General features: G+C 39.3%; 9 protein-coding genes and 1 long non-coding RNA gene across 19 annotated transcripts in view; 4 read left to right on the forward strand and 6 right to left on the reverse strand.

Annotated features, from left to right (window-relative positions):
* The first annotated feature begins 482 nt into the window (after positions 1-482).
* cd99l2 (CD99 molecule-like 2) lies at positions 483-9,352 on the forward strand. 2 transcript variants are annotated; one of them, XM_028037761.1, is made up of 10 exons: positions 483-672; positions 2,304-2,363; positions 4,008-4,055; positions 5,485-5,580; positions 5,795-5,848; positions 6,827-6,895; positions 6,993-7,043; positions 7,137-7,256; positions 7,865-7,930; positions 8,180-9,352. In XM_028037761.1, exons 1-10 carry the CDS (start codon positions 612-614, stop codon positions 8,239-8,241), a joined length of 687 nt encoding a protein of 228 aa, XP_027893562.1. In that variant the 5' UTR covers positions 483-611; the 3' UTR covers positions 8,242-9,352. The 2 variants fall into 2 exon arrangements, with proteins under 2 accessions (XP_027893562.1, XP_027893561.1); XM_028037760.1 differs by having other exon boundaries at positions 484-672; positions 4,005-4,055.
* A 1,567-nt stretch (positions 9,353-10,919) lies between these two features.
* LOC114157059 (myotubularin-related protein 2-like) lies at positions 10,920-25,848 on the reverse strand. Of its 4 annotated transcripts, XM_028037753.1 has the most exons (18): positions 24,145-25,848; positions 23,090-23,195; positions 21,542-21,565; positions 20,804-20,891; positions 20,544-20,638; positions 20,333-20,437; positions 19,637-19,735; positions 18,759-18,842; positions 15,546-15,695; positions 14,763-14,951; positions 13,401-13,586; positions 13,102-13,260; positions 12,340-12,387; positions 12,135-12,227; positions 11,911-12,024; positions 11,683-11,726; positions 11,472-11,604; positions 10,920-11,287 (listed from the first exon to the last, which is right to left on the reverse strand). In XM_028037753.1, exons 1-18 carry the CDS (start codon positions 24,504-24,506, stop codon positions 11,150-11,152), a joined length of 2,217 nt encoding a protein of 738 aa, XP_027893554.1. In that variant the 5' UTR covers positions 24,507-25,848; the 3' UTR covers positions 10,920-11,149. The 4 variants fall into 4 exon arrangements, with proteins under 4 accessions (XP_027893554.1, XP_027893555.1, XP_027893557.1 ...); XM_028037754.1 differs by lacking the exon at positions 21,542-21,565; XM_028037756.1 differs by lacking the exon at positions 23,090-23,195 and having other exon boundaries at positions 20,544-20,607; positions 24,145-24,340.
* A 125-nt stretch (positions 25,849-25,973) lies between these two features.
* On the reverse strand, positions 25,974-45,031 carry mtm1 (myotubularin 1). 3 transcript variants are annotated; one of them, XM_028037758.1, is made up of 16 exons: positions 44,916-45,031; positions 41,689-41,769; positions 40,675-40,747; positions 39,994-40,088; positions 39,460-39,570; positions 38,230-38,331; positions 36,672-36,755; positions 36,389-36,538; positions 36,003-36,191; positions 34,338-34,520; positions 34,114-34,269; positions 33,990-34,037; positions 33,418-33,510; positions 32,112-32,225; positions 30,787-30,963; positions 25,974-29,770 (listed from the first exon to the last, which is right to left on the reverse strand). In XM_028037758.1, exons 2-16 carry the CDS (start codon positions 41,743-41,745, stop codon positions 29,579-29,581), a joined length of 1,824 nt encoding a protein of 607 aa, XP_027893559.1. In that variant the 5' UTR covers positions 41,746-41,769; positions 44,916-45,031; the 3' UTR covers positions 25,974-29,578. The 3 variants fall into 3 exon arrangements, with proteins under 3 accessions (XP_027893559.1, XP_027893558.1, XP_027893560.1); XM_028037757.1 differs by having other exon boundaries at positions 25,974-29,773; XM_028037759.1 differs by lacking the exon at positions 41,689-41,769 and having other exon boundaries at positions 25,974-29,773; positions 44,916-45,002.
* A 5,827-nt stretch (positions 45,032-50,858) lies between these two features.
* On the forward strand, positions 50,859-84,300 carry nat16 (N-acetyltransferase 16). 2 transcript variants are annotated; one of them, XM_028038340.1, is made up of 6 exons: positions 50,859-51,186; positions 69,440-69,666; positions 76,701-76,926; positions 78,536-78,760; positions 78,860-79,194; positions 80,051-84,300. In XM_028038340.1, the coding sequence occupies exons 3-6, from the start codon at positions 76,711-76,713 to the stop codon at positions 80,277-80,279; spliced, it is 1,005 nt and encodes a 334-aa protein (XP_027894141.1). In that variant the 5' UTR covers positions 50,859-51,186; positions 69,440-69,666; positions 76,701-76,710; the 3' UTR covers positions 80,280-84,300. The 2 variants fall into 2 exon arrangements, with proteins under 2 accessions (XP_027894141.1, XP_027894142.1); XM_028038341.1 differs by lacking the exon at positions 69,440-69,666.
* LOC114157405 (uncharacterized) lies at positions 63,359-81,797 on the reverse strand. Its single transcript, XR_003598151.1, has 3 exons — positions 81,699-81,797; positions 64,826-66,098; positions 63,359-64,551 (listed from the first exon to the last, which is right to left on the reverse strand). It is a non-coding gene; the product is annotated as an uncharacterized LOC114157405 (long non-coding RNA).
* Positions 84,301-91,230: 6,930 nt separating the features above from the next.
* acox3 (acyl-CoA oxidase 3, pristanoyl) lies at positions 91,231-105,470 on the reverse strand. Of its 2 annotated transcripts, none has more exons than XM_028038343.1 (19): positions 105,232-105,470; positions 103,860-104,007; positions 103,362-103,459; positions 103,085-103,217; positions 101,478-101,552; positions 101,222-101,311; positions 100,366-100,509; positions 99,258-99,346; positions 98,788-98,884; positions 97,082-97,264; positions 96,664-96,786; positions 96,470-96,590; positions 96,274-96,396; positions 95,319-95,432; positions 94,892-95,007; positions 94,203-94,377; positions 94,041-94,108; positions 93,193-93,279; positions 91,231-92,403 (listed from the first exon to the last, which is right to left on the reverse strand). In XM_028038343.1, the coding sequence occupies exons 2-19, from the start codon at positions 103,977-103,979 to the stop codon at positions 92,284-92,286; spliced, it is 2,076 nt and encodes a 691-aa protein (XP_027894144.1). In that variant the 5' UTR covers positions 103,980-104,007; positions 105,232-105,470; the 3' UTR covers positions 91,231-92,283. The 2 variants fall into 2 exon arrangements, with proteins under 2 accessions (XP_027894144.1, XP_027894143.1); XM_028038342.1 differs by having other exon boundaries at positions 103,082-103,217; positions 105,232-105,468.
* Positions 105,471-106,067: 597 nt separating this feature from the next.
* On the forward strand, positions 106,068-113,243 carry znf16l (zinc finger protein 16 like). Its single transcript, XM_028038678.1, has 3 exons — positions 106,068-107,029; positions 108,011-108,229; positions 110,000-113,243. The coding sequence occupies exons 1-3, from the start codon at positions 106,288-106,290 to the stop codon at positions 110,698-110,700; spliced, it is 1,662 nt and encodes a 553-aa protein (XP_027894479.1). The 5' UTR covers positions 106,068-106,287; the 3' UTR covers positions 110,701-113,243.
* cd248a (CD248 molecule, endosialin a) lies at positions 112,946-116,322 on the reverse strand. Its single transcript, XM_028038677.1, has one exon. It carries the CDS (start codon positions 116,166-116,168, stop codon positions 114,012-114,014), a length of 2,157 nt encoding a protein of 718 aa, XP_027894478.1. The 5' UTR covers positions 116,169-116,322; the 3' UTR covers positions 112,946-114,011.
* A 14,168-nt stretch (positions 116,323-130,490) lies between these two features.
* rce1a (Ras converting CAAX endopeptidase 1a) lies at positions 130,491-136,895 on the reverse strand. Its single transcript, XM_028037272.1, has 8 exons — positions 136,567-136,895; positions 135,743-135,845; positions 135,055-135,138; positions 134,723-134,801; positions 133,965-134,132; positions 132,248-132,319; positions 132,089-132,151; positions 130,491-131,107 (listed from the first exon to the last, which is right to left on the reverse strand). The coding sequence occupies exons 1-8, from the start codon at positions 136,704-136,706 to the stop codon at positions 130,878-130,880; spliced, it is 939 nt and encodes a 312-aa protein (XP_027893073.1). The 5' UTR covers positions 136,707-136,895; the 3' UTR covers positions 130,491-130,877.
* A 5,166-nt stretch (positions 136,896-142,061) lies between these two features.
* The window catches only part of alox12 (arachidonate 12-lipoxygenase), an 11,958-nt gene continuing 10,849 nt past the window's right edge, over positions 142,062-143,170 (forward strand). Inside the window, exon 1 of one of the 2 annotated variants that reach the window (XM_028039071.1) lies at positions 142,062-142,270. The gene's annotated coding sequence lies outside the window, so the exon portion shown is untranslated. The remainder of the gene's footprint in view (positions 142,271-143,170) is intronic. The other variant, XM_028039070.1, reaches the window with a different exon arrangement.

Here is a 143,170-nt window from a genome sequence, read left to right on the forward strand (position 1 = left end):
AAGAAAAATAATATACTTTGAAATTATGAATGGTATTTTGAAACTCATATGGTTACAATTTTATGTAAATAATCTTTTAATTTAATTTTCATATATACCCAGTTTGGTGTTTAAAGAGACAGGAGGACTTCTCATAGTGGGTTTGAGCTGAGGAGATTGCCAGTGAAATAGTATTTTCATAAACAGGTTCTGCTTTGCTTTACCTTTTTGTACTGTAAACAGTTAAAGGATTTTTTTTATGAAAAGAGAGGCATCTTGTTATATTGAGGTATTACAATGAGATAATGCGTAATGAGTATCTCAATACAATGGGATTTTTTTTAACCACAGTGACAGAAACGGGCTTCCAAAGAAATTTGTCCTTTTTTGCTTTCTAGTAAAAAATTTCCTTAGCGTTTGCAAAAAGCATACTATGGCGGCCATTCTCTCTTTATTTTCTGTAGGTTTTGCATTGTTACCAATTATTCTTCGGTTTTTATTTTGAAAGGTAGTAGGAAGTGGCCCAATGTGGGAGTGTCACTGAGTGCCGCACTCAGAGGTTCCTGCCTATTCGGCTTTATTTTAAAGCGAAGAAAATACCGTTATCGCAGCTGAACTGAAGTCTGCGAGTCATGCCGACCTTTCGCTCTGCGTGGACTCTGTGTGTCCTGGCGCTCCTGCTGCCGCTCGGAGGTGAGAACCCGCGGTCACATCTGAATGCAGCTGCGGCGTCGGCCCTCTTTGTGCCGTAGCAGGTTGGTGAGGTTGACCGCCGCACGAGGTACAGTGATGCGCCTCAGAAACGCACGAGGTTGAAAAGCTCCGCTTGCTATCATCCATTTGATTGTTTTCATTTTTTCAGCAAACCCTAATAGACCCGAGACTTGTAGGATATTTAATTTATTATAACAACTTGGTATTAAACCTTCGGTTTATGCAAATAAAGAGAAGGCTGCTGACAGAGCAGAATAGCAGTCAGTGCAGACCCTCACCATCCTCATCCTCTTTATCCACCCTGAGGAAGATAAAGGAGGGATGTCCGACCTTTTACAGACCAATTGCTTCTATTTTTTCTCACCAGTCGGCTGAGAACTGACACAAAAATCTAAAATTATATATATATATATATATATACTGTATATGTATGTATATATATATATATATATATATATATATATATATACACTGCTCAAAAAAATAAAGGGAACACTTAAACAGGTGTTTAACACTTAAAGTGTTCCCTTTATTTTTTTGAGCAGTATATATATATATATATCATTTTAAATGAAACTATTGACTTGACTTTGTATATTCGAATACACATCAGTTATAGCAGACATATTAAAGTGATAGCCTTTTGACACTGGGAGGATTGCTAGTTTTCTCACCAGCAGGAGCTGGTTACAGGTGTCAATCAGTTATTGGTTGATCTGAAATTTGGTTTAATGATCTAAATGTGAGAGAATGCAGACTAATAGGAAGAACCAATTGGGCCCCCTCAGCTCATCTTCTGAAGTTGGGACATTTTTTCCTACAACGACACTCCAGACCTCTTACCAGATGTTGGACTGGATTTCTATTACAATGTCATTTGTGAACGTTAGCTCCTCGTTTTCAACAGCAGAGCTTTCCAGACTGAAAAAGGTTGTCAGTTTGGAGAAGATCTCGTCAACATTAATAGTTACACTAAATGGGAAACGCAAATAGTTAGCAACAGGTTTGATAGAGGAAAAGTCAGCAAAACGCCCCTCACAAACTCAGTGCTCAAGGCAAGAGGCCAGAGAGCAACAAACTCCATTTTCCTTTATATTGGACAATCAATTTAATTTTACATAGTTGTTGCAGTAGGAGTATAGTTTGTTAAATACTTCATGAAATATTTTGTCCTATTTGGTGACCGATGTTTGTTGTGAATATTGTGACGTATATTCACAAAATGCGGTAATTAATCCAATTTTGTCATTTATGGAGTTATGAGAAATTACAGTGACTGCAGTGTGCTACAACAAAGGTAAGATAATGCAGAACAGATGAACAGCAACTCAAACCTCTTGTATCTTTTTACTCTCAGTCGGTTTTACTCCAAAGCCATTCAGACCGTGAAACAGAGTGAAAGACTCAAAGCTATTGTAATCTAGTCAACGCCTTGACTTGATTGAAGGGGATTCCCTTTAGCAGACCACTACTCCCTGTAGTTGTAGCATCCCCTCAAATGAAGGATGACCTCCCCTGAGCAGAGTTGTGTTCAGTGTGAACAGTCATCTGGGACAACATAGACAGACGTGTAATTTCTGTTTTTCTCTTTCGTGTCCTCTGTACTAAAGTCCTGTCTCAGTTCGACTTCAATCTGGCTGATGCTTTGGATGATGAGAGCGTTAAGCCATGTAAGTAGACTCTTGACCATGTTTATTTATTTTTATGAATTGGTAAAGTAAGACTTGCTTTATGTTGGCATTATCTTTGTTTGCTTTTCACAGTAAAGTAGTTCTATTTTGCGCAGGCTTTGCCCTTTAAGGCTGTCCCTAGTGGGTTACCCACTTTGTGTGCAGTGCAGAACTGAAAACCTAGTACTGGCCCATCTGTTATGTGGGCCAGTAGGCCCACATAACAGATGGTTATGTGCTACAACTACACCTGCTACACCCACATATCAGGTGTAAGAGTAGCACCATGTGCTACACTTACACCTGTTATGTGGCACCACCTGTTATGTCCATCTGAGTCTGTCCAAATTATGGTGAAACTGGACAATCGGCTCCCAGTTTTCTTCAGCAAATCAAAACATCTGATCATAAGAACAAGAATGAATAATGAGCAAGACGTCTACAATCTCCCTCTGCTTGACCTGCCAGACCAGCATGACCTATGACCTTCATGCCATTTGTGCAAGTTGCCTTGTTCCACACCATGCCATGATTTGGAGGATGCTCCTAACGACCAGGATGGGAGGCTTGCTGCCCTGGAGCCCTCAGTTAACTCATTAGATGTTTTACTGGACACGTTACCCAAGAAGACTTGGAAGATCGCTTGATATTAAATAATAAACAGCTGGTGGGTGTATCGGAGGGATTAGAAGAGTTTATCTGTACTGCTTCAGTATTTGCTTAGCCTTGATGCTAACCAATCCTCGACCGGACCCATCGTACATTGCAGGTCAAGCCAACAGAGGGGGGCCCCAGAGCCCGTTGGTTGCCTGTGTCAACCTGTTTCAAGTACGGAAAGAGATTCTATCAAAGGCTGATCGCTCAGCCGCAGATGCTCCAAAAACTTGCCTCTTTTTATTTAATAATCTTGACAGTGAGATAGAGCAATCTAAACCTTTTTCTATATTTAAAAGAAATTAGAAAGTTGCTATGATGATAAGGCGTTGACTGGCTGTTTTGTGTATTTATTTTTTGGGTGTATTTTTTTGTGTATAAATATGAAATATGTTTGTGATAGTACCATGAGTTGAATAGAACTCATGGTATATTTTATTTTTATGTAACTAGGGGGCAGCAATTATAAATTCATGCTTCCTTTTTTATGATTTCTTTTAGTTGTTACATTAACTATTCATTTTTAGTATGGAGTTAATGAAATAAAATAAGAAAATGGATTAAATGAAAGTGAAGAAGGAGCCACGTCTGGTCTTTCCTTCCAACTCCATGGATCACTCTTCCTGATGGGCCAGTCTGCTAATCCGAGGCCCAGGCCCTGCTTTGTTAAGTTTGATTTGATTGCATAGCATTTTGCTTGGGCACAACAGCACAATCAATGTACAACATTTAATTTACTGCTCCTGAGAGACTTTTCAATTAAATTCAAATTCAAAAATACTTTACTGTGATCTCAAACGGAGATTTCTGGATAGATGGTGGATATACTGTAGTTCCAATTGTGGTCTTTTTTTCTGACTTTTGTAATTTTGTTGATACGAGCCAGTTAGCCTTCATGTTACTCTGTGCAGGTTAAACATCTGCTTCAGCTTAATCTCTAACAACACAGCCACAGTCTGCATAAAGCCTGTCCTCTCATCCTAACAGCAGCTTCTGTTAGACCAAAGCCAGAAGCACCAACTCGAGGAATAGAACAAGGTAAGAAATGTGTTGCATGACTTTTGTTTGACTCTCTTAAATGTGTCATTTAAATTCACTTTAAAGTCAAATATTCACTTTGAGATGGAGTATGGTCTTCCCGGAAATATTTTTTTTACTTGATTTAAAATAAAATGTGAGGCAGGTGTGTAGAAGATGAATCATTGTGCTGAAGCTGTTCTGTTTCGTCAAGATGTTTTACGTTCAAAAAGGTTATTTCAGTTCTGAAAATGATTGGAAGCAACAAGCTTATAATATAATAAGTTGTATTCAGAACAATCACACTGGAGTGAAAAATGAGGCAATTTGCTCACCACACACTAAAAGTGTTGGTCATTACTTCAAATTGAGGATTCCCTGGGTTTCTGTTAAGGCAGCTGGGATTTCAGGAACATACAGTTGAGTTTATAGAACCTATAAAATATATATATTTTTTGCCATTTTCTTGAGAGTATACATGATAACACAAAAACTGTTTTTCACTTATTGTTAGTGGTCGGAGGAACAAAACTGACCTAATGTTTCCTTATAGATGCATTTAATCCTAAAAAAGAATTAAATGGTTTATTGTTTGGTAATATATGACATTCATATTCTCTTAACAAATGACTATTCCACCAGGGTATGTAAATTTATGAACTATACATAATTCAGTCCTCTAAAGAAGAAAATAACTGTAGGAACATTTTCATCTCATATGTGTCTGGAGCATCTGAGATGAGGATGATATTCTGGTGTATATTTAAACTCAACAATAATCCCAGGCAGAGACTGATTCCATAAAATATCCAAACACAAGCTCATTCGTAGGGTGCATGCAGTCTGAATGTTTAGACTTCTACACTGGAGAAACTAAAGAGCAGCTACATGAATGTGTGGAACATTTTGGACAGGTGAATCTGAAAAAGCCAACTGTGTTGAAAATGAAAAATCAATATGAAATATAGAAGAGGGCTTGAGATTTCATCTTTCTAACTCATACTCCAGATATATGATCAAAACAATTCACATGGCATCATTTAAGGACATATTTGGATTGTCAAGCAAACATCGAGTTGAATGGATCTAGTGACTCATCATCCCATTAGTGATGTTAATGGTCCCATTAGTTTGATTGTTCTGACTACCACATATAAATAAGTTCCTTACTCCCAACCCTGTCAAGAACTGAAGGACTGCTTTAGACGTGAGGTCTTGAGGAAACAAAAATAGCCCAGTTGCCTTCAACTGAAGCACTTAGGACTGTCACAGCCTGGATGATGACAGAATCTAAACCAACATGTTGGAGAAGTCCCTGGACATGGACACAAAGTGCAGGCGGACTGGTAAACCTGGAGTGAAAGTCAAAGTCTGCTGAAGTTGAAGACAAATATCCTCCATCATTTACCAGTTACTGTGTCATTGATTTGTTTTGTTTTTTTCTTACTAGCTACAGTAAGAACTACAACCACCAAAGTCCCAGTAAAGGTCAGACCAAAGCTCCCTACAAGTACTGAAGTATCAAGGAAGACGAAACCCAAGTCAAGTGAGTTAAACAACTTTACCAGGTTTGTTGCTTCTGCTTTAGATCTAGAAAGAACTTTTTAGAAATTATTATTATTATTACTATTAGATGAAGAGCTTTCAGATATAAATATAAGTGTTCGAGTAGGTGAAAAAATATTCAGTGTCTTGGTTTCCTGTTGGTGATATAATCTAAAAACAGACGGTGTTTATAATTGTTCTTTTAATCTTTACAGATGGACAAGATTTTGATCTGGCAGATGCTTTGGATAAAAACCAGAAGCCAGGAGGTAGAATTTATAAATGATTATTGATGATTATAAATGATTTTTAAACCCAAGTGATTTGACAAAGATCCACAAAAAGAGAAGAGACAAAAAAACACGGCAATCAGTAATGTACTAAACAATTTTTTATTTCTATTTCAGTTCTGTCTGCATGATGTCAGCTTGTAGTGCAAGTACTTTGCAAATTTATAGTTACTGCAATATCCCTGTATGTATATACCATGTAGAACAGCTTGAAATGCAGTAAGTGTGAGTAATTAATTATTTAAGTACCATGCATTTAAGATATCAATGTTTGTATATTTGATGACACTTGCAGCATCAAATATGGCTGACATTTGACCTTTGTGAAATAGAACAGATTTAGTCAGGGAAAGCACAGATCATATACAAAATTGTGAAGATGAAGCTAAACTTTTGGGGGGCAAATTTGATCAGTAGGTGGCGCAATTATGAAGGTCAACGTGTTTTGGGTTTTGACTCCCAAACTGTAAGTCCCACAAAATGTTTGTGTAGCAAAATCCTTGAATCAGTTTAATCACGGACTCAGCACCAGTCTGACTCCTGTCATCAACAGAAACACCAGGGGCCTCATGTGGAGAGAATGCCTTCACCATATTTTACACACAAGTCGGCATGTATAAAAATGAACATGGCGTAAATTTACACAAACATTTTACCTGCTGTGAAAATGTGCGACAGCCATGAAAACTTTGTGGACAGTTGCAAACTACAAAACTCACAAAAATCCACTAAAATCTGCGGAGGAGCCCCGTTCCTGTAGGAACCAACTCAAATGATGGTGTACTGTCCCTTTAAGGGACACCTCCTCTGAGCTCAGGGTGTTTGGAAACAGGGTTAGGAGCTGGCAGCCACTGTCCCCTGCAGGTCACAGCGGAACAGTTGATGCAGTGAATCATCAGATTTATTGCCTCTAAGCAGCGCGGTGAGTCTTTACCTGCAGCGTTGTTTTTTTCTCAGGAGGATTTTCTGACAGTGATCTGGAAGGTGTGAGCAACGATAACACCTACAAACCCGACAAAGGAAAAGGTTCGATTTTATTCCCTTTACTGAAAATCAGTCTAAAGTTAATAGTTGTGTTTTTTTAAAGAAAAAATCTGATTCTATTTGACCTCTGTTTCCTCAGGAGGCTATAAAAAAGGAGACGCCAGCCAGAGTTCCCATGATGAAAGCAGTGGTGAGGTTTTATTGTCTGATGTTTTTGTCCTACAAATGGATGGCTCGCAGAGCTTCATCCTTTTTCTGCCTGTGTATGCGGGTGTGTTCACAGAGGTCACTGCAGAGGTCGGCACCATTGCAGGAATTGTCAGTGCCGTCGGCATGGCGCTGGTGGGGGCCATCACCAGCTACATAAGCTACCAGAAGAAGAAATTGTGCTTCAGCATACAACGTAAGGTTCCTCACTAAAGTCATCCTAAGCTGTGAGCAGGTTGGAATCGCAAGTTACTGCGTCATAAACTTAAGCCTCTGTGTGGAGAATGTGATTTTCAGGCCTGAAAAAAAGTGGTGAACTTATATTTTAGTTGTGTAAAAAAATATAACTGACCTGAGTATAATCTGATTTCATCTGTCTTTCAAAAGAAAAAAAAATCAATGAAGTAGAAACTGTAAATTCCTAAAAACAAAAAAACGCTCCGTCAGCTTTTACTAATTTAAAATTTGAAACTAATTAGGTTACTAATTGTTTAACAATTTTAAAAAGAAATTCTACCAAGAAGACAAATGAATTAATAAGTAAACATTTTGTATGGATTGCTTGGATTCAAATAGCATTCAAATTAGGACTGGGTGAAAAACGTATCACGATATGAGAGTTTCATATCACTAGATATCGATAATTATTGAGGGTTTTTTTTTGTCTTAAATATCTGAAATACTGCCAAGCTATCATGACCTTTCCTCTTTTATCTAAAGTTTTCACACCAAGCTGTTGGTTTTTATTTGTAGGCAGTTATGACAAGGTAACAAATGTGTTTCTAAGAATCTCTCTTTTTACAGAGAGCATGAATGTTGACATTAATAAGGCTGAAATCCCAGAGGGAGTGGTGGCAACCGAACCTCAAGGTACTTCATCTACCTCATTTCCAATACTTGTTATTATCATTCATAATCATTCATATCATTCATACACACACTAGAAGTGTTGATGTCTTCAACCCTGAAGAGTTGATGTCATCAAAGTTTGTGGAGACTACTAAGGATTGCTCCACTTTGAAACCACTTTATTGTTTTATGTGGGGTTTTTTTTGTCTTTTATGAATTTATGATTTGTGTATGACTGAAAATTTTTTCAATTTACTTTTCTTTTTGCAGCACAACAGACGCTTTTGGAACAACCAAAGTCTGGACCACCTTGTGATGAGAATGCAGTTTAGGAACCAGTCAGTCACTGAGTCAGTCAGACATTTCAGCTGTCCTTTCATCCACATATAGTGTACTAATATATAAACATAGCAAATTCCATGTTTGTACCATTATAGGCTTTGTAAGGCATGGCGCTTATCTAAGCTATAAACTGTTTACACTGCAGAGCATTTCATGTTGTTAGACGTAGAACCACTTGAATTCAGATCAGCATCTCCCATTTGTGTTTGAATTCCATTTAGTGTTTTAATGAGGTTTGCATTAGAAAAATGCACATTTTTGAATGGAGTCTGTAGGAAGTGAGTCTGTAGTTTGTCTCAGTGCTGACCAGTGAATGACCAGCAGGTTCTGTAGTTTCTTCAGAGCTCAGATCAGCGCCATGTCTTCGCTGAGTAGAGAAACATTTGTTTTAGAATTTTTGATGGTTGAAATGATTTCCTCCTGTTAATCTCACATTCTGATACGTGTAAGTAAAACTGCAAAACGACTTTATTTAAATTACTTTTATTTATTTCTCTTGCAAGTTTAGAAATTTGTACCTGACTAGTGTTTTTACTAACGTGTGACAGATTTACTGGCATGGCTGCAAGGGGCAGTAGTTGGTAGCAATGTTGCCTTGCAGCAAGAGAAGGTCCTTGTTTCGAATCCCGGCCTAAACTCAATTTACAATTATATAAAAATATTATGACACGCTGTAAAATCATCTCTTCTAATCTGAAAATGTGGAGCAGAAGAAATTATGAAAAGGTTTTACAAAGGCTTAGATATGAGTTTACTCTTTAATCTTTTTCATTCTTATTTACACTGAAATCTTAAATGACTTCACACACACACACACACACACACACACTGTTGTCTTTCAGATTCAGACATTTTTTTCTTCTGACTGTAGTTATGTGAATATTAGGAAATGTCAGCACTACCACAGTCCCAGACCAGATGGGATGAGACGTTTTCTTTATAAGACACAATATGACCATCACTCCTGGTCATATGATGACCTCTGTTCGCTCCACACGCCTGGATTCAAGTCAACACACACACAACTCATTTCTAATTCTGGAAATGTCTTTTAGTGACCTTCACTTACTGCTTTGACCAATTGTTACTCAAAAAAAAAAAGAGAAAAATCACTTGTGATGCCTCTTCAGTGCCTGTTCTAGACATGAATGCTTCTTTCTACAAATCAAATGATTTGAAACGTATCACTTCTCTGAATGTCAACAAAATTATGTCCAGGTCAGAAATGTGAAAAGCTGCTGCTTGAGTTAGAGACTTTAACCGTAGTTGGATCTGTTTGTGTGCTTTGTACTTCTGCTGTTATAATGCTGTATCTAACTGAGACTGTTCCTTTGTACTCTCTGCTGCATGTTTTTCTCTGTGTGTGTCAAACTGTTAGCCATTGTAACAAAAAAGACATCCTTTGTCGGTTGTAGGGTTTTGACATAATGTGGACTTTACCAGGTTTTTAATTATTCAAGGTAATCCAAGGGGAACCAAGCCAAATTTTCTAAATTAAAAAAATGAATATCTCAGTACTAAAACCCTAGAATTTAAAGGAAATGTACTTTTTTTTACTATGACTTTTTCACAATATTGAACTCTGCTTAAGATGTGCCAGTTAACTGATTTTACTTGAATTATTACTGTATGTACTCCAGTTGTCTCCAACATAAACTAGTAAAATAAAGAATTAATAAAGGGACTCAGCTTCCACTGTGATCTCTAAAGGGAATAGAAGACAATATTGAAATGTCGAACAACGTGTGTGGCTTAAATATGGAAATTGCTTTTATGTGGAACTTAAAAACATGTCCATAATCTAGCAGTTCATCAATTTTTAGATCATATCTCAGATTTTGTTTATGGGATTCAGTGGTAAATACTGATATGATCATTATAGAGGTGGACTTTTAACGTTTATGTCAACACTTGCGGTGACAGCGTATGTAGACTTTAATGCTAAATACTAGATTTAATTGGCTTTACTGAAAGGACTCAGTCCTACACAATTTTGGCCGTATTTTAGAGCTTGTGCTGACATGACATTAAGTATGAAGAAATAATGGTACTTCCCTATTACCCTGTGCTGTCTGATCATTTTTAATTTCCTTTGAGTTTATTTTAACTGGGTATTCCAACCCTGAGAGAAAATGTTATGGTGTCTTTATCAGACAATGATGTTAAAAACCTGAACAGAAGAAAGTTTTTAAAAAAAGAAGAAGCTGAAGAGTTTCTTTTTGGGAAGCAATTTACCTACAAGCAAAATTGTTATGCATTTTACAAATTCATCAACACTTTTGTATAAATTATAATTAATATCTATGTATGCTAAATCTGTCATTTGTCAAATATTTGAATTCTATTGTAATGAGTGTTTTAACGATGGACCCCAGTAGTAAAGGATATTCTGTAAACTATTCTGTACTTTTATCACAAATTTTCTGCACCATGTAATCTTATGTTGCAGCAAAGCAGGTTGTTGTGATAAATCTACCAAGTAGGTCACACTAACCGGCCGATCTGAGCACCACAGTTTAAATCAACAATACCCAGAAAATGTTACATAATCTTTGGTCTAAAATGTTAGTCTAGTAAAACCCGAACTCTTGTCTTGCGCTACTTACTGCGTTCCGAGGCTCTGGGCTCTCACATGCCTGTCAAGTCTCTTGTTTTGGCCAGGAAACCGTTTTTTTTTACCTCCTTCCTCGCCGTGCGCCAGGGTTGTTATTTTCCTGCAAACACCCCGTATTGTGCCGCCTGCTTTCACGTTAGTTCCGTCGCTGGAATAAAATCCTTTCTGATATTTGACTTTACACATTTTATTTGAGGAAAAAAAGAAAAAGAAGATTTTCTTCGACTGAAAACATTGTTGTCCTTATTATTTGGTCAAAACTTTGGATAGGACACTTCAGTGTCTCAAACAGCAGAGTGAAGTGAGGTTCCTGTGTAAGGGCTCGGGTGTTCCGGTGCTGGGTGTGTGTTCAGCTCCTCCACCCTCCTCTGCAGCTCTGCTCTGAGGAACAGCAAGTCCTTCAGCGTCTGATGCACTGGCACCTGGGAAACATCACAGAGAGAAAAACTTAAACTACCAAATACAGGGGAGAGAATCAGACTAATAACAAAATGTATGTAATTAACATGCTTAAAGCCAGATGATTTATTTTAAATATAATTTTTAAAGCCGCTGCATGAATACTTTCTGCTAATCTGCTAAAGTAAAGCAAACAGCCGCGCTTACCTGTGGCCTCATGCGTGGGTTCCAGCGGGCGTAGTAGCTGGTCCACAGCTCCAGGTGTCTGGAGGAAAGCAGCGGATACAGAACGCAGTTCTCATAGACCAGGTAGAACGGGTTGGTGAATTCACTGGGCTGGCTGGAGGACGACATCAGGGTCACAGCAGGTCAAACGTTTGGTTATTAGCTACCTGCAGTCAGACGGACAGATTTTCACCTGTTGATGTAGGACCACAGGGACACTGTCTTGGTTTGAACCTCCTGGATAAGAAATGAGAACAATGTCAGAAGAAGAAGAAAAAAAAGTCTCATAATGAAATCGTATTTTTGGTCAATAAGAATAAAATCTACAGATTAAAGCAAAGGAAAAAAATCAATATGTTGACATGTATGACACAATTACAAGAGTGTGGTGTTACAGAAATATTTAGTGTATGTTACACACCTTGGCTGACTTCTCCTGCTCACTGTTGCAGAGGAAGGTGCCAAAGAGGCAGCTGTAGAGATGATCCAGGACGGTGATGAGGAACAGCTCATTAAATTCAAAGGCCGAAGGAAACTGGAAAAAAAATGAGAGGAGAATGATTGAATGATAGTGTCACATGCTGGTGGATACGCCTTTCATATTTACAGTCTCAAGCTCTGAAGCCGAACACAAAACGCTCTCACCTGTCGGGTCATCTGCCAAACACAGTCCATAAACTGGACAAACAGAGGTGAGCGCTCTGTGTTGGTATGGCTCTTATCACCGTGACCAATGCGCTGTGTGGAGCAGGAAGACATCCAGCAGTGAGTACACGTGTACACACACACACACACACACACACACCCTGATACGCAGTAGAAACATTTCATGAAGCTAAACAAATCTTACAGAAGCAAATCTGTGTCCGAAGCTGATCCACTCCTTTTCCAGCAGAACCTGAAGAAACCAAAAAAACGTCAAACTAAATATAATGGACTTAAACATGCAATACACTGTTAACTGCGGTTTGTTGTAAACGTAGTGTGTTTTGAATGTTGTCTTCTGTTGTAAAACTGCTCAAGTCACGTAAAATATGACATAAAAAGAAATTTAACACCCTGAAATTGGGCCTCTGTCGCTTTAAAAAACTCCTCCTCTTTCTGAAACTCCGCCTTCAGGACGTCATCACAACATGGCTCCTCTATTAAACCCTTTAACAATGTTTTCACCATCGTTTCACTGAGAAGTGGCTCCTGTAATGAGCTCAGCAGATGTACAGCTCCACCAGGTTTTTGCTAGTTGCTGCTGACTAGTCTGAATAGAATAGAATAAAATTACTTTATTCATCCCAGCAGGGAAATTATTTCACAGTTACAGCATAGAGACAAGACACAACAACCACCACTGAGTAGCAATTGTAGACAAAATTAAAAGCTCAGAGGAGGAGCTGCGCCTCGAAGGCGGAGCTAGGTCTACCCAGGCATTTTGCACAGCTGAATGGTTGCCATGGAGATTACAGAATTTCTCAAACATGAATGACAGAATCAGAGCAACACTCCAGGTATGTCTTTGATGAGGTAATAGCATTGTAAAATGATGCAAAGCCTAAATTTGTCCATTTTACACGACACTGCCCCTTTAAAACCGTATTAATGACTTAAAGTGAGTCACCTGGAATCCTCGGAGCGTCCGGTAGTAGCTGTCCAGCATCAGCATTGAGAGGGAAGTGAGCTGGGCCGTTCTGTCCCAGCCGTCACTGCAGTGGACCACTACGGACGTTTTCCCAGATTCCAGCTTGTCGGCTATTTTCACAGCTCCTGACAGTAACAGCTGCACACAACAGGGACAGATACAGGACTTACAATATCCTGTTTATACAATACAGGAACAAATTGCATAAAACAAAAGGTTCTGTTGTTTTGTTTAGACTGTAGCACGTTCATATTTGTGGATATTTATAAGAGACTTACTCGTAGATAGTCCAGCCAGTGAGTCTGGTCGATGGCAGAATGCCAGCGGGCTTCATCAATAGTCGGATAAATCACGTCCCTCATCTTCCTGAGAGACTCCCGGATCACATGGATATTTGGAATTTCCAGGAAAATAAGCTCAATGTTGGGATAGAAATTTTCATTTTCATATCCTCCGTCTTTTGCCTTCAGGTTGTTCGGGTGAACAGATGGAGAAAATCAAAGAGGAGACAGAAAAAATGAACAATTTTGTATTTACATGGACTAAATAAAGACACGTCCATTTTGAAATCAAACCTAAATGTTCCTGTTTTAGGTCATTTAGGATCATCAAAACTGTCTGACAGAATATTAATTGAGATCTTTTATGGATTGTTTACTTTAATAGAGGAGATATATTTACATTTTCTGAATATTTTGGAAGTCTTGGTGTTTTAAAAGGTTTTAATGGGTAAACTGTTAAATAATTCAAATTATATCAATCAATAAATTGAAATCTTGGACGGTTTTAGTAAAATTTGTGCATTTAAACTTAAGACTTAGAAAAAAGAAACAAAAAAACTTTTAATTATCCTGAAATCTAGCAAATACAAATGTTTTTGATTATCATAACTGATCTAATACAGGAAACGTTTGCATTGATTTATTATCAGACATAAATCAGGTTACCAGGTGTTTTTCTCATTCACCATAGGATTGTGCAAATTGAAATGACAAAAATACATTTGATTGAAACATGACAATTTATTAAAAAAAAAAACTCGCGTTCTTCACCAACAGGTTTTTGTGCTGGGATGAGGTTGTTTTTCTGCCACAGTCGATGTATTTCACAGAACTGCACTTTTTTTTTTGCATCACATGAGTCACATGATCAACAGCAGGTTGTTGCTACTGGCCAAAACCACAAAGACGACAACAGGAAGTGGCCTTCTTTGTGGTTTCCCTAAAACGCAGCATACAAGTAGGCGGGGCTTGTTGCTCCGATGCCTGAATAAAACGCCGACGTCTCCTCTGATTGGCTGACAGACGATGAGCTCTAGCACCACGGCTGAATTATGGATATATCATGTAACTGTTTACATCCGTCACTCCCATCATTTTTAATAACTTAAAGCAGGAACAAATTTATTCACATGTTATTTTTAATGTCATTTCTCATTAAAAAGAAACACAGCAGTTGTGAAATTGTGTGTTTTTTTTAACAGAATATAGACAAAGATTTGTGCACATTTGTAATGAAAACACAGCTGGTGAGAAAAAATAGCTTTGTCCTTTTAAACAGTGTATATTATTATCTGATTGCAGATCAAACAAAAATATTTAAAGAATACACATCTGTGTTAGTGTGTGTGTGTGTTGCACCTTGCTGGACAGGGCTTCACTGGTCTGTCGAGAATCGAAGACGGTGAGCTTGTGGGACTGCGCGTTGGCGTCCATGACAATCTGGAGGAAGCGCTCGTCCTCTTTGCAGCGGCTGTCCAGAGGGCCGACCAGCGGCTGGCTGCAGCGCACCACAGCAGCCTGAGACTCCGGGTGGATCCAGGACAAGACCTGCAGGAACCAGACAGGAAGTCTCGGACGTGACCTGAACTTTTCCTCGCTGTGCTGCTCTTTTCTACAACTCTCAAAACCCATCTGTCTAAGATTGCTGACTCTTCGTTTCCTCACTGTTTGTAACGTGTTGTTGTTTTTCCTTACACTGATTGATCTATAGATGTATACAGTGTCTTTGAAAGGCTCTACCTCAGCTCGTCTGGTTGTTGTATATCTGCTCCGTCTCCAGTCGGCCTCGGCGGAGCTCAACACAAAGTTAGCCTGTTTTTCTCTTCTTCTCTTTCCCAAATGTCTTTTTATTGATTATTGGCAATATAATGAAAAATATGGTACAAAGTATAGTCAAAGTCAGTTTTGTACATGAATATAACTGACTGTTACTTTACAAAGTCATGATTATTGCTCTATTTCAACAAAATGTGTATTTTCATTTTAGGTTTAGATTCAACCCCGTAAACTTTTGTTTTTAAGATTCTGGTTGGATATGAAAGATGATTGGCTTTAATCCATGTGATTTTGGGAAGAACTCTGTCCTAATGGACAGAAATTGCACAACAGAAATTGCCGAATGTGTCTGTGAAAACGACTGACCGGCAGGCGGCGCTTGGCTCTGAATGACGCCACGCGTTCTGTGTCTTCTTCCGTCATGTTGTTGGGGAGAACCAGGATGGAGGGGTAGGTGTCACACAGCTCATAGTGGAGGTTCAGCTTACTGATGCGCCAGCTCTCATTTGGTAGACCCTGGTGCAGCATGTTCAGACACAAAGATAAGAGAGTGAAAGATGCATAATCTTCATCTTTAAAGGAGATGGGACAAAAAAAAAATCCACAAGCTGTTCAAATCTAAACTTTCATTAGATTAAGACAAGCAGAGTTCACCAACAGATCAAGAAGAAATAGGAAAGCTTAGAACCTTTGTGCTGTGGTTGAGCTTGTTGATTTCTCAACAGTGGTACACAGTTTTGATTATTTGTTTATCAGGAAATCAGATGAGTGAGAACCTTCATTTTTTAGTATGTCAGGGAGCGCACAACACGATAAGAAATAATTGTGAAGTCCTGCAGGGTGTGTGGGAGTTTGCCCAACTCGTCTACATGAACTTTGTTGACTTGGAAAAGGCGATGGCTTGTGTTTGGGGAACCGGGCCCTTTGATACGGACTGTTGGGTCCCTGTGTGACCAGGCTCTCAGCTCGGTCCGCACTGCCGGCAGAAAGTCTGGCTCACTTCTGGTGAGAGCTGGACTCTGCCAAGGCTGCCCTTTGTCACTGATTCTGTTCATAGCTTCTATGGACAATTTCTAGGAGCAGCCAAGGTGTTGAGGGGATTCTATTTTGGTGGCCTTACGATCACATGTCTGCTTTTTGTAGGTGATGTGGTCCTACTGGCTTCATCAGGTCTTCCCTGGAGCGGCTCGCAGCCAGGATGAGGATCGGTGCCTCTTCCATGGCTGTCCAGGTCTGTTTGCGTTGACGACTTCACCGGTACTTTCTTTATTTATTTCTCAGGATGTACCAAACTGTACACACTATTGTAGGAATTCCTTGGATGTTTGTTTTCTGTTTTCGTAGCTTAAGAGCGGCTTGTTTCATCTGCAGGGAGAGCTCCTTTGACCGGATGTTTTCTTCTCAGAGAAACCTTCACTCAAACGCGAGCAACAAACCTGAAATCACCTCCAGGGTGAAACAGGATGGCACGTTAAGGAGATGGAACTCCCACACACATCAGCTAATGTTCATGTGGATGGAAACTGAAAGTCTGGACTTTATGTCCATGGGACGTCCATTGCATGAATATAACTTGAATAGCTCTCAGTAAACAAGTGAAATTAATTACATTTGTGTCAATATCCAAATACAGAAGGACCTAACTGTTTTCAGAGAACATCCTGCTGCTGTAGAGCAGTGAGGAAAAGCTGCTGTAAGGACTATTTTCTCAAGGTAAACACAAATTCTGATTTAGTATTTTTTGGCACTCAAATGTTACAGATTACAGTTTGGAGTAAAGCATGTCCAGCACTGCAGACGAGCCACTGCTAAGGTTTTTCCTTTTTCACTTTTAGACCAATGTGTTTATTCATTTGAAATCCAAATATCAGAGACAGAAACACGTTTAATAGAATGGCTGGAGTTAGGCCATTTTGACATATACCTATTCAGGCTAGAGATAGTCCAACTGGCCTGAAGCCCGTTGCACTGAAGCCCTTTTGTTCAGTAAATAGGGCCATTACCTAGGGCCATTACCTTATCAGTACCCTGGTAATGGCCTCAACGCATCTCACAGTTGCACAATTGTTCCTTAGACTTCGACTTCGACTGACTTTGTTGTCATTTTCAATGCACAGGGTGTATACAGAACGAAATTTCGTTGCATACGGCTCAGGATAATGTTTGAGGTTCCAATGTTGTGAGTAAAATAAAATACAGTATAAAATATGAATATAAATCTAAATATAAAATATAAAGTGCAGGACTGACAGTAAAATAGAAGTTATTTAGCTCTGTACATGTGCAAGGTATAAAGTGGAGACCAGTTTTTGAGTGCAGTCCAGTTAAGAGTTCAGCAGTCTGATGGCAAGTAGGAAAAAGCTGTTTCGGAACCAGGTGGGCCTGCACCGGATGCTGCAGAACCTCTTTCCAGAGGGCAGCAGGGAGAACAGTCCATGGTGGGGGTGTGAGGGGTCACTGATGATGTTTCGGCCTCAGGACACGCATCCTGCATCGATGGTTGACCTGACACTTCGCCCTTTTGCCTGAGCTGGGTGTGGAAGGTTGTTGCCGAAGCAGTTTCTCCTTGTGTGCCTTCTTCTCACTCACATGAGAGTTACCGAACTCTTTTGCAAGCTCAACCAGGAAGTCCACCCGTCTCTCCTGCACCCCAATGCATGCCTGATAAAGCACATGTGCATTCAGTGCTGCCATGTCAATCATGTTTGCCAGGTTTGCTGACCAGCTGTCACATAGTGATGGAACCTTAGTCACCCCCCGCAAGATTATGACTGAAATAAATGCCATTAGTTCTTGTGAACTAAATAGGTGAAGCAGTCACCTATTTATCCTCCACAGCACAAAAGGCTGCATGTAAATTTGCATGTGCAAAGTCTCCCAGATTTCTTTTGCTTACACTTTTTGCATGATTTTTTTGAGGTGGATCAACACAATTAATACCCTCTTAGCTTTATTTCAAAGAGAAACATTACTCATTTCTTTTAGAAAAACCTTTGCATATTTTTTGAAACAGATTGTATGTTTTGCGAACTCTATGTACATTTGGCAAAATGACCTGGATAATGCAGCACAACATCATGGATCAGCTGCAAAAGGTCACATCTCTCCAAAAACACTTCATGTATGCTTCAAAACTAAACTGAAGAGCATTACCTACAGGAGATCTGATCTCCTGCAGGTATCATAGATACCCACCCCCAACATGGACAATTCACACTCCTACCTTCTGGCCTGACGGTCAACGGCCACATTTACAATTGAAGAAGAATGCTAATTTGAGCCATCAGAGTCGTCAGGGTGGACTCAGGGCCTTTTGGCCCTGTTCAGCCATTCTAGGGAGAAATCGTTTCTGCCAGTTCAAGACTCACCTAGTTCTTTTCTCACTGTAACATAGTTAGAACATGCACCCATACATGTCTCCATCTGTCACACCTCTGTTGTTTTCGCTAGAAAGTTCGACCGTGTGAGAAACTTGATTTCAGTTTATACTGATAGTTTGCCAAGGGAACCAAACTAAAGAAGTGATTCACACCAACAGAGACGTTTTGGTGTGAGCAGCTGGGAGCTGGTTGTGGTTACCTGTCGGTTGTACTCTGCTGTGGGATCGTACACCTTCCATCCGTCCACAGGAAACTGCTCCTTGTACTTGAAGGCGAAAAACGGCTGAGGAAGAAAGTGACAACGTTCAGTCTGTTGGACACAAAGTTCCGAAACTCGAAAAAAAAGGCGCAATGGCAAGAATACATCTGTTTTCGTCATCACCTTCGATAAAGACAAAAATGGGTTCAGATATAAAAAAAAAGAAAATAAAATAATAAAAAAAACAACACAGAAATTACAAACGTAAGTTACAAATTTACAAAAACGCCTGTGGTTCCACATTCTGGGTTTAAATCTGCCTGAGCTTCATGCAGCAGTAACATCATGATGTTATTCCTAGAATTATAATCTCCACATAAATCTGTACATAAAGTTACATAATATCACATAAAATGACTGACATCCACCAGTTCATCTCAGCATCCTCACTCCATCATTACACGCCACTCTGAGCTCCTGCATACTGCTTTGCTTTATTTAACCAGGTAGATCTCATTTTCAAGAGGGACCTGAAACAAACTTCACTCCCCGTCGGGGAATCGAACCCGCGTGACAGGCGGGGATACTCACCACTATACTAACGAGGAGATAGTAATTTTTTGCTTTGCTTGTACTAGGTGTTTGTTTTCATATTAATAATGAGTTTTAATATTCTTATATACGGTGTGAGAATCATTTTGTTGGGAGCAGCTGTCAGCGAGAGGTAAAAGGTGTTGTGATCTTTTCTAATTGCTGCAAGCTGAACTTTTGGTCATTTGATCTTTAAATAGTTTTAATAACCAGTAAGCTAACAGCCCGATCTTTGTTACCTAGCAACGTCCAGGTTACCATTGTAATCATTTATTAACTGGACTAACCAGACTGCAGCACAGAGGGAAAGCATGTTTGGACAAAACCTCTTCAATGTCTGGCTGGTTCTCTTCTGGTTTGTAGGTAAACCTGGCGCTCCTTGTGTCCTGGACAATGAGAGAAAAAGGAAACGGTCAAATTGAAAGACTTAAATAATAATAAAAAATAAACAAACTAGGGATGCTCGATATTATCGTCATGGTATTGGCATCGGCCGATATTAGCTGTAAAATTTAATATCGGCCATTCTGTCAAGAAGTCGGTGAGATTTTTTGACAGAATGTCATATAAAAACAAAACTGGATTGTTTTTATATGACAAACCAGTGACAGTGATGCACAACGTCAAATTTGCACAGTTTGAGTGTTGTCAGTGTCTTAGAGAGCAAATGTCATGAATAAATTAGACATTAAACATAATGGAAGTTGAAAGTGTTGCATCATTTTCAGCCTCATTTTTAGCATTTGCATGTAGTAGCAGGTTAAATTGACAAAAATAATGCAACATTTTAATTCCACAGTAGAGAAAGCCATAAAGTTTCAGAAGGCATAGGAAGAAAATATTAGTATCGGTATGAGTTTTACTATATCGGCATATCAGATATTGACCAAACATCCGATATTGTGCATCCCTAAAAAAAAACCTGTGTGGACGAGATTTGGAGGTCGGGTTCTTAGAGGAGAGTAGAGCATAAAAGGTTTTACCTTACAAACCAACTCGATTCCCTTGGTGTCATCTCCTTGGTTAGGAACAGTAATGCTCTCCAATCTGCTTATAGCTCCCAAGTTAACATCAAGAATAAAAGAGTCCTTAAAGACAACAGGCTGACATTAGCTCACTGCAGAGACACCGAGGAGAATCCTGGAATGTTTAACACAGAACATTGTAGGAAATAAAAAGGAAGAGAAGGAACACCTTGATCGAACTGGTAAAGTAGATCTTGTAGTCAGTGATGGTCAGAGTGCCAGTGATAAGACCACTGAATGGACAGATATACATAACATCTTTAACTGAATACGATTACATCCACAAACACACACAAACACGACAACAAGAGAGAGAAGACAGAGAAAAGGCTGTTAACTGGTTAATGGCAGAGTGAGAAGAAAACCTGGATATGAGACTGTGACAAATATGATGCCGGAAGTGAAACGCATGAAAAAGGAGAACAGTACCTGTGATCTGAACAGTTTCTCCTGGCAGAAGAGGCACTTGGTTGTGTGAAAGTTTGACGAGCGCGCCGAATCCCAGAGCTGGACGGTTCTGAAGAGAGCAGAGAATACGATCACACACCGGTCTACAGCCAAAATATCTGTTTTAGGGTCATGTTGATGTGCTGAATCCTAAAATCCCATTGGTTTTGCTCAATCAGGTCAACTTTCTGAACTATGGAACAACATGAGCATCAAAATGCAGGACTTGTTCTCACATCTGGAGAATCTGATCAATGAGTGATGAGCAGGAGGAGAGATTCCATCAGGACAGAACAGAAACGGAGAATTTTACACAATGCAGACGTCATGTTCAGTTCACATGTACTTACATTTAACAGTGTTTATTATTCAATCTACAGAAATCCGAGTTTGTAACATTTAATTAATGAAAAAAAAAAATTTCTCCTGAAACGTTTTTTGGATGAGAAATATTAACAGAAATGAACTGATGATGTCGCAAAAATGTCATCAGTTTAGTCAGAAGATTGAATTTCTCTAAAGCAAATTAGAATAAAAACTTGACCTGACTGGGAAACATGGGTGTCACTTTTGGATTCAGTGTTGCAAAATAGTCCTAATTTAGTTGAAAAAACATAGACAACTTCCAAAAAATGTTTTATTAGTAACGCTATGTATGAAATATGATTAACCAGGTGAAGGAAATGCACTGTAAACATGTGAGACAAATATAAATATTACCCAGGAACTCAGCCTTTTGGACACCTGCAGATAAAACAGAGCAGAACACATTCATTCATTCATTCAGATGGAAATGAACTCAAGCAACAATGCAGCGAATAAGATTCACTTTCTGAATTTTGTTGCTTCTTGAAAAAATGGCAGCAGAAATGCACAGTATGAAAATGAACAAAGGTACAAAAACAGAAAAACATGAGACAGGAAGTGATGACTGTATTCAGACAGACAGACAGACAGACAGACAGAGCTGTGAGGGTTGAGTTCAGATCTACACATTTGGAAGTGCAGGTGTACAGGGAGTTCATAGTTGGAAGAATAATCCAACAGCTATAATAAAAGGCAAATTTATCACAAAGACTATTGAATTTGCTTCAGTAGTAATCAGTGTTTAGACATGACTACACATGGCTGACTGCAGCTCAGAGGGTAGAATGTCTTGTAAGCAGAAGTTTGTAGATTCAGTTCAAACTTCCTCCCGTCACTTTTCCCCGTAGAGATTTTAGTGGGAATATAAGGTTCAACGTTTAGGTCAGGGAAGAAATCAGGGATATATTGGTATGGTTTAGAGTTCGGCTAAGATCAATGAAAATTGATCGATTTTCATTCCCCAATTGGCTGCAAAACTTCACACAACCTTCACTGACACAGACGCTCCGACTCACAGAGGTTCAGCAGCAGGTTGTATCAGACGCCCAACTCTGTAGGACGAATATTTTCAGGCCTTATTCTGGGTAACTTATTATTCCATGTGGATTGGTTGAACTGATCAATATGTTTGAATGGGATGTTCAGTTACTTGCTGGTGGCAAGTAACTGAATTTTGGGGGACAGTTTATTTTATTTTCACCCATCCAGAGTCACAGAGCAGCAGAGACACCCAGATCCTCCAGGTATCTAAACAGAGCTCCATTCCATAATAATAATAATAATAATCATTATCATTATTTTACCATCTAAAAAAGTTGAGATCCACAATCTCTCTTTCAACATGCAAACACCACTTCCATTTCCATTTATCATTTACATCCGTGTAGTGACATATGCTTATTTAGTTTTAAACCATCAAACATAAAATAATATGTCGAGCTAATAAAAATATGACCGACAATGAAAATCAATGACAATCGACATAATTGTCCTCTTCACAACCTTTCAAATGATCTCCTAAGTCGACTTTTCCCCAAAGAGACAGAAACAGAGGGAACCATTGAACGATTTCAGATTCCTGTGTATCCAGTAACAGTTTCAAATGAACTTGAACTGAGTTAGACTATAAGTAGAAAATGCAATACAATATCTTCAGTACCTTTCAGAGGCTGGATAATGTTCCTGTTTGGGCCAAACGACCGGAGCAGTTAGGACTCTATTAAATGGTTTTACTCTAACTGGTGCAATGAAAACATTGGACATATTTTTCTGATCTGTCAGAAATAGCTCAACGTTTTCCAATAATGTTGCCCTGATATCCAAAATGTGACTACAGATTGTCTAGTTTTTTCTTAGCATCAGCCTCGAGTTTGTCGGTTTTAGATGGTGTGTGATAGTTACCCTGGTATCCCTGTTCAGAACATCTGGTGGCGCTGTTCTTGGGATCTGACTGGATAAGGTGGCTGCGATTAGCTGCTTACACCACTCCACATGAGAACCTGCAGAACTGAAGGAATGACGGGAAAAGCAGCTCAGGAAAACTCGTTCTTAGTTTGTTCCTATTTCAGTTCCCATTCAAACCGTAAACGTTTCAAAGTAAACTTACAGATCAATATCATCAGTTAAACTCTGAAAACAATTTCAGAAGCAACTGTAGACCAAAGAACTGAGAACACCAAGAAGGTCTATAAATAGGCGACAGATGACGCTTCATCCATTTATAAAAGTATGTAAAACCAGACATATGGATTCAAAAACAATTACAAGGGTTTCTACGTCACAGACCAAACATCAAAGATGCTGAATCTAATGTTAAGTCAACAGTAGTAGTCATAATGTTACTCAGGTCTGTTTTAATCATCTGAAAATCACAACTACAGCTCCGTTAGTCTAACCTGGTAGAAACCAGGCCCTTGTTCTACACGGAGGGCCCGGGCTGTCATTGATAAAACGACAGACAGACGACAATTCTAAAACAGAGCCGAAAACCGATGTCGTCACTACTTCTCCTGGTCGCTGATTGGCCCGGTAGAAATTCTACCGGAGGGAATCAAAGTGAACGGGAGAAAGTCCGGACTGTTTGTCTGGCGGAATATACAGGAAGGCAGCGATCAGGCTGCAGTCCTGTCCTCAAATGATGTTCGTTTCATTTGAAAATTATTTTATTTATACCTTTTTATCACTTGTTTAAAGCCATAAAAGACATTCGAACCCAATACCTTTTTATTACAACTCCATTATGTACTCTTGTGTTTATTAACAAATGCGATAACTTTTATCATAACTTACTTTAATCGTTGTTTTTAACTCAGACTGGAATGAAAATATCGAGAGCAAAAAAAAACAAAAAAACAACAACAACAAACTGGCGAACGGGTGAAACATCCAAGCAGCCAAACTGATGTAACTTTACTGAACCGGGTCGGATCAGTAAAGTTGGGTCTAAACCTGCTGACCTGTCCGCTGCATCGGAGCTGGGTGGACTGGAGGTCGGAACACTCCAGGCGCTAGGGATCGCTCTGGCTCCATCCTTTTTCTCCATTTCGCCCAAGAGTTCAGTCAGATGAGATCCGGGCAGCTTTCGGCACCGAAGCTGCGCTCGACTCGGTTCCGTTTCCCTCCGGGTCGCTGCTTCGGTTTCGGCTCTGCGGTTTCCTCTCTCTGCAGCGTCTCTTCCTCTCTGCAGCTCCGCCTCCTTCATGCGGCGCATCGGTTGATGATCTCCGTATTCAGCAACCGGAAGCGACAGGCCAGGCGCGGCCGCTGAGCTCAGCCTCAGCCTCTTCACAGCGGCAGGACGTTTCATGGAAGATGTCATCAGAAAACAAAGCCTCTGCAGAAGCTGGACAGAGAACCTGCTCTGTGGTCAGTGCACTGGAAGGAAATTATTTGCTGTATTTTGTTTGATAGTGATTCCCCCAACCAGCTAAAACGCCATTTTGAAATGTCTTTGAAATACACATTTTATACTAAATTTTACTATACACTTGCTAGAGGTCGCACTCTACCAAATTCCTTCTACTGTTACTGTAAATATCCACACAGAGTCATTTTGGCAATAGGGCAAACTGGAGGCCTCATGTGATTCAGCTTCTCTATTTTCTCACATTTATCTTTAATTTCCTTCTAAATAATGACATAATTCAAAGGTTGCTAAAAATTGAAGAGGCATTTAGAGTTTCAGGGAATAAATCTTTAACTCACCATTTGACTTCCAACCTTTATTTCCTCCATCAGTCAGTAGAACCTCTGAAGGACTCGTTTCAGTGGACTTGTTTCAGTGGACTTGTTTCAGTGCACTTGTTTCAGTGGACTTGTTTCAGTGGACTTGTTTCAGTGGACTTGTTTCAGTGGACTCGTTTCTCTGAAGACATTTTTAGCTGACGGTCTCAATTATCTTTAAATGTTAATCTGCCCAGCACACATTTCTTCAGAAACTATCAGTAAGCATTTTCCTGGCCCTCCCACCATCTTTGCCACCACACTATAACGGAAATCAAACCTTTTTCCAAAACGACACAATTTCAAAAATGTATTATTTCCTGCTTTCTAACTTCTTGGTAACATCTGATTACCCTGGTACCGTTTGGTCCAATAAACTAAATATAAAAATAATTGATGTGCAATTACCTGCCACTCTGTCCTTCTGGTCCGGTCATATTCTATACATCTACAATATTACAAACATCTATTTATTATCTCCAGGACCTATGAACCCAAAATTAACTGAAAAACAATATAAAAGATAATCAATCATAATAATAATTGGACAAAATGGATGAAGACAAAGCTTCAAACTAAGGTGAACTAATCAAATTGTATTGAATAGTTTGAACAGGGAGAAAATTGCACAACATATTTCTTTGACTGGTAGGAAAACTGAAAGTCAATGTCATCATAAATGAACATAATAAATATGTAACGCCTCTCCACCAGGAGTTAGGAAAGCATGGAGGTATTAATTAGTGGTGAAAATGAGGATTTCAATGTTACTGATCACCAAGGTTAGCACAGTTAACTAACAAAATAAAAACTGGAATTGAGAAAACATTAACTGTAATAAATAAAAATGATAATTAATGGGGGAAAAGTATAACTAAATGGAGCTACATCATGTGTTTATAAAAATAAACCGTGCTGAAATGACAGATATATCTTTTGTTTTTGTGTTCATGAATCCATGTGAAATTGATTCAGCAGCTGAACGAAACTAAAATGGAGAAAGAAATGGTGCATCTGTCCAAATGAGACACAGCGGCAATCAATGCAGAGGGAAAAGTTGAGATTTCAGAAAATCGGAATTTAATAACAAATATTTACACTGAAGACAAAATTCAGGGAAACCCCTCCAACCCCCCAGAATATTACTTGACAAAGAAACATTAGAAACAAAAGCAAATGGAACTATTTTTCTGATGCCCCACCAGCCCATCAGTTTACAGTTGCTCCGCCTCCACAGCCGTCACTCTGAGGCGGATGAAGACGATACGGTCAGAGTCAGAGGAGCCCAACATGCAGACAGTTTATCAGGAACATCAGCACCTTCTGATCCCCTCAGCCAAAAAAGCAAAGTTCAATTTCATATCCACAACTTCTGAGTCAACACTCAAAGACTCAACAGAAAGGTAAATAAAGAGATAGGTTTTAGACAATAAAACAGGTTCTGATTGAGCTAACGACGTTATAGTGCAAATTAAATAAACGAGAAAATAGTTTGTAACTAAAAAGCTAACAGTTCTGCCAAAATAGATGTTTGCTGTAGCTTCCACCGAGCTGACGAGTTTCATTTCATTTTCAATTGAGCTGAAACTGACCCACACATACAGGAGATCTAATGCTGCTCTGAGCTTTTCCCCATGTCTCCAGAAGGTGGCAGCAGTACGCCTGTCTGGTGAACCTGCCGTTTGTAGGGTGAAGAGGTAGAATTTCGATGGACAAAGGTAATATAGCACTCTGAGCAGGAGATGAAGTCAGACAGCCAGTTCAACGTGTGTGTGCAAGACTGAAAGGCACAAGTAGACAAACAAACCTACGAGCGGATTGAAAAGTCGACTGAGGAAGTCAAAATAAGAGATCCCACACACACACACACACACACACCAGATATCTGGTCAGTGTAAACACTCGTGGCGACTGTGAAGAGGGTTTCTGGTTCTGAGAGAGGAAAAGGAAATGTGGCTGGGTTTAAATTAAAAAGAGGAAGCGCTTATAAAACAAGGCACTTTTCGTTTGACTTATTTGCAAAAGCACGGACTGAGAAGGGCTCAAAACAAATCTGATGTAATGACCATCATTAAAGACCGTCAGAGCTTTGAATTCAAGAGTCAAGAACATAACTGATCATTTGTGACATGGTCTAAAATATCACCTACTTACTCAAGAGCTGATTTTTAGAAAATTGCATTTTTGAAAAACTTTCATAAGCCTAAAGGAAAAGAATTGGTTTAGTACCCACAATATCAACTCCTAACATATGACAAAACCATCTTTCTTTTCCTCTGCATGCCCTCAGTCTCAAACAGTGGCAGGCACAAGGCACGATGTGGCTCCTGATCCCAGGCACATTTTAAAAACCGTTAGCATGTCAATCTGCTAATGCTAGGGCTAACACTGGGGTCTGTTTTTAAAATCAGAGAAATTTTAACCTTCTGGACTCATTTGAAGTCTGGTCAATTTAAACATCCAGAAAAAATTCAAGGTTGGTGAAATATTTAGACAGCCACACTTACACCACAGGAAGTGAAAGAAAGAAGTGTGAGGGAGTTTCACCTCGAGGTAAATAACATGCTGTATCTGACAGAAACACATTTATCAAGTTAACTCAACAGTTTTCTCGCCACACCCACAGTTCTAACTTCATCCCTGCGAGATTCATTTTACTCTAATAGAACCTGCAGTTTACTGGAAACTGTCCAAAAGTCCAGCTTTAGCCCTCAAGTTTTTTTCCTATGCGAAACAGAAATATGAATGCAATATTGTTTCAACAACGCATATCTTCTTTTTCCTCTTCCAAGGGTAATGCACAGTTCCAGTCCCTCTGCAAGCCTCAGTTCTATCACCATCCAGGAAGTCAACCTAAACACAGCTAACTAAAAACACTTCACCTGTTTTCATAAACTCTGCATTTCACCATCCAGCTTTTAAATTTGATGACTGGAGCCTCAAACTCAATCCCTCTGTGTTGTCTGCATGTAATAACATTCACAACGGGTTTTTTGAATATTGTCATTTTAAACACTCTTTGCCAGTTTCTGCTTTCAATTGAACAGTCTGGTTTCAACTGATACAGGAGTAGAGCAACTCTTCAAAGGACGCTAATAAACTGCAGCTGGACTCATGGCTAAAAATCTAAAGCTTAGCTTACAACTTGTGGGTTAGTGTTTATTATTCCTAGTGTGGTTTCGCCTTGTTTTTGTTTTTTTTTCATTTCAATTCTAAAGTTTCATTATGATTTTTTCTATTCAACAATACTAAAACCGCTGTTGGTCAAAATGATTTGTTTTTCAGAAACTCATCTTCCAGATTTGAACTCACTTATAGTTACTTTCGTGGCTTACTGGTTGTAGGTACTAACTGCAAATACATAATTTCCTGCACCCGTCTTTACCTTTAATCCAACATGGCAGTGAGTTCCACTCAACTGTTATTATTATCAGTGATTACAGAGAGGAGAGAGGCACACAGTTCCTCCATGACGGCTCGTCTCTGATCAACATCGGTAACAGATGTTTAGAATCGCAAAAAGTTCCTGATAGTGACGACCTCACAGGAATAGCTGATATTTAAATTCATAATAAATCAAGTTTTCATCTGTCTTCAACTGAAAAATTTGCAGACGCAGCAGATTTAATGCATTTTCACTGCAGGATCAGAGCAGGGATAGATGCAGCGCCTGAAGTCTTTATAGCACAATTCTTCCACATTTGGTAATGTTACTCTCTTATTGAAAAGATATATTCAGTTAATTTTACAGAAATCTACATACGACTCTTCTTTTGCAATTTCAATGAAAATAAAAAAATAACTTTCCGAAGCATATTTGACTGCAATCACGACCTCAAGCCCTGCGGTGAGCCAGGTAAAGAAAGTCCTTCTCAGACTAAAACATAACTCATCACCTGTGCAGCTGTGGGCAGCCCAGGTGTTTGCAGCTCACATAAATACATTTGACTCACCGCATGGAAGCTCAAACATCCCTACAGATGAAGCACATCAATCAGTTCCCTTTCAGTCGACCCAAACAGCTGCCAGGTGATTGGGCGTCTTAACGTCGTGGTAATTTCTGATTCTGCGCTCGGCGGCCTGAAGTGGAGAGCGTGTGGAAGTGAAAGGGATTTTTCTGGACAGGCTGAGTTTGAGTTTTCTTTGTTGGTAACTGGCCTGAGAACACTCACGGTACCAAACAGTCGTTTTCCTAAATTGTCTGTTCTCTTGTCCTCTTTTAAAAAAATAAAATAAAAATAACCTTAGTCTCTCTTAGTTAATATATTATTCAAACTTCTGATGAACTCAATAATGTTAAATGATGGTTTATATTAAATAAGAAACTATAGAAAACCCGACCTGCAGCGGCTGTGTGTGCATCCTGTCCTCTGGAGCCCTTAAACGTCAAGCATTGAAATTCTTCAAAGCTTTGCTGTGTGTTTAAAATGTTCAGGTAAAACGCTAAAGAGAGATATTGCATAATTCACCAATTTGTCAACTTATCTATTAGGTACAAATGAAAGAGATAGTTTTTCAAAACCAAACCAAGCCTCTCCCTGTGCAGTGTGTGTGTGTGTGTGTGTGTGTGTGTGAGTTAGAACAAAAAGAAAGAAGACTGCAGATAAAAGAGGACATGAACAGTGCAATCCAAAAGAGGTTCTGCCTCTCGTCTGTGAAGGAAGAGCTTCAAAACGGAGTCTGTAGGTGTGTGTACTGCTGTGAAGGTGTGGAGGCTGTAGACGAGGTGGTGTTTGGCGTGGTGCTGTTAGCCAGCAGATAGGGAGAGGAAGAATCGGATAACTGAAGCTGCTCCAGTTTCTTTAAGTATTCTTCTCTGAGGGCCAAAAGCTCCTTGTAGCGCTGCTCCACTGGACTCTGCTGCTGAAGGCACACACACACACACACACACACACAGAAATGTTATTATAGTTTTCAAAAAAGACAAGTCTATCACACTTCTGACAAACACTGTGCCTTCAGAATTTGAGAATTTCTTTTATATGTTTGCCATTATTCACCTTGTTGGTGTTTAATCTGAAATCTTTGATAGAGCTGTCAATGAGAACTGTTGTTCTGATGTCAATGGTGGCTATGCTAGCTAGCTTTAGCATTCAGGACAAGCTGTGCTAGCTAGGAAGAGATTGTGATTGACAACACTAAGACCCTCCTCCTGGCTCTGATTGGTCATTTCTAAGTAGCACTCACAGCACTGGGAGAGATTATGTGTTTCATACCAAACTGTCATGACATAGTGAGAGTTTCAATGAATATGTAAAAATATATATATTTTTTAAACAAACGCTACATACTGCAGCTTATGCTTCAACACAAGTCCTTAAAAGAGCCGACAAGCTTCTGCTGGTTTTACCAAAAACTGAAGCTCAGAGGAAATGGATTCTTCTCAACCATGGCTCTAAAATCACAGACAAGTTGTTCATAATCAAAATCAATTTGGGCTGTTTTACTGTAGAGAACAGTATGAAAACAGCCCAAATTGATTTTGAACAATTTGTCTATGATTTTACTTCCAGAATTTTTATTCCTGTTTTATTAGAAAACAGGAATAAAACTATTTTATACGGTTTTATTACTGTAAAAGAAAAAAGTACAGTTTTTAGAATACTAAATACAATTTCTGAAATGTTATTCATAAATAAAATGCATGAATACATTTATGAATAAATGGACTACATGATCAGAACAGGGTGAAATATCAAACTAAATAGTATGTCAAAGTGACTTACACTTATAGCAGAACTTTGTAGGTTTTAATGTTTTCAGTACATTACAATAGGCAAAGAAAATGTGCATTTTATTGCTAAATCATAACAAAAAGCTAGAAAGCATCAAGATATTCTTCAAACACACACACACACACACACTGGAGGCCCTACCTGGTGTCGTATACGTGGGTTCCAGCGGATGTAGTAGGTTACCCACAGCTCTAGGTGGCGCATGCTTGCCACAGGGTAGAGAACCTGTCCAGACTCTGGAGTGTAGAATGGGTTCAAATAAATATCCATCTTGCTGTTGACCAGAGACCACAGGGACACCGTCTTCGATCTCAGCTCCTGAGTCAGAGACAGAGAGCAACTCAGACTGTTATCAATTCAACTCAGGTTATTGATACACATCATGTTGTCTCAAGGCACTTTACAACAAACAACAAGAAAGTAAATACAATCGAATCAGAGAGACACATTTCAAGTCAATGACAGAAAAATGACTGTGTGTGTTGATCTTTGTATGGGTGTACTTATACATACTAGATATAGAGAACCACTTTCACAGTATTTACCAACAAAGGGAGGCCATGTGTGGAAAATCAGAACCTTTTCCTGGTCCTCACTTTTTCTGCAGCTCTACTGAACTGTACTGGATAGATTTACAGCAGTCTGTCTCAACCTGTGGTCCAAAGACCGTTCTCAAAACACAGCATGTAAACTAATGTTTTTTTCCTGCCAAGAGGTCAAAGTGCAAGGCGTACTGCTAGCTTATCAAAGGATTGGGTTTAAAAATAACAACGGAAAAGTGGCTTAGACTAAGGACCTCAAGTATGCACAAAAATATCAGGTGCCATATTTGACACAGAAATCGACATGTAAAAAATAAACATGGTGTGAAAGTTTGCTTAAATATACACAAACTTTTCACCTGCTGTGAAAATGTGAGGCAGCAACACAAACTGTCTGTGGACAGCAGCAAACTACAAAGCACCAAAACTCACCTAAAGACTCTAAAATCTGACTCTGCACTTCTGAGAAAAAAAAAAAAAAAAAAAATCGGCCCTATGTCACCTTTTGGTGTGAAAGTTGCGTATAATACATGACTTCGTCTAACACCTCATATTTAATGTTTTCTTCTTATTATTCTTATTTAGGCAAGGTTTAATTCTACTCAAGTTCAGGGTTCACAGACAACTCACTGACGAAGACAGAAGCTCACAGCCCTGGAGGAAGATGGAACAAAACCCAAAACTTCTAAAGATATATATTTGAAGTACAAGGATGTGTGTGTTGGGGTGTGCTTGTGTGTGTGTACAACTTTTGCAACAGTACACCAACAAAAGTGGTTTTAAGAGGTTTAATTATGGCCGTAGTTGTTTTGAACCAACCTGTGACGCCTTTTCACCAAAGTAAGACAAATAAGTTTAGTTGTTTGCCGACTTAAACAGCCATGTTAAAAAAACTAAGAGAAGGAACCCTTGATGGTCACTTACCTGCTGGTCTCGTATACTCTCACAGTTGTAGAGGAAAGTCCCAAAGCGGCAGCTGTAGAGATGATCCAAGATTGTGAGCAGAAGATGCTCATTGAACTCAAAGGCTGTAGGAAACTGAGAGGAGAAAATCTGGTTACATTTCCAAGACACAATCGTGTTTATGCTCCTGCACCCAAATTCTCCGTTAACCCTTAGAGCAAACAGCCACAGCTTGACAGACCTTTAGATGAACCACATTTCACCTCTGTTCATGTTTGCGCTAAATATTTGTCTACGTTAAATTGACCTGATTTCAGAAATAAAATGTAACAATTCTTGAGTTTACATTTCTAAAAAAACAAGCTGCTTAGAAAACTTTCTGAAGGCCCTACAGAAGAAATCAAAACGCTAAATTGAATGTATGATCACTGAATTCGTCTCATATTATACTGTCAGGTCAAAGAGTTTTTAAAAAATATGTTAAAAAAAATATATTTATTAGTGCCATCAGTCAATTAAAATATTTTAGCAGATTAACCACACTCTAGCTCTGTGATTAAACACGACTAATTACTATGCTTAACTTTGCAAAAAACTGTTTTATTATCTCCAAACAAACATGCCAGAAGATTCTTAGTTTTCCAGGTTTTCATATTCAGGAAGGTTTAAGAGAAATTCTGTTAATTTAGAAAAGCTAACTATAAATTGATTGTGCTTCGGTGGAAGGACAATTCATTGTTACAGACGATAGGCTACATACCATCTTGGTTTTATTCAATATTCTCATTGGGTGTTTTTTTTTTTATTTTGCCACCAAGCACAGCAGCAGCTCGAATAGAAAAACTGTAAAGGTTTACAATGTCAAATTTATTTATATAGCACTTTAAAAACAGGTTTAAAACTGCACCAAAGTGCTGTAATAATAAAATAAGTTGATGAAACAAAAAAGAGAAATATTACAAGAAAAAAAAAATCCATATATCAGTTAAAATAATCTAAGTAATAATAAGAGTAATAATAAGTCAAAATAAATAAATCCAAACAGAAGAGCTACGGTCTCAGGCCTCAATTAAATGCCCAATAAAAATGAGTTTCAAGAAGCGATTTAAGAGAGAAAGACAAAATTATGCTCCCTCCATAACTTCATCTGCTATAAGTTAAATAGATGCAATTCAACCAAGCTCACAAAACAACTTATTCTAGAAAAAAAGATTTGAAGACTTTGTAGATTTTTTTTTTTACAGTTTCATCAGATATAAACAGTTAATTAAAAGCAATCCAAATAAATGTCTTAGAGTATCTTATCAATCACTTGTGCTTTACTAACCTGTTTGGTCATCTGCCATACACAATCAATGAACTGAACAAATATTGGCGATCTGTCCTGGTCTGCGTGGTTTTTGTCACCGTGGCCGATCCGCTACACACACAAAAACACAAACGATTAACAGTAAACTCAACTTATTTTTTTAAAGGGGCGTGTTGTATTACGTGTTTTCTAGCCAAAGAATGCCAATTTATAGCAAAATTAAGTAACTAATGTTGCCTTCAGATGTTATAAAATGAGTATTTTATTTTTTATTTAACCTTTTGACGTTTTTACCAGCGTTTCACTGAAACGTAACTCGTATAATGACATTTCTCAAACATGCATGAAAAAATCAAAGCAACAGTCCAGGTATGTTTTTGATGACATTACAGCATGACATAAAGATCAAAGAAGTGGATTTACATAAAACTGCCCCTTTAGTAAATAAGTTGCGCAATCAATTGCATTCATGTGGATATTTCATTGGCATGTCTTATAATAAGTATGACGTAATTATACAAAACTACACAACTGTAGAGTATTCTGAAAAATAAATAAAAAAAATAAACACACACATATCAGAATCTTACCGATGCAAATTTGTGACCAAAGCTGATCCATTCCTTTTCAATCAGGACCTATGAAGAAAAATTTGACAGTTTATTTAAAATCGGGACGAATCCAGCTGGTTCCGGTTGCTGTGAAGTTACCGACCTGGAAGCCTCTTAGCGTGCGATAGTGGCTGTCCAGCATCAGCATGGCCAGTGAGGTAAGCTGTGCCGTCCGGTCCCATCCGTCACTACAATGAACCAGAACTGAATTCCCACTGGAAACCTTGTCTGCCACTTGGATGGCTCCTGACAACACCAGCTACACACAAGGAGCTTTCAGTACACACACAAAACGTTTGAACGTAGAATGAATCTTTCTGTGCTTACCTTAATATGTTCTAACCAGTGTGTAGACTCTAGACTGGACAGCCAGTGGGATTCCTCCACGTTTGGGTAGACGATATCTTTGAGTTTCTTAAGGGACTCCCTCATGACGTGAATATTGTGGATGTCCAGGAAGACTAGCTCAGCATTTAGGTACTCGTCCCCTTCATAGCCCCCTCCAGTGGCCTGAAATTGCCAACACAATGTGAAGCTAAAGTTACGTCGATAGACGTTCAAAGAAAATTTCTGCAACACTCTTATTGGAAGGACTAAACATTCACAGTATTCATAACAGACCTAAGCAAAAAATAAAGGAAACTCCTTAGCAGGTGCAATCCATTTATCATGTATATAAATATGCAGAACATATGCTGATCATTAGAGAGAGCAAAATACTGGGAGGAGCATGTGCAAGTGCATTGATTTACCACCCACATTTATTAAACCTGAACCATATTGCTAGTGATGATTTTGTGTCTATTTTTATCACATTGGAATAGATGCTGCAAACTGGCACAGTGAAACGTCTACAGTTACTGTGGGAAAATAGGTATAGATACAACGACTGAAGACATTGCTTGTCAAATAGTTGGAATATTTTAAAAATATATATATTTTTAAAAATAGATGAAACATATTCTACAGCAAAGGTAATGTAGAGCTGCAGGACTGCTTAATATTTCCAGGGCACCATCAATTCATCGTTTCGTGTGGACGGCCTGCAGCCAACAAAAGATGGCGCAGATTATATTTGCCTGCCACACGTTCCACAAATTGTGTGGGCAAAAGATTTTAATGCAGCCATGCTACTGACAATATTCATACAATCAAACCGAAACAAAATAACCACCGCAAAACTGAAATATTGTGGTTTTGTTCGTCATTTAATCAACAAAGCAGCCTTAGCTTTTCCTCTAACCTGCTTATTTCTCATCCTGTCATCTTGGTCACAGAGTCCAAAGGAAAAATCGAAGCATTTTCAACTCTGCCACCTCCAGTTAAGCCTCTTGCTCCAACTCATTTTAGACAGCGTCAGTGCATCCAAACCAAATATCACGGCAGATTTCACAATTATCTTATTAGCTGTCTTTTTTTTAACTTGGAGCTACCCTTCTGTATGCTGCAACCACACCCTTACCGTGAACACATCAGTGACTCAGACTGCCACTCTCTCACTCTCTTTATGTATGTCTTCCACTATTCTTTCTCTTTTTTTCTGTTTTGCTACTCTTGACTTCCTTATGCAATGTGAAAGTTCCTCTTTTGGTCCACTCTCATAATGCTCCTTTTAGATCCTCAAAGACACAGCAATGCTCTTTCTGACCCTCTGACCTTCTCTACAAGACTTCCAAGAGCAAAAATATGGCTTGTGAAAACTTGTGAAAACAAACTTGTGAAAAGGTTGTGAAAACTTCCTCTGCATGAAATCAAACAGCAGCAGACTGATTTTATCTCTCTGCATGAGCTCGCTTCAGCCTGATGCATCTATTTCATCACTTGATGCTCTTCAACGTTTTTACTAATCTATCCTCCTGTCAATTTCCCTTCCCCAGTTCCTAACTGATGAGGTCAGAAGGTGGACACAGTAACACCACAGTAGTTTGAATTGTTGAAACATGACTCCAGGTTGGTTGCTATTGTTTAAAAGTACTTCTTTTTCCTTCCGACCTTGTTTGCGACGGCGTTGACGTTGGGCCGGGCGTCGTAAATGGTGAGTTTTTTGGTGGTGTCGTTTGCCTCTCTGATGAGGTCCAGGTATCGCTCGTCGTCTTTATTTCTTTTACCAGACATTCCAACGAGGGGCTGACTACAGCGAACAATCACTGCCTGATTTTCCCGGTGGATCCACGACAGAACCTGGACCAAAATCAAAGACGGTTGAATTTCAGGTGAAAGAAATACAGTGGTGACTTCAGAATGGCGAAATGTAGGCACAACTCATGTAACCCAGCTCATGTGCATGCATTTTAAGAATGTATTGAAATGTAAACACTAGACCTCTGTGAGGTAAAGAAATCCCATTGGCTTATCTGATTAAAAAAGCTTGCTCTTACCGGTATGCGTCCTCTTGACCGGAAGGCGGCCACTCTTCTAAGGTCATCTTCTTTACATTTGAAAGGGACTGCAAGGACAGTCGGGTACGTGTCACACAGATCATAACTCTTATTGATGAATGTAATACGCCATTTGTTGTTTGGTAAGCCCTGTAGGAAAAAACATTAAATTAGAAAAGACCGACCACAGCACTGTGGTGTTGTCTGAGCGCTGTTTAGATTTGACACAAGTTAAAACACAAATTCTAGCCTGAAAAAAGAAGCAAATAATCCAGATATTTACCTGACGCCTAAACTCCTCCATAGCTTTATAGACGAACCAGCCATTCTCAGTGTACTTTTCCTGATTCACATAAGCAAAAAGAGGCTGCAAGAAAGGAGACAAGCAAACACATTTTCAGTTGACATCTAAATAACACAAAAGCTAAGGTCAATCAATCAATCAAATTTTATTTGTATAGCACATTTCAGCAGCAAGGCATTTCAAAGTGCTTTACATCATTACAAACACAGAAACACAATGCAACATCAAAACACGACATTAAGTCAGGTTCCATCAATAAATTTGTAATTGATTACATTTCAAATACAATCCTGAACAGGTGGGTTTTTAGTGGAGTTTGCATCCATAAAGATTTACCTGTTACACTCCTACTGTGATATATGGAACAAAATACCTGTTGATATTTTTATTCCCACTCATGCTCACAATCACGCAGTTTAAAACAATGTAAACAGCCTTTCAATTGTCTTCTGGCACAAGGCTCCGTACACCTTTTTCACGGAATTTCGAGCAGAGACTCCGCCGTCCCTCACAGATTTTTGTGCAATTCTATGGTACCTGTTAGTGTCTAGAATTTACAGGGTTTGTGTTACGCGCAATGACCCTCAGTCACTCGCCGTTTTCTTCCGGCACTGGGCTCCGTACACCTCTCACGGAATTTCGCTCTGGGACTCCGTCGTCCCTCACGGATTTTTGTGCAATTTGAACATAGAATCAACAATCAAACCATGACATTAAGTCAAGTTCCATCATTAAATTTGTAATTGATTACGTTCCAAATACAATCCTAAACAGGTGGGTTTTTAGTTGAGATTTAAAAGAAGTCAGTGTTTCAGCTGTTTTACAGTTTTCTGGAAGTTTGTTCCAAATTTGTGGTGCATAGATGCTGAAAGCTGCTTCTCCTCGTTTGGTTCTGGTTCTGGGGATGCAGAGCAGACCAGAACCAGAACCTGAGAGGTCTGGAAGGTTCATACAATAACAGCAGGTCTTTAATATATTGTGGTGCTAAGCCGTTCAGTGATTTGTAAACTAACAACAGTATTTTAAAGTCTCTTCTTTGAGCTACAGGGAGCCAGTGAAGGGACTTTAAAACTGGTGTTATGTGCTCTACCTTCCTGGTTTTAGTGAGAACGTGAGCAGCAGCGTTCTGGATCAGCTGCAGCTGTTTGATTGATTTGTTGGACAGACCTGTGAAGACGCTGTTGCAATAATCAATACGACTGAAGATGAATGCATGAATTAGTTTCTCTAGATCTGGCTGAGACATTAGTCCTTTAATCCTGGAAATGTTCTTCAGGTGATAGAAGGCCGACTTTGTGACTGTCTTTAGTCAAGTTAGTCCTTTTAGATTTGTCTCTGTGTCACATCTGAATTGCATAATTAGCAGGACGCTGTTGAGCTTGATGAATCATTTGATTCAGGTGAGCTGCATTTGGGGAAAAATGTTTCAGGACGCCGGCTTTGGAGGACACAGATACATTACTCAGTACTTTATTCTTCATTGAGTTTTGTTTTTTAAGTCATTTTTCTGCTCATTATCCGTCGCAGTAGAACTTACCAAACTATGCGAAAGAGGAAAAGCATATCTGAAGATCATCTCAAAGATCCCTCTCCTGCTGTGGCCTTCCTGCTTCAGAGCGAACCTCAGATTCCTCATGTCCTGAAGACCCAAAAAATCAGACACTTTACCATCATCACAGGAAAAAACATTAGAGAAGGGTATTCATATTTACATTTTGAAATAATGGTCAAAGTATATAAAATGGACGGGTGTAAGAGACTAATGTTTTAATAAGAAGATTAATAAGAGGATTTTCCACTGTCTCAGAGAACCAACAGAGACAACCTCCTTCCTGACAGCTCACATCATCGCTGGTGTCCAGCAGCGGCTCCAACGGTTGCCACAGCAACGGGCAAGGACATCATGGTTGTTAGAGATTTTTATGTATTATCATTTTATTCTTACTTTAGTTCACATTAAGTCTATAGATCTTTGTGATTTTCTGTTTAAAGTGTTCTCTTCTTTAAATGACCTGGAGGTCACTACTGTCTGTTCAACTTTACGAGAAATAGATAACACTGAGTTTCTCAGACTTTAAACCCTTTTGCAAGAACACCTCCTAATTTAGTAACCACCTGTGAGCAGTCGTATTTTGTTTTCTTGACAGTATTGACCGAGATTTGAACCGGGCTCAGACCTTTGATCAGATATCACATCTGGAACCGGGTTGTTAGATGTTTGGGTTAGAAGCTTTACGACCTCTGTTGTTTTCCTGACTGCCCCCTTGCCTGTCCTTCTTAGACAATAAAAACAGGAGTTTTTGTGAGGGCAGATCAGAATGCTCTGTGGATTGTTCGGAGGAAGAATTGGCAGAGCCTTCCCTTTTGCAAAAGCTCCACGTAAAATTCATATACGTTGTCTGTGGTTCTTTCTTTTATTTAGGTTCGAAAGGAAAATACCTATCAATGGTCACACCTATTAGAAGCTACATCTGCAATAGAAGCCTCAGGTTGTTCACTCAGCTTGCACGAACCTGAACTTCTTGTGCATTATCTCATTTTTATCCCCTAGAAAACCAGCTAACTGTTCCCAGAGTTAAAGAGTTCTCAAACAGCCCCACTGCTACAAACTCCTAGCCCACCATCAACACCTGCTTTGGTTGTAATTAGCACCGAGCTAAAAAGAAATCTCAGAAATGGAATGTGGGACGTTTTTACTGCTCCAAGCTGCACTCCTCCTCAATTTTTGGACATTCAAATAAAAACAGCAAAAGCACATGTTACACACCTTGCATGTGATATCCAATCCATATGAGTTTTCTCCACGGCTCGACGCTCCACCCATCTTCTCCACTCGACTTATGACACCCAGAGGAACGTCCAGGGTCAGCGGCACGTCCTGCCGCACAGACGAACAGTTATCGCTGCACTCATTGATAAACAATATGGACGGAAATATAGAATCCGGAGTTCAGGTACACGCCTGATCAAAAATCCACTGCATATAGAAGGAATATTTACATTGAACATGATTACTGGATATTGATTTTTTTTTTCTGGTACAAATGTAATGTACAAATTGTGTTCTGGAGTTTTCTGAGTTGTTATCGACAGATTCTGGATGTTTATAGACTACCATTAGAAATATTTCTTTACCAACAAGTTTTTTATTTGTATTTATATCAAAATTTGTGCTATGAAGTTATTAATGTTGACAACAAACTGCAGCATGTCAAGCTGAAGGCTGAAGAATGACTGTTAATAATTGTGTTTCCACCGGCAGACGGCCTGCACCGACATACAAACACTTTAGAAAACTTACAGCATCTGAGCTCTTGAAGTACAGTCTGTAGGTGGTGATCAACACTTTCCCTTTAACAGCTCCATTGAATGGACACATGTAAATGATCTCCTGATCTGAAAGTAGACACAATATCAAATTACTGCCACGACTTCCAAATTTTTCACTTTGTGTCATGTTTGAGCCCGTTACAAAAACAGACACAAATAAACAAACCAAAAACAAGAAAGAAACAAATTAGTAGCAAAAAAAATTCCAGGGCTGCTTATTCTTAATTCTGTAGAAATAAAGTATTTTAAAAAGTGATAATAAACCTCAAGAGCTGTACTTATAATGAAAATGACCCGCATGTGACACTTCTAGGCCTTATAACTCTTATGTCAGTTTGTAGCTGCATTACAGGTTCACATCTTGATCTTTTGTTTCATCTTATTTCTATTCTGAATTCGAAAAATAATTTTTATTATCAAATATACTTGTGTGTTGAGTGTAATATGCTGGAATATTAAAGACTTAGTGTCTCAAAATGTTTTGCCAAACTCAAAAAAGAAAAATAAATTAATTTTTAAAAATACGAACACCGCTCAGGTAAAGTGCATCTGAGTGACTTTACTCACACACGTGATTTTAATTACATGTGTATTTTCTGCAGCAAGGACATTTTTTTTTTGCATACATCACTGACAGTTGCTTCATCATTACCTGTAATTCGATCCTCTCCTGGAAGTAGAGAGACATCCGCTAACAATTCCATCTGTAGAGAATTTCTGCCAGTCTAAAAGGAAGAAACATTTTACTTTAGTTTATTTTGCACAATTAAAATATAGATTAAAGATATTGGTAAAATAATAATGATAATAATGCAGAAGGAGGCTAAATAAACTACATAAAAACACATCTACAAAGCATTAATGGGAATTTAAATAGAATATAGGACAATAAAAAAACGTGACAATGACACTTTCACATGACGTTTACACTGTTTTACAGGAGTATATTGTGTCTGTTTTAGTATAAGAGCTCATTCCAAAGTTTACCTCCGCTGTACCGGAGAGAAAACTGACCTCCACTGGTCTGATACTTAGGAAGATTCCTTCCTCAAGAAGTACAACCTAAACTCCAAGCTGCTGTTGACCTTTGATCCATGGAGAGCCTGCTGACAGTCTGCATCACAGTGCGGTAGGCAGCTGCTCTGCTGCAGACAATGCTGGGCTCCAGAGTCATAACGACAGCTCAGAGGACCATTGGTCTGATGGATATTTGTACCTGTGAGGTTATGGCTCACTAGGGCCATAACCATCACCAAAGACAGCTCCCACCCTGGCTTCTCTCCGTTTCACCTCAGGGAGGCGCTACAGGTGCAGCTGAACTAAAACAAACGGACTCAAAAACAGCTTCTTCCTGAAAGTAATAATCATCCTGAACTCTCACACACTGATTCCGGCTTGTCCAAGCTCAAGAGAACGTGGTGCCCAGCTGGTCATGGTAACAATGATCACAGTCCCTGAACTGTAGGCACCATGGGTCGTTTTTACACCAAACCAATTACAGGCAGTTGTGTTCATATACTGAATATTTAGTATTTTTACTAGCTTTTTAGGCATGTGCTTTACAAAGCAAACTATTACCTGACCAAAATGTATTCAAGTCATCTCCTGAAATTTGCGGAAAACATTTCGATTCCAAATACAAACAGAACAAACAAATTCAACCTACACTAGCGATGTGAGAGTCCAGAGAGCTGGAGTGGTACACAGAGACGGGTGAGGCCATCGCTCAGTGAGTGGCTTCCACAGTCTGAGAAATCAAAACACAGGCTTAGACGTCATGAGCAAAAATTAATCATACTTAGAAAGTATTTTTCGACTAGAAAACGTATATGATAGTCGTAATTATCAGGGGTCTTCGTACGACGCAGGAACCTTTTATTCTGCGCCATCGAAACTGAAGACTTTATTTACTTCTTCCTTCCTGAAGCAGAAGTAGCAGAGGCCAAACCGAGCCGTCCATACCGAGAACAAACGGAAGGCGTTTTGACGAGGATTTTCTGTTTGTGGAGTTTTGAGTCACAGCCATACAGTTATTGACATTTTTATAGTTATCACAGTAAATGCCACAAAAAGACACACAAAAAAAGACTCAGCAATTTGCTTGACAATTTAGCAAAATTCTGCATACTGACTAAAATCAATTTAGCAATGCCTTTTGGCAGTTGTATGTATAGGAATTGTGATCCACTCATGATTGTGATTTTACAATAAAAATTGTCATGCGTTTGTCACGATCGCCCACCCCTAGATGTAAAAATGCTAGAATTTGTACATTTAAAAAAAAAAGAAAAGCTGGAAATGCAGATCAAATGGGTAAAAGTAACAACAAACTTTGCATTTAAGTGGAAGAAGTGGGTGATTAAAAATAGAAGTCGGCAGACTTCAAAACCAATAGATAAGATACGGTTTCACACAAGAAATGAGTAAATCCCACAGCAGCCGCCTCACAGGATGCTGATGTCACTTGTAGTTTGGGCGACTTAAAACAGAACGCTCCCCAAATGATTGCCTTCAAAACATGTTTCTCATTGACAGAAACCATCTGAACGGCTACAAAAGACCTGCTTTTATGTGAATACAAGCTTCACTTTGCAGAAGATCTAGCAAGACCAAGCTGGTCAAGCTGTGACCACCCATCATGAAAGCACAAGCAAAGAGATAGCCTGCATCCCACATTAGAGCAGTCTTCAATCACTGGACAAGAAATCCCTGAACAGAGTCGCCTTCCTAATCATAACAGTTGTGTCTCTCGTTTTAGCAGGGAAGTGCGTTCATCTACATTCCACCTACATTCTGGGTAGGTGGAATGTAGGTGACTCCACCCACATTTTAATTGTACACAATATTTATCTTTCAAATGAGTCATCTGCAAAAATAAGATGTCTGCTGTTAATGATTTAAGATGAGAAAGGACTTTACCCAGTTGAACTGGGTAGTTTAAACCCACATAGACACATTTCAGCTAAAAAAAACACGTTAGTTTTCTACCACTCTGGTAAAAACCAGGCCTTTGTTCGATACGTTGCTTCAACAACAAGGTTAGGGCTCTGAGTCCTTATGAAACTACTTCTTCTTGGAGGTGTGGACTGTGCTGAAGTTTTAAATTTTATCCAATCGCTAACGTTTGTCTGTGACATACGTAATGCGAAACTTTGACGCTACCATGCTTACCGGAAATTGCCTGCGCTGTAAACAATAATCCGCCACAGCAAAGAGCCGACCAGATACTCGATACTGAGGCCTAGATACTCTGATTTAAGGATGAGATCTTGCGGTAGAAATCCACGATTCACGTGTCCTCAGTGTGACACACACATCTGACTTTATAGAGCCTACCTCACTACAGCGTGTGTTGCAGTGTTTTGTTCGAGGGGTCATTTTCCGGAAAACAGAACCACATCCATCAACTAAGAATGTTGATGGATCCTTAGTTAATCCATCAACCAAGTCCACGTTGGTTCGCCCAAATATGCTTTTAATTAATTATATGCTAAATACAAGGAAGAGTGACTATAATCTGGTTCCTCTTGTCAACAATAGAGCAATCCATTCAAAAAGAATTAGAAACAGGATACTTATGTTTGCTAGCAAATGTAGAAAATGTAAAGGTTGTTAGATCGACAAAGACTGACACAGTCCGTCCTTTCCGACGTAAATGTTTTACCATTTTACTTTTTAAAAATAGAATATTGTCCACTTGGTTCATTGTTGAACAGGTTAAAAAAATACAATATCGGGGTGCTGTGGTGGCGCAGAGGTAGAGAGCAACCCTTATAAGGAGGCCTTGGTCCTCAAAGTGACCGTTGTAGGTTCAGTTCCTGGCCTGATGACCTTTGCCACATGGCTTCCCTCTCTCGTTATCCACTTTCTTGTCTGACCAAAAAAGACTTGGGGGGGGGGGGGGGGGGGGCAAAGTTTTTTTTGTGATTTTTTTGAGGGGGGTACAGTACTTTTGACTCGTCGATAATTTCTTTGAGTTATTATGTATTCAAAATAAAGTTGTTTTTTCTCTGAGTCGCTATGTTTGGGATTTTGATGCTCTTGTCACATCTAATTTGTGGATGATACTGAACTTTTACAATGAGAGTCTGCCTTTTCAAATCAAGACCATCATAGATTTTAGACACTGTGAATCTCAAAGCTCATCACATGCACGGTTTTCATTGTACACATTGTCCTGAAAAGATTTATAACGATCTTAGAATTATAAAAAAGAACCTGCTGTTATTGAAAATGTCCTTTTCTGCCCTTTCCACTGGTACTGATATTTAGATTTAATGTTAAAAAGAACATTATAGCAGAAATGCATCATCTCTTTAAAAAGAAATAAAGTGAGTTGCTCTGCTGAGTAATTATTTTGTATCAGGTTTCAATCAAAATGTAGGCAAAGTCCACAGGTGGTGCAGTAAAACAACGATACCATACGATAAGTACTTTCATTTCCTCAAACATTTCTCACTTGGTCGGTTCGCAGTTCCTACATTCAGCGAGGTTACACAAAGAAGAGCAAGCACCCCAAAACACACATAACATTCAAAACTTGGATTTGAGTCTAGGCTGCAATAACAGCGACTACAGCTGTTTCCTGCCAGCATACAAATGGCTGCATCAGAATTTACTGAACAGGTTGTGGAGCCGGTGAACGCGTCAGAGCTTCACAGCAAAAGGCCAGACAGCTCCTTTTAAAACCCTTTTAAAGTTAGCAGCCAGCAGCAGGCTCAGCTGTGGACCTGGACCAGGAAATAGTGAAGGCCCTGACCAAACGGCAGCTTGTTGCTCTACAAATGAAGCGAATTTCTAGCTCACAGTTCAGAAAAACACATATCAAAGCCCGCTTCGCAAAACTTTATCTGGGCTGACATGACGCTGGGGCAAGCAAACGTCTTTACGTACCTGAAAAGTGCGATTGTTTTTGTTGCTAAATGTCGGTGTGTTCTCGTCCAGCCACAGTAGCGACTCACTCTGCGTCACGTGCCGAGCTGTCACAGCTCTGATTGGTTAAGTTCGGGTCTCCTCCATTACAACGACGGCGCACTTGCCGGCGCACACAAGCGGTGTCCGATGGCACGCGCCCGCCTTATCTATCTAAAATGCTATGCGAGTGCACCGTATGTGTGATAGAAGCAGAGACACTTTTTCAACACCATAGATATCTCAGTGTTATTTAATGGTATTGTGTTCTAAATGTGTTTCAAGACGTAACCTTTATATTACTGCTATTATTGTTTTTATTCTATTTCTCCAATGCGTGATTCCTATTCACTGTAAGCTGCTGATGACATGATCATAGTTGTTCTATCTTCTTTAATTCTATTCTGCGATGTTATTTTTGCTAGTTAAGAGATAAACTCTCACTCTGCTAATGTAGTGACAGGAAAAGGAGCAGACGCACAAGCTGCTTTCTATGGAACCTATGAGATTTAATTCGTAATATTTCACAAAATGTGACATGTCAAGGAAATTTACCAGAAAGAAAAAAACACATTCAGTTCATCTATACGAATATCCAACCAAATCATATTAGAATCCATTTTAATATGTGTAGTATTGTGCATTACAACGTTTGTTCACAGGGAGCCACCAGGGGGAGTGCGTGTTTCACTTTTTGTTATTTATGTAAACCGGGGGTTCCCAAACATTTCATGTCATGGCCCCCAAACAAGATTAGCATCAGAGTGAGGAGGCCTTTTGCAAACCCACAGGCAATGCTACAAAATGTGTAAAGAAACATCAGCTTTTAGAATGCCTTTTCTCACCTTTGCTCACTATTAAATAATTATTATGTTCGCTTAATATGAATGCTACCTCACATACTCTACAGTCATTCAGAGGCTTAATAAATGTCATTATATCTATAAATGAGATGACCTTAATAAAATCTTTGAATATCACATAAGTGATCATTTACTGAAATAAATTCTTAAAACATTTACAGATATTTTTGTTTCAAATTAAGGTACTTTAGCTACATTTATTTAACAGAAAACCTCCACTAACTAACTCACAAAATACCTTTCTTACATTTACTCAATATTTTGGTTTGAACTTGAATCAAAAATCTTTGGGAAATAGATATCTATACTTATCAGTATCATAGACTGCAAATATTATGCATTGGAATCGATAGTATTAATCTTCAGCCATAACAGTGAGCTCTAACATTTGTATATTTTACTCAGTACTTTCAAATTGTAGAAAATCATTTCAACACATACAACAAATTGCAGCTGCTGTTGTTAGTCTTAGGGCACACTTATATCTTTATTGTAAGCGTTGTTACAATGTTCTCTTTAATAATAATAATAAAAAAATTGTTTTTGCGAAATGCAAAACATATTATCATAATCATAAAAATATACTAAACCAACTCAGATTAGGTCACCCCACTTTGTGGATAATACATTTAATGAACAATAACTCAAGAAAAGAAAAGAAAAAAAAAGAAATATTCTCACTATTTTACAGTATATACTTCACTAAACCCAGAACAAGATTCAAAACTACTAGTTGGGGCAAAAAGAACCAAAGGAACTCCTATTAGATTATACAAGAAAAACTCCTGGTATTGTTATTCTGCCTAGAAACCCACAACAGGAACAATTAGTTTATTTCACTCAACCCACAACAGGAATCAAACCATCCATCCATTTTCTAACACTCTTGTCCCTAGTGGGGTCAGAAGGTGCTGGTGTCTATCTCCAATGAATGTTTAGGGCGAGAGACAGGATTCACCCTGGACAGGTTGCCGGTCTGTCTCAGGGCAACACAGAGACAGACAGGACAAACAACCACACACACACACCTAGGGAGAATTTAGAGAGACCAATTAACCTGACAGTCATGTTTTTGGACTGTGGGAAGATGCTGGAGTACCCGGAGAGAACCCACCATGCACATGGAGAACATGCAAACTCCATGCAGAAAGACCCCGGGCCGGGAATCGAACCCATTAAAACCTATTAGTTAAAGCAAAAAGATTCAGAGGATGCTTCACTCAACCCAGATCAGGAATTAGAACAAACATGGATTTCAGAGAAACTCCTATTAGTTTATCTGGATGAACTACTCATTACTTTAGATCAACATTTAGAACAATCTGTTTTATAGTAGAAAACATGGAGAACCAACATTTAGTTAATACTTTTTGGGTTTTATTATTTTTGCTCTTTCCTTTGGTTTATTGTTTTGTTTGTATTTCTTTCTAATTCATATTCTAGTTCATACTTTGAGTACGACAAGGGATGGATGGATAGATGTCAATCTTTCACCCTGTGAGTGTCACGAAATGCAGTGGTGAAGGTGGTGAGGCAGACGCTGTAGACCCAGGATGTGATAAATAAATGATTTTAATGATGAATGTCCAGAATAATTCCACAAAACCCGGCAGCAAGACTGAGCGGAAACCAGGGCTCAACGTCGGTAGCAAACAGGCTAATTGAAGGGGCAGCACGAAGGACTGAATGCACATAAGACGAGGACCCGACAAAGAACAGACACACAGGTGACATTAAATACACGGGAGGGTAATCACAGAAACGAGACACACCTGGGCAACAATCAAGGGGAAGACAGGACAACACGAAGACTCGGGGACACAGAAAACTCTAAATAAGTACACAGAAAACACAGAACATGACAGTGAGTCACCCACTTTTCTAAAAATGTTTCCAGTCCTCCTTCCTGCCCGGCTTTTTATATTAGTGTGACACCCCAAGGTCATCTCGGGGCCCTAAATGGGGGCCAGAGATAGTCGATCATAATTTCCTGATCAGGAGGAATCTGTGAAGTCATAGTTTACTCGTGTTTACTCTGCTGTTGTAAACCACACTGCTAAAACACCATGATGTATTGTAGCAGGCGATCATCCTGTGGCACTGCGTAGACTGAATGGAATCCCAGGTTGCTTGCCTTCAGGTCATCTATGTTTGGTCAGGTGTCTCTCATCTTCCTCTTAACAGCCTATTGATCCAATCAAAAACAGGAACACCTTGGTCACTGAACAGCTTTTGGTACCTTTGGCAGCGTGTGCACAGTGCCAAGTACGGCTGAAAAATAAAATCAGCATCTCCAGACAACTTATCAGCAAAGGATGAAACGCTGTAGGATTTCCAGATATCCGCTGTAGGATTTTCTGTGCTCTTCAGAAAACACAGTGGACCAGAACCAGCAGATGATGTGGCACCACAAACCACCACAGACTGTGGAAACTTCACAGTGGCTCTGTTCATCTCCACTCTTCCTCCAGACCCGGGACCTTGATTTCCAAATGAAATGCAGAATTTGGTTTGATCTAAAAACTCTGGACCATAACGCAGCAGTCTAGTTCCTTTTCTCTCAGCCCAAGAGTTGTGATGTTGTCTCTGGTTCAGGAGAGGCTTGAAGCAGGAAATGTAATACAGTATTTGTAGAGAATTCTAGTGTGTGTATTCACATGTCATCCTGGAACTAGTCGCATCATCAATTCCCTCAGTCTGGTGGCCTTAAAAACATTAATTCTAAAGAAGACCCAAACCTATTCTGTTCCCAGAACCAGAACCAGAACCTACACCCAGCTAGTCTCTACGGATACCAGCCTCTCCTCAGCTGAATGTTCTTTGGGTTACCAGCTGGTCCTTTTCCCTTCTGACAAAGGTGAATATTCTTCCTGCTTCAGTCAACAACATAACTGGTGATGGTGATTCCTGGTGTTGGTCAGGACTGTGGCAGCAGCAGTTCGGATGAGCTGCAGCAGCCTGACAGCAGCAGGTTTATTTAACAGGCTAACATGTTAGCCTGGAGTTTCTGCTCAGGGTTAACATACTCAGTTTTCATATTCCCACCCTGGCGAAATGTTTGCTCCAGTAGCACAGTGAGACAGAAGAAAGATAGGGAGCGGACCGGTATGTGTTTGTGAGAGAGAGGGAGAGTACCGCGGGGGTTGTCACAGCAACAAAGTCAACCAATCAGAGTTTGGTCTGGGTTTTTCATCTGCTGTCTGAAACACATCAACCTGAGTATAATTTCAGACCAGAGAAAACTAAAACAATGTCGTGTTAATCCATTGATAGTCTAAACGGAGGAGCCGGAAGTTTATCTTGAGGGAAAGTGCAGAAGTAAACGGTAACATGCGCAGTTACAAACAACGCGGATGCCGATATTAATATGATTATAATTTCACGAACGACAACGACATAAATCTAGCGCGACCTCTGCTCCAAACTACGAACATAGTCATGGGAACATTGTCAGCGCTAAAACTCACCTCATGCCTCTGATTGGTTGTTTCTAGAGAGCACTAGAAGAAGGCAGAGGAATTAAATTGTTGTCAGATAATCTCTCAACATATTGACGGTCTTAACAAATATGTACTTTTTGTTAATAAAAGTTACATACTGCAGCTTTAATTTCACTGAGGAGGGGACAAGTCAGGAGGGACGTGGCAACACATATCTGTAATTTAAATGCAAGCTAAGGCAGGACTATCAGGACTGACAAGAGGCTGCTTTTTTATTATAATTTTATAAATATTGTTTGAATTTCTGTCACTAATAATATATTGTTTTGTTGTGTAACTGAAAAAGAGCAGCAAGACAGGAAAAATCTGCATAGACTCCCTGGAATGATGCTAACTAGCTTGTCTCTGAACACAGTGTTGCTCACCGTTTTCACTGGGAGAGAGAGGAGGGATTATACTGGTATCGGGGTTAGAGCTGCTGCTGACTGACTCATCTGTTGATAAGCGTGGTAAAAGGTACAGGTACAAGTTAAATACATGAATATGTTGGTAGATTTTTTCCTTCGTTCTTTAGATGCTAGTGACATGGAGGCAAACAGTCTGTAGCTAAGCTAACTATCCTAAATGGTTGATAATCTCACACAGTCAACTCCCCTCTCTTGGAGAAAAACTGGGCTACAAATTGACAATTGTCTTTTTTCTATCTCTCTTTTTGAAAATCTGACTTTATTATTATTTTTTCTATGAAGAAAAAAAACAAAACTATTTTGTGGAGGGCCCCCTGTCAGTCAAGGGCCCTTGGAATTGTCCTAACTTATCCCCCCTTTACGGCGCCCCTTGTTCCAAATAATGTACAGGAATGACCTGGTCCTGTTACATGTCAGTCATCAGGGGAGGCCAATCAGATGTCAGGGGGCCCCCCTCTGGCTCCGCCCCTGCCCTTCATGCCAAAGTTGGTGCGGACATGTCCACACCAGTCCTTCAGGAAGTTACGCTTATGATTCTACACATGGTGGCGACGTGAAGAAACACGACTGTTTTCACCAGAACTCTTGCTTCTGTTTATTTTGGTTCACACACATTTGTTTTGGCACAACTGTGTGAATGTCCTCTTACAGAAACCTACTTCACTCACAATTGAGTCTGGAGTTTTACTGGACCTGCAGCCTGGAGCAGCAATAAATAACAGAAACGGTTTCAACATGAAGACCGTCAGCTACCAAAGGGCTTTTTTCTTCATCTGTTCTTGTTCGCTTGACGTTAAATTGGAATCATTTTAAAACCTGTAAAACTAAAGTTCTTATTTGTCATTACATCTACTCCTAAATCAAATAACCTTTAATCTCGTAATATTTTCCAAGCACAATAGCTTCCCTCAGCTTTGGGGAGCACAGCTCGTTTTTCTCCCCTCTTTATTTAATGCTGGTTTTGTCCCAGTATGGAGTCAAAATTTTATTTAACTTTTTAATGAAAAATTAAAGACTTCAGTTCTGAATACAGGAAAAAAATGAGATGCAGCTTTTATTTGTAAAGCAGACATTTCTAAAACAATATTATTTCCAGTTTTTAATATTTGCATTTTTAATATCTAATTTATTAGATCTTGTTGGAAAGGGACAACATTTACAGCAGAGGTGCAGGCGGTGGATGGTGGGCCCGGTGTCGGTGTCGGCAGCACGGTCAGGCTCTGGTCAGTGGATGCCTGCTTTGGTATTGAATGACATTGAAACACTTGAGAACCCGAAGCGTCACTCGAACGGTGACGTAGGGGCTTGCAGTGGGCGGGGCTTGTGACTAATGTCTCCGGTGGTTCTCCGACAGAACCGGTGTGACGGCTGCTCCTCATTCATCAGCGGGACGGTGAGCTTCGTGCAGCGTTGCGATCCCGTCCGCCACTCTGTCTGTTCCGGCATCTGACACCGAGGACACCGCCGCCGGCCACCATCCGCGGTAAGAGCCGAGCTGCGGCGGGGCTGTGGAGCATTGATCGGGTCAGAGAGAATTGATGGCTCAGCGCTGTCCTATAAGGCCTGTGGCTGCGAGAGGGAAAATTACCAGCCATAGCATCATCACTGCAGCATCTCTGCAAAGTGCTTTCCCTCCGAACTCATCCCATCTCATTCACCGCGATCCGCCGCAGCAGCCCGCGATCATTCCCACGCCAGAAACGCGGTCGCCATCAATTGAACGCGTTTCTTGCATTTTAAGGTCATAAATTGGAATTTGGGTCACTACGGTCGTTTCAGGTCCGCTCAAGCCATCCTTTCTCTCTGCCCCCGTTTTCATGGGAGAGCGACAAATAAGAAGTTATAGTTAGGCCATCGGGACACGCTTCCCCTGTCGAAAACGGATGCGCGTTGGACAGAAATGGCCCAGGATGCTTGTTGTTTTTTTTTCCACGTTATGTCCGAATCTCCAGAAAATTTCTTTCTCTTTCTCCGTCTCTCTGCGTAGCCGCTCTGACTGACTGTTTCTGCGAACCAGGCGTTCAGCTGTATGGATGGGAAAGCCTGAGTATGCTTGTTAACTGACAGGTGCAGTAATATCAGCGAAATCCAAATGAATATTCAATAATTAATTAATAGTTACAATAACAAAAATGTTTCAGTTACCTAGAAGCGTTAACATTTTAACACTGATGTACAATAACTCTATTTTGAAATTGTGTTGTTAAAAAAAAGTTTAATAAAACAGAGGAAGGCAGCTTTAGTTGGAAACAGATTTATTTGTAGAAAGTACTTGCTTAATTTTTAAAAAAATTATTCTTAGTAAGAAATCATTTTAGGTCTTTCCATATAATTGTCCATAGTTTAATTTGTTCAATTTGACCCTGGTGAGACCTTTGCACATAAATATTCAAAACATTAAAAAAAAATTAAATAATTTAACATTAAATTAAAAATGTGATTTAATATACCTCATTGTTAGGTAGACATTTTCTCAATTTGCATACCGCTGTATGAACAACATGGAAGTTGCATTGAATGTTTGAAACTAGGACATTTACAATAGTAATAAATAATATATAAATAATAAATACAAATTTTCATTTCTTTTCTCTGCACTGTAGAAATCCTGCCTATTCTCAGGATTCCAACAGTCTTGTAGCTTCTGAAAATGTGTGAAATCTGCTTCTGTTCTTTTCCATATTTGAATAAATATGAGAAAAAAAAAAACAAAACGCCAAATTTTGCAGAGAAAATAAAATGTAAAGATGCTTCATAAATGTAATAATTTCCCCATTAATCTAATGTAATCTGACATGTTTAATCTAATTTGTCACTTTTCACTTTGATTCTAACAAATTTGGCTTTTTTGACTTTTGACTTGCTGACTAAAGGAACATTTACAGAAATATATAAGACAATTTTGCCATTTAAATTCAGGTTGAACTGGACTCCTAAACTGGGTCTAACTTGCTGAAAAATGTGCTGACGTTTTTTTTTTTTAAGAAAATAAAAACAAACTGTTGAGCAAATCTATTATTTTAACATGTCCAAGAGGTTTAGATCTCAAAATAAAGCTGAGTGCTTGATCAGTCCAGATGCCAAAAAAAGTGTTGAAATGTCTGTAAGCCACACTTCAAAAAAAAAAAAAGTCTCACTTAGTGTTGTGTTGTTTGATTATTTGTTGGACCTGTGGATAAAAACCCAGCTTATTAAGCAAATTCAAGGTTATTGTTTTCTTTAAAATGCTTACAATGGTATAAAGCAAACATAAAAAACAAAAAACATAGAAATCCTGCATTCAAAAAGAGTTGAAATGAGATCATTTCAGAGAATTTCTCCTGTTTTCTGTGGGATTGGAATCTACTGAGATTTTATGTTTTCCAGATTCTGGGATCATTAACAGAACAGAAAGCAGTGAACTGAATGAGAGGAAGAGAAACAGACCATAAGAGTAAAGGGAGACCCTGTGCTCCGTACCAAACAGCAGAGGACTCAGTGGACAGCCCTGATGATGGATAGATATGTGACTGGATATAGCTCTGTAATTTAAGGCTGGATGTTTTCCAGCCTTAAATTACACAGCGAGGGTCTTTCATGTTTATCTATTTACCTGTAAAAGTTGGACAAATTAGATTTTTAAAAGTTAACAAAACCATAAAGGTTCTTTACAATAACACCTACACTACCAGCCTGATCTATTCTTTTTTTTTACACGAGACTCAGTAATGAGGCTGCACAGCAGCGCAGTTGGTAGCACTGTTGCCCTGCAGCAAGAAGGTCCTGGGTTCGATTCCCGGTCTTTCTGCATGGAGTTTGCATGTTCTCACTGTGCATGCGTGAGTTTCTCTCCAGGTTCTCCGGCTTCCTCCCACAGTCCAAAAAACATGACTGTTAGGTTAATTGGTCTCTCTAAATTCTCCGTAGGTGTGAGTGTGTGTGTGTACAGTTGTTTGTCCTGTCTGTCTCTGTGTTGCCCTGCGACAGACTGGCGACCTGTCCAGGGTGAACCCCGCCTCTCGAACGTTAGCTGGAGATACCAGCACCTCCCGGGACGAGGGTGTAATAAAATGTATGGATGGATGGATGGAAGATTCAGTAATGATACATACTAAGCACCTTCTGATCAACTGTAAGGGTCAGAGAATAGCAGCCTGTGGTGGATCAGCAGGGAGTGTATGAAAACACCAGGAGCGTCTCGATGGATGGACAGTAAACAGAGCGTCAGACTCGATTTCATTTGGACCCACATCAAGATCGAGAACGGCCTCAAAGGGCCAGTTATAGCAGACCGTATTGACAAAACATTAACAAACTGTTAAAATATTAATAAGTAGCTGTCTGCATTTATGAGAACGTTTTGAAATGAAACGATATCAAGGCTGTATGCAGACAAAACTGCTGATTTGACTGATAAAATAATACTTAAGCAGACAACTGTAATATTGAAGGTTCTGTTTCTACCGTCTAGAGGGCCACAAAAGAACTTCTGGTGGCTGGATTTGACACATGTGACATGAGGTTTGGACTAGGCCTTAAAATGCGGAAGTTCTGATTTGGCTTAGGCGGTTATATGATAGAAATACCAATGTTTTACAGTTTTAGCGAAAAAAAGGTAAAAGAAACGTTCTGAAATATAAATATTATATTATACATATCACACATTACATACAAACCCATTTAAAATATAAAAATATTACTGAGAAGTTCAGTTATTTCAGTGGCTTAATTCAGTAAGTGAAGCACAAATTATCTTTATGTTTTAAAGATTACATTTCTGCTAATTATGCTGATTTTATTTTGGTTATGGTAGCACAGAAAAAAACAACATTTTAGATGAAATATTACTTCAGATCAATAAATAAAGCATTTTCAGATGGACAAACGCAATACCAGATCAAAGCTTGTTATTTTAATCTGACAAACGAGCGCCACAGCCACGCTTTCTGTAATTTATTGAAGGCAACTATAAGTAACAATACCACAGAAGGAGGAGTCACTGCATGGAGTTGGCTGCAGTGGGGACTCCACAGTTACAAGCCTGGAAGCCACCGGGACGGTCAAGGCAAAAGTAATTTCCCCAGGGAGAATCTTTAAAGAGATCGGGTTTTTCAGCACTGACAATAAAAGTCTTGAATCAACTGGGGAAAAATAATTACCTCACAGTAAATATCTACTCCGTTCTACAACACTGATTCGGTTTTTTTCTTCTGTTCCTTCTTTACTTCCGTTGTCTTTTATTGAACGACAATGCTGCGTTGCTACACTGCAGTGTGGCAATGTAGTAAGAAAGATAGAAACGTAAAGAGCAATAAAGTATTCCTACGAAGGCAAGCATAAGGCAGCTTTAAACATTTTTAAAATCTCCAGGTGAATGTTTAGGGAATGTTTTGATACAAAAGATTATTTGGCATATGCATTCAGTCATTTTATTCGTTCAAATACTTTATAGTTGACGCTTCCTAAAAATGTAAGATTTGCTTCTTTTCAATTAATTTACATTTGAACATCCTTTATTTAACTAAATTTATCTTATCACCTTTGACTGAATAACTGTGATGATGCTTTGTACAATTCTGTTTTTTTATTATTTCTTTAAAGGGGCTGTATTATGTAAAATTGACTTTTTTGAGCTTTCCATCATGTTATAATGTTATTCCCTCATCAAAAGCATACATGGAGTGTTGCCTGGATTTCTGCATGTCTGAGAAATCCTTTAATCTCCATGGCAACCAGTCAGCTGTGCAAAACGCCTGGTTGGATCTAGTTCCACCTTCGAGATGAAACTCCTCCTTGGAGTTCCGCCTCACAGAGTCCCTCCTCCACTCCGCTCCTTCAGACTAGCCAGCAGCAATCAGCAAACACCTGCTGGAACTGCACAGCTGCTGGGCTCTTTACAGCAGCCGCTTCTCAGTGACATCGCCGCATCGCTGGTAAAGACATTATTAAAGGGTTAACAGAGGAGCCATGTAGTGATGACTTCCTGAAGGCAGAGTGTCAGAAAGAGCAGGAGTTTTTAAAGAGACACAGGCCCAATTTCAAGGTGTTAAATTAGGAAGTATAAATATTATATAAATATATATTGCATTTTTATAACAACATAGTTGCTTGATTATGCTATAAAATTGCACCATGTGCCTGGAAAACACATTATACTGCCCCTTTAAAAATCCAAACAACCAGTAAATTGAGAAAACAGTGAGCAAATTAATCAATAATTTAAACGAAACCATGAATAGCAATAGTATATTAGCTATGTCTTATGATTCTTGTCATAAGTAAATGTTAAAAAAGTTGAATTGGTGAATTTTGTTATATCTCTTTCCTAGATTTAGAATGTTTCTTGATGACTGAAAATGTATGCCAACTGATTAAATGAAAATACATATTATTTTAGACTGTTTTTTAGTACTGTACCAAGTTTTTATTCTTCAGCTTGACTGCATTTTGTTTGTTCAGTCTTAGTTCAGAACTGGGGTCTGACTGAGGCCATTGTAATGTGACTAGTTCTTTTTAAATTGTTTGCAGGGGTCGTTGGAACATTGACTTAGCATTTGATTTTTGAAGGCCATCTTTCTCATGTTCTTCACAAAATGTGACTTTATCTGGACACTAGATTTGATACTTACTGGTCTCTAGTTCCTCTGTGTCTGCAGTGGGCTGGACTTAGATGTTGTTAGAGTTTTCTTCTAATCAGTGGCTTCCACCGTTGCTGTGGCCAGTATACTATGCAGGACGCCAGGGGGAGTACTTCGTGATTAAATTCCTGGTCTGACCAGCATGCACATATTTTTCCTTTCTTGTTTATATTCTGACAAATGTACAACAGTAGGTGCACTGGCTTTAAAAAAAAAATACAACTTAAACATAACGCCAATAGCTGAATATCTGCTTAAGGTAGCCAAAATGGGGCAGCTTAGCTAAGGGAACACAGCTCACAGGAAAACAAGATAAAGAAAGTATAATGGCTTCTTTCAATAAAGACAAGAAAACGGAGTATTAAGACAAATGCATATACAAAAGGTGTGTCGTAATGGGTCTTATCAATAAAAATACAAAAACTGCTACCTTTAATTCAACCTGAAATGTACAGAAAGGGCTGGTTAGCGCACTCTAGTCTTGGATAGTTTTATCAGAAGTCTCAATACATGAACAGACTTTAAAAGGATTGCTGGACACCACATCAGATCTTGGAGCATCTGCCCAAAACAACAGGGACAGTTTTAGCAAATGTTTGATGATACTTCTACTTCACAGCATTGTAGGGTGTCCGGCCACTTTTGGTCCGCTTTAAACACCAGAGTTTGTTTCCTGATTGGTTCATAAACTTTTGTGTGAATACATTCAAGGGAACCACAGAGCAGATCAAACAGCTGCACTGAAACCTGCTTTCTGAGGATGTCTCGGTCCGCTCTCCACATTAACTCCTGCACGGTTCGCTCCTGGTGTGAATTCAGACCTGCCTCAATCTGAACCAGCTACAGGGAGCATAGGCCTTTTTTATACTTCACAATCCACTGTTGCATCATGGGAAGAATTCGCCCTTCAGTGTTGCGAATGCTACCACTGCATGTACTGAAATCATACCTGACTTGCTGTCTCCTGCTGTCAGGATGTTGTGGGTCTGGACGCGTAGAGGATACTGTCTTCTTCAGCTTTCAGCGTGCGACTGCAGACACCGTTCCAAAATTAGAAATATTACATCACAAAACTTGCATTGAATGAGCTGCTCTTGACATTCAAAATGGGATTGCTAGTAATAACAGAATTGCAGCTCACAGAAGTTCCATGTTTGTTTTATTTCCAGGTCTGTGCCCTGGCTTTTCTGTCCAATCAAAGTCATTATCGTCTCCTCGGTGGCTTTGTTTACAATTATGAGACATACGTTTTTTTTTTTTTAATCTATTATCATTATTTCTAGAACATACAAAGTCCTTAAAGTGAAGCAAGTGGGTGTGATTGTTTCTGCAGAGGGGATAGAAGGTGGACAGATGAATTTCACAGAATTTCTTGGGAAAAAGTTGTTCCTTAGCCACGTGGTTATTGTCTTTATGTACCTGTGCCGTTTCCCCACATGGCAGCAGTACAAACAGTTTGTGCTCTGGGTGGGTTTGATCAACAGAAATACGACTGGTCTTCCTTTGCAGTCTGCCAGCATATATTAAGTCGAGGTTTGGTAATTGACTCCCCATGATCCATTGAGCAGTTTTCACCACCCGGGCCATGTCCTTTTGTCCTGAACTGTGCAGTTGCTGTACTACAGTTATACTGAGGCAGAAGATGCTCTCAGTCGTGTCTCTGTAGGAGTGTTTGATCGACTGAGCAGGGAATCCATCCCTTCTCAGTTTCCCGAGGAAGAAGAGTCTTTGTTGGGCCCTTCCTTGTCAGAAAAGAGGTGGTCAGCGACCAGATCAAGTCCGAGGTGATGTGGACGCCCGGGAATTTGATGTTGTCCACGTACTCCACCCCTTCCCCTTGAATGATAACAGGTGTGTGCACTGTCCTGTGTGTTGAACACCAGGTTGTTCACTGAACACCACTGGGACAGGTGCTGCACCTACTCTGTAGAGGGCCTCATCATTGTTTGTTATCAACCCCTCTATGGTGGTATCAACAAACTTTAGAACCCTGTTAGATGAGTGGATGGCTACACAGTCATGGGTGACCAGTGTAAATAGAACCAGACTAAGCCCACAGCCCTGTGGTGTGCCTGTAGGAGGACCAGGGTGGAGGCTGTTCGGTTCCTTATTCTCACCACCTGAGGCCGGTTGGTGAGAAAGTCCCTGATCCGAAGATGTTGAAAAAATCCAAGGTTATGTAGTTTTACAACGAGCTTCTCCAGAATGATGGCATTAGATGTTGAACTGAAGTGGATGAATAGCATGCACTACATACTACACTATACAGCTTAACTACTGTGTAGTAGTTCATGGTCGAACAGGAAGTAGCTGCGCTGCTGCGGCTTACCCTGCCAGACGGCGCGGGTCAGCTCGCCGGAGTGGATCCAGCTCCGAGCTGCGCTCTAACACATCAGGGCCCTCCCAGTGCAGAATGGCGACCTGCCAGTGTGCGATGGTGTTGATGCTCTCCAGCCGCCGCTTCCTCTCATTGATTAAACTGGCCACTTTCTTCATAGCCTCATACGCTTGGCTGACACAAAACCAAAAACTATATTTTTTTGCAAGTATAGTTTACTTGCAAAAAAGTACATTCTGAAAGCAAACCACACCAAACAGAAGAAATAAAGTCTGCTTTTGGTCTGGACTAAACGAGAGGACCAATGGACTTTCCTGCTGTGAATACAGCCTAAGAATACCTCAAGGATTAAAGAGAGCTAGACAGGGAGTGATGAGGAGAATGCTAATACTCGGGTGTTCCAAGTCGAACCTTGAAGGCCTGGCATCCTGCATTTTTAAGTTCTCTCCCTCTCAGGTTGTCAATGTTCTACAGAGGCCTGTTAAAGATCCATCATTAGGTCCACTTGTTTTGAATCGGGGAGGATTGTGGCCCTTGGGGACCGACTTTGGACACCACTGTGTTATACTTTTGTCAGTAGAGATGAATGGTGTTCTCTCTGTCATTTGTGGTGCTTTTGGTTAACAAGTGATTGCTGACTTTTTGTATGTGCCAAATTAATTTTCAGTTGTGACTTTAGCTTGTGACAGATCAATACATATTTGAATTGATCATTTCCATTTATTGACACTTACTTATGTGGACAAACACCACTGGCGTCTCCTTGAGGCGCTATAACAGTGATGGCATTTATAGCACACACCTCAGCCTTCTGTTCTGTAACAGGTTTGTGTATAAAAACAGGTGTAAACTTGATGGCACAAGCAACCAGGATTGCCTTAGCGAAATGAGCATCACAGCAGACGCAATCCATTTAGCATGAATATGAATATGCACAACATGTACTTATCATCAAAAAGGATAAAATAATTGGGAGTATGTTATGCAGATGTAATGACTTACCACCTACAATGTGATTTATTAAAGGGGCAGTATTACTGTATGTACTATCCAGGCCGTAGTATGATTTTATAGCACAATGAAATAACTATTGTCCCTTTTCCACTGGCTCTACTTCAGCAGCTCTGCTCTGCTCTGCTCTGAAGTGATCACGTTTCCACAGACCCGGCTAGGCCCGTGTTGCCCTGCAACGGACTGGAAACCTGTCCAGCGTGTGCCCCGCCTCTCGCCTGTTGACATGCACCAGCCCCCCCTCGCAAAGCCTGCCAGGATAGATGTGATCAGATAATGGATGGAACAAATATGAAATAAAATTATTGTAAAATAAATGAAAAATATCCCCCAACAACACCAGTTTTGAGCTGTACCTAATAATTGACATGACAACCGCTCATGCCCAAAAGGAAACCTCCGACAAACATACAGTATTATTATAGCAGAGACAGTGAAACTCAGTGTGCTACACTGTGCTAGACATTTTGTGAGTCTTATTAGCCAACACTGAGGCAAGAAAATTCTCCAAAAAGTCATACATCAGGTCTGTAAGGTTATTTGCTGGAGACAACAGAGAAGTCATCCAAGTCTGAATCCAAGTCTTTTGCAACCAGAGGAAGAATGATGAGGGATCCAAAGTCTCGTTGGACGTGAGTGTGAATGCTGTTGGACGCATTTTGCACTTGCAAAAGCGGGTGAGTAATGACTTAAATAATATGAGCTAGAGAAAATCTTGACTTCAGGAAAATGCTTAAAAATAAACAGCAGCATAAAAAGGTGCTTACATGTAAATGCAGCAGTTACTGGAGGTCAGTAGCTACTATATTTACTGGTCTGGAGCTATGTATGGAATTTACCTACATGAATTGAAGTATAACTACTTCCCCGTAATTGTCTTTGATTTGACTATCAATCATACAGTGTCATTATGACAAAAAATGGGATGTTTACCTTCGTCTATTACCTTCATACAGACGAGCAGGAGGGAGAGGCTGCAGATCTCCGTTTCATTCAACTGGACATGAGGTCGACTGCAGGCCTTGATGCATCTCTTGCATTTTTCTAGACTCCCTTTGGGCTTTGGAAATGGAATAAATGGCATTTAAACCACAACTGAAACAATTGAAACAGGTAAAACACTTCATCTCTGCCCTAAGAGCCCTCAACTCTTCTTAGAAACAGCACAGTGAAAACAAACAACGCAGTAATACATAGCACAGCTAAATATGTAAAATAAGAATTAAAGGCCTGCTACTGTATTAAGTATTTCCAGATTTTTTCTTTGCTTCCCTCATTCAGCTACAGAAAGATACATTGGAGACTTCCAGTGCAATAGTATAGATTTCATTGGGCGCACTACTAATGAAGTACTGTATGTGCAACACTGTCATTTTTTTATGAAATGTAAGTGGCAGAGGGGTCTGGAAACACCCAAAGATTGCAACATGAGTGGAGGGCCGCAAATTCACTCCAAGCACAGAAAACAAAAGCCTTCCAAAAATAACGTGAGAAAACTTCAGAGACAAAAGCCACTACATTTATCACATCCGTCTTCTGAGAGCCTCAGCTTGGAACAGTGAATTCTATGCAACACTTTAAATTAAATTAGTTCAAGTCATGTGCAAGACGTGGTGGAGCACACCCTGTTAAATCCCTGCTCCCAACGGTCGTCGCTAAGGTGTCTTCCCAGTTCCTTCTGTCATGAACCTTTGGTGTTAGAATGAGAATCACAACTTAAATCTTGAATCGATTTGTATGACATCGTCTCCCCTCTGTGCTGGGTCAAACTGAAGTAAACCTTCCTGCCCAGGCCAAGATGTAAAAAAAGAGAAATTATAAAACATTTCTGACACAAAATTGCGACTTTAAAAATATCAAAAGCTGTGAGGTATAGGGATGTCAAATTTATTAGATAAATTGGGGAAACTAACAAATATCCTATCTGAATATGGTTCACTCAATTGCTTAATACCTTTATCATGTCAAAATTAAAAATTGGTGTCAATTAGAGAAGGAGGAACATACAGGTGTTAATGACATGGAGGGGAGAATGAATTTAAAATGTCACCTAAATTGGCACCAAATCTAAACAGCATTGTGTACAATGCAACTTTATAAGACAAAGAGGACTAAAATGAAGCCAAAACAGAAATTTCTTTACACAATGCACTGAAACGATTGTTGAGGCCTCTACCTGTGTCTTCTGGAGTTTCTGACGAAGCAGATCAGGCTGAATTATGTTAAAGGACACGATGCTCACAGCACTGCCTGCTCTGTCCAGATGACAGTGGGCTTGTTGAAGCAGGTGTATGATGGCATTATCAACTCCAACTCCAGGGAAATAAGCAAACAGCTTATGGTCTTGATATGAGCTTGTCTGTTTACTCAGGTGGGCCAACAGGAGTCTCTCCAGGACCTTCATAATGTGGGATGTCAGGGAAACTGGTCTATAGTCGTTGATGACTGATGGGTGAGTTTTCTTTGGTACCGGAACCAAGCAGGATGTCTTCCACAACAACAGAACCTTCTCTTGAGTCAGGTTAAGCTTGAACAAATGTTGCAGAATCCCACAGAGCTGCTCTGCATTTTCAGACCTCCAGGACTCTGGGGCTGACGCCATCCGGATTGCAGCATTGTTCCGGTTTGGTCTCTCCAGCTGCCTCTTTGTCTGACTTCTAGATACAGAAAAGTGGGAGTTGGAGGCAAAGCGAGCAGCAGCGTCTCCTCATTCGGATGAAGACAAACTTGTGGAAGCAGAAGAGGTGAAAGATAAAATATCAGAGGTTTGACAGGAAAGCTGTGGGTCAGAGGAAGGTGGGATGTTTGTCTGGTTGGGGACAGAAGAGGATGATGATGAGCTTGTTCCTTATCTGAACCCATTAAAGAATGTGTTCAGCCCATTTGCTCTGTCAAAACTTTCATCTACCTGATCCTCCTTTTGCTTGAAGCCTGTGATCTTCTTCATCCACACATCTCTACAGTTTATTCTCCAGATTCTTCTTGCTATTTGTAATCTTGACTTTGAGCTGCTTCTGTATAACTCCCTGTCTCGCTCCCTAAAGGTTTTCTTTTCATGATCAACAGTTCCTTTAGTTCACTGGTGATCCAGGGTTTGTTTCAGGGAAGCATCTCACTGATCTGGTGACGATGGTGTTTAGTTTATATAGACGGTCACACACTCAGTCATGGCACTGATGTCCTCTCCATGTGGCTGGCAAAGAGCAACCCAGTCTGTAGACTCAAAACAACCCTGTGGGACTTCTTCAGTTTCTTGTGACCACTGTATGTGTGACTTTAATTGCATTTCATATTTAACGGAAACACAGCAATTTTGAAATTGTGTTTTTTTTAGCAGAATATCCAAAACCTTTTAGGCAGAGTTTTATTGGAAACGCAGTAAGACTTAGAGACTTAGGTAAAGTTCGGCAGAGACCTGCTAGCAAATCTTTTGATTCAGATGTGTTGAAGAAGGCAGAGAACAAAAATATGCAGGATACCAGCCCTGAGGACTGACATGGCATAACCACTGGAGTGGACGAATACACAGTAATGTAAATATATGTTAACTATTATGCAACTATACCAAAACATGATGAATGATAAAGGGGTGGTATAATGTATCTTCCAGGGACATATTGGCCTTTTATAGCACAATCATGTAGTTATATGTTACATTCAATTATTAAAAAAAATTCTGTATACATCAAATATAGCCTAAAAGAAATTTGACTTTGCAATTTGATGCCTTGAATTTGACGTCTGTCTCTTTAAGAATCTCCTCTTTCCGGTGCTCCAAACATCATCACTGTTCCTCTCCATGATGCTGTTTGCAGCCATTAGGAGCTTTTATCTATGAGTGCATTTCTTGCTGAACACATGCATCACCAGCATTCAGGGCTGGATTGATATATTACTTTATCAATATGATTTTGTAAAACAATTACTATGTCATATTGACAGGAACTCTTCTCCTGCTCACCTTTTTTTTTAACCATTTCTTAAAATTTTTGAAATATTTAAGGTGATTTTATTTAATATATGGTCTTTGTGATGCTTTCTTAGGAGTTCATTGTTTTTCTGAACACATACGTTTTTACATGGCAGAGAGGTACCGCTCCCACTATTTTGTATGTCGGTTGTAAGAAAATGAGTCTTTATTTTGTCACAGAATGGCTCAGAGGGGGCTCTGGAAGTGAGGAATTAGTGTTTGAATATTTGATTTGCCAGATGAATTGATATAGTTTTGTTGCTTACTTGTAGGTGTGAAAAACAAGAAGGCACAGGAATACTTTGCAGGGTGTTAGAGGAATAGCAAAGACATGTTAAATGGCTTGTGTGAGTTGTGGAAGGTGAAAAAGCATTTTGTGTCGGTTTGTTACTTTTGACTGTGCAGATAAACAGCAGAGAAGAAAGATGAACTGTTTAGACTTCCCTAAACTGTTGGCTGTTGTCAGGGGGACCACCAGGAAGTTTGGGTCCCATGACAAAAAATGAATCCCCCCCCCTCGCCTTCTCACCTACTGTCATCACGATCTTTTGAGTCTATCTGATTCATCAAAAGCTTTAAATATTAAACTTTACAGGGTTGCAACTGTCTTGCTTCCTTTAGTCCAATATCGGTACTAGCACAATATTTACTGCTGGTGAATTCTACATGCAGCTGTGAGGATCTTGGGTTTCGGTGTTTGTATTTTGGTTAATTTACACAACTGTCTCATGCTGTTCCCTATTGGTTCCAGTTTCCTGATTGTCTCCAGTCTGTATTTAACCTCACCTGTGTTGTCGCTCCATGTTGCGCCGGCTGTTCCTGAGTGTTTTCTGGATTTCTGACCACATTAAATAATTTTTCCTCCACCTCAACTCTTCCTCATCACCAACTCCACTTCATGACAGCAGCGGTCTGCAGACAGTACAAATGCACTAAAGTCTAAATCTTACTCTCTATTTTTAATTAAAACACAATTATTCTACACAGTATTGAAATGTAAAAATCATAGACACTTAACGTTGATTAGTGTAAAATAAAATTTGAACTTTTGACATGTACAGCTTTATAATTAAAACATATTAACATAATCCTCTTAAATTTGCGAAAACAGGTTTCTGATCAAGATGAGAGCAAATAAGTTCTGGAAACCCAAACTATTCTCAAATATCACATTTGACTGACTCACCAAGAGCCCAGCGATGAGCCTTCAATGGACAACATGGGAAGACTGTCTGGAGACAAACTGGACCTGAAACAGTTTTTAATTTATTTTGTATTCTGTTATAGAGTCACAGGCAACGGGCAAAATATACACAAATCAAATCAGACTTCTCAAAAAAAAATTTGCTGCTGTTACCACCTCTTCAGTCTATCTGATCCATCAAAAGCTTTACATATTAAACTTTAAAGACTTTAAAGGCCTGATGGGATTTTGTTCATTTCATTTAGGAGAACCAGAGTGGCGAAGGTGGTAGAGAAAGTGGCACCATATATCTGTAACATACCTGCTAACTAAGATACTTGATTTGCAAGTACTTTGCTTGAACCTACACTAAGTAAATCAGTTTTGCATAATAATCACATTTGAAACCATGTGATCGGATCCCTACGTCCGCTCCCTTCGTGGGATGTTTCTTTGGGACAGCGATGATGACAAAATGTTTGAAGGAGGATGAAACCTGGTTTCTGATATGGGCGATGTCAGCAGCTGCCCAAGGCTGCTCTTCTGTAGGGCGGCATGAGCTCTCTAGAAATGCATTACAAATCCTGTTTTTCCAATATGTGGGTGAGCTCTGGTCTGCTGGGAACCCTCTGCCTGGTGCAGTCCATGGAACCTGCTGCTGATGTCTGACCAACAGCTTGTGAAATTAGGATTCTCTTGTCTCCCTAGTGGACTTAATACAAATGCACTATGCAACTACTAATGATAATGATTTTGTGATGTAGCTTGGATCCTGTTGAATGACCATTAATTGGAAGAGGTGTGCTTGGTCTACTATTGTGAATATTTCACAAATTGGAAATATACATAAGCCCATTTGTTTGTGTCGAAGTTGTTAGCCATTTGCTATGTCAGTGTTACTGTCCCTTAAACACTTAGCTTTAGCTGGGAAAGTTATGTTAGCCTTCTGTGATTACTTGCATTAGGCTCATCTCAATATTGTTTTTACAGCCTGTTGAACAGGGATGGATCAATATAAAAATTATTGCTAATATCAATATAAAAATTAATACTGCGTTTATGGCTGATAACTAATATGTGCACATGTCATTTGTTATATATGTACAGTATTTCCATACACTTTCCACACCATGTAAAAGTGACCACAATGCTTTCATTACTTTTCTGCTTCAGTGAAACAGCCATTAATCCTGCGCTGCGTCACCATCAGTGTGGTTTGACTGAAGAACCACACGGCAGCCGCCTCCCTTTCACAAACACACACACACACACACACCTACACACACACACACACACACACACACACACGCCAACAAGATGGAATGCTAGCAGCGGCCCAGTTTTATTTATCTGACCAAAACTCATTAGGTTAGAAAATGACAAACTGATGTTAGTGTTGATATGTAAATAAATTTAATTTATATAAAACCTTAGACAAATAAAATTCATAAATTAATTCATGCTAAACAAAGCCACACACCGATAGAACATGACTCAAAACAAAAACATCATGACCATGAATTTCTACTACTAAATAACCACTGTGAGCATTATGAATGTTTGATAATGATACAATTGATACATCATGTATCAATTGTTCTGTATGGTGTCTCAATAAAAATTAAGGGGCACTTCTGAAATATTTTGGAGTTTGTTGAAACTGAAACGTATGTGAAGTCCACTATGTCTCAGAAAGTCCTCAGTAACCTCACAGTCATCAGCATATCAACCATACAATCACTCAGAGTTTATTGAGGATAATAGTCTAAAATATATAAGAGTATGTTAGTGTCTTACTATGTGAGTTTATAGTTGCTTACATGTTTTTCAAATGAAATATTAAAATCAATTTTAAGTGTGCCTGGGATGGCACACGATAATTTATATGACCTGTCACGGCGCAGCAGGTAGGGAGCAGTTTATGATGTGGGAGGCAGCAATGGTTTGTACATATGCCAACATTTCTTTCTTCTTTATATGAATGAAAAAGGCTGCTGAATTGGAATTACATGTGAAGAAATCTTTGTCACATCACAGGAAGAACAGTTAAATGAAGTAAGAAAACTGAAATTAGAAGTTAACACAATACCGGAAGCAAGAACACAATTGCAAATACTGAGGTTTAGCTTAGAGAACTTTGATCATATTAATAAAACCACCAAACCTATGGCAAATCAATTGAAAAAGAATCAGTGACAGCAGCAGTACATCAATAAATGTTCCATAAGAAACGGTTTAAATAACCCCCTACTTGGGATTAATAAATGAATGAAAACAGAACAGGTTATGTAGTACGTAGCTTTAATAATCACTGAACTCCATGATGCCGTCAAAACTATTCCCACTGGCAGAGCTCCAGGACCTAAACATTTCCTGCAGAATCCCACAGAAATACTCTGACACTGCTGCTCTCAACCGTCCAACGGACGATCACAGAAATTCTGCGTAGCCAGTAAAAGCATTAAAAGCATTAAAGATAAAAACTTATGATGACATGGTCCACTTCCTCATCTGACCTGAACCCAGTTGAGAACTTGTCGGAAGTTCTTAAACAGGAGACAGTACAACTCTAGTCGGTCTTTAACAGATCAAGAAACAGAAACTCCATGAATGGTAAGTTTAACACTGTTATCGAAAAGAAGCATGGTCACCTTTTTTTTTTTTGAATGTCAGAAATGTTTATTTGAAATTTTTTTAGTTGTTTGTTTAAAAATCTCACAAAAGAAATTTAAAAAAGTGAAATTGGATAATGTGTATGTTTTATGTAATTGCACAATAATTTGGTACACAAGTAGAGTCCTCCAAGACAAGTAAAAGTCTTTAGGAGGTATGACCTAAAACCAACAGAAGAGTCTACCTTTTTGGATCAAAAGGTCATTTTTGAGGGTTTTTGACATTTTACCAGCTTTAATAAACTTCTCTTAGCTATTCTGCGGTATTGTCTTAAAGCATGGCATATTAAAATTTCTAGTGGTTATGGTGTCATGTGGGATGTGGGTGTTTGGAGTGGGGGTTGTGTGGGTGTGTTCTTACTGGGATTTTGGGGGCGGAGCTCTCATGAGGGTGTCCCCCTCTGGCTGGGATTAGTGACGTCTGCGTTAGGGGGCATGTGCTCGATGTTCGTGTGTTGGTTGGGGGTGACCCGGTACTCAACCTCATCACCCTCACTGATACAGCTGAGTCATCCAAGAACTTCTGTAGATGACCAAAGATTCAGATAGGTCCATGCTATTAGGGAGGTCTGCGCCAAGTTGGCTACTAGGCTACTTTGGATACCCTTCCCTTTGTTCTTGGTTCATAATAATCATAAAGTTCAACTGCCATGTGTCCGATTGGCCCATTGACCTGCATGTGACAGTATTTGGGGTGGCAGTTAAAGGGTTAAGTAAGATTTTAAATCCAGACAGGAGCAAAAGTCTCAGAGTGATTCTGAACTCCAAGTCCGAAGACAAATTTGCTAGGGTCACCATTAATGTCTGGCGCCGGAGTAAAGGACAAAATGCTCTGAGATAGAGAGAAATTATAATGTTTTTTTTTCTAAAAAGAAAGAAAGAAAGAAAGAAAGAAAAGACAACAGAGAAATAAATCATACAACATGTATTGCTGTCTCTCTTGTTCGTTCTACTTATTATTTGGGATTCATTGACAGGGTACATGTCCTGTACTTCTGTAGTGTTCATCAGGGCCAGAGGTCCCCAAAGTGCTTCACACTACATTCAGTCATTCACCCATTCACACATACATTTTTCTTCTGCGCATTTTTAAGTATTGCATTAGAAAAGGTTCATGGAAGATGCAAACTCAAAATAACTTCCTCAATTTTGCAAAAACGTTTTTACATAAAAGAGTTCATGTTCTAAAGCGGAGATGTAAACACAATTGCCAAATCAGTTCTGACTTAACAAACTTCCAGGGTCCAAACCTCCAGCACAGCGGTGTAGAAGTGTCAGCCTGGAGTGGCCGACCAGAGGCAGTCCAGCCTGGGACGTGAGTGCTGGGACACCAAACCAAATTGGAGGGGAGGACTCTCTCCACTTTTCTGAGACATGTGGTCCTTGCTAGTTTGCATCAACATCTGACAAAAATTATTTTTGTGCAATCTGGTTGATTCGCTCCAAACCACTAGATGGAAACACGCCTAATATGCATTTTCTGTTTTTTCTTTCTTGCAACATTTTAAATATGTTCTCAAAATTCGCTTGACAATTGGATGGAAACATGCTATTCACATGTTAATGGTGGTAACCTACTACACATTACCGACAGCTGACCTTGGTCAGTTTGATAGAAATGAGGCTGCCATGTATCTGCTATATAAAATACAATAATTAAGGTCCAGACTGTTGTGATCCTGCAGTGTGGGTGTTCTGAGTTGTGTGAGTGTGAGTCATCTGCTCCCTAGAGGATCTCTGTGGCAGTGCGTGGGAATCTGGCAGCCAGCACACCTGGGCGACAGTTCCAATCAAGCTGCCAGCAGCATTTAAGGAGCAGCGGAGCCTTCATTCAGTGTCTGATGATTAACCAACACTGGTACTCTGAGCTCCTTGTGCCTCTTTGAGAAGACTAACCCTCTGAGTTTCTCCTTTGAACTTACCTGGTGTTCTCTTGTGTCCCCAGGTTCTGATGAATTCCTAATGGTTCCTCACTTTGGAGAATTTCCTGAGGAACAAGACATCTTCTGGATCTTCAACGAATGGCACGATCGCTTGGCGCTGCTCCCGACACCGCCCACACCTGCCTGCCTACCCGCTCCCTGCTGGACATAAACCTTTGGGTTCCTCAGCTTTAACTGGTCACCAGCAGGATCCCAGCCCATAGACCAAACTTCAACCTCCCCTAACACAGTAAGACTCATCTATTCAAGATCATTTGCTTTCCTTTGGCAAGCTTCTAACCAGTCTCCCTCTTTCAGACCCTGTGTAGCGCCAGGCCCCTAGAGAAGACATCTTTTATATATATTCATTTGTAAATAAATAATTTTCTTTACCTTGTGTCCAGCGTCTGATTCTGCATGTGGGTTGAACGGCTTCAAGGGTTGAGCAGGACAGACAAAGCCTTTAAGAAGCAAATTGCCTTGTTGTGGCGTATGTAAGGGTGGCTAGATCATAACATGAAGGATCCATCCTTTTCAGACCTTAACCAAAACTTACTTACTTAAAATTAAATAACCCAAATGACAGACTTTCCTTAACTAAAACAAAAAACTAAGTGCACATAATCAGCAGTTCATTCCTACAAACTTCTCAAATGCTTTTAGAGACAGGACAGTGTGGCTGGTTTGGATGAGCAGAGGATGGATAGTAGAGGTGGGCGAATTGATCCAAAATATCTATCAGTACCTAGTCGGAATAGAATTAATACTAGCGTGGTAAGATAGTTTCAGATTCCCTCTTGAAATTTAGTTTTTTGCTTTGCACTTTTGCAATAGAGGCGGTCCAATCAGAATGCCTTCTTGTGACGAGGGGCTTCTTGACCGTCTCAGGTTCTTTTTGCTCAGGCATCTGAACCACATGACCTATAGACAGAAGATTTCTATGTAGTGTTTTGACACTGCCATTTCTGTCTTCTTGAACTTTGTAAAAAGGCAATCTTGGTCGCTTAGGTGGTAGGTTTCCAGCAATCTTTGACTTCTTGTCAGGCCAACATTTTTAACTAAGACGTCATCTTCCATTTTTACGCGATTCCTTAAATGATCATAGTGAGCCTTGTTTCTGAGATGACTTGTTAGCTGTTTCAGTAGCCAGCTGATAGGCTTCCTGCAATTCCTTTTTCATTTTCTCCACATACTGGAGATAAGGTATTTCACTCTATCCCTCATCAACAGTCCAGATGTCATTAAGCAGCCTTGCCTCTCTCCCATACATTAAGAAATATGGAGAGTATTGTGTGGTATCATCTTTTGTACAGTTGTATGTGTGTACTAACTGACTGATGTGCTGACTCCATTGCGGTTTCTTGACAGTTTGCAATATTCCAGACATAGAGAATAATGTCCTGTTGAAATGTGGGTGGTAGGGCAAAGTCTAATTTTCTTGATTTTTATCTAAAATCCTTCTTTGCATCATCATCTCCAGATGTTCCACAATCGTCCGCAGAGCAGAACCAGCCTTCTTTATCAAGTTGTTGAGCTTTTTTAAATCCCTGGTTCTGACGCTGCTGCCCCAGCAGATGATGGCAGAAAAGTGATGCTCTCAACACAAGACTTTAAGGATCTTAGGTAACAGGGCAGGTAGAGAAACCCAGACATCCCAGTTCCAAGCAACTTTCTTCAGGTCCTTCTGGGGAATTACAAGGCAGTCCCAGGCCAGAAAATATTGATGGTGCCTCTAGTGAGTTCTGGGTTTGCTCTGTGGTGTCCTTCCACTGGAATGTGCCTGGGTAACCAGGAAGGGGGGCGACCCAGAAGGCATCCTGATGGATGATGATCTATTTAATAAGAAGGAACCATGGCTCGAGCTCCTTGCACCTGGAATTTCATTTGTTTGGTCATGATCCATATCACTGCTGTCGGTGAGGGTTGGAATGCTGTTTGGCTCAGCTTTTCGTTTACCACAACAGACAGGAGATTTGCCTGCACTACTGCAGACACTGCCCCAGTTCGTCTGTCAATTTGCTGCTCCATCCTCCTCATGAACAAGATAACTAGATACTTTAATTACTCCAACTAAAACAGAGGCTGATACTATGAGCAGAGGGAGCAGTGCACCTTTTTTTGGTTGAGAACCATGGCCTCCAACTTAAGGACCCAGCATGGTCGGATCGAAGGCAAATTGTCGACATGCGGTCATGTGGTGTTTGGATGTTTGTTTTTAGACAGACCCTTCAGGATCCATAAGATATGCCACCCCATTCCATTGCAGTACACATCATGGATCAACTATTATAAGTTCACAGGTTCAGAGGAGGAATATATAACTGATGGACTGCAAAGTCTCATTGTATTTTTCATATTAAAAATTAGAAAGAAACTCATCAGTGAGCCGTTCTCCCACTGCACTGAACCAGAACCGAGCAGGAGCAGTTTGATATTTCAGTACGTACTTCCTTACGGTCTCGAACAATTGCTCCTCAAGATCAACTCCGACTGTGACTCAGTGGTGTTCTGACTAAGTGCACGCATGAAATTCAGACCAATCACACAACAGGTTTGCATGAGGGGCAAAAGGTTTGCCTGGGTGGGTTGTGACAGGAAGGGGCGGACGACATGAGGCTGACAACAAAATAACACAATTTTCATCATACAGTTGCGACAAATCAAAGTGATTTTGTCAGTTTGGCTCAATCATGCAGAATCCTTTAGAGGAACTAACTTTCTTCTCAGTCTTCAGTGCATTGCTAAGTTCCTGGTGAGAAGAACAACACCATTTGCAAAAACCAAAGATGAGACCTTATAGTTCCCTAACCAGACATCCTCCACTCCACAACTCCAATCTACAAGGACCAGTAGCCCCCAAAGCCACTCGGATACGTCACACTCCTGGGTGGACCTGACAAAGTTTTATGATGCAGCAGCGGTTCTGCAGAATAATTTATATTAATAGTTTAATAAAAATGTTATAACCCAAAGAGGAAAACTAATGGTAAGTTACTTTACCAAATATTTTGTCCTCTGCAAAGAAAATAAAATCAAATCATTGGACATGTGGATGAAAACTACATCATGTTTTGATATTGCAAGATTTAGAAGCCAAAATCTAATTACACCCCGGTGTATGTTTTATGATTGTACAGTTAGTTGTATGCAACTGTATTGACAAGCTGGTACCTTTAAGAATTGCAGTTATTACCTCTTAAACTGTATTGACCCAACTGACGTCAGCGTATATATATATAATTTTTCAACAGTCATCGTTAGCTAACATGTACAGTACTACAACAAACGTTGACGTTGCTCTGGATCAGAATCTGCTGCGAGTCACTGCTCACAAATTCCATTTGTGTGGAGTACACTGCCAGCCAGATGGAAAAAGCCAGCAGAAGCATGAGAGGATAAAAAGAACAATGAATCAATGAGTGCATGTGCACGAACGCGAGACAGAAACAGGAAAACAAAACAGCATCCAGCTCAGTGACAGGACAGGACCAGACTATTCAGCCAATGTCCTCTGAATGATGGGAAAATACCAGCGTCTGCATAGAGTAACTGCGTCTATCTGTTGTGACTAGACTTTGTTTGGACTGCAAATGCCCGGTACAGCTCACATGACCCTTTGATAGTTTATTGGGACATGATTATTGGAGCAAACCAAAACTCTTAACTATGAAAGTGCTGTTCATGTTTGATGCAGCGCCTGTCTCATAGAGTTGTAAGAAGTGATTTAACTAAAAAAAAACAACTGATTCTAAAATCAACTTTTTAAAATGAGGTAAATTCCTTCCTTTCATGCTACACATTATGTGACTCATTCAATTGTGGAGGGACCAGGGTGGGACTAAAGGAAAGATTATTACTTATTCGTTCTAATTTGTTGTCTCTTCCTGCCTTCCTTGTTAATTTAGCTGATCTTATGGATCTTGACCTGTTTGCGTACTTCTTCATATCATTCACGTAATGACACAGGGCTTCAAGGAAAAACATATTTGTAAGCATGGAAAACTATTCAGGAGTCAATACGTGGATTGGACTAGGTAATATGAGGGTTCTGTTGCAGAAGCCGAGGATGATCCCGGACTACAGAGGAAATTCTTGGTGGGAAAAATTAAGAAACCAAAAAAACCAAAAGCAACCCTTCGCAGGTGGGCAGAGGCGACCTCTGATGGATTCAGAAAGTAAAGTCTGTGTTTAAGGTCCCAGAATCTCAAGGAAAAGTGGAGACGCACAGAATCCACTTTGAAGTTTGCAGTTTCCACACTCAGTGATTATTGTGGGTGTTGGCCTGCTGTGTTTTCTGAAGTCCACAGTCAACGCAACATCCACCAAGAAATTTCTAAAGCACTTCATTCTGCCTTCTACCGAACGTTTTTAAGAGATGCTGATTTCATTTTCTTGCAGAACTTCACATCTACAGTTGAAATCAGATATTTGCATTCAGTGAATTAAAAAGACAAATTTGTTTTTGTCATTGTCTGAAGTTCAATCACACCAAACGTTTCTTGTTTTAGCTTGGTAAGAATTACCTAAATTATTTCTATTTGCTAAATACCAGAAAACTTGGTGAGAACATTTTTAGAATTTTTTTTCTAACTTTCCTCAAATTCAAAAGTTTACATACATTTGATCAGTATCAGGTATAACTGTTTTAAACTGGATTTCTTGGGTCAAATGTTTTGGGTCTGACACTTTGACATGATGGGGACGTCAAAACAACTCATCCTTGGGAACAATTTACTGATGCTTGAAGAATCGTTTGTTACACAATTTAATGTTAAGCAGCTTCAAACACACTATTAAGCTGAGTTTGGAGCTGTTGTCCTGTGAGCCTTCTGTTAACTCAGAAACCTCTCCTCTGAAACTGTCATGGCTTTTTGTCTGCCAGACCTTTTCCTGTCAGTTTGCCCCAGTTTTTATGTACCTTTTGATGACAAAGGAAATTGTACTCAATGACACCTTGACTTTCTTTGCAATATCTCTGTGACACCTACATTTTTAAGTGTCCTGCCTCTCGTCCTTTTTAATTGTCTTTTTCCCAGTATTGTACAGTATTGTACTGCAGTACTAAACTGTTTAACAGATTCTCACAAGGGTGTGCCAGAACAATGTGCTCCAGTGCTACTTTTATGCAAACCCAGGGGCTTGTAGGAAATCCAGAGAATCTGGAAGGCCTTTAGGAATTAGTAGCACCAGCTTTTAGCTTTTTTGATCAATCTCAATTGCTGCAGATCAGCTTTAAATTGTTAACCTGTGTTCACAGAGAAAGTTCTTTTTTGCATAATCCTGAAATGAACATTAATTTTCAGTCTGGGGTAATCTTACTGTTTTTTTTGTTGTTGCTTTTTTTAAGCTGGCAGTTCACCACTTAGCTTTGTACCATTTCAAGCCATTTGTTGAACTTGCAATTTTTGAACTGCATTAAAATCTGGAAAAAAAATTGTATTCTAAAACTTTTGACTAGTAGTCTTTGACCCCATTTCATTATCTTGGTTAGTATCTGGTTGTTTTATGTATATATATATATATATATATTTGCTGTATTTTTTTAAAAGTCCAACCGAGAACTGTGCTTACAAATGAGCTTTTGTTGATAACCTTTGTACAAAACAACCGTTGGATTGTGTTATCTTGTAACAGTATCCTATATGCTGCCCTTGATCAAATAAACTTCATTTACTATTACACTCATTTGACTCATTTATTTATTTTAGACAGGAAAAGATGAAAAGAAATCGGGCTTGGCTTAGCTTGAAGGTTTGCAAACTTTTAATTGACTTTTAAGAGGTTTGCTGGCCTCAACACTACACTCACAGTTTCGAACCGTTGCTCCTCAAAACTATCCATGCTGATCTCGTAAAGTTTGTCCAGGAGAGTGTGACAAGAACAGGCAGACGACATGAACCCAAGGACAAAATGATGCCATTTCTGTCAAGCAATTGCAGAAATAAAAACTGATTTCTTCACATCGGCCTTCGAGAAGGATCCAGCTCCACATTGAACTGTCACTAGAAGTTCGCCTATTGATTTATTTATTTTTTTTTAAATCTGTGCATCACTTTCACATTTACACTTTTATGATTTACAGATATTTGCAATAAAGAGCTGGTCCATGAGTAATATTGCTCACTATTTCTAGAAAATTGAACATGTTAAGCTCAGAAAAATGAATTCATGACTCATAGGCAGTGATGGCATAGTTACTTTGAAAAAGTAACTTTAATTGGATTTCTGATTACTCCTTGAAAAAGTAACTTAGATTACTAATTACTTGATTTGGAAAGTAACTAAGTTACATCAAAAGTAACTTTAGTTACTTTCAGCAGCTGCTAACAACAACGCTCCGCCACCTGTGAAAATTACATTGATCTTTGCCAATACTTAATTGCAAGTAATTTTATAAAGGTAATATCAACAATGTGTCTCCACTTATAAGGTTGAACTGTAGGAGATATTTTTGAATGTTTACAACAGTACAAAAAAAATGTTAGTAATTTGTGTGTTTTTGTGTGTTGAACTATTGTCTGGAAAACTCTAAGAAGGAGTTTAGTTGCACAACTTTACGGACTCATTCACTGGTGGCTGTTTTCACGTTTATTGCGCTGCTCATATTAGTCTCAATGTTTCCAATGTTCTGGATAACTCGACGTAATTCACAGGTAATATTGACATTAACAAAGACACAGCAGGACGGATCATCCGGGAAATGATGGACAGGGAGAGCCTGAGTAAAACTACCTTAATGACGGACAAATTCTGGGATTTATGATGAGTCTCTGCTTATTTCCAAGCCCAAATGAGCAACTTCACTTTCAAAAACGAGCTCAAAAAGCGCAGCCCGCCACTCATTAAATTTGCTAGCGACTTAAAAAAAAAACAAGCCCAAAGCCGCTTATAATAATCGAACTTGGCGACAGAAATTCAAAATAGTTCCTGTTTTTCTACCAACAAAATGCGCATCTCCCTCTTCCCTCCATTGTTTACGTTTCTGTCGCTGCTGATGCTGTCGCATAGAAACGGCGATCACTCGACAAGACGCGTAGAGGAAATAAAATAAAGTTACAAAAGAAAATAGTAACGCACAGTAACGCAAAGTGGTTTCGACAAGTAACTGTAGTCTGACTATTGGATTTGAAATAGCAACGCGTTAGATTGTTACTGAAAGCAGTGGTCCGACGTCAGTAACACGTTACTGACATCACTGCTCATAGGTAAGAGCTGCAGGATGTCTTTGCTGAGCTTCCTCTTTGATATTTAAAAATGCATTTCCCTCACTTTTTATCTCATCAGTTGCTGCAGGATGAAGATTGATACCAACCTGACCATTCCTCAGCTTCCTGAGGCCCTCTCCCAAGCTGGTCTTCAGTTTGCTATTGCCACTGAGGAGGACTTTGATGAAATTATGGCAATGAGCAAGGACATCTATGGTGGTCTGGACTACCTTCCCACCAGATACACCAGCTGGCTCCAGGAATCCAACCGCACAGTTATTCTGGCACGCAAAGAGGGGAAAGTGGTGAGTTTGCTACTAGCTCACATCTTCATACAAATATATCTATTCATCAGCCGCATTATTAAGAACACCTTGCTAATACTGAGTTTGATCATGTTTTACTTTCAGAATTGCCTTAATTCTTTGGTTTCAACTAGGGGTAGAAAAAAAACTCTTTATGCATATTTTTTGTAGCACATCCATGATGTAAAACTTGTGCTGGAACTTGAGTTCCAAAATATCTCAAAGGTGCTTTGTTGGTTATCTGGGGGATGTGGTGCACAACAAACCTGAAACAACCCATAGGAACTGTTCATCTGCCTGTTTCACCTTTTAACTTATTTCATGTTGACTTTTTATGAAGCCACACATTGCGAGATTGAAGGGATAGTTCTGGAGTAATAAAGTTTTGTTGACTTCTGGATAAATTGTTGCCACTTCTTTCTTAGATATTTTTTATGTTGTTGATTTCCTTTCAACTCTTCTTCCAGTTTCTCTTTACAGTGTGTTTTGCTGTAGCCTGTGAACAGCTTGACCTCAGTCATATGAAATAAGTCTAGATTTTGCTATAATTGTTTTTTTTTCTTAGGATTTGGTTTGTTGGGCCAACCTAGAGTCGCAAGAAAAATATCCTCACCTCGACACAACCATCAGCCTGCATTGCTGATGCATTGAGGATGGCTCAATGTGTTCTAGTTGCTTGTGCCAAAAGTTTACCATCAAAATATAACATAAAAAATTGTTATTGTAACATATACAGTATGTTATGTGATATTTATAGATGCTATAGGCCCAAATGCAGAGAGACATAGGCAGCAAGTGAATATGAAGACTTAATAAAGAAAAGACGGGGAAAGAAAATGCAGGAAGCAAGGGCAGAACAAAAAGTAGTCCATAAAAAAAATGCCAACACAGAGATAGGGGAAGCCGGGGAAGTAATGGAGCATGACAGGAGGAACCAGCAAGGAATGTGAGCTGGAGAGGGATTTAAATACTGGGAGGGTGAATGCTGGAACAAAAGACCTGGGCAGACTGAGGAGAGAGAGAAAATGGCACAGGGGGCGAGCGAGAGCACACAAGAGACTAGGAAATTAACCTAAAGAATACCTGGAGCTAAGAAACATATTAAAACTAGAGTGACTGAGGAATTACTAAACAGACACACAGCTGACCTTATTAAAGAACAGGAACTAAGGAACACAGAAATGAACTAAACCCAAAACCAACTGAAACAACCCAACATCCTGACAGTTTATCTGTTCATTTTCAATTTTGGTGAGGCTGTGTCCATAGCGTCCTTTTGTCCGGGTGTGCTCCTTTGTTGTGTCTCTTTTCCATGCCATTCTTAGAGATGGTTGTGTGTGAAAGTCCCAGCAGCTCAACACTTTTAAAATATTCACTTAAACCCCATCACTGAACTTCTTTGAGTGGTCTTCGCTATGTCTAGATGCACTGTAGCTAACATAATTGGAGAAGCTGCAATATTATTTACATTTACACACCTTTATATTTGCTCAATTATTCGTATTGCTTCATTTATGTCTGTGTGTCACTATACACAAAGGATTAGAGTTTTAATGAAGACTGTGCCATTTTGGTCACTTTTTCTTTTCTTGTTCTTATTCTTTGGTAGATTGCTCTGGAATCAGTGTGTGTGATTGATGACGGGGAGACGATGCTTGTGGAAGGTCTCCGTGTCGCTCCTCAGGAAAGGGGGAAGGGCATAGCGGGAGTTCTGCTGCGCTTCTGCTCCGAGTTGGTCAAATCCAAGTATCCAGATGTAAAAGTGACCCGCCTGACTCGTGACGATCAGCTTGGGCCCAAGGACTTTGAAAAGTATCGCATCATCACCAAGCAGGTACAATTGGCAAAGCAAGCCCTAGAAATACTTTTGTTCTCTTTCTCTCTCCGTAAGCCGTTTCAAGAATTAAATGAATGCATTCCCTGTACTCCACAGGGCATTCTGCTGGTGCGTTTCAGAGCTGAAGAACTCAAACTGCGACTTCGCGAAATTATTCCGAGTGCCGGCATTCGTTCTTCACAGCAGCCCGGTCCTCCTCCTGTGCTTCTCGATCAAACATCTATCCATCAGCTCTACCTGACCACTGACTTGATGCACGACGTGCTTCCTAACGCCACCATCATTCAAGACTGGCAGCCATTCAAGCTTCTACCGAGCAACGTTGCGATCCTGCTGAAGAAGGAAATCGACTGGCTGGTGGATGATGTGTCCAGTCCGACTGTGGCCAGCCTCTGTACCTTCCCTTTCAAGGTGCCCATTGGAGATGATTGGTAACTTTTCTTATTTTTTCATAGAACAAGTTAAATAGGTCCTTCAAATTAATCATCACATAATTACGACTATTTTAGAGGACATTTGCCGCAACATTTCCATCTTCTCAATATGGACATAGTTAGGTGAAGAATAAAACATTGACTACATATTTAAAATTGCCTAGATCCCCGGTTCTCAGACTGCTTCCTATTTGTCTTTGTATGTCTTACACATAACTTTTTGAAACAAGTTACGGAAAATATGGAATGCTTTCACTATATTAATTTACTTTAGATGCACTTGTAATGCAACAGATTTAGACCTCACATATAATAAGGAAAGCAGGTTTAATGGAATTAAATTAACCTGCACATCTACCAAAGAGACGGATTATAAACAAGCACCGTTTTGTATATTCTGTAGATATATATATATATTTACAGTACAGACCAAAAGTTTGGACACACCTTTCTAATTCAATGACTTTCCTTTATTTTTATGACTATTGACATTGTAGATTCACACTGAAGGCATCAAAACTATGAATAACACATGTGGAAATATGCACTAAACAAAAAAGTGTAAAACAACTGAAAATAGCCCTTATATTCTAGTTTCTTCAAAGTAACAACAAAGTAGCTTTGCACACACTCTGCATTTTCTCGATGAGCTTCAAGAGGTCGTCACCTGAAATGGTTTTCACTTCATAGGTCAACCTGCCCTGTCAGGTTAATAAGTGGGATTTATTGCCTTATAAATAGTCATGAAATTAAAGAAAACCCATTGAATTAGAAGGTGTGTCCAAACTTTTGGTCTGTACTGTATATATATATATTTATCAATAAGTAAATGTATTCTTTTCTTCTGACACAGGTATTACCTGAACATTGACATGTTTGGTAAAGACCTGAGTTTGGCTCAGCAGCAGTTCCTGCGCCACCTTCAGCGCCACACAAACCACCTGAAGGGTCATGTGATGTGCCAGATATTCCTGGAGCCTGGTCTTTGGAGGCCCATGACTGATTTCTGTCAGAACACTTTAAATGTAGATTTGGTGAAAGAGTACACTGAGCAATGTGTGGTGGAGTCAGATCTGATCTAGCAGAAGAAGTTAAACGAGGTAAAGACGGAAGAAAGGAAGAAAGAAAAAAATAGAATTCAAATACACTAAAATAAAAAAATTTAAAAAAACATTTTTTTTTGGACAGAAAGATACTAAGATAAAAAAGTATATTTTAACAAACATACATGCTGATATATTTTATTCAATGGAAAGTGAACACTTAGGGGGATCATTAATGCTGCATAGTCAAAAGAGTTTCCTGCAGGTCAATAGCACAAATATTTTTGGCAGGGTTGTTCTGAACGGAACCTTGCATAAAGTTCAATGCATGCAAAGTTAGAGACTTCTAGTGCTAAATCTGAGGAAAATTGACATTTTCATTGTGTCAGTATGTTTGAGACAAAAAAACAACTAAATAGTAAATCTAGTGTAAGACAAAAATCATAACCTTCTTAGCTTATTAGTGTACTTGATGTTAGCTCAATTTTGTACATCCCGTTTGTTTTAAAGAGTTAAGAGGAATGGAAAGAGTTGTTTCGCTGGTAGCAATAATGCATTCTAGAAATAGTACAAGTGTTCTTTTATTTTTGAAGAGATAACAATCCCTTTACCTCATTTTCAAACCTTCTTCTTCTTCTGCTCTTTCTGTAAAAACTGAAACTTTATATATGTTTAAAGGCTGAGTTGGGGTTACTAAGTCTGCACAAGTTTAAAGGCACTTTAACAAAAACAATGGAGGTGTTGAATTATGAGAAGGGATAGTTCAGGATCAAATAAGAATTACAGATTCCCTTCATTCCGGTAGTCGCAACAATAACTAGGGTTAGGAATATCAGTTTAAATGTGCATTAAAATTATGTTAATATGCTCTGATATAAATACCTGATAGGTTTAGGGGTCTTCTGAACTTGACAAAATGCTCTACAAGTAGAAACCATTTTTAAATTTCACTTGGGGCCAGATGCTTCTTCCCCTTTTTTCAAGTTTTTGACTGTAAAATATGTATGTAACAAATCTAATGTAAAAGAGTCACTTCATTGGTACAGTGTTGTGCTAGGTAATCTTAAAAAAAAAGAAAAAAAAAAGTACTCCGATCCAGCTTTATTTATGTTTTAAATTCAGTTTGGCCTGCTGCACTGCAGCTGGTCCTCCTCTGTCCGGCAACACAACGCGGACGGAAAGTTTAAAAGTGTTTGTTTATTCTGTTACTAGTTTTGATGAGCCTCCAGTTAATATTCTCGCTTGTAAAGAAAGAATATTATATTTAACAGGCGATAAAAAGAGGGATTAAAAAAACCTAATCCAATAATCCCAACGTGCGTCCTTCCAGAGACGCGTCAAAACCCGCCTGTCAGAGTCTGCGGCTAAACGCACGCAGACTCTGAGCAGTCGGTCGGATCACGGCAAAGGAAAACACTGCGCTTCTGTTAAATGGCATCAGGCTGCGCACCCAATCACACACACACACACACACACACACGAAATATACATATTCTTAAGAAGTGTATGTTTTATTGTTCTGATTTAAGATTTCTCGTTTTCACTCCGATATTGAACTGCTCCCACTGAGAACTCTGCTCTCACACTGATTTTAGTGCCTCTTGCACAAATGCATTCTGCTGTTTGTCAGAAAGCTCCACAGATGTGCACTCTCATGTTTGTCCTCTATGGATCAACATTACCGATACAGGCATTAATATTAGTTCTGGATCGATACTAGAGTGGTACTATTACTTTATTAGTGTTGTCCTGTTTATTAGTTTTTTTTTCTTTACTTGCAGTAAGTTTAACAGTAGACTTCCTTCCATAAGTGCAAGCAGCCTCTCATGTACAGCCGCAGCTGAACACACGTCTGGGTTTTCGACAGGAATTTGATCCCAAACGCGCAACCAATCCGTTCTGAAACGTTTAGCACTGATGGAGGTAAAATCTCATGTTTTACCTCATTAAGCAATGACGCTGGTACAAAGTACCTGTTTTGGACGCTCTGCTCTTTGTGTTTTACATGTAAATAAAACATAACATAAAGCCACCGCAGCTTTGCTCTGTTTAGCAGCTCCCGAGTTAGGACGGATTTTTACATCAACTTAAAATCCAGCGTCTTCCTGATCTGGTGACAGCCAGGATTCTGGTGTCATACCGATTCTTGCACCATTTTTTTTTTTTTACCCAGTGCTCTCGGCTGAGATTTAAGTAGGTCAGGCTCTTCAACTGGTTAACGTTGTGATCATGATAAAATTGACATTGCCAGGTTTAATCGCCACTGTTTCAAAACACGAGAGACTGAATGAAAACCTTTGTATCTCTTCCCATTCTATGTATCATTAAGGATTGCAATGAAGGCTTTTTAAAATGCATTTTTCTCAGGCTTATCCGTCTGTACTTCTCTACAAACTGCAGCACTGCAGACAGACAGGAGGCCTGTTGATTACAGCTGAAGGGCAACATAGTGGTTTGATTTAAAGGCGCAGTATTATGTCTAAATTGACTTCTTGAGCTTTACGTCATGGTGCGGTGTCATTCCCTCATCAAAAACGTGCCCATAGAGTTGCTTTGATTCTTTCATGAATGTTTGAGAAATCCTTGAACTTCCCATGGCAACCGTTCAGGTTTTTAAGACGCCTGGGGGAACTAAAGGCTGCCTTTCACGCACAGCTCCTCTCCAGAGATGTAGTTTCCAAGCTTCTGCATTACAGTGCTCTCTGCTCCTTCAAACTAGCAGCAGCAATTAGCAAACACATCTGTTCAGCTCATTATATGAACTATTTCTCAGTTCAGTCGTCTGATGAACGTTTGCGAACGCTTCACAGCGTAATGTTGACGCGCTGGAGGCAAAGTGTGGGAAAGAGCAGGAACGTCTTAAAAAGGCAGAGGCCCAGTTACAAGAGGCTAAATTACAAAGTCAAACTTCTCTCGAGTTATGTTTGATGTATACAGTAGTTTTATAATAAGTGATAGTGACAGTTACTGTGTGCCTATAGAAAACACATAATACTGCTCCTTTAGAGGTTGAACAAGTTCACAGTTAAAAAAAGAACTCTGATCAGTCCAGGCAGAGAAAGACAGCAAATTATTAGATGTGAACATCGCCTCTCTTTTCCTGCAGCCATTTACTTACACTTCTAATAAATCTATTTTTAATCAGAACACTGGCCAACATGTGCAGTGTTTTAGGAGAAGGGAAACGTATTTGTTCTGCACAGTTGCCATTAGAAGCCACTGTGGGCGGTTTTAGGAGTCAGGTCAGCTTTGAGGTGGAAGGACGGAGTGATGAAGGTGTGTGCCTTGTCCTGCTATTTAAATGTTTTTTTTTAGCATGTCAGTTGTTTTTTTGCAATTTAAAAAGGGGACTATTCAAAGTTTTTAAAATTGTTTGATATTTCTAAAAACCCATCTTAAATAAGCTCTGTAAGTACATAGTTCATCGTAGTTACTATTTTTGAAAATTTGCTGAATACATTGGTTGTTTTTTTTGAAGACATATAGCTGCCATTATTCAGGTTACCAACGGAGGTAACATGGAGTGTGTTGTTCTGTTTGGACTCATGAAGCTCACACCCATTTTATCAGCTCCATGCACTGTATTCACACTGTATTTAACTTTATTTCTTTGAGTCAAAACAAGAAGTATCTGCAAATTGATTCTTAAAATATTTAAACATTATTTTACATGTTGTTTCACCAGCAATGGAAGAGAAATAAAAACAAGGAGACAGCATATATCTCTGTAGTGATTTGACAGTATTTGTTCAGACGTTCAACATGTGAAATGTAACAGGACCACCATCATGTCTCCCTTTCATCACACATTTCCCTATTAAAGTCACCTTGGTAGATTGTTCAAGTTCCTTCTGCAGGTGTGACTGGCAAATGTTCTGATAAAGCAGTTTCTGTCGCTTAGTTACCCTCGTGACTAAAACAATTCCTAATTGTGCTCTGCCTCCTTTTACATCACTGCCGAAGACGCTTAGACAAACTACCTTTTACTGATCTACGACACTCTCACATCCCATAAAAAATTTATTTCGTTCTGGTTAAATAAAGCAAATTAGCAAATCTATCTGCATGTCTGTGTGAATTCTTTTCTTTTTTGATGCCGATCTTAAAACCGATCAAGTCACATGTGGTGATTCCTAAACCATTCAGTGGTCACGTTCTGCCATCCGGGCGAAGGGCACCGTTGGACCAATGAGCTTACAGACATTCATTTAAAATGGGTTTTAAACTATTTTTTTTAAAAAACAAAACATCTCAAGTCTTAGAAAGCCATCATTGTGGTGCTTCAGTGATCAGCTTAAAATCATTTGGGGTCAGTTTCATACATGTGATGTCTCATCGTGGTTTTAAAAGATACATGTATGTTAGTCAAAATAGAGGATACTTCTCTCAGGAAGCTGTAGCCGCACACTTAGCCCAACCAATAGCTGTAGATATAATCACAGCTGCTCAGCAGTGAGTGGATTCTTGTCTATTCAACTACACATTCCAGAAGACACAGGTTTGTGTCACACACTGTGACAGCTATGAATGTGGAGAAGGTTTGTCAATTGATAAACATACGGGTTAAGCAGTAAGATAGTTCCCCCAACTCCATCACTCTGTTCTTCCAACCCTGAGCTGGCTTGACTCATCAAAACATCTCGTTTTCCCGACAGGTCAGACCAGAGGTGCTGCACTCTGTGGGGAGGCGTAAATAGGATCATACCAACTTATACCAACAGAACAAATATCTTTACTCGGTTTACATGTCGGCGTGTACATGCATGTTTTTAAGAACGGTGTACGTGTTTACAGTTTACAGTTCTCGTTCAATTTGGTTAGTTTCCCATAATCTGGGATGAATTCCGAATAAAACCAGCACATTTCAAAGAACACGAAAATGTCACAATTATTCAATAAAGTCCAGTGAGATTGTACAGATTTTTTTTTTCTTCAACAAGAGAACAGAAAAAAAAACCACCTGCGGCCATAAAGGACACAGCATCATGTTTAATCCTGCTAACAGACACAATCTGAGTAAAGGACCAGAAATGAACAAAATGCAGAAGGTATTTTGTACATGAGACACTCAACATGTACAGAAAAATGGCTCCGTGGAGAAGCCATTCATTTTTGCAAGCCAGATGTTTTTGGGACGCGAGATCTGACTTTTGAGTGGAAACATTAAGATGTTATAATTTAAAATATTTGTTCTCGTATTTTGGAAGAATATTTTCCCAGTAAAGGAAGGTGTCAGACACCAAGCATATACTTTATTTATTATTTTTTTTTGCATTAAATATTTAATATTCATAGTTAATGCATGTGGTAAGAGTTTTGTATGGCTTAGTAACATCTTTACACTTTTCAATCTAGTTACAGATATCAATTTGGATTCTTTTTTTACCACTTATATCACAAATTATACATATTATGATTGATTATTCAATCGGTTATTACGCAAGAGAAAGCTATATATATTTTACAAATATTTTCATTACCAGAGTTTTGTACACAATGCTCAGGGCACCAGTTTGTCTGTGGGGGAGGGTGGGTGTGGATGCTAAATACCCCACTTCCAACGGGGTCAGGATTCCTCGATTCTTCACCAAGACCACGTTCAGAATCTAAAAGGGGTTTCTGGACAGCGTTGTGCCCCTCCTGTGTGCCGTCCTCTGTGACGTAGCACACCGTTATTTATGCACCCATCACTTTGAGCCAATGACAGCCTAGTTAGGACTGTTACAAAAACAGACAAGGCTGTCCCTTTTTCTACACCTAGTCTCTTTCAAGCTTCATCTAGTCGTTGCCTTGGTGACAGTAACAGCAGGGATCGTTTTGACAGACAGATGCTTTGCTAACGTACCCATGACCCTTGAACATTTTTACAGTTTGTCACGTTTAAATTGAGTTAATACCTCATTTTTCAATTGGAATTGAAGGAGAAGACCAAACATGATTGGGAAGTGGCATGAAAAGGAAAGAAGGAAGTATAATATATTCAGCCCCTTTGACCAAACACTTTGTAGAACCACTTTTCACTTCAGTTACAGTTCCTCGGACTTCATAATGCCGCCAGTTCACTGATGTTCTCTGGCAAACCTGAGAACTTCAAGAAACAGACTTAAATTGCACACATCGGACTCAGCAGAAAAGAACACATACCTCATTTGTCACATTTTTATTTTCATAAAAAATGTGAAAGTTGTGTATCGCTCAGTGGCGTTGGCAGGGATTGCTTTTTGGGCGGGTCTAAGAAAAAAATGAGATCCCAAAGGGAAATGAAATGTTGTTGTAACTCATATTAGTTCAAATTCTTCAAAGAGGTATTGTAGGTGGTGATTTATGTATTTAAATTTATTCATTTGATGTGACAAATTTATTATTGTAGTGTTTCAATATAGTTGTAATCCACATCATGTTATCATCAAGCCAAAATTTAACTATCTCTTCTGCCACCAAGTTTTGAAATCCTGTAACTTGTGACCAATTGAAGTGATCAGAAGTTGGGAAGACTTTCTAAACGTTACCTGATCCTGCAAACACACACTTATTCCACAAAAGCATTCCAAGGCTTACACAGCGGAACCAATGGATTTTTCAGTCACTGTTTAAAAATAAACCTTGTCAAAGATTATGGATATTGGGAAAATTATTACAATTTAATCTCATTATAATCTCTAACTGTATCTACCTCAGTGATGCAACCAAGAATTGTTGCATGAACATCGCATGTCCGGCCCACAATGCATTGCGAACAGCCTTTTGAGCCCTGCTATATCAGCATGACACCAAAACAGTGGTGTAGTTGTGTTTAAATCTTTGTCCTTGTTTTGAGAATTTCATGGCATATTGATATTTTACTCAGTGATGGAGCAAAAATCTTTTCTGCCAAGCCTAAAAAAAAAAGGGTGGGCCAAATAAATGGAAATGGAGTATATTTGTAAGTTCCACTTTTGCTTCAACAGATTCATAAAAACAAAAGTGGTCGCTATACTTTTTTGTTGTCTGCCATTTTGGCTAACGTGGGTCAAAAAAATATATAATCCTGTCAATTGTACCTCAATTATTGATATTTAGTTGCACTTCATTGTTTAATATTTAAACAAGCTGAAGATGTAACTGTTTCTCTACAGTGACACAATTTTGAAATCACTGAACCTTTCGCCAGTTGAAGTGATCATTAGTTGGCTAAACTTTCTGAACTTTACCTGATTCTGCAAACACTCCTCTCAGTGAATGATCCTGTAGCAGTGAGGTACCTGAACTAGACTCACACCAAACTTCTCACCAAACCATAACTCTTCAACACGCCGCCGTCAGCTCTCAGATAGCGTCCAGATGTACAGAGAACGGAGCCGGGAAAGTGATTCTGACTTTCTCTCTTCCAAACCTTGCGAAAGTTCCTCGAGATCTTACCAAAGTCTTCTGAGATCCTGCGAAATATTTTAAAAATCCGAATTAGGTTGTTATGCCAAATTATGCGACCCATCATAATCTGTGACTGCCGGATGCCAATTACATAATTCTCTGCACGATTTAAAGATAAAAACTTGCATTGCGTTTAGAATCATTTATTAAACCCTTATTGATTTATTAAATGTCCACTGTGGGTTTCTACATGGGCGATCAATGACAAATACAAAATAATACATTATGGTGTTCCTGTTAATGCTAATGCTAATGCCATGAAGCTTCATGGTATCTGAATGAAACCTAAATAAAATACATTGTGCTTGTAAAATATGAAAAAAAAAATCATGTAGGGTAAATATTTGTATCAATATTTCTTGTAGTTTTTAAAAAAGAAGCCATGAAGCTTCTTTGTTAGCATAAAGAAACTCCTGTGTAACAGGATCCTGAAACATTTTCACAGTACCTAGAGGAACATTTCTTTTTTCCCATGTCCTCTTACAGGCTGCGTATTGATGATAAATTGATGGAAGTTTTTTGTGTGTAAAGTTGAAGGTGTTTGTGTGTCAGCACCAAGAGGTGAGGTGTGTGTAAATTGACAAAATGAAAAGGCCATAAGATTTTTTTTTGTCACGATTTAAAAAAAAAAAAAAAAAAAAAACAGTCTTTGAATGTTTTTTTCAACAGAGATGAAAAAAAGAGAATTATAAAATCTGAATTTATAATTGCGAAAAATAACAATTCACACACAACTACTTAGTACAGACCAAAGCCTGATTCAAGTCTATGCACAGAGAACATTGTGGAGGTAACTGATTCAATCAATAAAATAATAATAAAATTCCATCTAATTATTGTCTCTGACCTTGAAAGCATCTTGCTCCACCACGGTTCTCAATCGCCCTAATTTACGGTGCCGTTTGCTCCACTCTGCTGTGGACCCCGGGGGTCCGAGAGGCAAAATTAAAAGAAAACAATAATTCAATATTATGCACAAGTCTATGCACAACAAAGCCAATGATAAATTGGACTGGTGGCGTCATTTACTGTCGTTCTCAACTTCCAAAATGAATATGTTGCCCTCCATCACTCTCTCACTTTGTCTGCCTTGTCTGACATTGCTACTGCAATTTGAGCGAGAAAACTTTGGACATGAAGCTTTTTCAGTGTGTTTGGTGAAGGAGAGCATTCTGTGGGATTTCCTCCTGCTAGCCCTCATTCAGAGAACGATATCGACATCTGATCACTTCACACAGTGAAATGTTCTCTGATTTCAAAACGTCAGCGACCAGCCTGCTGTCTGCTTAACCCCCAACCAAACACAAAGTTGTTTTTTTTAAAGGTCAAAAAATGTGAATAAGTTCAAGGTGTATGATAACTTTGAAGGTACATTAAGAGTAATTAATACCTGTCTCTACGGTCACCCTGTTTCTAGTTTTATTCCAGTTATTAAAGCTGCACAAAAACAAAGTGCAGATAAAGATGTTAACTATTTCTATAAATCAGACAAATCCTTATGGTTGGAAAAAAATATATATTTTAAAGGCAAAACTTCCTTGAATGTAAAATAAGTGTGTTTTTGTATTCTATATAGAAAATATTTATTTTTATATGTAATTCTCTAAACATTGTTCTTGCTCATTCCAGATTTTGTTAAATAAGTGGTAAAATAAATAACGTCAGGCCAATATTTATACATCAACATTAAAAATATTTTTCAAGGTCTGTTAAAAACAATGGAAATCTGTGATTGGTGGAAACAAAACTGATTTGTATTTCATTAAATGAGAAGCATTTTTAAACATTGCATGATTATTATTAAAGTCTCATAAGTGAAAATGCCTTGATACTGATTTTGACTTATTGTGATTTTACCTTGTATTTTTTTTCTTTATTTCTTATTGTAGTTTTGTTGTAATGTCACCCTCACACTGTAAAGAGGAATTGTGTACACTTACTAAAAACCTTCACAAGACAAAAAAAAACATCATTAACATAATAAAGGCAATCTAACACAAACAGCAATTCATTTATTCTGCATGAATTTAGAGATGCAGGGACGAACTGGTGACGTGTCCAGGGTGGACCCTGCAGAAAATCAGGTGCAACTAGTTTATTATTCCTAAATATAAGAAATATGCGCAGATATGAAAACAAAGCAATCACAAGACCGTTATTTACCCAGGTTGCACTGCAGGGTGAACTACTTCCGTGTGACAATATTTTATTAAAATTTCTAAAAACTAAACAACCTACAGTATTATTGTTTTTGCATCGAAAATAAACATTTCTCAAATAAATTCTATAGCTACAACTAATCATGGATCCCTTTAAATGTTTATGTAATGAATTGAGAGGATTTCTGGCTCCTCGTCTACAGAGAGATGAATGACATGGAAGCAAATATCACTTTAACAGATTTACTGAAGACACACACTTTACATTTACATTACAGAGCAAGTTGTATAGCGTCTGTAGTACATCAACAATGTAACGTAAATAAACGTGACTAAGTAGCCATATCTGTAACAGTTAGCTTGCTGAATTAGCTTAATTTGCTCTGTTAACACTGTTAGATCAATCATATTGCAAAGTTGCAGGGAAAAAAACCGTCATAAGCTTCGCTTATAGCCTAACAGAACAATAAAACACAACATATCAAATAATACAGAACTCACATGTTTTCAATCACATATGCAAAGTACCTTGCTTGCCGTGTTGCAATGAAGAAATGGCACAATTAGCCTGACGCAATATTGTACGTCCAACAACGCCTCCTAGTGGACATTCAGAACAGTTTGTTTAAAATAAATTTCCTTCATTGCTCACTAGTGACATCTGCTGCTGAACTGCAATTATGACAACCTGGTCATTCAAATAAATCATACATCCAAAAACAACAACAAACAAAACCTAGAACACACACCGGTGTATGCTCACAAACATTTTTGTCAAACCATGTCCAGAACAGTAGATCTAGATTTAGACCCTGTTTACACGACAACAGTTTCTGGTGAAAATTGAAGAGTTTTGTTGCGTTTCTACTGTACATTTACATGAAACCACCGAATGTTTCCTCCGACAACCGAACAGTTTGAGAACAGGTTCCAGAGTGCAATGGTTCTAAAACGTACCGGTGTCCGTTGTCCTGTAAACAGAATAAATGGATCTTTTCTGTCAGGGAATCTGTAGCTCATGCATAGTATGAAGCAAAACATAACCGCTTCCTACAATCCACTGAAGAAGAAACTACTGACAACGTTATTACAATTCGTGTTTCCCCATCGGATACGGTTCGACCCAGCGTCTCTTCTCTGTTCCGCACCAGGTGGCAAAACACACGCGTGCTTGTTCAGCAATTATAACAAGCACGCGCTTGTTCAGCGCTCTTATCTACAGAAATCATCCGTAATTGAAATATGGCTGAATGTGAAATAGATTGAAATAGGAACAAGTATGTAGATGGAAATATTTGATTCTATAAATGAGTCCAGAGTAAACGTAGACATTTAGAGTTGAGTGTGGTATCGTGATATGATATAAATACCTCCCTTCACATGTGCATATATGAGAGAGAGACAAAGAGAAGCACATCAAGTATATTTTGAATCCTTTATTTTTGTTGCTTGCAATGATCTTGACAATTAAGATTAAAACATTACACCAGAAAAAATCATTTTTAATACAGAGCTGTGAAAATAATAAAAAGTATGTTAAACAGCAGCTTAAAGGTTGTGATTAAAAGGTACTAATGGTGAGGTCAGGTCATTTTATTTATATAGCACATTTTCAGCAACAAGGCAATTTTAAAGTTTAAAATCATTTCTCAGTTTATAATCTGACAAATGATTTTAAATATGAATAGTCAACTAGCAGAATTTCCTGCTTAGCATTTCATTCATCTCTGTGTTTTTTTTTTTTTTTGTCATTGGCAGTAAATATATTACAAAACAGACATTCAACACAAAAGTAAAAGTCTGATTTATACTTCGTGGCAGTTCATCATCAGGAAAAACGCTCATCTTTTAACACCAAATTAATAACAAGTAATATTATTGTTTATAAAACATAAGCTCTTTTGAAATACTGCTTATTTCAAAATAAGCACAGGAAATTTACAGTTGGTAAATTTTGCAAAAGTAAAAATCAGATGTTCAGTTCGCGGCATTTTGTTACCAGAAAACCCGCTCATCTCTTAGCAACAGATGAACAAATATTGTTATTGTTCTAAAAACATACAATTTCTTCTGCTCTTTTGAAATATTACTTATCTTGTACTACTTACTGTAAGTAGTATAACCTTTATAGTATAACTTACCATAGAAATGTGTGTTTTTTAGTCACAATATTGTTCTATTCACTGAATTTTAAGCTGCAAAGTTGTGTGAAGGAAGGTCCGTTTTTGGCATCACTTTTCAAGACAACACTGGCAATAATTCATAAATTCACCAATGAGCGAGTCTGGCTGAACAAAACTAATAAAAGCATTTTTAATGCCACTGAGCTTCAGATTAAATGCCATTTAAGGCCTTAAATTCAACCAAATCAATTTCATGACTTTTAATGCCCCAGAGAAACATTGCAGCTCGTCTTAAGTTTATCTTCTTGTTAAAAATGGATCTGTTGTCTCTTCCATTTTGTTGTTTAGCCTCTAAAGTTTGGAACGAAGGGATCCGACCGTCGGTTTCTTAGAGCAGAACTCTTTCCACCAGGAGGGACGCTCCAGCACTTGACTGCCTTGCATCACTGTGGACCACAGGTTCTTATACAGCTGCAGACAGAAGAAATGATCTGGTGAATAAAGCAACTTAAGATGCCATAAGATGCCATACACACCGGAAACAATAATATTAGTTGATATTGTGTACATTTTGACTTCAACAGATGCTTACTTGCACTTTTATACTGTTCACACTTTAGTCCAAAGTTACTCATAGCTTTGGCCGATTTAGGTTACAAGTAGTTATTGTATTTTGCCAACAACTTTCCAGCATTTAGTCTTTAATTCGTTTATTTTACTTTATCGTCATTCTGTTATTGCTCAGCGGTTCTGACTCATTATGGAAATGGAAAAATTGTCACTCAGGTTTGTATTTCTTTATCTCTCCAGGGCTGGGCATTTATTGTATTGTGTATCATTTATAAATTGATAAACTGTCTTATCATGATGAGAATTTGGATTTATTTTTATAATAAATACCAGTTAAAGATGTTTAAAATCACCAAAACTGCCTGTATTGCTGGGATTGTTAACTATTTTCTCCACTGTTTGTTTAATGAGAGAATGAATACATATCAATAAATTTGGAAATATGATGAAATGCAGTTACAGTGTCCGGTTTAGTCACATAAATAACACTTATTTATGTGACTGTATTCCTAAAGAAGTGTATTGGAAATTGATATGTTGTTCAAGAGCAGTGTTTGTTTTGCAGTGACAGCCAGACAGCTAAGCCAAAAAGCAGAAGTAATGAATAGTTCTTATCGTCACTTTTGCCATTACCAAAATAGAATCATAAAATACATGATAAGACTTTCAGTCCATATTGTCCATCCCTACCTCTCCATCAGCGTTGGCAATAGGGGAGTTGAGGATAAAATCTGTGGGAGCTAAAACATCCACTAAAGCCACCGCTTCATTCTTCAGCTGTTGAGACAAAAAGGAATTTAAGATGACCATTCATCATTCAGGTTTATGAAAACATGAAAGAGATAACAAAACTGAACGCTAATGACTATTCTAGAAAACACTCCCCACACACTCTGCCATCACTTTACCAAGGGAAGGAGGGATGCGTGTTTGTTGGTGCACACAAACTTTCTAAAATAGTTGGCTTCTCATTTTTAATTCAAATAAATATATATATGAAATAGGGAGGGGCTTAGAACGTCAGGCAACTAAAGTCTTGATTCATGTGAAAGGATGTGGGCAAGATGTTAAATTGAAGAAAGAAAAATACTCTGAAAAATATTCAGAAGCCAAACGGTTTTAAAGCTTAATTGCTTTTGTTTCAATCAGTAATGCAAAGAGAATGAAGAGCGGACCAGTTTAAATCAAACAGGTGTGTGTGTGACCATCCTGTCATTTTAAAACACATTTTCAAGGTACACGTAATTGTTCTTTGTATATTTACAGTGCAAATGAAGATATGTCACAGAAAATAATCAAATCTGATATTAAAATGTCCATTTTGGGTAAACAATGCCTGTAATGAAGTATGAAGTTTCCAAGTGAGTTATCACACCCAGGCTGCTACATGCTGGCTTCTAAAACACTCTGAAAAGGCAGCAGCCCAGTACAACACTACTGCATACACTACTGCATACACTACTGCATACACTACTGCATACACTACTGCATACACTACTGCATACTGATGATTACTTATGTTAGACATGACAATATACCTCTGAGCAGAGTCTCAGGATGGTCAACTGGACCAACTCTGCTGGTTTCCTTCCAGTCATATAATCACCTGAACCAGAACAGTATTTTGAAAAAGTATTAAAGTTATGTTACAGGCAAATGTTACTGGTTTGTTTCCATTTAATTCAGAGAGGGTGACATACCCTGGAACAGTGTCGCCATGTGGTTGCTGAGACTCCACAGTCCATACAGGGCACACAGTTTTCTTAGGACCGGTTTGAGGTCAGAGGGCGTGTCCTGATCAGTGGTCAGACTGTGAAACCTCTGCAGGCAGCAGTGTTCAATGTAGGTGATAGCCAAGGACCTGCAGTAATATACCTGAACACACACATGGACACGCAGGTTAACACTGAACTTCTTTAAAATTGCTCATATTTATTATCAAGTTAACTCCAACTAAAGAGAGTTAGGTTGCGTCTAGTTTTCTACTCTATTCTGACTCTCGTTCAAGAATAGTAAAAAGAGATGTTGCAGAATCAAAACCCCATAAACATATTTAGCTGATTCAATTCGTCTGTTCGTCAATATTATACCTGACAAATGAACCGGCATGAAGCTGAACAGCATCATTTCAGAAGTGATTTAACTTTCGACACATTACTGTACACAAATAAGACTTATCTTTAATGAAACTGAAGGTTGTTGCAAAAATAAGACTTTTTTTCCCCCTTGCTGGCTGAAAAATATAGTATTACCATAACATGGCGTCAATCCACAATATTCACAATATTTCTCTAAGATAGCAGGCATTCTGTCTTTTCTGAACCTCCACTAAATTTATGGCAACTAAAATGTGATTCCTCCCCGTGTAAACCTCGGTGTGTTTTGTTACCTGGCTGTTGTTACGGGCCTCAAACTCATCACTGCCTGAGGCGCTCTGTTGTTCCAACCTCTTCTGACTCTCCACAAGCAGAAAACTGATGAGCCACATATAGGCAGCTAAAGACACTGAAGACATAGAAAAAGAAATCATGTTTTAATAGAGGGTTAAAAAAAAAGACTAATAAACTTCATGCAGTAAATATTAATGTTACTAACATGACAAGCGCCTCGTTCTTTTTTCTCACCAAATAGTTTTGTTAAATTTATCTCAAACTTTTGATAATACAAACATTTGACAATGATGTGTTAGCATATGGCAAAAGGATTGAAGCTTGTCTTTGTCGTTCTGAATTCAACTGTAATCGGGACACGAAATTTTATATGTAGAGCAGCGTAGAAGAAATGTATTTTTTTATGAAGTGGACATATCCTCGTACCCTCAGGATCCATACAGTCCTCTACTGTTGTTGCTGTAAATTTGCTTTCCAGATGTTTTAAATGATTATCCAAAAAGTCCACAGTGTGAAAGGGAGACTGAATGGGAACACCACCTGAAACCAAATAACAAAGGTGGAGATTATTAATCAGCTGTAATCAGTAGAGATGACACTTGGGATGTATATTGTAGATACAATTACATCACTGCACTTACTGATGAATGTATAACGAAGAATGAATAAGGTTCTCTGCACAGCAATTATTAATTCAAATATAGACAGTCAAATTCAGGTATTCAAGTCTGAATATTAATGCTATTAATGATGAATGTTTTTTCCCTCCATTTGCTCTCTCATTGCTTTGGAGAAGGACAGACACACTGTCTATCTGCGGGTTTTCTTCCTGCTGCGCCTCATTCAGAGAATAATGCCGACTTCCGATCATTTCAAATGGTGAACTGATCCCTGATTTCAAAACTTTGGCACTTGTAATTTCAATTTACGTTGCGGCAACAGAACTCGAATTAAGCCCACAGATTGGATTTTTCAACGCCATCCGTCAAATGTCAGAAAGTCCAGCGCGACGTCTTCTCTGGACAAGAAAATGGCATCCTTTCCTACACTAAACTCTGCCCTCTTAAAGTCATTATAAGAACTTGATGTAATAATTCCGATATCACAGTTCCAGGAAAGCTTGTCAATATTGCCGTTTCGTCAATAGCAGATAAATCTGGTGATGGTATTTGAATGGGTGCCCACGCCCACCCATTGCCATACCCCTCGTTTTACTATAAACTTTCTATATGTTTCTTGTACATCGTGTCGCTTAAAACTGGTGACAAATTGTCCCACTTGATTATAACATATGCTTTGTAAAATGAGTGCCGTTAAACAAGTGAGCCGGTTTCATCCTCTTCCTTGATAAGTAAGCTTAAACACTTTCCCCCACACTTACTGTGGAGTTTGGCGTGGAACAAGCTCAGAAGGTAGTTGCTGGTCTGCTGGAGCAACACGTTGTTGTCTCCTTCATATGTGCAGTTTGGGTCATTATCATCACGCAGGTCACCCAGTCGGTTCACTGTAACACACAGAGTTATAGCGCTCACACTGACTCAGTGACCTGGGGGGATTGTTTGTGATGAGCTACTGACTGGCAAGGTATCCATGGCCACCACAGGCCTCTCTGCACTCCTGGATGCCCCTCTGAGCCGTCCATGAACCCAGTGGTTTACTAGAGCACCCGATGGCATGGATCTCCCTCCCCATCTCTGCCTGTGAAACATGGGATCAACAGAGTCAATGCCTGTGTAAAAGAAAAGAACCGCGTTCCTCATGCTGTACTCACTTGTCTGTCACTGTTGTCCTTCATCAGCTGTCCAAACTGGAACTCAACAAAGTTCATGAAGATGGTTTTAGTGAAGTGTCCCAGGACATATGCTGCCGCCACATAAGGGATCAGACGCCACTGCTACGATCCAAACAAAATATGTGCATGAGTATCAATAGTCATTACCTTAAACATGAACATTTTCGTTTTAGAATATTTGAAGTAATAATAACTACAAATGAAAAGCGGAGATCAAACCACCAGACTGTACTTTTCGAAATTAAGTCTGGTGGAACAAATGTGGTGAAAAAAAAATCCTGTTCCTGTTCTTTAACTAAATCCAATTCAATCTTTATTCTTTCTAACTGCTTGAGGGTTTATAGTTCAGAATGTTACAAATTGAGGTTTTATTTGTCACTTCTTAAGAAATGATCACCTGTAACTGGTATTCCAGAACTGGAATCTCCTCTGTGTTACTTGGTCCAAACTGTTTCCTTGTGGCTGAGAATCGAATAGCGACAGTGACAGCAAGCGTCAAGTTGACGAAAGCCATCCTGGTGATATAAATCCGACCTCCGGAAAGGGCCCCCAAAGATGCTCCAAAACGCTTGTTAGGGTCCTACAGAAAAGAAAGGGAATTGTTGAAGCTTTTGTCAATATTGGACTCATCATCCAATTTTGACGAGTCTAAAAAGTAATGAGTTCTTTAACAACAAAGTGTCCACTTGTGTGAAGCTGCATAAGAACAAGCACTTTCAACCTGTGAAACTCTGCTTTCACAGTTTACACCTAATTGGGGGTTTAAAATAATTTTTTAAAAAAGCAAAATGCTGGAAGATGATAAATGTATATTTCCTAAATGCAATATGTGCCGCTTAGTGATCATACTTTTACACATGGCTGGTGTCCTGAAGAAACGTCTTTTAAAAAAATGATGTTTTTTAAAAAGCAGCATTTGTACTCTTAGGGTTTTTGATTTTTAGGAAGGCATTGCATACGACTTAATGCTTTGAAGTGAAACATTTAAACATTGTGCACAAAACATAACGTGCACGCATAATAGCACACAGAGTAAACAATTTGATTACCTTAAGTCGCATTGTTTATGTCATGCAAGGGGGAAAAAATGAATTATTAAAGCAGTTTAAGCTTACACTGGGGAGATAAAGCCTCTGGTGAAGAACCCAGTTTGTTTATTCCTCCCTGTCAGCTTAATGAGTTGAACAGCGGAGTAAAACTTTAACTATACAGTTAGATTCTCTTTCCATTCTGACATCAATATGTGAGTGGCTCCGTAAAACAAAAACATCATTTGTTTTGTCCACTCAGTACAGTCTGAGTGTTTAATGGATTCTCAGCAAAATATGAGAGCATGAAGTGTAAACATAGAAAGTGTCCCTGAAGGCATCATCCCTGTGAACTCCAGGTTATTTAAACAATGGACCTGGAATATTTGATTTCTATGAATGAACACAGGCCAATGTTCTTTGACTACTCTTGTGTCCAGAATCTAATACTCAGTTTTTAGCGCATTTTATCTAAGATAGTCGGCATCAAACACGTTTTCTGTCTGAGAAAAAAAATGACTAAAGGACCCCTGTGTTTGTAGCCAGGAAGTTGCAGCCAGGAGACCTTATATTCTGATCTGGCCCAACTAAAACACCTAAATACATTAAATATTTACTTCCATCAGACAATATTTGATAGCTATTTTTTTAAGTGGCCAGGAGGTATTGAGTAGCTGGTTACATTGGCGTGGTCTTTTACTGCTGCTTCAAAATTGACATGTTATGCTTTCGGAAATTATAGTCTGCATACATCAGTTATTTCAGTTAGTAATCTCTATAATCTTAAACCAGGCAATTCTCCTCACACCTCTGACATCAACAAGGACTTAATCCAGACAACTACCACCATCTTTTTGGGATATTCTCTCTCAACCCAAGAGAAGATTGTGAGTGAAAATCCCATTACCTCAACAGTTACGTCACTTAAGTAACCATTCTGAGGCTAATTTTGAACTTCACCAATCATCTTCACTATATCTACATAATATTGAAATGCAGAGTTGTTGCTATGTGACTGGCTGATTTGGTACTTGTGTTATCAAGAAATTGAAGAGGTGTAGGTAGCAACACGTACCTTGAACGGTGTCACATATTGTCCATCAGGGGTAACATCGCCTGTCCGGTTCAGCAGGTTTTCCCTGGGAATTCTCACATTGTGAAACATTGCAAACCTGTTGTAAAAAAAAGGGCCCAAAGAATAACACCTTGTTATGTTTTATTAGAAAGAAGCAATGCAGCATAAATCAAAACAAAACTGTTTGTGACGCATTTATGATATTTGGTTCCTTACAGTACTTTACTAGTTCTGACTCTCCTGATTCTCTACACATCATGTATCATCTTCTATTACGACAGAACTCAAAGTAAGTTTGTAATTTAAGTCATAGGTATTTTTTGATGACTTTCCACAGAACTGTATTGCATTAGTCCAGGTAAATTATTGTTCAGTCAACTTTAAAAACTGAGTTTAGTAAGTGTTTGGAATTTTTATATATATATATTTCTATGATTTTCAAATTACTGCTGCAGCTACCAGCTACCTACCCATTATCCAGTCCATTCTGGCCTAATTTTTTTCCCATGTCTCCAACCAGAACACCGGGGAGAGCCAGCAGGGTTTTGGGGTCTCTTATCTGCAGAACACGGGTTTTAAATGAGGTATTACAGTAATCGGGTTCTCTCATCTTTAGATAAAGATCAGAAATAGTGAATGCATAATAACAATACAATGTCAAACATGAAAAATATGTTATGTCACATACTGACTAGAAAGGCTTAATTGGGATTAAGCTTTTCTTGTTCAAAAAAATCTTACAATGTTGATTTATGACTAAAAAGCAAAATCTGAGTTTAAATCAGTCCAAATAAACTAGACTGCTGTTCAATACACATAAATTACACACTTTTCAGTGATAATCTCCTGTAGTGCAAGTTGACACTAATAGTTTCACACCACAGGAATAGACACACAGTATTTCTTTACATATGTTGGTTGAGCATGGAAAATGCAGGTCTGATGCACTTTTCCAATATGAAATATTGATTCTGTGCAAAATAAAAATATCCAAAATGTGTGAACCCTTACTTTTGTAAACTTCAGCGAATTACACTTTTTTCTTGCCTTTCTTTTTGCTAGCGCTAGTCAGACTTGATTATCTTTCAACTGCACACTTAAAATGTACATATTGAGCAAAATTTTGTTGCAAGACTACAAAGATAACTTTATAACAATAATAACAATAATAATAATAATAATAATAACAACAATAATAATAATAATAATAATAATAATAATAATAATAACAGTGTGAAGTATTAGTATAAACATATACAATAAAAAAGTTTAATGGAAGTTTAGCAGTTTAATCTGGTTGTTCTGCAGTTGAAGCTGCTGAATCTTTTCCCAGAGGGCAGCAGGGAGGACAAACCATGGTGACGGTGGAAAAGGTCTTTGGTGATTGGCTGAGCGACTGCGAACAAACTAATTTGCTGACCTCACCACCAAACTCTGACTGGTCAGTTTCCAGTCAAAGAAACCAGACTGGGATGCTGCTGGTCAGTAGGCTCTCTACTGTCCCACTGTAGGAAGTGGTGAGGATGGGAGGTTTCATTGACGATTACAAACACATACTTTACATAATCGGAGCCTTACCGGAACAATAAAAGAGTGCAGGCCATGGCACACCTGGTCAGGTGTGTAGAGCTGAGCAAATACGACAGCATGAGTGGCCGTCTTTCCCATGTTTCCAACCCAGAACTTTGCAGCTTCAAAGTCTGGAGAATTGATGACAAACTCCTGCAGCACAGGCACAGAGTTGAAGAAAGAAAGTTATACATTTTGCAAGAAATCATCACAATAACTACCAGTTTATGACATTGCAGCCTCAGCCCAATGCATTCAGTTCAGTTTGTCAGTGAAATATGGGGTATGAGGACACCCCATATTCCAACCCAAACACTGGTCCTCACTGGTGGTTTCTGATATTATGGGTGACATGGGCAAACCTACCTGTCTATAAATGTACCGGTGAAATGCAAAGAGACCAAGAGGGAATTGGTATACTGCAGAAAAATCAAGGTATCATCCCACAATCTCTCCATATAGAGTATCTCAGTAAGTTCAGTTAACCACATTTTAGACTGAGACACTTTATCAGTTTTCCACAATTTGAATATGACTTTCTTGGCTATTACCATTCCATACACCACAGGCATTTGCATAGAGTTGCTATAGTTAATAAGTAAAGAAGAATATCTAAATAATGCAGTCTGGGGATCAGGACCCAACATGCACTTATAGATTCATGAAATCCAGTTGAGCCTGAATTTCAGACCAGAACAGATGAGGCAAGCCGCCGAAAGGCCAGACTCAGAGACTCACGGCCTCACAGGTACCTCTACCCTCCAAACCACCACCGTCCCTCCAGGCATAACCCAAAACCCTTAGCTCATTTATAAAAAATTTATATAAACACGTTTAAAAAGGTGCTGTGGTTGTGTATGCTGACCTGGGAAGAAGGATCATAAGTGGCTGTGGTTCTCATGGCTCGAGTGTTGCTACCATGGCTCAGCTCAGTCAGTGCGAAACACCCAAACGTCTGAGAAAAAAGATGGGCAAAATAAAATCACTAAACTTAACTAGCCCTCTTTCTGCATGCAAAGATTCATACATTAAAGGACAATGTGAAGAACAAAACTCACTTTTTTGTTTCTTGTTCAATTAGTAAAAAGTAAAGCTGTTTGCATTTTGAAGTTGTCCCTTACCTCCATGTCTTCAATGTCCTTTACATATTTGCCATGTCTACCTGACCCTGAACTGATGATGGTTCCTGCAAACATCTGAAACAAGATTTCAAGAGTTACTCATTTTACTCTGACAAGTACTTTGAAGCAAAACACAAGAAAATTTGAGAGAAAATGACACAGTAGTGTCTTCACAGGTTAGGCTAAAAACCAATCCTCCAGCTGCAGCTGATCCAGAACGCTGCTGCTGGTGTTCTGACTAAAACCAGGAAGATAGAGCACATCACCCAGTTCTACAGTCCTTCCACTGAGAGAAGAGACTTTAAAATTGTTTTGTTAGTTTATAAATCCCTGACGGGCTTAGCACCACAACACATTAAAGATCTGCTGTTGTTGTATCAACCTTCCTGACCTCTCAGGTTTCCTGGTTCAGGATCTGGTCTGCGCTGCATCCAGAGCCAGAACCAAACATGGAGGACCAGCATTCAGCTTCTATGCACCACAAATCTGGAACAAACTTCCAGAAAAGTGCAAAACAGCCAAAACACTGAGTTCCTTTAAATCTAGACTAAAAAGCCACCTGTTTACAGCTGCTTTTGAAACATAAATGAAACACTGACCACCATATTTCATGTGTAGGATTTTGATGATGGCACTCATAAAAATGCTAATGTTCAGTTGTTGTCTGTATGGTGTTTCCTTTATAACTTTGGAATTTGGTGTTTTTATTATGAAAAGCACTTCACTTGCTGCTGAAATGTGCTACGCAAATAAACTTGGAACTTGAACTGTACCTCCGAATCAGGTTCGCCAGTGATTTGGGCAATTCATTGGCGATATTATTGATGAGGACCAAACAGGATTTATTAGAAGTTGTCAAACCCAAGACAACATCAGGAGGAAACTTCACATCATAGACCATATTCAAAGCAATAAAACAAAAGCTATTTTAATTAGTCTGTTTATCGACAATGTTATTTTCAATTTGTATTAAGCACAACATAAGGATCTTTAGGGTAAACTCAGAATAAAATGTTAAAAATTACAGGAAAGGAGAAAGGACGTATTGTTTCCTGATTTTAGAGAATATTGTTATGTTTCTCAAATGACTTCCATAATATATCTAAGTGCTAAAATTATTAGGAAAAATGGAAGAATATAGAGCTAAGAGTGTGTGGAAAGGAATTGCAGGGTATCATTGGACATACGGAGACTATATCTAAGCATGCTAAATCTTTTACTTGATTCTCAGTGGAAAGATGGCTATACAAAATCCAGAAATACAAGTCTGAAAGAGAATTATGCAATTAACACAACCAGCCTCCAATGAATATTTCATTCAAGACCCGCAATTCAGACAATAGCTGGAGAAAGGTTTAACAGTCTTGTGTATAGTCCCTACAGATGACCACATTAAAAGTTTCCATGTTCTGAAAAGAAGATTCCAAACACTCTGTAGAATAAAATCTTACATCTACACCAGCTTAAGGGATTAGGAAATTACTCCTAAGAATAATGCATGCTCAGCCTAAATATGTTTATTAAAAGCAACTATTCTAAAGCAAACAAATTACTATCACATTTTTATCACAAAATCTTTGTGGAAAACAAAAAAAAGATCTTACCACTCTGTTGAGGCCATACTTGGCGTCCAGAGCCCAGTCATACATGCCCAGACAGTCGTCCAAGATGACGGCCTTCCACGGGTTGGCCATCATATCTTCTTTAGTCAGGAAGTTGTAGCGAAAGAGCTGCTTTACCCTGCATGTTGTACATTAGATCTTTCTTCACGCACCATTTTTAGTAAAAGATATTGAGCAAAATCTCACAGATACTAATTAGGTTTTGTCATGTAGCATGTATTATGGTGTAATCTTCAAAACAACTCAAGCAAATAACCAATACCTGAGGAAGTTAAGTTCTCTCTTTTTCTCAACAGAAATGTCCTCTCCAGGCTGACGGGAAAACACGGGATCATTTTCCAAACTCTTGAACACGTGTTGCTGCAGCAGACATAAGAGGAGAAAATATATGGAACATCTACGTACATAAAACAGAACAAACACATTCATTTTTAATTATGAAATTATCTTTTTAATGGCATGTTTCTGCCATTTTTAAAATGTATTTATGTTGAAAATGAAGCTTGTTTTTGAGCCACACTTCACTCACCCTATGCCAAAAACATAAGGCGAGTTTGTCAAACATAGGGTCGCGGTCAAGTCCAGGCCTCTGACCCCAAAAAATGAGTATTTATTAGTATTTAAAACTCTCCCTTGCTGGGGTGATAACTTGCGGTTACAAACACTTAAAACTGAAATAGAATGTCTAAATTATAGAAAAAGAAAAACCGGATCCAATATTATTTCGGAAAACCTTTGACAGCAGAGAATCTGATCTCACTTTGAACTGTAATATTTCCTCTCCATCAATGAAGTGGAGCATCTCCTTCCAGCTGAAGGAGGCTTTGTTCCTGTAAGCGTCAAGCGGACCGCCGGGGAGGTCAGCCACGACCTGCTCCATGTTCTGCAAGAATTCAGAGCTTCACCTCCTGCAAAGGAACAGCAGCACGTTTTATTAGCGGGCTAATAAAACAGAATAGAATTAAACTTTGAAAAATAATAAATAGTTAAACTTTCAATAACAGGCAATTATTTTCTTTCCCTGAAACATTTTTATTTAATATCTTCCTGCTTTCATTTATTTACCTATATCATGGTCAGTATGGTCATTTTTGCCATACATACCGTGCCTATAAAAGTTAGTCACCCTGTGGGATGTTTTACTCCTTTTAAATTTTTTTAAATATCAATAATGATTAGATTAATCTGTGTGTATCTATTATATCTGATATAAAGGTGATATAGGAGTGAAAGAATTAAAAGAGGAAGAGAATGAAAGGCCCCTTGGACGCCACGCAACCAACAAATCAATCTCCTATAACTAACTATTCTATAGTGAAATATACTGCTCAAAAAAATAAAGGGAACACTTTTTAAGTGTTAAACACCTGTTTAAGTGTTCCCTTTATTTTTTTGAGCAGTGTATAAGGCTGGAAGTCCAACAGCTGAAGGCTGGACTACCGTGTATTTAATCAACAAGCCAATGAATGACCAACACAAACACAACAGCCAATCAGAAGAGCTGAAACAGAACAGAGTCAAAGTCCAGACTTCAACCTGATAAAATGCACTTTGAGCTGTGCATTAAAAAAATCCCTACATCTCAACATTGAACTTGGCTGGCATGTTCTCCTTAACTTTGATTTTTGAATTTTGGCTTCATTCTTTCTTCATAGCATATCCTACAATTTGTTTTAACATTTGTATACATGTAAAGTTAGACAAAATTATTGTGGAACATCATAAACCATTTATCTAATGCTGTAGGCACTTTCGTAACACATCCTATCAATCTATAACACATTAACAGCCAATTACCTGACTTGTAATTACATTAGAGAATATGGTTATTTACTACTGAGTCCTAAATGTAGTTTCTCCTGTAAAATTATGTGTGTTTTCTGAACAGACCTAAGATATATGACCGTTTGAATAAACAAACGATTTATAACAACCCATTATAAACACCTTATTTCAGCTCTGATCCTTTCAAAAGAGTTTAGCTCAAGTCAGAGGGCAGATAGATAGATAGATAGATAGATAGATAGATAGATAGATAGATAGATAGATAGATAGATAGATAGATAGATAGATAGATAGATAGATAGATAGAGAAAACACACTAAATGTTCTTCTCTCAGTTTTCTTCTTACCCTTTGACCTTGTTTAGTTATGCCTGCAGGTTTTCTTGCACTGGGTGAAAAGTTCATCAAAAGTCGTTCCCAATGCTCCCTACGCCCCTCTGTGAAGTGAACGTTCAGTCAAGAGCACATAAGGTTTCGAGTGCGCAGGTTACAAGCGTGCCAAAAAAAATTGAGAATTGTGACAGCACGGAACTCTGCAAGTCCTTTTGACTCACCAGGTCAAACACTTCCTGTCTGACTCCTTAACAATAAGAGTATCCATTTCGGTCATTAAATTTGAAAATATTTACATGATAACAACAAACCTGTCATTTCCAAGAGACTCCTCCTCTTTTTCATTGGAGTAATAATTTAATGACTTATTGCAGACATGGACTTAATCTGACATATCGCCCTTTAAAACCCGAAGGCGACTTCCTTCATTTATTTTGAAAGTTTGAACTTGTTTTTTTTTTTAAAAAGCACAATAACTTTATTCGCTCCTATTTAACAAACACCTTAGACAACGTCAAACTTACCAGACACTATTTTCTTTATTATATATTATGTTTAATTGTTATTATTTAAAAGTACTGCGAATAAAAAAAGAAAGAGTTGTGACAAAAAACAAAATGGAGACATGGTGATACAGACAAAAAGGAGGTCATTCTATCAAAATATCTTCATTTCTTTTTTTCTTCCAATTCACTGAAACCTTCAGAAATTTGAATGAGAAAATTAATTAGGAATATATATATATATATATATATATATATATATATATATATATATATATATATATATATATATATATATAAGTATATATATATACTTTCTACTTCTACTTTCTTAGTATACTCTAAGAAAGTAGACTTTTTTAGAGTCTAGGTTAAATCCTCATGAACCACCGTAGGTGTCGGTAATGCTTATTTAACGTTACTTGCCAACCGCCAATAACAAAACCATGAAGAAGACTGTTGTTATGATTAAAAAAAATGACGTCACATCCTCCGTCAGCCTATGGTCAGCATCACCGAGTTAGCTCACAGGCTAGCTTTCAGCTAAAAGCGCTGTTGACGGTCATCTATGAGTCGCAGAAGAAACCCCAGTTTCCTGGAAACAAAGCGGACTCCTGAATTCTACGGCGCATTCATGGACCTCGCCGGGGCAGCAGACAGAGCGGACGATGATTGTCTCGAGCTGGAACGCGAAGAGGATCTCTTGTGCTCGGTCAGCGACATCACGGAGCACCTGAAGCGAAACATCGCCGTGGTTCTGGAGACAGCTCAGGTGGAGATCCGACGAGTGGTCAGTATCCGGATACAAGTCCTAAAAATGGAGCTGCGCGAGAAAAATAAGGAGATTGAAAAGTTAAAAGCTAAGCTCGAGGTGGTTCAGAGGGATGGGAGAGACGGCTTTACGACCCTGGAGCCGACCACCGAGTCCGGCTTCATGAAATTCCCTTTCAACCTGGGGTCCAAGCACGGTGGCATCGACCCCAGGAGAGCCAAATCTGTTATCCCCGAGGTGAAAAGGGAAAATATAGATGCTATTTGTGACTATCTGATGAAAGACAAAAACACGAAGGGTTGTGGCGAAATGGACTCGGAGCTGGTCAGCCAAGCCAGAGGGGAAAAAGAGGTTGATGAAGAACCGGAAATCCAGCCTCTGAGCCTGTGGTCAGACAGCAGGGTGGAAGCTTCGGGGCCGGTGCACGGAGACCCAGACTCCACCTCAGATTACATCTTCAGCATGCCTCCCATCGGCAGCAAACGGATGTATGACTATGAATGGATAGCACCAGCGGCATATTCTGCAGAGCTGAAAGGTAAACAAACGGAATGGTAAATGATTTTTAAGATTACAATTGATGGGGAAATGATACAAATCCTAGCATTTAATGCAACTTATGTAAAATACGTAAAGTCTGCAATGTTATTAACTAGGATTAGTCAATATTTTCGCAAGCAAAGGAACTAATAATCTTCCTTCTGCTGAAAATATCGATCATTATGAGATTTATTTATTTATTGTTGTTTCGATGCCAAGGAACTGCATTTTTTCTTCTAAATCAGGAAAAACTAGTAGACCTGCTATACTTTTATTCTTACACACACACACACACACACACACACACACACACACACACACAGAAAAACTGGCACTTCCTCTGGCATCTCCAAAGAAGCCGTTAAAATGACTGTGATAATGTAATCATTTTGTGGCTTTACCAAGAATCACAAAGCTTAATATCTTTAAATCCTTTTATACCTTCATACTCCTAACTTAACTTGTTGCTGCATGAGCTAGATATTACAAAATAAATTGCAACTAACCTGGTCGATGGTTACTGTTAACAATATGAAACATACAGTAGATGTAATGAACCAGCTTTTCTTGTGAAATTGTAGGCTGCTGTTAATTCCCATTTACTGTATATGACTGTTTTCAGTTTGAGGTTTGAAATACCTAAAGTTAACTTAAAACATCGTGTTCTTCTGACTGCACTAAGATTATTTATTTACTCAACCAGATAACAGTGACATGACACATTTTGACTACAGGTATGGGAACTATTACACCTGTATTAAGTAAGATAATGTTGCAACTTAAGTCATTTGAAAAGTGCATTTTGAATTTACTCAGATCATTTTGGTCTTTATATTAAAAATAGCCCGACAAGCTGAGACATTGTCACAATGTTGTGTTTCACAACAAAAGCAAAAACAGAAGAACTCACTCGCTATACATACTTTTTCATAGAATTATGTCTTACCCATCATAAGTCTTTCCCATTCTTTCCCCCTAGACATGAAGCAGCCTGAATGTGAAAACCCCAGGGCCGCTGCGCTTGAGGAGGATGACCACCACGCTGACGAGTCGTCCAGGGGGGACGGAGGTGGCGGACAGAAGCAAACCCAGGTCTGTTTCTCACACGTCCAGCTCTCGGACTGCTCCACCAAACCCCACGGCTCTCCGGGGACGGAAGGGGCTCCGCTGGAAGACAGCGCAGACCGGCCAGAGACAGGTGGGAGACAGACGCTCACCGCTAATAAGCAAGTTGATAAATGATATTTTTAAGGGTTATACAACCCAATACTAGCATTTCTCACATTTTTGCAGGTGGTGGCATAATGATATTTATTCTGCTCTATTATAAAGTGTTCAACCTTTTCTTTTTCTAGGGAGAAAATGATCATTGATTTTATTTTTTTTTATTTATTGCTTTTTTTCCTCTCAGGTAATGTAATATGACCAAAAATATTACAAGATTTTAGGAACATTTTCAGTGGTGAAAAAGCAAAACAACCTTCCCCCGAACCCTTTAATAAAATGAGCAAGAACATAATAGTAATGATTTATTTATTTATTTTTTTACATGATATCAGAATTGGTAATTGCCTTTTAAGGCCTCCTTTTACTTTGGAAAGATTCTCCTTCTAATTGTATTTACCTTCTGAAGTCCCTATTCATTTAAATGTAAAGGTGGGAGATGTACTTCACAGATTATAGCGTGGTTTGACTTTGGCACATTCTTTGCAGTAAAAAAAAGAAGGAAAAATGATTTCTTCAGATTATTATCGGGAAATTAAGAGAAAAAAAATAATTTTGGTCCATATTACCCACCCCTAGTTAAAAATTTAGTAGTAGGATGATCTCCTTGGTTGTCATTATGTCCTTCTGTATTGAAACTAGGGAGGCAGGAAATTTCACATGGGCTTTATTCCACAGCAGGCTTCCAAACACAGAAAAACAAAGCAGCATTCATGGGCTCATTGTAAAGGAATTACATTTCTTTAGCAAGACCAGACAGGTTTTTACTGTTATGGTCATTTACAAATATTTAGATCATGTACTTTGTGTATTCTGGGCTTTTCTGATCATTGTGTGATCATAGAAAATGTTACAAATTAAGACCTAAAGGTGCATTTTGGCACTTTAATGCTGTTTTATTAAATGACGGCTGCTTTATGAGAGGATTTTTTTTTTTTGGAAGCAGTGAAAACTTATGAAATGTCTGTTTATGTAAAGCAGTGATGAGTCTGAGATAATGCAATGAATTCTCTCATTCGTTGTTTTCAGTCTGAAGATGGAAAAGAGTTTACAGAATGCACTGAAATTTTTTTTATTTATTTATATTTTCAAAGTTGTCTGTCAGTGAGTTTAGAGAAGATTCTGATGACAGAAGAGTTTCTTAATAACTTGCCAAAGATTTCAGACCCAGGTAATCCTTTTTTGGAGCATGCTTTAACTTTACAAGACCTGCAGGAGGCGCTGCTGAGCATGGAAAAATGGTAAAGCTCCAGGGATAGATGGCTTTCCTGTGGAATCTTCTAAGTCACGCTGCTCTGTGTTGGACGTCTTCAGTGTAGTGAGGGGAAAGTGTTGCAGAGCTCTGCTCACTGTTGTTCCTAAGAAGGAGAATCTTCATGAAATAAAGAATTAGAGACCTGTCAGTCTGTTATGTGCTGATTATAAAATCTTCTTAAAAGTTCTGGCATGCAGATCAACAGTGATCAAGTTATACAAGTTGATCAGTCTTATTGTATTGCTGACAGATCAACAAGAGATAACATATCATTAATTTGAGATTATTTGGACATCTTTAATTTATTGGACGTGTTGACCAAGAGAAGGGATTCGATCGGGTGGAGCACCAACATCTCTGGAACTGTTTGAACGCCTGAGCCCCAACAAGCCCTCAAACGATTCCGAATAAGTGAAATATAAGAACGTTATTGTCACATACGTGCACCCAAGAATATATTTAACCGAATTATGTTTGCTTGTTTTTCAGGCCAACAGTTTACCAGCCACACCTACATCTGTTCACTTTGCGGAACCTTTTGCCCCGACTCTGCGTTTCTGGAGGATCACATCAAACTCATACACCCAGATACTGATGACGCATCGGCCGCCAGGGCCCAAAAGTTCATCTCCTCAGCCGGACCCGCTGGGGAAGATGGCAGCAGTGATTCTGTCAGCGTTGGGAAGGGGACCAGTGAGGGCAGTCCAGGAGTGAGCTCCGGTGTTAGCGCTGGAGGAGGACCTGTGAAAAAGGAGATCAAAACTGAAGGGGGTTATGAATGTGGGGACTGCGGCCGTCACTTTAACTACCTTGGCAACCTGAGGCAACACCAGCGTATCCACACTGGAGAAAAACCTTTCATGTGTCCAGAATGTGGCGAGAGGTTTCGCCACGCCGCCCGATTAAAAAGTCACAGGTTGGTGCACAGCGGCGCCCAGAGTCCTTTCCCGTGTCCGCAGTGTGGGAAAGGTTTCTCTGTGCTTTCTGGTCTCAAACGACACCAAAGGGTGCACACTGGTGAGAGTCCGTATGCCTGCCCCGAGTGTGGTCGATGCTTCAAAGAGCTAGGAAATTTGTACACCCACCAGAGGATCCACAGCGGGGCTACTCCTTACTGTTGTCAGCAATGTGGACGCTGCTTCCGCCATCTAGGAACATACAAGAGTCACCGGTGCTCTCCAGCACCATAACCGCCTTTAAAGTACACTGATCGTAATAGTCATAAAAGATGAAGTGGAAACAAGTTTTAGACCCTGAGATCCTTTTTCTGTTACTTTGAGGATTTTGTGACAGTAAAATACACTAATGATGTGGAAAATATGACTAAAGATGATCATAAAGCATCTCAGAACATGTTTTCTAATGCTTCCTGGTTCATTTCTGAGCAGTAGCAATGTTCTCAGGGACGTAAAAAGTCACTTGTTTTATAGGTTTTCTCCTGATCCTATAGTCCACGGAATACGCCCATTAACATTAAAGGTTGAAGGTTTTTGGACTGTATGCATTTAACTGTAATTATTTTTTGACAATATATTACTTGTGACATATCCATGTGAAATAGCAGATTTAATTAAAATATATTTATAGATTTATTCCACCTTGTGAATTGGCTTAAGAGCAGAAAAACATGGCATGATCATTGAGATAGATGACATTACGTTTTGTGTGTTTGTATTGATTGTATGTTTTAGAATTGCTTGTAAAATGTTAGTAAAAAGGTTCTCTTATTTATACATGCTGACAAATGACTGACCATGATCGTTTTCTCCTGAAAAGTGATAGTCTTGTTTATCTTTATGCACCACATTGAACTGAACCATAAAGCCGTCTGATGAATTCACACAGATCACACGTGTTCATGTTAAAGACTACAACATCCGTCCCAACCCTGATCCTCTGCCTGCAGTTTCCAGTATTATTTAGAAGCAGAAGGTTAACAGAAGAGGAGAATTGGGGGAAATTCTTTCCTTTGGGCTCCTTGGAGGAAGACGGAGGCCTCCACTACGGACAGTAAAACATAAAAGCCAGTCTTGCATTTACTAACATGTATGTTTGCTGAGCCCAAAGTATCCTAATCTTATTGGATGCCATTAAACTTGAACCAGTTTTAGTTCATACGTGTGTTTTCTTACTGTGACAGGGTTAGGGATGGGATTAGGGACGTTGTTACTTTTGGAATTATGAGTTTGTTCTTGTGCACAAAATGTCTCAAAAGAACTGTTGCATAATAATAAAGCAGTTTTTATTCATTCAAGCAACAGTTTATAATATACTTTGAGAATCCTTTGATGGTAGTGATAAGGCTGAATATTAAATACATGATATAAAATGTTTTAAGAAAAACAAAACTTACATTACGTTTAACGTATGATCTATATATATATGTACGTGGATCTACATATGGCTAAATGTTTGCCCCAGGAATCGACCAATCTATTTCATAGTTCAATATCTGTTGGTGTTTTAACAGTCTCTCATTATGCTGTTTACATTTTAACACCATGAGGCCAACATGATGCATATCTAATCACCACTTCCTCGCCATTGTGAGCAGTGTGGCATTGACAGCAGGCAAACACAATATGATTAACAAAACAACTCTAGTAATATTCCTCTGTTTACAATGCAGATTCAAGCTCCAGAGATCTAAATGCTCCATCTGCTCCTAACAGATCCCTTCATTCAGACTGCAGGTTTACTGATGATTCCTAGAACTTCAAAACGTAGAATGTGAGACAGATTCTGCATCAGGCTCCCATCCTGTGGAACCAGCTCCATGTTTCAGTTTGCAAGGCAGACACCCTGAATACTCTTATGATGAGGCTTAAAACTTTCCTTTTTGATAAAGCTTATAGTTCGACTGGCTAAAGTTTTCCTAAACGTCCTCTGTAGTTCTGCTGTTATAGTTGTAGTCTTAACGACTATTCCTTACTCAGCTACATTCTCCTCCTCTCCTATTTGGTATCATATTCTGTTATTTCAATTTTTACCTTTATTCTCTCCCAGTTTTTGCTCTCCAGAATCTACATCTGGCTTGTCGTTCTGTGTTCTCATCTCTCCAGTGAGCCGCGGCAGGTTGCCATTCACGCTGAGCCAGGCTCTGCTGGACGTTTCTTTCTTTCCTCTTCAATTGGAATCTGTCTGTATGATTAGATTGAATTGACTTTTTTTGTAAAATGCCTCGAAACGTTATGTTGTGACCAAATAAACTAAAAACTGCATTAAACCAGAGAGTCCCTATGGCAACCAGTACTATATGGTCAGGGGTTTTTGGTACAGTACCTTTATTGAAAGGTTGATCTATGGCTCAAAAAGCTCAGTTTTACAACAAACCATTTTGATTGGACTAATTATCAACATGGAAGAGTGAGAAGATTACTAATATTTTTCACAATCTATCAGCAAGGGGGAAAAAAATTAAACAAGAGTCAATTGTAATTTTAGAATGATATTTAACTACAATGATCTTTATGTTACAGAACATGTACAGTGACATTAAAAAACTGCATTTAAAAAATTTGCGTACAGCTGCAATAATTTCAAAATTTCACAAAATAACTATTGTAAAAATAAATCAAAATGACAAAATCTTAAAAAAGGTAAAATACAAGTATAATATCACCCCATTGAAACATTGTCATCTTAAAGTGAAAAAAAGAAGTGCTCTTCATATGAAAAAATATCCTTCTGTAAAAGTGTTTACATTGTATTTGATACCAATTTGAAATAAACATAAATACTGAAAAAAATTCAAGCAAAGTCAAGCATCTCAGAAAGATAAAATAATACTAAGTCACTATTTTCAATAACTGCAGTAACAGATCTCAGCTGTTATAACTGTTTGCTTTAATTAAAATGCAAAAAGGAATTTTGTGTTTTAGTTACCTAGTGACATTGTTTTGTAAATATTAAACATTCATTTTTTTATGTAAGGATCTTAAAATAGGTTTTCCGACTGCATATAGTTTTTGTTTCTTATGAATGTTTGCATCTTGTATTCTTTGTTTTATGTGATGAAATTTAGCATTAAATTCAAATTCAAAAATATGTTATTAGTCCCAAAGGGAGATTAGATGTTGTTTTAACTTATTAATTTGGATTCTTCAGAGTTATTGAAGATGGTGATGGCTGTGGGCAGGAAAGATCTCTTGTAGCATTACAGTGATTTATTAGCAACCAGTATATAATACTATACCTTCATTAATATGAACGGTCCCATTTAAATTATATATATTTTTTAAAAACTGTTATAATAGAAATGTTCTTAATTATCTTTTGAAATCCTAATATGTCTAACTGTTTTTGCAATCAGAAACGTACTAGACACTGTCAATTTTTTTGTTCCTTTACCATATGTTTTTAAGAAAAGCAATAGAATCAAAAAGTTTTCATTTCCACAGTCACAGATATTACTGCACTTAAAACTTTTGCCCACTTGGTTTTTCATTGTCTGTGACTAAAACTGTCTCTCAGTTTAAATCTCAGTTTCTGTCTTTATGATCTAAACGGTGGCCTTGTCCCCTGAGGGGCCAGGTGCCCCCTGTTTGTCATGAGCACCAGATATCCAGTGGTAGCACTCGGTGCCAGTGGCATTCTTGTTTCTTGGCTTCGCGCCACAATGAGTGCAGTAGAAAATACCCAGTGCCACCATCACCATGATGAAGATGCAGATGGGCACAAGCAGGCCAACCAGGAGCCCAGTGTTGCTCTGTTTATGCTCCCTATCGTCTTGGACAGAATCCAGGTTGTTCCCATTTCCACCACCCCCATTCAGGAATGGGGGTGGTGGCTTCGGTGTGGGAACAGTGGGGTCTTGAGAGTGTGTAATTTCCTCATAATTCTTTCCCTCCTTTCCAGACTCCTGCCCAGGGAACTGGGGGTAATCATGGGGAGAGAACTTTTCCTGCTCTGCTTCTTTTTTTATGTCTGAATCTGTATGTGGATTGTCCAAACTTTGAGTGGAAGTAGAAAACGATGGCCACCAATTCCAAGCTCCCTCTGAGATTTTAGATGTGGAAAGGAATGGTATAGTTGTAGTAGTTTCCTCTTCATCATCCTCATAAAAGTCATCCACAGTGCTTAAGCTAGTCCTGGGTTTGTCCTGTGAGGCACCGGTATCCCACATTTCCTCAGGTTTGGAGGCTGTTGATGGATTGGTCAGCCAGTCCAGAAGTTGCTCCTGATTTTCTGGCCAGGGATCGGTGGTTGGCTCTGGGCTCCAGGGGGACAAAACAGCATTCCATCCAAGTTCAATCTGTCCAACATGAGGAAAGGGGAGAGTGGTAGATCCAACCTGATTGTTCCCTATTTTCTGACATGTTGACTGATCAGACGAAAGTTCATAGCCATACTTACAGAAGCACTGAAAACCACCCACATAATTCGTACACATCTGCTCACACATCCCAGGAATCTGACACTCATCATCATCTAGGCATTGTGTGGGGTCTTCTCTATCAACTGAAAAACCCAGATGACAATGGCAGGTATAGGAGCCTAGAATGTTTTCACAAGCATGTTGGCATACGTTATCCAAGCACTCATCTATATCCTCACATTCCCCTATTTCATTGATGAGATAGCCCTCCAGACACTGACATTCAAATGTCCCTGGCGAATTTGTACATCTCTGCTGACAAGGAGACTGAAGACACTCATCCACATCTAGACAAGCATGTTCGTCTGGTGCAAGCATGTATCCGTCAGGGCAGGCACAGCGGTAGCCGTCTGAAAGAGGCAAGCACTCAAACTCACAGGGGACTCCTTGACAAACGTCAGGCTCACAGGTCTGTCCGTCGTATCTGAGATGAAAACCTTTTGCACAGTCACAGGAAATCTGACCACCGACTTGTGTGCAGAAATGTTCACATCCACCATTACCCCGCTCACACAACTGGTGTGAAATTGAGGGATTTGAGCAAAACAGCGGTTCAGGAGACCATCCTACTGAACCATCATTTGTCCTCTTCACACACTGAACTTTCTGATTGGCATTTGTGAGGCATTGTAAATTAGCAACAGATCCGACTGGTAGATGGGTTAGGGTTGAGCTCAGCAGGTTAAAAGGTGTTTTATAAAGGGCAACTCCTGAACCCTCACTTGACAAGGGCGAACACATTCCGTTGTAAGCAAAGTGGCAAAGATATCCATCAGCAGGGGTAGAGCATGGACCATGAAACCATTTGAAGTTATCACTGTGTTGTAGTGTGTCGTAGTCAAAAGACACACAGAGAGATACCAAACACATATCAGGAGAGTCCGCTGTTTGCCAGTTGGTATACTCTGTGTCTTGATCGCCAGTTGTCCAAGAGAAACCCCTTAGTGAATTTGAGTTGCACTGACGAGGTTGACGTTGCAAGCCAATCCACACTTTGAGCTTGGTACGTGACCACCGCAAGTCCACAGTGGAGAAAAGTGTGGCAATAGCGATGGCCTCCTCTTTGCGCTTGATGGTAGCCAAATTTCCACCTTTCTCTTTGCAGGACCTCCATGAGTCTAGGAAGATTTTACGTTCAAAGTAAATCACAAAGCAGCCTTCTGCATTACAAAGTGCATCTCTTTCTCTCAGGTCCTGGCTTAAGACTGAAGAAAATCCAAAGAGTGAATACAGCACAGAAGACAAGAGAAAAATAGCAGAACTAAAGAACAGAAGCCCCATTATTATTCTCTTGTGGATATCTTCTTCCAGTGTACATCAGTCTCTGACTTGACTTTTTTTTTTGTCCAGTCTGCATGTACTCTTTACTCTGCTGTGCTTAAGCTTATCTTCACAGGCACTGGGATCATGCAAACTGTCCCACGATTCCAGAAAGCACAAAGGGAGGGAATAATAAGGAAGGGGGCTGGAACCATTGACTTAGAGAGGCTGGGCAAGAGAGGAGAGAGGAGGGAAATTGAGGCAAAAATGATTTATTTTTGAAAGAGGTGCAAGTGGTGTCTCTGTGGGGTAGGGTGGGGTATGTGGATGTGTGTGTTTATGGGTGTGCTGGGGGGAGTGAGAGGGATTGCACGATGTGACTTTGTGCTAGAGTGGGGGGAGGAGCAGCAAACGTTGGAATGCTTTCTTTTGGAGAGTATGTCATATGGTTTTCATAAACCCTGTTCATGGATACATTTACTCTTCAACTATTTGCCTGTACAAGCACATGTACACCCCTACATGCACAAACATCTTTCATTGCAATATGTAAAAGCAAGAGATTTACTCTGATACACTTACTCTGCAGTAAGAATGAATTCCTTCATTCAGCAGTTATCTTCTGCTTCTTCTGGAATTCTGATCATGCTTGAGGTCAAGTCTTTTTTACCTTTAGTCATGCGAACAAGCATTCTTCCTGCAGTGTTAAGCACCTTAGTATGACTCCACTGACTTCACTGTAACTCTTTTGCAGTCAGGTCATTGATTAAAATTCAAGTCACTTCCTTTGTGAGTTCACAATACTTGACTACTTTGTTTTAGGTTATTGGATAAAATCCCAATAAATACCCAGTATTCATATGCAAGTTTACCCATACGAGTACTTCTGTAAGTCATGGCATGTGAGATTAACTTCTCATATAGGAAATACACAAAAGGAGTCTAATACTTGGACTTCTTGTGTTTTCTTCAGCTTCCTCTCACAGTTAGAAGACATGCATGTTAGTTTAATGAGCCATTTTCAGTTGACTGAAGATGTGAGGTTGTCCATCAGCTTCCATTCTCAGTAACTTAGTGTTGCCACCCACGAGACAAGCAGGAGTGGACGCAGAAAACAGATGGGTGTGATGTAGAGTTTGATAGTGAATAAATAAATATCCTCAGATTATAGTTGATCTGTTTCTCTTAAGGTGGCTGGAAAAATGGAGAAATCTTTCAAGGTCAGTGCAGAGTAGGGCTGTTGTAAATGGTTACTTTAATCTACTAACTATTCTGACAGTCGAACAATCAAGTAAAATCTTGATCAAATAAAATGTAGGTAAGTACTACCATTACAGTAGTATTAATATCAGATATCAGTATTGGCTCAAATAGCCGTGCCTCCATAATGATCACTTTTCTGTAGCTTCGAAAGTGAACCTGTCATAATAATAGCTCCCTTTTTAAGTCAACCTGGACAAAAATTACACAAAAATCTGTAAAAATATATTCAATTTAGTAATAAAAGTAAAAATGATAAAACAGCAGGCTCACAAAAACATGTGTATGTTCCAGTTTTTAGATTAGGACTCGACTTCAATCCGTTTAATAATTGAACTTTCACGTTGCCCAGCCATTTATAGAATTTGTATCCACGTTAGCTGCGAGATCTCACATCTATAAAAAGAATGTTGTATTTCATACATTTTCATCAGTTAATGCCCTGGACAGAATGTGAAAAGTGGCCATATCAGGGGGAAAAAGGACATTTGGTTTCCATACACTTACAAAAAAATCCCATGAAAAGTGATTTTCATGGGATTTTTTTGTAAGGGTATGTTATGCTAATAGCACTTAGCTCCTGTTCACAACTTATTAGCGGCAGTGAGAGTGTTGTGCAACACAAATAATCATCCGTCTGGAACATTTGGCACTACTTTGCACCAAAAATTTGAGACAGATCATTTGCCTCAAGAAATTTTAATTCAAGGCAAATTCGAGGTAAAGAATTTAATGAATCCATTTCAACGATTCATCGACTCATTCAATGAAGTGTTGAAATGGTCCAAAGAGAGCCTTGGACTTAACCAAGAAAACAAAATCAAGTCATTAAAGTGGAAAACAGTGAAGTTTCAGATATGTATGGATCCTTTATTCAACCAGGGAAAAATAACTGAGATCAAGACTTCTCTTCTAAGAGTGACAAACATTAAGACCAAAACACACAATTAGGAGACATAAACATCAGGACAGCTTTCATTGGAACTGAGACATGGCTAACCATCAGATTACTACAGTTTCAATGTCAAGATTTTATGCTATTTAAGACGTTATATCCCACTACCTATTATAACACTTACAATATTATAATGTTAAATGTAAGACTCCATAATTTGAAGTTAATGTCCACAGAAAAATTAACGAAACCACAAAGACTAACCCGCCAATTGGAGGGGTCCACTGTATTTCAAAACTAGGAAGTCTGGTGTCTAAAACAGGAATGCAGAAAAACAAATCCCTGCTTTAGTTACATGCATGCTGGGCTCTTGGTGCTGGGGGTGGAGGAGACTGGTGCTGGTGTTCAGCTGTCTTTGGGCGACAGGCGGGGTCATCCTGGAGAGGTCAACAGTCCATTTCATTGCACAATTGGAATGTATGTTATTGAATTGAAATGAATTTTTGTTAAGTGCCCTGAGACGACGTTTGTTGTGAATTGACGCTATCCAAATAAACTGAATTGAAACTGAACCCAATGAAGGGTCTTCAGTCAGAGGCTTTGTCGGGACTGCTTTGAGACAGACAGCTACAGGAGATTCTTCCTGAAGGAACCCATCACCATCTATGACTGGTTGGTGGAAACACTGGCAGTGGGTTAATGAATATTCAATCTTGTTTTGATTTTAATTCAACATTGTTTTACTTAAATTTAACTTGTGATCATATTTAGACTTCTACCTCTCAACATGACGGCTGATTTGTCTCTGTTAGAACATTATGTCCTTATAAGGACACAGACACATGTACACTTTTGGTGTATGCTACTGTGGGAATTTAGAAAGAGACATCATCCCTGTGTGTCTCACTCTCTCACACACACACACACACACACACACACACACACACACACACACACACACACACACACACACACACACACACACACACACACACACACACACACAGCTATTATTGTCACTGTGGAAAAATTGTTGGATTGTTTTTCCTTTCAGTTGAAGATGTGGACTAGTGCAAGTTTGTTCCTCTAACAAATTGCGTCTATCAATTTAGAGGCAAGTAAGAGGAACTAATACAATTATACACTAATGTGCAAAAACAGACATAAAGGGGCCCACATGGCTGAGTGATGGAGCAGATAGAGGCAGCGGTCCTCAGCACAGTGGTTCCCCTATTTGATTCCCAGGATGCACGTGTTCTTCATGTTCATCTACTGTTGAATGAAGACCGTTATCACAAAAATGTTTAAAAAAAAAATCAAGAAAAAAATTAAATTAAATGAAAATAACTGCTCTAACAAAAAAGTGGTATCATCTAACTCAGTTCAAATATCTGCAGTGCACTCAGCTAATGCTTTAATAATGTCTTCGTAATGTGTGCTTCTTCTCAAAGCTGTTTATCACGATTCTCTGGGATTTGTTGGAAATTTTAAAAGTCAGACGAAATTGTCAGTTTTTTTTCCTTTGCATAAAAGACACAAAATCTAAAACTCTGTTTCCATTTCAAGCCTTTTTCTGACTTTTACACCTTTGCTCCTGTGCAGAGAGGCAGTCAGGATGCTGTATCGTCTTTTATCCGCTTGGAAACTTGCTTTTATTTTAGGCAGAAGCAACACATTCTGCCGTTATGGACCTGAATATTAGAACCATCCACCCATTTTCTTACACCCTTCTCACTAATGGGGTTGGGAGGTGCTGGTGTCTATCTCCAGCTAACGTTCTGGGTGAGAGGCGGGTTCACCCTGGACAGGTCGCCAGTCTGTCGCAGGGCAACACAGAGACAGACAGGACAAACAACCATACACACACACACACACACACACACACTCACACCTAGGGAGAATTTAGAGAGACCAATTTACCTAACAGTCATGTTTTTGGACTTTGGGAGGAAGCCGGAGAACCCAGAGAGAACCCACCATGCACAGGGAGAACATGCACACTCCGTGCAGAAAGACCCCGGGCCGGGAATCGAACCCAGAACCTTCTTGCTGCAAGGCAACAGTGCTGTATTAGAACCAATATGAGTCAATCTAAAAAATAATATTTCACTTTAACAAAGCATCAATGAATTATAAATAGTTTAATATATTGGCCCTCTATGTGTTGCTCCTGTGTTCAACCAAAAGTGTTCTCATGCTCCAGTCGTGCCCTTCCCCAAATAAAACAGGAAGTTTGGGGTTAGACCATCAGAGAGAGGGCAGGGGAGAAGGGGAGGGGGCTGATGTGGTGGTGAGGGGCTGGAGGGGTCAAAGTGAGTGAGTCAAACAAGAAGAATTTTAAGGGACATAGTGTAACTGATTGTTTGTATCAAACCACATGGGAGCAGCCATTTCTCAGCACCAGTTTATTTTTAGGATTCTTTTAACGGATCTGAGTTTAGCAATAATAGCCTAAAAAGAAACTTTGCCTTAAATCTCCACATATTTCTGCACCAGAACAGTCGGGCCGGATAAAAACGCAACCCCAAAAAAGATTAGCCACAGCTGGAGAAGTTCACATAGAAAACAAGAGTTAAAAAAACAGGGAGGCGAATGGGACGAGCCTGACATCTATAAAAATAAAATTACGTGACGTGAAGCTTACCCTCCTGCTGAAAATAAACAGCCGTTTGATATGCAGTGTTTATATTCTTTATTTCAGTTTTGCAGTGTCCATAAAAATGTACTCACCCTTTAGATGTTTTTTTTTCCTTGGAGTTTCCTCACAGAAGAATTGTGTTCCCTCACAATGAATATTATTTATTGTCATGTATTGCAAATACCTTTAAAGAACCTCATTGAAAATGTATTTATACATTCTTAAGTCTAAAACCGAAAATCAATTTATTACTCTGCGTTCATGTTTGTTTGTGTGATGCTGAGATGGGACTGCGGATGAAAATCCCCTTTTATTAGCCAGACTTCCAACAACAACAAAAAGAAGTTACAATCAAAACTATCAAATGAGTTTATTATCCCATGAAAATAACTCAACAGTAGTCCAAATAGTTTGGATGTATTGTTTCTTTCCTTCTTTTCTTACAGAAAGTTCCTGTTTTAGTCTTAGTAGTGATGGAAAGCTCAGGTTTGTCCTGTTTTTCATTTTTCACATAAGTTTGCGGTGCCTAGTGGAAAAATATATTAAACTTCAAATATCTCACTAATGAGATATTAATGTACATTAAAAAAAACATACAAAAACGAGGGAATGAATAGATAAAGTCAAACAGAAACAGTAACATCACTTAAAGCACAAATGTAAATTCCCGCATCTTGTTTTGTCCCCAAAAGTTCTCGTCTTGGTGACTCTGGAAATGTTCAACGTTTGCCCTCATGTTTCCTTCACTCTGCTTCTACACACAGTGAAATTCTGGTCAGAATTGTTCAGCATGTGCTTCATGCTGTAGAGAGATGCTATATGTGCTACACACACATATCAGTTGATGAGTAGCTTAATGCTACGCTTCTTTTCCACACCAGTGCCGACTCACACATTCCTTGCCAATCTCTCAACACTTCTACAGCTAAGAGTGTTAAGGATGTTCAGCAGGATGTTCTAAACACGGCAACTATTTATTTATTTATTTTGAACAAACAAAAAGTAAAAACAAGAAAAACAAAAATTAAAACAATTGACATGCAATTTTACGTTATCTACAGGTGGAAGATACCAGATCTTATGATTTCCTGCCCCCCTCAATCTCAACTATTATAAACTTTTAACTCTCCAAACACCAAATAAACTTAAATTATTTCCACCTTATATGACACTTAAATCTCTCATTCTCCTCCTTAAATGAACAATTATTTTTACATTTTAAATTTTTGGTATTTGAAACACACATCTTGTGCAACATATAAGCTCCTTTTGAAACAGTTTTTTTTTTAATCTGGTTTATATTTGTCCTTTTTTGAACTCATTATTCAATTCATTCCATAAATCGACGACACACTAACAAAAACTCTTTTTGGTTGTTCTGATACAATAGTTTTCTAAAAATGTCCTTCTCTTAAATCATAATCCCCCTCTCTGTCACAAAACATTTTTTGTATATTATAAACATTTGAAGAAAATCAATGGGACCAGAGAGAGAGAGAGAGAGAGCAACACTAATGATGTTCAGTTCTTCCCTTGTTTAAAGCACAGAACCATTTGGGTTTACCTCAGTGTTCATAGGTTAGTAAGTAGCTCCCATCACTGGCCTCTGTTCATTTTCTGAACATGGAATAGCCTGCCATGCATCTCTAAGATTAAATGAGAGGAGGTGAAGGAAAACTGTGGGCCTGGATTACAGAGAGAACCTGTTGGAGGGGAACAACCCTCCTCCCTGGGACTGCCTGAAGTCAATCACAGGTTCCTTTGTCTTGAATGTATTTAGCTGTGGAGTTCTTCAGTAAAAGTTAGGTCATTAGCGTACTCGCTATGATTCATTTTGCTCTATTTTGTATCGGAGGAACCCACTTCCTGACCCTCATCTGAATTTCGAGTCACATGTCTGCAACCCAGCAACTACATACGTCATGGCCAAACTTTAGCAACCTCAACAGAGGTCCACGCCTAAAGGAAGCAACAGTTTCTGATCAGCCGAGGGTCCAGATCCCCTAGAAGACGCGATTAATTTAAAACTTTGGCCCTTCTTCAAAACACAGAGAAACTGTTCATTAAAAGTGTCAAAATATTAGGAGAAAATGGCAAAAATCACCATCACAGCCAGCTCTATAAAAAGACATTTATTTACAAATGTGACTTCAAATGCCCCACAAAAAGATTGTCATATTCAAATGTTCTACAGTCCCAAACTTGAACTATGCAAAAAGAACCCAGGCAGCATAAAATACATGCACATATCTGTACACTCTGTCAGCAAAATAGATCTGATTACAAAACATAGTCCTCGTTAAAAACACCTCTGGATTTCTTTTACCAAGCGTCGCATTTTTTATTTTTATTTTTTAAACGTGTTGAAAATGAATACATTTCATTTTTCTTCCTCTTGGTCTTCTGTATGAAAATAGTGAGATGCAATATAGCTGCAGTTTGTATAGACGACTTATGAACGTCATCACTTTTCTTTTTTCTTTGCCTCTTCCACATTTTTAGCAGCAGATTCTCAAAAATAATTAGCAGGTGACATTTTACTTTCTACAACAGTTGAAACAAAAATCCAACTAAGTGCTTCAGTGAGATCAGCAGACAAGGTCATGATTTTCTTGTAGTCAGAGGACATGTATGAAACTGACACAGTGGCTCATATATTTAGTAGGAACGCACAAAAGATCGCTATGTTTTATAGCGAAAACATAGCGCTATAAAGGGTGGGGGGAGCTGCTAACCAGACAGGGTCAGGTTCTAGAAAAGAGGCCTGAGTTGCACGGAAGTTGGTGTCACGATGACACATTCCTGACGTTGTCCACTTCCTAATAGAAGTATTTTGCAGAAGCTTGAGTGGATCATTGCACAGGGTGAATCTGGTGAAAACATCTCACAATTTAAGACTTTAACTAGTATTTCTGTACATCTATGCAGCGACATTATTACATCCACAAAAAAGTGATAATGTCTGCGTCGTGTATCTGTGTTTCTAAAGTTTCACTCAAATTAGCCTCCAAATAAAATGATTTTCTGCATAAAGATCGACTACGGAGCAACAGTACGGCCATAAGTTTCTGCTCCCCATGTTTTTAAAAATCAGTGTGCGCTACATACAACAAAACACTTTGTTTGGCGCTATTGCGCGACAAATTAGGATCTGTTGTCTACTTCTGATCAACAGAGTCAATTATACGTACATGCTCATATAGTTAAACCCAAAATGACTCGTATCTGAAGATGTTTTAAAGCTGCAGTGTGTAACTTATAAAAAATGTTTTATACATATGTGTTAAAGCTGTCACCATGTTGTGGAAGAATGAGATAGATAATCTGTGAAAAAAAAAGAAATCGATCTCCTCCCTTAGCTATTATTGCCATCTGAAGGAATGCACTGCTCCCGACAGAAAACAACCAATCAGAGCCAGGAGGAGGGACTTAGTGCTGTCAATCAACCTCAAAAACACAATGCAAAACATGATAATGGTGGCGAAACAGTTTGGCATTATGGGAAACCCATTTATCCGCCGTCATCGGTGGCCAAGTTAACTAGCCTTAGCATTCATGACACGCTCTGCTAACGAGCACTACAGAAGCTGCACTGTAGCAGGCACAAAGGCATGATTGACGGCGTTACTGGTGCGTTCGCACCAAACGCGTTTTGCGCGTTGGTTTACAGTCAAAGTCTATGGCGCGTCCAGGGCCCGTTGCAGCGCGTTTGGAGTGTTTGAAGTGTTTGACACGTCCAACAAATAGGCCAGCAACAGAAAACCACGGCTAGAGGAATTTTGACACGCTAGCCGTGCTAGCCCTCGTCCACATAGACTTTGAATGTAAACCAACGCACTAAACGCGTTTGGTGCGAACGCACTATCATCTGCATTCAAAGTGCACACGCGTTGAACTTGAAGCATTGGACGGATTTTTGATGCGTGTGACGCATTTTGGTGTGAATGCACCATAAGACCCTCCACCTGGCTCTGATTAGTTGTTTCTAGTTGGCACTGGGAGGATGCAGAAGACCTTAACTTCTTCACATACCAAACTCTCTCAACATACTTCTCCAACAAATATGTAAAAAAAAAAAAAAAAACTATTACAGTTACATACTGCAGCTATAAGGTTTAAAGTTCTCTTATTTTACAAGCATGTGTCGTCTGACTGGAGCTACTAACACTTTGAAGTGACCCAGAAAGGTGAGACCTAAATCAGACAGTGGGAGCGAATGATGAGGCTGATGGCAGGTAAGCCTTCAAATGTCAAAGACCTGGAACTCATCACATAAGATTCATCATAAAAAATATTTGTGGAAACATTTAAATTATTCTAATGCCAAACAAGTTTTTTGTAATTTATTACATAGAAGAGTATAGAAAATGTAGAAAAAGAGCATAGGAAACATATGCGAGTGCCAGGTGAGGGCTGGGGGTTAAAGGGTTGGTTTGGCGTTTTTGAAGTGAGATTCTGTGAAGTTATTGTCAATAGTTCCTCTACCTGCAGTAGAAAAACTATTGACAATAAAATGTTAGCTGTGGCATCTGTAAGCTCATCATATGTACATCATTTGTTTGAGCTGACTAGCAATTTAACTCTCAAACTAAAAATGTTACATTGTTAGTGTGTGTTGGTGTTAGCGTTGTACTATTAATCTACACTTCACAACATGGAGCTGTTGTGCTTATTGCCGTTTTGTGAGGTTAAACATCTGTTATGATGCAGCCTACCTCCAGCTCTAAGCTTTCCATCCAAGGACGATTTTACTTTTTAACAAGCTCATTGTAATTTGACACCATGCATGGCTACCATTAACAATAATAACTTCAGAGAATACTTCAAAATCAAACCTTTAACCTGCTTTTTCCAATCCAGAACCACAACACATTTCTGACATGGCGCCTCCTAAGAAAGAAGCCACTGTTCCAAAACAAACATTGTTTAGGACTAAAACTTGCAACTGCCCACATAGAAAATCTAAATACCTTCTAGAGCAGGGGTGGGCAACTCCAGGCCTCGAGGGCCGGACTCCTGCAACTTTTAGATGCATCTCCACTTCAACACACCTGAGTCAAATAATGAGGTCATTAGCAGGACTCTGGAGAACCTGACTGCACTTGGGAGGTGATTCAGCTGCTGGATTCAAGTGTGTTGGACCAGGGAGACTTGCAAGAGTTGCAGGACACCGGCCCTCGAGGACCAGGATTGCCCACCCCTGTTCTAGAGTAATGTTTTACATTCAGGTGAGACAAAGACTGAGCTGCTGTAAAACATAGATGTGAGTCTTTCAAACGTTGCATTACTTGTCCCATCTGTCAAGCATGGTGGTGGTAGGATTATGTTGAGCATGTTTGCCATCACTGGGTGGAATAATGAAGACGGAGGATTGCCTCCAAATGATTCAACTTAACCAAAATCCAACTGGTAGATTGTTCAACGTAGGCAGAGTTGGATGTTCCAACCACCCAAAAACCTCAACCACACAAACAAGCAAGTTACGGAAAGCAAAAAACACTGTTGAAAATTGATGGCCTTTGGGTTATTGCCAGAACTGTGGCAGAAAACTAACCAATTTATATCAATTCTATCAATTTTACTAAGAAGAGTGGTCGAAAATCCAGGCATGCATAGTGTCTGGTCTATGTGTACTTTACTAATGGATATTAAATCAAATATTATTAGCTTAACTGTAGGTATATATCTGACCCTGCCTGAATAAGAGGAAACACAGCAAATTCTAATTTGTGTGCTGCTGTTGTGGTGAGTGACAGTAAATCCAACCAATCAGCTGTAGTTGGGCTTTGTTCAGCCAATCAAAGTTCAGGGTGTGTGTTGTGTGTGTATTGTAAACTTAGCACACTTAGAAGCTGGATAGCTACTGGTTGCTGTAACCATGGTAGCTTAATGAGGCATTCATGGTTTTAGATTAGATTAGGTATTAGAACACCAAGTTTGGAATATATGACTGACAGAAGGACCAGCACAGAAGAGAATTTGCAACAAAAAAGGATTTTCAGCTCCTCTAAATGTATTCCTTGAAGATGGGATAAGTCTGTAATTTTAGGGAAGAGTTATGAACATGTCTAAGATTTTTTTTGATGGAGGTTAACTTGAAAAAAAAACCCCAAACAAACAAAAAAACAAAACCAAGAAAAAACTAGAGATTTAAGCATGTTAGAGCAGGTTGTTTTCTTTTCTCTCTCAATATTTAGAATACCATATAAGAGTCCGGGGGGTTCTCTGACTGTGTGCCCTGAAATGACTCATTCCCAGTGCAGTAGATGTAAACCTTTGACCCTGCATGAATCTGCACAGCCTTTATTTCATTTAGCTGCTAAAGCACAAATTAGGTCTGGCACTTCATCCGTCTTTTACCTGAACTCACTGCCTGAACAATGTCCTCACAGTACTTCAAACCACAACATAACTTATAACACATGATTGAGTAAAAATGATTCTGTTACACAATCAATTTATTGATCATAAACATCACTCTTCATAGAAATGTTCTGCCTCCCAGCTGCCTAATTTCAAATATTGCCAAGTGTAAGGTCTTGCTGAAGTGATCGACTGATGCAGCTGATGTTCTACAAGACTAGCTGAAAGTGCAAAGATATTACTGAGGCAAGACCGGACACACACACACACACACACACACACACACACACACACTTCTTAATTATAGCTTTTGTTCTGGTTTGGTTTTGCCCTTAACCACAACTAATTTCCTCAACCCTACCGACTGAGCTACAAACCAGTGGTGGACCACCAAACTGCTCAATCTGATGTGCCAAAATACACCATCAGTTTTAAACACAACTTCTACTTTTATTGTTAATACAAAAGTGGACAAACCCACCCCAAACATCACACTGTTCCAAGTTTCGCTGCCATATTGGTTGGACTGAAACGCCACTGGTTTCTATAGAGTACTAGCATGTTCTCTGAGGAACAGAAACAACATTTATTTTTCCACTTGCAGTCGTCTGTGTTGTTGCTGGTCGGCATTAGTGAGTGGTTATAGTTTAAGAACTGAGCTCAGTTCATGACCAATGGACTTACAGTATGTGTTGAGACTATTACACCTTCAACATTTTATTGGACAACATTTCTAACTCATTAAGAAGTTTCCATTGGAATTCTACCATCTAAAATGTTTACACTGAGAGCTCACACGCGTTCTTAAAATAGTCGTATTCGCAAGAGTTTGGATGAAGTTACTTCAGATCTGTAAATTCAGTATTGCACGTCTCTGTTTTTCCATATTTTCCACCAGTCTGTGTTGCTAGCTGTCTAAAATAACTTAGCAACGTCCCGATAAAGATGGTTTTTATCTCTGATTGCTATCAGACATGTGAAATTTAGGTATTTGATGATGCAGGGTCTGAATCTTTCCGTTTCTCAGAACGGTGACAAATGTTTAGTCCAGAACTGAATTATTAATATTTGGAGTGATTTGTTGAAGTTCAAAGGTAATGCTAAGATGTTATCCTGGGTTGAGAACTTGCTGATAATGTTATAATATTTTAATGCCCTTCAGATGAAGCTGTTCTCATGTTTAGCAAACTGCTCTGGACCTCTAACATTCAACCGACCGGCACTGGATGCTGTCTGGAGAGATCTGAAGGGAAACATCGCTGGTTTCGGCTGCACAAATATAGCAGATATAGCAATGAATTAGTAACTGCCTTTCTTACCCCAATTTGCTTTTATAGGATCGTTTCATGGATTTTAATTAAGGGAAAGGTTGTGGGACATTCACATTAAATTTTCTATCTAGAAGGAACAACCATTACCACAAAAATATTTTTGCACTCTTCAGTGACAACTCTCATCTAGGTGCTGTTCCTCCCAAGCCATTAAATAATTATAATATTAGCAACGCACTGAAAACCCCCGAAGTACCAGAGTAAAACCTGTTAAATGTTCATACACATTGTCAAGAAATTGACTGTTTTGGAACATTTAACAAGACGCTTGAAAAGAATAAAAATAAATATTTAGTTGAAGCTTTACCAAACTTCTAAGCATTCTATCTTAAGCATGACACACTTTATGAGCAGTACCAACTTCTGGTGATAGAAAATATGAAGATGAATATAATTCTATCCATACTGCAGATGAAAATCAGACAAAAAGAAAAACCAGAGATTCTGAAACTATGTGACGAACTTGTTGTCCATGGAGATAACTAGCTTAGCTACTGAATGGTTCTGTATGTGTCTAAAGATGAAACATGCAGAGATAAACAACTGGAACCATTCTATCATCCATGTTCATCAGCTAAATGACTCAACTACTGCCACCTAAAACACATATAATCAGGTAACTATACAGTTATAAGTACCTTTTGAACCTCAAAGCAGATGTTAAAGCTGCAGTATGTAACCTCTGAGTTATATTTATTGAAACTGTCACCATCTTGTGACAATGAGTCAAATAATCTGTGAAAAGAAAAGAAATCTAACTCCTCTGCCTTCTTCCAGTGCTAACAAGATGCAGCCAATCAGAGCCAGGAGGAGGGTCTTAGCGCTGTTATTTATGCTCATGTACACATCGCTCATTCCCCTACCGTCCTATGCTCTCTGCTATCGTAGGGTAGGTAAACAACTTTTCTGGGACGGTAAGTGGTTTCCCCACCGTTAGTACATTTGGCAGCGCATACTCGAGCATGACTGACAGCACTAAGCCCCTCCTCCTGGCTCTGATTGGTTGTTTTTGGTGCATTTCTTCAGATGGCAATAGAAGCACTGGGTGGATGTGACAGAGACAATCTTTTCACAGATTATCTGTCTCATACTGTACTGTCACAGCATGGTGACAGCTTTAACAAATATGCAAAAAAAGACAAGCATTTTATTTGTAAAAGTTACACACTGCAGCTTTAAACAGACATTTTTTTGAAGCTCACATTTCTGTATTAAAATAAACTTTTATTGATCCAATGAAATATTCCAATCTTAAATGTCATGTTTTCATTAACTGTAAGTGAAATATAATCATAATTAACAGAAATGAACGGTTGAAAACTGTATGCAATCTATATAATGTCCAATTGAGTTATTGAAATAAATGAACTCTTCAATAATATTAAAATTTACTGAATATGACTAAACTTAGGACATATTAAAGATCGAACCTCCGCTTTAAAAACAAAGTGGCAAAAAAAACCTGATGCTAAAAATCAAACCATAAATATAAAAATAAACTAGATATCTTGCAGAATATACTACCAATGACAGAATTTCTGTTCCTGTACCTCAGTGTAGCTACAGCAGTATTGATTCTTCCGGAAGGTTCACACAGCCAGAGATAACAGAAAACCTGCGGAAGATGTCCGATTGCAGTCAAATGGGAAAGTGTCGCTCATAACAAGTAGCATGAATTATGGATCAGCCAACAAAACCTGGACCTGCTTTAGATCCTCCTATGAGCCGACTCATAGGATGAAGGCCAAACCCAATCATCACCATTTGTTTGGTTGTCCCAGCGAATCAAGATAACAGCAAAATAAAGAGTCTGATTACCTCACAGGCCTAAAAGCTGCATAATAATTTTTTTTTGTAAAAAACTGGAAAACTTCACCAAATAAGCCTTTACTAAGTTTTACTCAAAGTTTGTGGAAGCACATAAAAAAATATGAGTCGTGAAGATGATTTGTGTTCCGGTCATCAGGTCAGTGAAGGAACAGAACGCTTCCCGGAGCATTAACCTTAGTTTCAACACATTCTGAGATGTGACTGCCTTTCGTATAAAGGAAACCATAAATAACGCTTACTTAGAAATTTGGCTCATTATAACCCCCCAAACCTGTCAGCACTGTCCAGTCAATTTGTAAAGGACATCAGCGCCAGTTCACCGTTAAAACATACCAAACCCTTGATTGCCTAAATATTGTACAGCAACAGGACAAAAGCAGATAAGCCTGTGTAGGTAGAGAAAGGGCGGGGGGTCAGGAAAAACAGAGAGAGCTGGGGGACGAGGTGAGGGTGCAGACTGGGGTGGGGACGCCATAGTAAGAAGGGTTTGTTAAAGGAAAGAGCAACATGAAAAAGAGAAGAACTCCCATCAGGTAGGATGATAAAATGGCGAGGCGTTGGGGGTGCTCCAGTGCAGTGCTGATGGCTGGGAAACCCATGTAGTTACAAAAGGAGTGACAGAGAACTGGACCAATCAGGTGACCTGGAAAAGACACGTAGAGAGAGAGGTCAGAGTGACCAAAAGTCATGAAGACACACAATCCTTCATGGTTACCATACAGTGCTTCCCCCTGTAAACATGGCCGCCTGCCAGGCTGAGCGCCACTCACTTGTTTATTTTGAATAAACATTTAAATCCCACCATGACGTTTAATACCAGCTCTGTTGAGCTTCTGTCTACGTAGGTCAACACTTGAGAAGACGACGTTCATCATCTTGGCATGTAAATTTACACAAATCCATAGAAAATTCATACTATAAAATAATCTAAATATTCTCAGATGGTAATGTCAATTTAGAATTAGCATTATATTTTACACTTAGCCAAATAAATATTTCTGAAAAGAATTCTGAATTGAATCCATAATTGAACAAAAGACATTCTGTAATGGCCAAGCCTACATCTGATATATTATTATTTTTATGTCCCACTGTCAAATGTCAGAAGTTTTTAATGGTTGAAATATGAACGAATGAAATTTATTTTACAATTTTTCATTCAGAACACTTCCTCCGCCTGACCTGCTGGTGTTGGTCAGAGGGTCCAGTGGCGCCGCTGCATGGCAGCCTCACCTCTGTCAGACTGTGACTACTATCCAGTAACTTCCCACCATCAGTGTGTGGGGGTGTGTGTGTGTGAATTACTGACTATGGTGTAAAGTGCTATAATATTACAGGCCATTTAGGATAATATTTACATTATTTTTCTAAACGTTTGTTTGTTTGAAGAACCACTGGGTGATTAATTTATTAGGACTTATCTGAAGTGCAAAAAATGTGATTATTGGTTTTATTTTTCTGTGATTGCCTTTTTTTTTTCAAGAATATTTTTGGTGTTTATGTTTTGTGAAGAATTTGTCTTGTCATGTTTTCAAACTTCAAACATTTTTTTAAAACTTTTATTTTTTAGCAACTTTTATTTATCCAGACCCAGAATGTAAATGAGTAATAAATGAGACCAAACCTGTTCTGATGAAGATGAATGCAGTGTAAGCTCCAAACACTGCTGTGTAGGAGAACTGAAACACTGCAGCAAACCAGAAACGCAAACATTTCATCAGAAGATTATTCTTCACGTTTGGTGATGCTAACAATAATCAGTATGAAAAAGGTCACCTCTCACCTGCTGAGAAGAAAATTCCTGACAGCGTGCCCTGTCTGAACCTCAGCAGCTCTATGACATGGTGAAAATGAGCTGAAATAGAGGCCATAGAGAACAGTTACAACTGAAGCAAAAAATATAGAATTTATGATTGACAGCAGAGACACCAGCTGACGGGTCTAATATGTAGAAAATACAACAATAGGCTGCTGACAGATAAACTCTTCTGGACAATCAGTCAACTTGTGTATCTTACAGAGATGACCTGAGGGAATACAAATAGCAGTTTTCAACTGTTGATTTCATTTATAAATGGTAAAAAAAAAAAAATTTGGTCTTGTAGGTAAATGTAATTCAGTGATGCCAGCCTGTTTAGTCAAGGCAGGTTTGGCAGAGAAGCAAACAGTTGGAAATTCAAAGTGCCTTAAATTATACAGTAAACTCAAAAAGGAAATAGGATTTAATAATTTGCCTTGCAATGGTCTTAATATGCAGAACTACTAAAAGCACTGAGTAGATAAAACAAATGTTAAATACAGACACTTACAGGAGAATTTACGTTCAAATAAGAACATTAGGTCCGACTTTAATATTCAAACCTGATTCCAAAGAGCAGGCTGTTTCCTGAGCTGAGGAGTTAAATGCTGCCTCACCTTATTTAGTTCTGGTACTGAGAACATGGAATAAACAGGAGTCTGAACACTTCACTCTGCCCCAGTGTGCTTTACAGATCAGAAGAAGAATATTAAAATCTGTAATTTGACTATGATTATGAATGGACACAGAGATATAAAGTTGCATCTCGTCAGAGCTATGTTTAACCAGCAGCCTGAGAATCGACCTTTGGTAACCTCACACCCAGATTACTAATTACTAACCAAATGACACAAAGTAGTCCCTGCCACCCGTTTAAGACCTGAAGCAGAGTCTTAAACAATCCCACCTGTTTCCTCAGTATGTTATGATCCACTGTATTAAATAAAGCACTTAGATAACGGAATATCAAGAGACAAATCCTAGAACTATTGTTGTTAAAATTTACATCATTTGAAACTTTTACCATGTAGCCAGTTAGCTAGATAGCTTTATTTTTCCCTGTAGGAAAATTGGTTTGCAGCATTGAAGCATAAGTATTCATATAAAAGACATTCACAAACATGACATAAACAATGAATAAATGCAACATCAACAGCAAAGAACTCAAGTCTCTGTAATTTGTACCATTTTACCGTTTCATGATTTACTCACTTGTGGCATGCAAGAAACTTTTGTCCTGTTATGGGGGAATCTAAGCCCTGACTGAAAGGGGGAGAAGAGATTTATTTTTTTATTGTTTCTTATTGTTGGTGTATCTACATTTGGTTTCCTGAGATCCTGTGGAAAGTGACTTGAATGAAGAAAGTATTTTCTATCCATGGTTGGATCTGCTCCGGCTCGCTCACCACCTTTCACTCAAACTGGATGATAAGGAAGGTGTTCTTGCAGAGCAGGTTCACCTGTATCAGCATTTACATGAACCCCTGTGAGGAGTCATTTCTCTCCGGAGAACACCACACCACTCTGTCAAGTAGGGCTTGCTCTACTTGTGCAAAATCAATGTGAATAGTCGTGCTGTTAGAGGTGCATGTTGAGCTTGCTGCATAGTGAGAATGATATATCTTTGTGAAAAAAGATTTATGTGCGTTGTGTGCAATTCCCCCTCACACTCGCCCAGAGTTTGCTGCTGAGTTTTACTCACCCACTCCAAAAAACAGAGGGCAGGTGAAGATGGCAGTGGAAGGACCGGCACACGGCACCAGCATGGGCAACATGCAGGCTCTGAACACCAACTCTTCTGTCAGTGGTGCCACCACCTGATTCCTCAACCAGCGCATGTCGCTGAGGCACAGCGTCCAGAAGCACGGGTCTTTAACGAGAGGCAAACCAGAAGTGAAAGCTTTGCTGCTTGCTGTAAGTCAGTGCAAAATGTTTTTCTCCAGAAATAAAATTCATTTGTAAGTTTATTTACAAATGAACTGACTGATGCATCAAAGAGGCTTTAAATAGAGATTCACCAATCAGGGATTTTTGGCTAATTCCCATTTTATCATTTTTGTACAATTCTGACTTGCTGATATAAATTTCAGCCAAAACCAACAGCCCTTCCTGTTAATGGTCACTGTTCAAGAGCCAAAAAAATGTCTGGGGTTTTTCAACTGTTTTAGGGTAGGATCCTACCTGATCCTACCCTAACCTACCCCTACCCCTAGCCTGGTAGGATCCTACCTGATCCTACCAGGCTAAAAAATTGGCAACAGATCAACTGGGATGTTCAACGTGTAACATGAATGTGCAAAAAACAGAGCTGGCACTAATGTTTCAGAAACAAAGAGGCAGTTAGGTTGATATGGGATTCAACCTGACTCCTTAATGTGTGTCTGCGTAGGAAGACAAACTAAAGTTTAAAATGAAATGCTGGTTTATACAGAAAAGCGAAAAGAAAGCTTCTGGACTCACCAAGCACCACATGAACACCATCTGTGAAGCTCCAGGGACTGTCCATGGACAGCTGCATTAGTGGGCCCAGAAACAGGACCTGCAGGAAAACGCAGCATCAGTTCAGTTTTATACATAAAACACCAGATTCCACCAGATTCTAATAATGAAATAATATCGTATGTGGTGGATAAACAACAACCACAAACAAACCCCTAAAACATTAAACGCTCCTATTACATGTTTCTACAGTCTAACTAGCTCAAGCTGTAAGAACCATTTCCCTTCTGTTGTTATTAGGATTCGACTTCAGCATTTTTCCAAGAATTCATTTGGAGTGGATGATTTCTTACCATAGTCAGCAGCAGAGGCAGAACAATCGCAGGAATAAAACCTTCAAGGCGAATGCCCAACAGGGCCAACAATGGTGAGACAGTCTGACAAAACACACAACAACAAAGGTACAGTAAGGATAAAAACAGTATTTACTTAAACATGTGCCACTTTTGCCTAATCAGCTGACATTAAGGCAAAGAGGATATGCAAACTCATTCAAAACAAAATATTTCAAATCAGTCATACATCAGGTCCATGGAGTTATTAGCGGGAAACCACAGAGAAACGCTTTTAGAAAAAAATGGAAGTGTTTTATACGAGGCTATAAAGAAACTTTGAAAGGGGGGAATTCTTTTTATTAGTTTGATCTTCAATACCGCTTTGGCATCGTGAAGGTTTTCTGGTGGCAGATGAAATTCATTTTTGCACTTGCAAAGAGCAGGGGCCTCATGCATAAAGCATGCATATAATGTAATAATGACAAAACCTGCGATATGATGGGATGTTATATAGACCAAGAAATTAAATAAAATCTACTTTTTTAAATGAAAAAATGATTTTCTTTTGAGGAATGCTTGGAGGTATTTGGCACATAAATACATGGATATATTTCAGTACAGTTTATTTCTGTAATTTCAGCTCTATGTAAAAGAATGAATCCCTGGAATGCATCGTTCATTTGAACAAAGTTTGTTTTAAACTCACCTTGACTGCTGTGAATTCTCTCCATGCCCAAACAAAGAGAGGCGAAAGGCCCGACACGACCAGGACGCTGGTGAAGCGCCTCTTTATCACCGCAGGATGATCCCTGAAGACAGAGGACAGGCATTAGGGTCAAAGTGCAGTAGTGGGATTTAGAGGGCCACAAACACACCGACACATCAGGGCATGTTGCTGCCACTTGGGAGCATTTCTAAGACAGACAATCTTTGATAGTGGAGGAGGTATACCTTGTCTGGTGGCGGTTTTTCTAAAGACCGATAGTTTGCTTTGTGACTAAAGAAAAACTGGATCTATGTGAAAACAGTTCAATAAGCTAAAGGGAGCAGCTGACAGGACGCAAATAAATCTATGAACAATCACCTTTAGAAAGCCCCAGTAGCAGCAAATCTCCATTTCTAAACGGCTTTAGCTTTATTGTCATATGTTGTTAAATGGGTGAAAAACACACATTTTCTTTCATATACCCAATGAAGCGTTTGGAGTCATAAAATGTGGGCATAAGCAGTGAGCTAAAAGGGACAAGGAACAGAAGAACTAAAGTCACAGAAATATGGGCTACTTGACAAGATTTATTGGGATTTTTTTTCAGCTAGAGACGGGATGGATGGAGATAAGAGGGAAATTGAGAACAGATTTTTGTTTTGTTTTGTTTTAACGAGTTTTACAAACTAGTTTTGATAGATTTTGCATTTACTGTAGAAGAATCCAGTTCAGTTGAGCATTCTAGGTTTGTTCTGGAGCAGCCGTAGCTTAGAGCAGCTAAACACCGCGGAATAGCCTTTAGTCTACTGCTCGTTAATACTCACCTGGGCAGGTCGCTCCTCCAGACATATAAACTGCCAACATAGCAGCAGGCAAGCAGCAGGCAGGACAGCACTGACAGCCAGCACAGTCCACCCGACGCCTCTTCCATCTGCTCTGTCACAATGCCTTCCTCCTCCGCCATGTTGGCTCACCCAGGTGAAGAAGGAGCACTAAGCAGAGCCGGCCCGGCTCCTGGACCATCTGGCACGCGCCGACATCAGCACAAATCAGAAGAATCTGTCAAAAACTCTGTTATACCTGTTGGTTGGACTGCTAGCGATTCGGCGCTTTCTAACTGCGTCATCATCGGCTTCCTTCTTTTTCCTCTGTATGTTGTCGTTTGAGACCCTTCTGGGTATGTTGTCGCCCCCAACAGGTGGAGATACATATGGACCCCAGGATTATAGCAGTTCGTTTTCCAGCCCGTCTGCAGCACTCTGTTAATGTGAATCAAAAATGGTTTAGAGTTTCATTCTCTAAATTAGAATTTTATTGAAAAGTCCATTCATTTCAGGAACTTTATCACTGTGAAAGTGATGATGGTATTACATAGATTAACTACGCAGACGGGTTTTCCCCAGCCTTTATTTCTGGTAATTATGATGATTTAATCCTGCTTACGTTAAGGAAAACATGACATTTAAAATTAGAATATTAAAATAATATTCTAACAAAATAAAATCATTTTTTTAGAAACCACCACTGAGGAGATAATCTAGATTAGAAGATTTTTTTTAGGTGTCTGTGAAATTTCATGTGGCTGTATGATGCAATGGGATTTGAAGACATTCAAAATAAATATAAAATTAAAAATAAAAACAAGGAAAATGTCAGCTTTTTAAAACATGCAATGCTTAGAAAAATATCTTGGGACCAGATGTATAGATTACCCAAAAATTGCACTCAAGTAACTAAGAGCAGAACATTCCTCCAGGTCCATGCCTGGCAGACCTAGAATGGTCTGACCCTCCAGATCTTTTTATTTTTTCCAAGGAATATTAGATCTCTCTTGTTTTCAGCAAACACAGAGATGAACGATGGTTTGTGTATCTTATGCATTCCTTGGGTTGTTATTTACTTTAGTGGTATTTTTCACATTTTTGTTTTTCTATATTCTTTCTGTGGACTTGCTTATTTGTTGGGATCATCAAGTCAAGCAACGACAGCTTTGCTTTACATTTAATTACAACTGGTAAATACGTTTTACCAGTTGTAATTAAATTTCCTGTTTCTGGTTCTCTCTGCTGCTCTGGCTCGCTGGCCACAGTCTGAAATCATAACTGTTTGGTCAACTGGTCTTTAAATTCTCCTTAGGTATGACTAAAAAATAAATGTAATGAGTAAAATATTAAAAATGAAACATCAGGTCTGCACAGTGGCACCATAGGTAGCACTGTTGCCTTGCAGCAAGAAAGTCATAATAATAGTAATAATAATAATAATAATATAGTAATAATATTCCCACACAAAGAACAGAATATTCAGTCTGTAACAGTTTATGTTTTTAGGCTAGATGTCTATTTGAGATTATTAGATTAGCTACCGCTATTATTAGCTAATCTAATACAGTGGTGGTTGATTAGGTCACTTAAACACCTGCTCTACTGATGATCTGTCAGAGAGTTAGTGTTTAAGTTGCTTTTTGAAATATTTTTTAACTAAACCGAAACACACAGAATTCCACACCACATCTACATGTTAAGGTTGTCAAAATCAGTGTTGTCAGTAACTTTGTAACGACATCACATCACTGACTGTGACGTCGCGTTACTACTTTCTTTTGTAATTGAATTTCCTCTGTGGGTTTTGAGGAGCGACCGCCATTTCTACCTAACAGTTAGCAGCTGTGACACAAATTAAACAATGGAGGGAGGAGGCAGATCTGCAATTTGTTGCTGGAAGAATTGGCAAAGCTCAATGTAATTTTTACAAGTGGCGGCGGGTTGTTGTCAACAGGTGCTGAAAGTAACTAAATAAGTAACTTGTAATCTAACTTGGTTACTTTCCAAATCAATTATTCATCCATCCATCCATTTTCTTCCGCATTATCCAGGGTCGGGTCTCGGGGGTAACAGATTCAGAAGGGAGGCCCAGACTTCCCTCTCTCCAGCCACTTGTGCCAGCTCCGACGGACCCTCCTCACCAGGACCCCTGAATAGACCTTGCCAGGGAGGCTTAAGAGTGTGACCCCCCTATAATTGGAGCACACCCTACAGTCCCCCTTGTTCAAAAAGGGGGCCTGCCACCACCATAGTCTGCCAATCCAGGGGAACTGCCCCCGTTGTCCATGCAATATTGCAAAGTCGCGTCAGCAAACGCAACCCTACAACATCCAGAACCTTAAGGAACTCCGGGCGAATCTCATCCACCCCTGGGGCCCTGCCACCGAGGAGCTTTTTTTTTTCTCCAACGAGTTTTTGCGGGGCTAGTGGCTCGTATTTTTTCTACAGTAGGCAGACAGGAAGGAGGGTGAGGAGAGGGTGAAGACATGCGGCAAAGGTCGTCGGGAGTCGAACCCGCGACGTCCGCGTCGAGGACTAAGGCCTCCAAACGTGGGGCGTGCTAACCCCCTGCGCCCCCGCAGCACGCCCCCACCGGGGAGCTTTTTAACCACCTTGGCGACCTCGTCCCCAGAGATTGGAGAGCCCAACCCAAAGTCCCCAGGATCAGCTTCCTCAATGGAAGGCATGTTGGTGGGATTGAGGAAGTCTTCGAAGTATTCTGCCCACCGGCCTGCAACATCCCAAGTTGAGGTCAGCAGCACTCCATCCCCACTATAAACAGTGTTGGTGCTGTTTATAGACGCCCCCTCCTGAGACGCCCCCTCCGGCGTCTCAGGAGGGGGCGTCTCCCCCTCCTGAGACGCCGGATGAAGGAACAGAATCGCCTCAAAGCCATGCAGAAGGCTGTGTCTATGGCCTCTCCAAACTCCTCCCAAGCCCAAGTTTTTGCCTCAGCAACCACCTGAGCTGCATGCCGCTTCTGCCCGCCGGTACCCATAAGCTGCTTCAGGAGTCCCACAGGCCACAAAGGCCTGATAGGACTTCTTCTTCAGCCTGATGACATCCCTCACCAAAGGTGCCCACTAACGGGTTCGAGGGTTGCCGCCGCGACAGGCACCGACAACCTTGCGGCCACAGCTCCGATAAGCCACCTCGACAATGGAGGCAAGGAACATGGTCCACTCAGACTCAATGTCGACCAACCTCCTCTGGAACGTGTTCAAAGTTCTGCCAGAGATGGGAGTTAAAGCTCTGTCTCACAGGGGATTCCGCCAGATGTTCCCAACAGACCCTCACAACACGTTTGGGCCTGCCAGGTTCTGACCGGCATCCTCCCCCACTACCAGAGCCAACTCACCACCAGGTAGTGGACAGTGGACATCTCCGCACCTCTCTTCACCCGAGTGTCCAAGACATACGGCTGCAGAGCCGATGAAACGATGACAAAGTCGATCATCGAACTGTGGCCTAGGGTGTCCTGGTGCCAAGTGCACATATGGACACCCTTATGCCTGAACATGGTGTTCGTCATGGACAATCCGTGATGAGCACACAAGTCCAACAACAGAACAGCGCTCGAGTTCAGATTGAGGGTGCCGTTCCTCCCAACCACGCCCCTCCAGGTCTCACTGTCATTGCCCACGTGAGGGTTGAAGTCCCCCAGCAGAACAAGGGAGTCCCCAGGAGGGGCACTCTCCAGTACCCCCTCTAAGGACTCCAAGAAGGGTGGGTAATCTGAACTGTCGTTCGGTCCATAAGCATAAACGACAGTCAGGAGCCGTCCCCCCACCCAGAGGCGGAGGGAGGCTACCCTCTCATTCACTGGATTAAACCCCAACGTACAGGCGCCCAGATGGAGAGCAACAAGAATCCCCACTCCTGCCCAACGCCTCTCACAGCGGGCAACTCCAGAGTGGAAGTATGTCCAGCCCCTCTCAAGGAGACTAGTTTCAGAACCAGAGCCATGCATCGAGGTGGGACCGACTATTTCTAGCCGGAACCCCTCAGCCTCACACACTAGCTCCGGCTCCTTCCCCACCAGAGAGGTGACATTCCACGTCCCAAGAGCCAGCTTCTGCAAACGAGGATCGGACCGCCAGGGCCCCTCCTTCGGCTGCCACCCATCTCACATTGCACCTGACCCCTTTGGCCCCTCTCATAGGTGGTGGGCCCATGGGAGGGCCACCCATGTTTCCTCTTCGGACTGAGCCCGGCCGGGCTCCGTGGGTAAAAGCCCGGCCACCAGGCGCTCGCCATCGTGCCCCCCCCCCCCCAAGCCTGGCTCCAGAGTGGGGTCCCGGTGACCCGCGTCCGGGCGAGGGAACACGGAATCCAAAGTTCTTGTCCATCATTGGGGTCTTTGGGCTGCGCTTTGTCTGGTCCCTCACCTAGGACCTGTCTGCCTTGGGTGACCCTACCAGGGGCATGAAGCCCCAGACAGCATAGCTGCTAGGATCATTGGGACACTCAAACCCCTCCACCATGATAAGGTGGCAGCCCGAGGAGAGGCAATTATTCAGTAATCTAACTAAATTACTTTTTCAAGGAGTAATCGGTAATCCGATTAAAGTTACTTTTTCAAAGTAACTGTGCCATGACTGGTTGTGTTCCTTTGCAGTTTAACCCTTTTACACAAAGTGTGCTCTGTTCTTACTGGTGTCATTCTTCCAGGAGTTCTACATCATCCAGCTGTTTGGTAGCAGAGACAGAGGCCTTTTCACTGACTGCAGAGCCAGTTCAAAATATTAAGGAGAGAGAAGAGAGATGAACCAGAACTGAGAGCAGTCGGACGGACAGAAACCAGTGAGCAGTCAGGTGACAAATTAGGGGACCAGGTGACAGCTGGTCTCTGATATGCTGTGTGAAGCCTCATCATCTCATGATGCTGTGCTCAACCTCACAGAGTGTTTGGGTGTGTGCTCCAACAGTTTCATGCAAAGGCTCAAATAAGAAGCCCTTTGCTTCTCTGCCAGACTCCATCAAAGCATTTGCTGCTAACTGTCTGACCAACGGGATGATGATGACTATGAGTGTGTGTTTCCTTCCATTACCGTCTCTCCTGCTTTTCCATCAGTAGGCAGTGTGTCTGTCAAAAACTTCACTGCTAGGTTGCTTTGAAGTCTTTGGGAAGAAAGTCTTGCACAGCATCAGTGTGAAGGTACTGAATCTACTCTCTGTGGTAGAGCTACGGGTGTTCAGGTGGACTGAGTTGTTTACTGCTATTCACAATTTCAATGGCTTTCTTAACAAAAGTGTTGCTCTGTAAGTTGTGCTTTCTGTGTGAAATATAAGCTTTTACATTTGGAATCCATTGCAAATAAGAAACATTATACATGCAATCAATTTAGTTTTTGAGCATGGTGTCACTGGTTTTGTCATTCCTTTTGAAGCAACCTCCTTCATCTTGCTAAATCTTTCTTTCCTTCCTCTTTCTCTATGTGTGGGGGGGTGTGTGTGCGCGTGTAGGGGTGTGTGAGAGTAAGGTGAGCTCCCACAAAGGGCTTGTTTGTTCTTTGTCACAGTAGTGAAGAGTAGGAGTGACCAAGAGCTGCGCAGTTACTCAGTAGCTATAGCCAGTTGAGTGTTCCTGCTGGAACTATTCAGGAGGAGGAAGAGAGACGAAACAGAGCTCCGAGCTGAGAGGACAAAACCAGCAAGTAGTCGGGCGACGAACTGGTTCAGAGGAAATCTGCTGGAAAACAAGGTCAGTTTGATTTGATGACAGGTTGATGTTGTAGTGGGTTTTTTTCTTCTCCTAAGATCAACAGTAAGAGCGTTTTAAAGACTTCGCTTCACATGATGGCTCTCACAGGCTGCGTTCTAAACTTTTATTGACAAGTGCTGCTGATTATAAGTGAAAATCAGAGAGAGGTCAAACAGGTGAATTTTTAGCCAAAAATGTCTTGTATGTAGAGTTTGGAGCTGACCGGAGAAGAGCTTTCCCCTGAGTCCCTGAAGCAGGAAATACTACCCGGTTTCATAAGACAGAAATATAAAATATTAGTGGGGCCTCATCCCTCACCATATTGTCAGCGCCAATATTCAGGTATTATAAAGTTGAATGTTAAAAGGGCTCCAATTTTAATTTATTTGTTAAAGCAAAGAATGAGCATTGTTTCTTTCTATTTTACTCATATACTCACTTGCATTTATTTGTGTGTATGTGTGTGTTTATTGTGAAATATTATTTGCAACAAAGACTTGGTATGTATTGTAAAATAGTAAGTGATGAGAAGACCAAGATGTGACATGTGATCTCAATGGCAGTCATGATGCCTGGGAAAAAACCAAGCAAAAAACAGTTTCACCTTCCGTATCACACAATGCGTCTCTCACTTTATCTGCACACTTGCAAATAATGTGGCTTAGACATTTGCTTAAATGTGATATTCAAATCATTCAGACAAGCACCCACCTCGCTGAAGCACTGTTTTAAAGCATGGCTCTGTTTTGTTTTCACATATTGGGAAAAATTTCCTGCAGCAAACTATTTAGTTTCTCAATGAGTTCAGCATGTTCCACCTATCAAACCATGAAATAATGTCACTCCTGTTGCAAGCAGAGATTCCAAACTGCAGGGTTTGGCTCACCACAGCTGCTGATT

Source organism: Xiphophorus couchianus, chromosome 14 (assembly GCF_001444195.1).
Source record: "Xiphophorus couchianus chromosome 14, X_couchianus-1.0, whole genome shotgun sequence".
NCBI classification, from domain to species: Eukaryota; Metazoa; Chordata; class Actinopteri; order Cyprinodontiformes; family Poeciliidae; genus Xiphophorus; species Xiphophorus couchianus.

Coding starts and splice junctions, on each gene's coding strand:
- cd99l2 (XM_028037760.1), top strand. CDS start 612: ATGCCGACCTTTCGCTCTGCGTGGACTCTGTGTGTCCTGGCGCTCCTG. Junction 673..2,303: donor GCTCCTGCTGCCGCTCGGAG/GTGAGAACCCGC, acceptor TCTGTACTAAAG/TCCTGTCTCAGTTCGACTTC. Junction 6,896..6,992: donor CAAACCCGACAAAGGAAAAG/GTTCGATTTTAT, acceptor CTGTTTCCTCAG/GAGGCTATAAAAAAGGAGAC.
- LOC114157059 (XM_028037753.1), bottom strand. CDS start 24,506: ATGACATCTTCCATGAAACGTCCTGCCGCTGTGAAGAGGCTGAGGCTG. Junction 12,228..12,339: donor TCGGACACAGATTTGCTTCT/GTAAGATTTGTT, acceptor TGCTCCACACAG/CGCATTGGTCACGGTGATAA. Junction 11,288..11,471: donor ACCCACGCATGAGGCCACAG/GTAAGCGCGGCT, acceptor GATGTTTCCCAG/GTGCCAGTGCATCAGACGCT.
- mtm1 (XM_028037757.1), bottom strand. CDS start 41,745: ATGGCCTCACCCGTCTCTGTGTACCACTCCAGCTCTCTGGACTCTCAC. Junction 36,756..38,229: donor TTCCTCTTTCGCATAGTTTG/GTAAGTTCTACT, acceptor CCTTTCTTGCAG/CCTCTTTTTGCTTATGTGAA. Junction 32,226..33,417: donor TATGGCAGATGACCAAACAG/GTTAGTAAAGCA, acceptor TTCTCCTCTCAG/TTTCCTACAGCCTTTGAGTT.
- nat16 (XM_028038340.1), top strand. CDS start 76,711: ATGAAGATTGATACCAACCTGACCATTCCTCAGCTTCCTGAGGCCCTC. Junction 76,927..78,535: donor CACGCAAAGAGGGGAAAGTG/GTGAGTTTGCTA, acceptor ATTCTTTGGTAG/ATTGCTCTGGAATCAGTGTG. Junction 78,761..78,859: donor ATCGCATCATCACCAAGCAG/GTACAATTGGCA, acceptor TGTACTCCACAG/GGCATTCTGCTGGTGCGTTT.
- acox3 (XM_028038342.1), bottom strand. CDS start 103,979: ATGGAGCAGGTCGTGGCTGACCTCCCCGGCGGTCCGCTTGACGCTTAC. Junction 97,265..98,787: donor AATATGTGACACCGTTCAAG/GTACGTGTTGCT, acceptor TCTTTTCTGTAG/GACCCTAACAAGCGTTTTGG. Junction 96,397..96,469: donor TGGCCATGGATACCTTGCCA/GTCAGTAGCTCA, acceptor TGTGTGTTACAG/TGAACCGACTGGGTGACCTG.
- znf16l (XM_028038678.1), top strand. CDS start 106,288: ATGAGTCGCAGAAGAAACCCCAGTTTCCTGGAAACAAAGCGGACTCCT. Junction 107,030..108,010: donor ATATTCTGCAGAGCTGAAAG/GTAAACAAACGG, acceptor CTTTCCCCCTAG/ACATGAAGCAGCCTGAATGT. Junction 108,230..109,999: donor CGCAGACCGGCCAGAGACAG/GTGGGAGACAGA, acceptor CTTGTTTTTCAG/GCCAACAGTTTACCAGCCAC.
- cd248a (XM_028038677.1), bottom strand. CDS start 116,168: ATGGGGCTTCTGTTCTTTAGTTCTGCTATTTTTCTCTTGTCTTCTGTG.
- rce1a (XM_028037272.1), bottom strand. CDS start 136,706: ATGGCGGAGGAGGAAGGCATTGTGACAGAGCAGATGGAAGAGGCGTCG. Junction 135,139..135,742: donor GAGAATTCACAGCAGTCAAG/GTGAGTTTAAAA, acceptor GTGTTTTGTCAG/ACTGTCTCACCATTGTTGGC. Junction 132,320..133,964: donor CCCTCTGTTTTTTGGAGTGG/GTGAGTAAAACT, acceptor CCTCTATTTCAG/CTCATTTTCACCATGTCATA.